The sequence below is a fragment of the Miscanthus floridulus genome, chromosome 2 (genome assembly GCF_019320115.1).
Source record: "Miscanthus floridulus cultivar M001 chromosome 2, ASM1932011v1, whole genome shotgun sequence".
Lineage (NCBI taxonomy): Eukaryota > Viridiplantae > Streptophyta > Magnoliopsida > Poales > Poaceae > Miscanthus > Miscanthus floridulus.
In genome coordinates, this window is record NC_089581.1 from 15,977,372 (window position 1) to 16,121,550 (window position 144,179).

The 144,179-nt window shown below is 45.6% G+C and overlaps 4 protein-coding genes across 12 annotated transcripts; 2 read left to right on the forward strand and 2 right to left on the reverse strand.

Moving 5' to 3' along the window:
- Positions 1–23,961: 23,961 nt before the first annotated feature.
- On the forward strand, positions 23,962–69,607 carry LOC136518104 (MADS-box transcription factor 14-like). 6 transcript variants are annotated; one of them, XM_066511796.1, is made up of 8 exons: positions 23,962–24,517; positions 62,197–62,275; positions 67,810–67,874; positions 67,957–68,056; positions 68,175–68,216; positions 68,412–68,453; positions 68,549–68,689; positions 69,174–69,607. In XM_066511796.1, the coding sequence occupies exons 1-8, from the start codon at positions 24,333–24,335 to the stop codon at positions 69,261–69,263; spliced, it is 744 nt and encodes a 247-aa protein (XP_066367893.1). In that variant the 5' UTR covers positions 23,962–24,332; the 3' UTR covers positions 69,264–69,607. The 6 variants fall into 6 exon arrangements, with proteins under 6 accessions (XP_066367893.1, XP_066367902.1, XP_066367886.1 ...); XM_066511805.1 differs by having other exon boundaries at positions 68,571–68,689; XM_066511775.1 differs by lacking the exons at positions 23,962–24,517; positions 68,175–68,216; positions 68,412–68,453; positions 68,549–68,689; positions 69,174–69,607 and adding exons at positions 26,534–30,891; positions 30,971–31,449; positions 31,532–32,048; positions 32,118–32,316; positions 32,391–32,537.
- Positions 69,608–69,812: 205 nt separating this feature from the next.
- On the reverse strand, positions 69,813–74,729 carry LOC136518143 (uncharacterized). The gene is made up of 5 exons (XM_066511814.1): positions 74,399–74,729; positions 72,921–74,281; positions 71,274–71,387; positions 71,039–71,170; positions 69,813–70,256 (listed from the first exon to the last, which is right to left on the reverse strand). The coding sequence occupies exons 2-5, from the start codon at positions 74,190–74,192 to the stop codon at positions 70,119–70,121; spliced, it is 1,656 nt and encodes a 551-aa protein (XP_066367911.1). The 5' UTR covers positions 74,193–74,281; positions 74,399–74,729; the 3' UTR covers positions 69,813–70,118.
- Positions 74,730–131,822: 57,093 nt separating this feature from the next.
- LOC136538037 (senescence-specific cysteine protease SAG39-like) lies at positions 131,823–134,125 on the reverse strand. Its single transcript, XM_066530019.1, has 2 exons — positions 133,503–134,125; positions 131,823–132,855 (listed from the first exon to the last, which is right to left on the reverse strand). The coding sequence occupies exons 1-2, from the start codon at positions 133,972–133,974 to the stop codon at positions 132,269–132,271; spliced, it is 1,059 nt and encodes a 352-aa protein (XP_066386116.1). The 5' UTR covers positions 133,975–134,125; the 3' UTR covers positions 131,823–132,268.
- Positions 134,126–136,927: 2,802 nt separating this feature from the next.
- LOC136538038 (uncharacterized) lies at positions 136,928–141,428 on the forward strand. Of its 4 annotated transcripts, none has more exons than XM_066530022.1 (7): positions 136,928–137,326; positions 137,423–137,465; positions 137,886–137,963; positions 138,056–138,134; positions 138,296–138,340; positions 139,841–139,982; positions 141,155–141,428. In XM_066530022.1, the coding sequence occupies exons 1-3, from the start codon at positions 137,106–137,108 to the stop codon at positions 137,934–137,936; spliced, it is 315 nt and encodes a 104-aa protein (XP_066386119.1). In that variant the 5' UTR covers positions 136,928–137,105; the 3' UTR covers positions 137,937–137,963; positions 138,056–138,134; positions 138,296–138,340; positions 139,841–139,982; positions 141,155–141,428. The 4 variants fall into 4 exon arrangements, with proteins under 4 accessions (XP_066386119.1, XP_066386120.1, XP_066386117.1 ...); XM_066530023.1 differs by having other exon boundaries at positions 138,073–138,134; XM_066530020.1 differs by lacking the exon at positions 139,841–139,982.
- The last annotated feature ends 2,751 nt before the right edge of the window (positions 141,429–144,179 follow it).

Sequence of the window (144,179 nt, forward strand, 5' to 3'; positions counted from 1 at the left end):
ATTGCTGTATGTCAATGAGAGATATTTTTTAGAGGGGTCCCCTGCCCGCCTTATATAGTCCGGGGGGCAGGGTTACAGATCTGGAAACTAATCCTAGTCAGTTACAATTGCCATATCTGGCCGGATAAGGATTCCTATTCTAACCGACCAGGATCCTGCTTGGTCGCCAAATCCGTCTTGATTCCTTGTGCGGGACTCCGATCAGGTTAACTGGGCCGCACGTCATCTTTCGGGTGGACTGAACCCATCGATCCGGGCCAGCCCAAGCTTAGCCGTAAGGGTATAGGGGTTAATACCCCCACACTGAGCATCTAACTGCTCCTCCTCTATAGCTGCTATGCTCCTGATGGTCTCATCCTACTAGGCTGCAGTCTCTGGCACCTCTGGATGACGACGCGGCTGGCTGGGTGTCCTCACTGCACTATGGCTGATCATCCGAGTCATGTTGTATGCAGGGAACTCTATAGTAGCACTACTATACTCTGCCAGCATCTCAGGTGGCCTCATAGTAACTGCCCTGTGGATCAAGAATGTAATCCAGTGAGCATATGGTAGCTACCTGTGACCCCTGAACCCCTCTACAATAGTATCCTCCATCTCTAATAGAAGAAGATCCCAAATGTCAAACACAGTCTACTGCATCAGAGAGTTTAGTAGCCATAGTTGTATGTGTGTCAAGCCCTCACGATACCCCATCCTCGGAAGCAGGGTCCTCCTCATAATAGCATCAAGCACTCTAGCAGTAGGAGCGAGATTACTAGGTGTCCTGCTCGACCGCTCGCTGAAAGGCTCTATGAAGCAATGGTGGGCTATATATGTAGGGGGCACCATACCGCCATGAGGGCATCTAGGAGGCGCTGGCTGCTCCTGAAGCCTAAGAATCTCTCTAACCCTTGAGCTCATCAGCCTATAATCTCTGCCTCTGAAAGCAAAGTGAATGAATCTGTGCTGTGGGTCAATCCAAAGTGTAGCATAGAACTGACGGACCCAAGATAGAAAATATAAGCTTGTCCATCCAAGTAAATTTGTCAGCCCTAGCAGGTAAGCTAAGTAAGGGCGAATATGCTCTCTAGCTACTGCTATAATGGACTCAATGTTGTAGACCCTCTGAGATCTGAATATTGCCCCACTGTTAAGATATGCATTATAAAAATCTTCCTGCAGCGATGTGTAGAAGCCCTCTGAAGCTTGGTCATCCCTCCTTGGCGGGAACCACCGCTCAAAGTCCACAAATCTGAGCTGTTGCACCTGCTTGGCTGTGGCGGCTCTCAAATCCAAGTGAGTCATTGGAGGCGGACCCTATGGTCTAGGCGGTGGACGAGAATCCCTCCGCTATGTCTCTGACCTCGGGTGACTGGAGCACGGGTATGACTAGAGCAGTGAAGTTGTGGCCGAGGTGCTCGCTCTGTCTCCTCAGCCTACTCTCCCTCCCGAGTCTGCTCTGCTAACTGTGGCTGTGACTCCCCTTGAGGCTGACTCTCATCAATAGCCACACGTTGTCCTCCAACTATGACAGTCCTAGCTGGACCACCATGACGGCGCTCAACCTACTCAAGTGCAGCCCTCGTAGATGGAGAAAGCTGATCTACAATAACAACACCACTCTAAGTACCTCCTCTCTCTGCGTGCTCTATGGCCTCTACAACTACGGCTGCTCTCACTGTATCTATATCAGGGTAATTGTGCTTCTTTGTCGCTAGCTTCTTCGTCGCCTTGCCTTTTGCATCTGTAGGCTAACGAGGTGGGGGCCTTGGATCCTCATCACTAGGACCATCTCTGACATTCTTGACACATGCCATCTGATGAAGCTGAGAAGAACAGCTGCCGCTGACCAAGATCAACTGCCAACTATCACTTTCGAGACTTGGCCTCGATCTGTACTCATGAGCTTGTCTTTGAGTTGACTGACAACTGCCAATATGACCTTAGAAACACTGACTCACTGCACGTTAGAATAGATTGGATTTATAAATAGTCACAATATATCTAGAGATACGAAACCCTAAGAAAGCAAGCAATTGATACAAAATTGGAAACGAGAGATTGCTACCTGACAAACTGGTGAATTGACGAGAAGAGGAACGAATCAGGGAACTAACGGATCGGCAATGTGAGGCTAGGGTTTGGCAAGACAATGTTGCGCTGGATCAAGCGTGGATCAGCGGCTAGGGTTCCGACAGGGCTCTAGATGCGGCGCTAAGGCAGGGTAGGGGCATGGCAGTGCTAGGGCACGGTGTGGGTGGCGGCGCTGGAGCACGACGCGAGCGTGGACAGCATGGGCGCGGCGGCGCGGGCAGGGCGCGGCGCGCGTGGGGCTGTGCAGCACAGTGGCACAGGGAGCAGCATGGGCATGGCACATGTAGGGTGTGGTGGCACAACTATGGGTAGGCGGCGTGGAGCAGGTGGCGCTGGTGGATACGGTGGCTAGGGTGTGGCGCGGCAGCTCGGGACGGCGAAGTCAGCGCGATGCGGGGCTAGGTCAAGGCGGCGCTGTGGTTATATGAGGTGGCCCACCATGACAGATTAGGAAACGGGGAAGAAGTCCTGAAACCGCACGTTTCCTATTGACCGGACGCGTCCGGCGGATGCTGCCACCCAGCGTTCGATTGATTTCAGAGAGGTCCAAAACCCCTGGAATCGTGACCGGACGCGTCCATTCACAACTGACCGGACGTAGCCAGAGTCCGGTCCATCCTGTCTCCATCGTCTTCGCTCGATCGGACGCTGGAATGTCATCTAACCAGACGCTGAATAGCAGAGTCCGGTCACTCCATCGCAGTAGGTTCACCTCCTGTGAACTGACCGGACGCTGGACTTTAGAGTCCAGTGCAGCGTCCGATCACTCTTTTTCTAGCAAATCTTCAAAGTCCTTCGTGCTCCCTATTCCCAGTCAAGTCCTAACGTAAATAAGATCCAAATAAACACCAATTGGGACTGATGTGAGTGACCTCTCTCAAACCCTCAAATTTTTCAAAATAATTTGCCTTAGGCTATAATTCTTTTTAAGAAAATAGGCAATAAGAGGGCAATTGAAGATAAACAACAAAGCAACATTCATGCATATGCAATGCAATACTTGAAAGTAAATCTAGTTGCTTGTCAAGTTTGATCCAAGGTTAAGCTTCTTCACACACTTTACGGCGGTTATCTTAACCATGTTAGACAAGCCCTAAGTGCATTACCATAAAGTAAACATATTGTATATTACAATGCAATGCAAGGGACAACACAAGCTCATTTTCTAGAGAAGTTGCTAAAATCAAGAACATTGAGCTCATTCCGCAATCGACAAAAAGTTGCCTCATCTAGCGGTTTAGTGAAGATATCCACCAATTGATCCTTAGTCCTTACACCTTCTAATGATATATCATTCTTTGCAACATGATCTCTAATAAAGTGATGGCAGATATCTATGTGCTTGGTGCGAGAGTGTTGAACCGGATTATTTGTAAGTTTTACCGCACTTTCATTGTCGCACAAAAGAGGTACTTTTTCTAGAACTACACCATAGTCTAGCAAAGTTTGTTTCATATAAAGAATTTGTGCACAACAAGCACCCGCGGCAATGTATTCCGCTTCGACGGTGGACAAAGCCACACTATTTTGTTTCTTGGAGGACCAAGACACAAGTGATCTACCAAGCAAATGGCACCCTCCGGATGTGCTTTTTCTATCAACTTTGCAACCAGCATAGTCCAAATCAGAATAGCCAACTAATTCAAATATAGCTCCTTTGGGATACCAAAGGCCAATGCTTGGTGTGTGCTTAAGATACCTAAGGATTCTTTTAATGGCAATCAAATGAGTTTCCTTAGAATTAGCTTGAAATCTAGCACACATACACACACTAAACATGATGTCAGGCCTAGATGTGGTTAAATATAACAAGCTACCAATCATAGAGTGGTAGAGAGTTTGATCAACCGTGTTACCTCCCTCATCTAGGTTGAGATGTCCATTAGTTGGCATTGGTGTCTTGATTGGCTTACATTCATCCATCTTAAATCTCTTGAGAAGATCATTTGTAGATTTCTCTTGAGAGATGAAAATCCCTTCTCTCATTTGCTTGGCTTGAAAACCAAGAAAGAATATAAGCTCTCCAATCATTGACATCTCGAACTCCTTTGACATCAATTCACCAAACTCTTTACAAGAATCTTCATTTGATGATCCAAAGATGATATCATCAACATGCACTTGACAAATGAAGATATGTCCATAAAGCTTCTTGGTGAATAGTGTGGTATCGACCTTCCCAATGGTGAAGCCCTTCTCAATGAGAAAGTCCCAAAGACTCTCATACCAAGCTCTTGGGGCTTGCTTAAGCCCATATAACGCCTTGGACAACCTATAAACATGATTAGAATATCTAGGGTCTTCAAACCCGGGAGGTTGATCAACATAGACTAGTTCATTAATAAAGCCATTTAAAAATGCACTTTTCAGATCCATTTGATATAGTTTTATTTCATGATGTGATGCATATGTAAGGAGGATACGAATGGCTTCTAGTCTTGCAATCGGTGAAAAGGTCTCTCCAAAATTCAAACCTTCAACTTGAGAGAACCCCTTTGCAACTAGTCTTGTCTTGTTCCTCACAAAAATGCCTTGATCATCTTGCTTGTTGTGGAACACCCACTTTGTTCTAATGACTCTTGCACCTTTTGGTCGCTCTTCAAGTGTCTAAACTTCATTGTGGGTGAAGTCATTTAATTCTTCATACATGGCATTTATCCAATCCAGATCTTAAAGAGCTTCTTCTACCTTAGTAGGTTCAAAGCAAGAGACAAAAGAGTGATGTTCAATAAATGAAGCAAGCTTTTGAGAATGAGTCATTACTCCCTTTGATGGGCTCCCTATGATGAGATCTTGTGGATGAGCTTGAAGTAGAGGTGAATTTCTTCTATCAACCACTTGAGGGGAAGGTTGTGGAGCATCAACATCTTGTGCTTGTACCACCATTCGCTCATGGGAGACATGAGTGTCTTCATTTTCTACTCTCCCATCTTTTTCACCACCTTATGGCACACTTGATGAAGAAGGTGGATTGATCACTTATACATCATCTTCATCATCATTAGGCTTGATGTCTCCAACTGAAATATTCTTCATGGCCTCCCTTAATGGTTCATCACCTACATCATCAAGATTCTCATGTGCTCCTTGGGAGCCGTTAGATTCATCAAATTCCACATCATATGTTTCTTCAACCAAGCCAGTGGCATGATTAAATACTCTATATGCTTTGGACTTTGATGAGTAACCAATAAGAAAAATAATATCACAACGTCTTTGAAACTTCCCTAGGTGTAGCCGCTTCTTGTAGATGTAGCATTTGCAACTAAACACCCTAAAGAAGGAGACGTCCGGCTTCTTCCCATTGAGCAACTCATAAGGTGTCTTGCCAAGAAACTTTTGAAGGAATAGGCGATTGGATACATAGCAAGCGGTGTTGATAGCTTCCGCCCATAGAGCTTCGAGAGTGTTATACTCATCAAGCATTGTTCTTGCAAGAGTGATCAATGTCCGGTTCTTTCTCTCAACTACACTATTTTGTTGCGGAGTATATGTTGCGGAGACCTCATGCTTGATTCCAACTTCATCACAATAGGCTTCTATATTTGTGTTGTCAAATTCTTTACCGTTGTCACTTCTAATCTTCTTGAGCTTCACTTCAAATTCATTTTGTGCTCTCTTGGCAAACTTCTTGAAGCAAGATGCAACTTCAGATTTGTCATGAAGGAAGAATACCCATGTGTATCTTGAATAGTCATCAACAATCACAAGATAATAAAATTTTCTTCCCAAACTCTTGTATGTTGTTGGTCCAAATAAGTCCATGTAAAGGAGTTCTAGCACTCTTGTGGTTGACATGAAAGCTTTGGTTGGATGAGTATATGCAACTTGCTTACCGTCTTGACACGCACTACAAAGCTTGTCCTTCTCAAACTTCACATCCTTCAACCCTCTCACCAAATCATTCTTCATTAGCTTCTTGAGTGAGCTCATCCCAACATGAGCAAGTCTTCTATGCCATAGCCATCCAAGTGTTGTTTTGATGAATAGGCATGTCTTCAAATTAGCATCTTCGGAGGTGAAGTCCACTAGATATAGGTTGTTATATCTAAATCCTTTGAATATCACTTGATCATCATCCTTCTTAGATACAACAACTTTCTTCTTGGTAAATAAGCATTAGAACCCAAGATCACACAATTGTCCAACGAATAGCAAGTTGAAGCTCAATGAAGCAACATATAGCACATTTGAGATAGAATAATCATTTGATATTGCCACTTTGCCCAATCCTTTAACCTTGCCCTTTGAATTATCTCCAAAAGTGTTTCTTTCTTGTCCATCTAATTCTTCATCTAGTGAGGTGAACATACGAGGATCACCGATCATATGTTGTGTGCAACCACTATCAATAACCCAATAACGTCCACCGGTCTTGTAGTTCACCTACATAAACCCAAACTTGTTGAGGGCCCTTCACCTTCTCAACAAGTGACTTTGCTACCCAAATTTTCTTAGGCCTATTCTTGTTGGGAGGTCCTAAGAACATGACTTTCATCTTTCCTCTAGAATCCTTTCTAAGCATGTAATGAGCATTGAAAGCAAAAGGTCTAGCATGCTTGGGCAAGGGTTGTGGTGGTGGAGTTTGGCACTCATGGGCAAAGTGGCATTCTTCTCCACACTCAAAACACTTCTTTGGCTTTGGCTTTTGTTGTTGTTGAGCTTGAGCCTTCTTCTCTTTGTTTGCCATGTACACAATGCCACTTCTATCCATCTTCATGACGGTGTTCATTAGTAGCTCACTTTGAAGATGCTTGCCTCTTGTGAACTTGCTCAATCCAAGATGCTCTTTCTCTAACTTGAGCTTCTTGTTCTCTTCCTTGAGAGCATCATTATTTTTCTCTTCCTTGAGCTTCTTGTTCTCTTCTTTGAGCTTCTCATTCTCAAGAATTAAATCACTATCATGATCAAGAGTTTCTAGCACAATAGTGTTGTGGCTTTTGATCTCTTCAAGATCTTTCTTGAGCTTTTCATTGTCATTCTTGAGCTTGACAAACTCATCATAATCTTAAGTCTCAACCACTTGCTTGCCCTTGCTACTAGAACTTTGCTCAATGCTCTCAATGATCAAATCATTACATGATGTAGCTATATCAATCTTAACAACATTGTTAGTAGCATCATGTGGCTCATTGGATAAATATTCTTGAGCAATGACAAGATTATCATGATTAATCTTAAGAGTAGTATATTCTTCTTTTAGCATGTTGTGGCTAGTGACGAGCTCATTGTGTATCCTATCAAGTTTATCATGTTTATCTTTAAGCTCTTTCTTAGAAGATTTGAGTTCCTTGAGTTTGGATGATATAACATCATTTGCTTCTCTAAGCTCAACACTAGTCTTTTCGGCTATATCACATTTAGCTAAAAGAGAATCATTTTTAGCTTCTAGTTTTTTTATTCTTAGCTCTACTCTTTCTAATGATCTTAGTGTATTGATTTAGCAATTTTACAAGATCATCATAAGAAGGTGATTCATATTCATCATCATCACTATCGCTATCATCATTGCTAGCATGTTCATCACCACTACTATCATCATTTGATACCTTGCGATTACCCTTGACCATAAGGCATAGGTGTGTAGAGGGTGATGGCAGTGGTGGCGGTGAAGATGATGAAGAGTCAATAACAATGGCGGCCACCTTCTCGTTGTCACTATCATCATCAGATGAGCCACTAGATGAATCAATGTCCATGAGCTAATCACCAACGATGTATGCCTTTCCACTTTTCTTCTTCTTGTGGAAGTCCTTCTTGCCATCTCTCTTCTTGTATGGCTTGTTTTTCTTCTTCTCATCTTCTTCTTCATTGCTTGAGTCATCTTTCTTGCCCTTGTACTTGTTCTTGAACTTGTCTTTCTTAGGCTTGGTGCATTGGTGTGCTAGATGACCAAGTTCTCCACAATTGTAGCAATCCATCTCAGAGATTGGCTTCCTTCTAGAGCTAGTGAAGGACTTCTTTTTCTTGCCATCAAACTTGATGCCACTCTTGTTGAGCTTCTTTAGCATCTTGGTGGTTCTTCTCACCATAAGAGCAAGACTTGCATCATCAATTTCATCATCACTTGAGCTCTCATACTCAAGCCTTGCTTTGCCCTTCTCTTGGCTAGCTTTGAATGCTAAGTCTTTTTCTTTCTTCTTAGTAGAGGATGAGCCATCTTGTGGTGTGATGTGCATGTACATCTCATAAGCATTGATCTTTTTCAAGATTTGTGTTGGTGTAGCGGTGGAAAGATCACCTTGATGAAGCATGGTCACAATGTGCCCATATTTATCAATGGGGAGGACACTCAAGATTTTTCTTACAACATTGGATGGTTGCATTTGCGTGAGTCCAAGCCCATTGACTTCCTCTACAAGAACATTCAAACATGAGTACATCTCATTAGCACATTCTTTAGGAAGCATCTCAAAAGAGTTAAGCTTTTTCATGACAAGATGATAGCGTTCCTCATGCTCACTCTTTGTTCCCTCATGGAACGCACAAACGTCCGACCATAGTGCATGGACGTCCTTGTACATGGTTCCTCACCCGGTTAAACACATCTTTGCAAAGGCCTCTAAAGATGGTGTTTCGAGCCTTTGCATTCCATTTCTCGTAATTCACCTCATCGCCTTATCGGTGTGTAGCATCCCAAGGTTTTGGGAAGCCTTGTGAGGCGGCTCTAAGTATTCCAATATTTAGAGCTTCTAAATACGCCTCCATGCGGATTTTCCAATATGGAAAATCACCCCCCTCAAAGATAGGAGGAGGTCCATCACCGTGAGACATCTTTCTCTAGACGGTTAAGTCTAATTCGTGAGCACAAGGCTCCGATACCAATTGAAAGGATCAAGATACCCAAGAGGGGGGGGGGGGTGAATTGGGCTAATTCTAAATTTCTTTGTAATAATTAAGTCCTATGGTTAGCCCAATTAGCCCCTTGTGCCTAGAAAGTGTTTCTATTGATCTACCGCACAAAAGTTTAGCAACCTATGTTCCAATCCTACTCTAGCATGACAATTCTATGAATGTAAATGACAAGAATTGAATTGCTCAAAGTAAATACTCAAAGTAAAGAGAGAAGGAGGAACGCGGCGATGTTTTGCTGAGATATCGGAGAGTCGCCACTCCCCACTAGTCCTTGTTGGAGCACCCGCGCAAGGGTGTAGGTCCCCCTTGATCTGTGCAAGGATCAAGTGCTCTCTATGGATTGATTCTTTGACACTCTGTCATGGTGAATCACCCACAACCACTCACAATTGGAGTTGGGTCATCCACAAGCTCTGCCGGATGATCATCAAGCTCCCAATCACCACCAAGCCATCTAGGTGATGGCGATCATCAAGAGTCACAAGCACGAACTCTCACTTGACCATGACAAGCCTAATGAGAAGGGTGGATGCACACTTTGCTACTCTTGCTTTCACTAATGAGGGCTCTCTTTGGGATTCTCAAATCTCAATCTCCTCACTAAGACCTTGCTCTTCTTGGCACTCTCAAAGGTGTTTCTCAACTGTTGGAATGGGTAAAAGTATGCCCTCACACGAATGGAGGAAGTATTTATAACCTTAGTTGAAACATGAACCATTATGTGCCTCTATTCGGTGACCGGACGCTCCAGTCATGTTGATCGGATGCTCCGGTCAGTTCTCCCCAAACTCTAGTGTTTAAGTTGTGACCGGACACGTCCGATCATGATTTTCCCTCTCTAGAACCTTAGTCCGGTCATGATTTTCTCCCTCTGGAACCTTACTGGAGTCGACCGGACGCTGACACCCAGCGTTCGATCACTCACCTCCCATCATCCGATCGCGTCCAAACGATTTCACCTTGATCAAATAAACTGATCGAACTCTACGCCAGCGTTCGGTCACTACAGAACCAGCGTCCGGTCAACATTTGACCCTCCATTCATTTCCAACTCTCGATCATACGTGAATAAAGTTTGCTCCAATGGATCTAAGGGCTTTTTAGGAGCTACCTAGTGCTAGATTTAGCAAGTGTGCACCGCACCTAACTCACTAGACTCACCTAGGTCAAGCTACCCGTCCATAACCCCCTTAATAGTATGGCCAAAGGTAAAACAAAGTCCTAAACTACTCTAAGTGTCTCCTCAACTCCAATAGACACTTAGAACTAGTCCATCCTTAACATTGTCGTCCATCCTTTGAAAACTAAAATGATTTCCATCGTAGGGGCATGACCACCATGATTGCCCAATCGATCTCCATTACCGTGACCTAACTTAACTGCCTCTGTAAAACACACATTAGTCACAGTAATCATGTATTGTCATTAATCACCGAAACCCAACTAGGGGCCTAGATGCTTTCAGTCCTCACTCCATGAATAGGTATTGTCTTCTATTTTGTATAACTGTTATATTTCTTTATATTTGTGTCATTTGTTACTGACATTTGTTGTATCCATTTGCATTTCAGGCACTACCAGAAACAGTAGGATTGCCGAGTGCCTAGGGCACTCGGCAAAGCCTAAAAAATACTCGACATATCTTTGTCGAGTGTTAAACTCAGCAAATGACACTTGGCAAACAAAGACTCGGCAAAGCTATCTTTGCCGAGTGTTTTTTGTTGAGCACTCGGCAAATACTTTGCTGAGTGCTAAAATCGACACTCGACAAAGACTTTTCAAAAAATATAAAAAAACCACCACCGCACGCCCGAAGCTCCCCCGCCGCCATCACCACCACGCCCATTTCCTATTTCCTAGAACTGTGCCCCCACCACACACCGCACCGCCCTCATCATGGAACGTCGGGAGGTTTGGGAACGCCGCGAGGTTGCGGAGCACCCTAGCCACAGTGGCCTACGTCTCTGGGGTGCCGCCAGCGCAGGCGGATAGGAGCGCCGCCACCCTAGCATGCGCGGCCATGGCCGCGCACGTGTCCCGCAACGACGTCATTAGCAGGAGTAGCGCCGTGCACGCGTGCTCCACGGCAGACACGTCGGACCCGGACTCAAGCGCGCGGCACAGGTGCGACACCACGGCGCTAGCTTCCTATGCTAGGGAAGGCCATGCAATGTTTGAGGATGCCAGGGAGGCCAGCGTGGCCACGGCACGCTAGCGGAGGTCCCTGCCGCAGCCAGCGGCGGAGTCAAGCAGCGCCACCACCGCAGAGTTGGCCACGGCCACAAAGGGCGCCGGCAGCGTAGGCATGGTGCTCGCCAGCTTCTCCATCACGGTGGCATGGAGCCCATGAGGAGCCAGGAGACGAGGGCGGAACTGAAGCTGACGGAGGAGGGCCCCATCGTGGGCACGATAAGGAGGCGCGCGTCGGCGGCGAGGCGGCGGTGGAGAAGAGCAGCAAGACGGTGTGGAGGTGGCCAAGCCTAGGTGCATCAGCATCCCCTGTGGCGGACACAAATAGCAGCATGCGGATGCGAGCAATGGGGCCACCACCGCTGGCAAGCACTAGGGCGTGGGTGTGGGCCCGCCTGAGCCAACCTAGGAGGCCGACGCCTCCTCTTCTTTCCCTGTATGCGTGTTCTCTAGAAGAGATAAGGGGGAGAGAGAGAAAGAGAGGGGAGGGGGCGGCGCCGGGAGAGGGCCGAGAGACTTTATAATGCCGAGTTTGCCGAGTGTCGGATCGAGGATACTCGGTAAAGCTGTCTTTGCCGAGTGTCTAGGGTTTTGGGCACTCGGCAAATATATTAGTTATTTTTTTATTTCCTTGTTTTCCATAACGTGTTTTCCTTTTTTGTTCGATCTACTTTGAAAATACCTTGTCAAATTGACTCAACAATATATATATATGAATTTTCTATGAATATGATTCTATTATTTTATGCAGTTACAACTCAAATTTACTTTATATCAATTAAAATTCTATAATTGCACTTAATAAATTAAAATTATCAAACGGATCCAAAAAATTACCAAAATTTCACATGGAACAATCTATGTCTCTATTGCCTGTACAAAAAGTTTTTAAGTCAAACCCTAATTCGACAGTCACTTTGACTCTAAATCTTACCGATTCATTCTCAACGCTACGATTCTTCTTTTGAGATGCTTCGGTTTGTGAATATCGTACATGACAAATTATGCGAAACCTTCTCAATTTTTTACCACATCCTCCATGTATGATATCATCACATCGTGACAAATCTCATGATTTTCAGACTTCGTTTTCTTTTTTTAGAATTTAAAAACAATTTGGCCACACGTTCGTGGTCATGTTTCCTGAACAAGATGTTCGAAATTTCTTTTCATTTCCCGGGTAAGGCCTCACACTGGACTCAATAACATGAATATCATTTTTCTACTCATTTTATTCTATTATTTGAATCACTTACAGTTCAAATTTGACTTATACAAAAAAATTCCTTAAAATGCAATAAATTAATTAAATATAGCAAACAGATTTACAAATATACCAAATTTTAACATGGAATACCATATGTTGTATGTGGAGAGTAGAAAAAGTTTTAAGGTTAGAAGAGAAAAAATGAAATTATTTATCGAGTGCCAAATAGTTACAGTCGACAAACATATTTCTTTACCGAGTGCCAGACATTTACACTCGGTAAACATATTTTTTGCTGGGTGCCTAGTTTTATCGAGCATTTTTTTTCTAGTTTGCCGAGTGTCGAACTTTGCCCAGTGTTTTTTACATCGTTTGCCGAGTGTTTTTTTCACAGCACTCGACAAAGGGCTTGTTTGCCGAGAGCCTGAAGAAATGCACTCGGTAAACATAAAAACACTCGACAAAGAGTCAGTTTCTGGTAGTGAGGTAATAGAAGAAGTTTGGGAACAATAGTAGACAAGTAGCGTATGATGATCTTGTGGACATATTACTGATTGGATGTACTTATTATATGATAATATATTTTCAATAACTATATGTGAATTTATATTTAATTTGTAGCATGATGGTTATTATTTCTAACATGCCTCTTTCCTTCTATGGTTGATATTTAGGTTTATGTCAAATAAATTGTTAATGAATGGATGAGATTTTACATATGTTCTACATGTGTGACTATTTGTCATGAGATTCTATGTGTACCTTACACTACGTAAAAAACGATTTTTTGCAACGGTTCGAATTTTTTGTAGGGGCGGCTGATGATGGAGCCGCCCCTACAGTGGCATGCTCGGGTGCCCAGATACCAGCCACCCCTAGAAATGTAACAGCAGGGGCGGCTGGTGATACGAGCCGCCCCTACAAATGGGGTCTGATTTGTAGGGGTGGCTCAATCACCAGCCGTTCCTAGAGTTGCTATTTGTAGGGCGGCTGGTGATTCAGCCGCCCCTACAAATGCCCCCGTATATATAGATCTGATTTGTAGGGGCGGCTCAATCACCAGCCGCCTCTACAAATGACCCACATATAAAACAGCTGCAGCACCTTCTTCCTCCTCGGGTCACTCACTCCAACCCATGAAAGAAAGGTGAGGAGGCCTTTGGCACCTCCCAAAAATTGCTCTACTAAGGGGGAAAGGTTTTGGTCTCAAATTCTTTGGTGGAGAGGTTGTAGAAGGTAAGAAAATGCTATTCTACACTTTTTTTGAAGTTTTAATGGTTGGTTAGTGAGTAATTAGAGTTTTGTTTTTCTCTCTCTTCTATGGTGCTTGAGCTACTTATGAAGCAAATTAGACCCAAGTTTTAAATGTACTAGGGTAAATTAGGAAGGGGAACAAGATCATTCCCTTATTTGGTCCATGTTTCTTGATTTTAATGAGCAATTAGTTAGTTTTATGGATGTTTTATGTGCATGTGGATCTAGATCTAGGGTTTGGTTTTTTATTAATTTTGTTTTTGTAAATTTATGTTTGATGAAATTGGACTAGGGTTTGTATGAAAGATATTGGGTAAAGTATAATTATTGCTAATTGTTGTCTTTGAAATTGTTTATTGTAATCAATAAATATGTATTTTAATTATTTATGGATAATTAGGCCATTAATTAATTTTCCTCTACCATGGTGTGTTTGTATATGCTTCATGTAATTATATTAGATTTATATTCATATATATCTGAAGTATATACAATTATTCTCAAGTAATTATTAATTTATTTTATTTTTATATATATCTGAATAAGTAGTCCTTTAATGTTTGTTTTGTTGTTGTTGTAAAAGATGGAGTACAGGAACTCTTGGATGTATGGTTCGTTAAGGTTCAGGGTAGGTTTCCATGAAGAGGTGAATTAATTTATTGAAGCCGTAAAGAAGCATGCAACGACATTAAAAGAGAATAAGGATACAATTATTTGCCCATGTAAAGATTGCAAGAACCGTATGGCATGGATAGATATGACTATCATTAGATCACATTTGATTATGCGAGAATTTGTTGAGGACTACATAGTGTGGATTCATCATGGTGAAACAGTTATTGTTAATGACAAGGATAAGGACGAATACGACGACGAAACCATAGAATCCCTGTCCCAATATTCAGCAGAGCTTGATGCACGAATGGATTTCGAGTTTGGTAATGAATAAGGTGGTGATGCTAGTTGTTGGAATGGTAACGACGAAGGTGGTGCCAATAATGATGGTGGAGCATGTGTCGGGGATGAAGATGATTTGGAGGATATGATTCGAGCCCTTGGACCAGAGATTTTACTAAATAGCCCGAAAGGTCTAGAAAATTTAGAAAGGGTGACAAAAGCATCGAAGGAGACTGTGTATTGTGTTGAAAAGGGTTGTCCGACACATTGGACATTGCTACATTTTGTGCTTGAGCTGCTCATCCTAAAGGCTAAGTACGGCTGGTTAGACTATAGTTTCAATGATCTATTGCATCTCCTATCATGGGTGCTGCCACAACCAAACTATTTTGTGCTTGAGCTGCTCATCCTAAAGGCTAAGTACGGCTGGTTAGACTATAGTTTCAATGATCTATTGCATCTCCTATCATGGGTGCTGCCACAACCAAACTCAGTTCCTGCCAACACATACCAAGCGAAGAAGGTCATAAGTCCATTGACAATGGGGGTTGAAAAAAATCCATGCATGCCCCAACCACTATATACTTTTTTGGGGCAAAACATTCAAGTCACTAGATAAATAACCCCGGTGTGGGGCCAGCCGATACAAGAACAATGACCTTTACGGTGGGGACGAAGCCTCCATGGGGAAAAAGAGGAATAAGAAGGATACAAAAAAGGTGGTACAAGAATCTCAGTCCCCAGAGGACACTCCATTAGGCAACGATGCAAAGTAGAGAAGAATTCATGCCTTGGTAATGTGGTACCTGCCAGTGACCGATCACTTGAGACGTATCTTCCTAAACCCTAAAGAAGCCACACTCATGACATGGTGGGATGATGAGCGCAAGGTGGATGATGATAAGATTGCACACCCGGCTGATTGTAGTCAGTGACAAAGGTTTGATGAGAAGCACAAAGAATTCAGTGATGACCCAAAGAATGTACGGTTTGGCTTGAGCACCGATGGAATGAATCCCTTCAATGAGAGGACGAGCGACCACAGCACATGGCTAGTGATCTTGATCATGTACAACATCCCAACATGGTTGTGTCAGAAGAGAAAGTACCTTCTCCTCACTATTCTTATTTCTGGCCCTAAACAACCAGACATTGATATAGACGTGTTCCTCGAGCCTTTGATGCAAGAAATGGAGAGGCTATGGAGGCATGGGGAGCAGATGTACGATGCGTTCCGAAAGGAGGACTTCATATGTAGAGCAATAATATTTGTTACTACCAATGATTGTCCCACGCTGTTTGCTTTGTCTGGACAGATCAAAGGAAAGATGGAATGCTTGGTTTGCTTGGATGGTACTACATGGGTGTACCTGGATGCATCCAAGAAGATAGTTTATGAACAATGTTTCTTGTATAGTTCAAGAAAATATGAGTCACATGTGAATTTATGAATAATGTTTACTAATACTTTATCACATGAAGAAGTGACTAAAATAAAAGTTGTAGATAGTGATGACTGATGAGTTCAACAACTTTTATGTTCACGACTTTTATTGTTGAAATCATTTAAGGTTTCAAAATCTTGTTTGAAGTTGTCAATTATTGAAATTCAAAATTTCAATTGTTTAAATTTGGTCAAATGAAAATATGATCAAAATAAAAGTTATACATATTGATGAGTTCTACAACTTTGGTATTCATGAGTTTTTCATCTGAAATCATTTACTCTTTCAAAATATTATTTCAAGTTGAAATTGTTTGAATTTTAAAATTTGAATCGTTCAAACAAAGTCACATGACAAGATGACCAAAATAAAAGTTGTACATGTTGATGAGTTATACAACTTTTATGTTTACAACATTTTCATTTTATTTCATTTAATATTATAAAATTATAGTCGAAGTTTTAAAATTCAAATTTTTAATTTTTGTTTTTTTTCTATATTGTTTTGACTATAATTGTTTATATATATATATATTTCTTCATATATAGAATAATACAAAATATTATATTTGTGCATATACACAATTATTTTTATATTACTTTTATTTTGGTCACAATTTCATATACACAATTGTTTTATATATACACAATTGTTTTTATAATTCAGAATTAATAATTAAAAAAATAGAAAATATTTGTAGGGGCAGTTGGATCAGGAACCGCCATTACAAATGCATTTGTAGGGGCGGCTGGATCAGGAACCGCCCCTACAAATCATCCCGACTATAAATCCAAGGGCGCACGGGTGTTGTCTGTTGTTGGGCGCTCTCTTCTTCTCCGATGCCGTCTGGCTGCCCCACCGACGCCTTCTCCCGGACCTGTCCCGACGTCGGCCCACGCCCCTTCCCCGCACCCGCACGCCCCATCTCCGCACCCACGCGCCTACTCCTCCCCGCCCTAGGGTTTCCACTGGAGGGCGGCCTCCGCGCACCTCCACCGACGGCCGGCGGCGCACCCGCGCGCCCCCTCCAACGGCTGGGCGAACCCCGCCCCAGTTTGCCACCTCTTCACCGGCGACGATCACCCACCAAGTATGCCCGCTCCCTTCTCTCCCCTTCCTTCCTTTGCGGAGCAATCTCCATCGCCATGAAGTCCGCCGAGCTCGAGGTATACATGTGTATCCCTATCACCCAGAGCGACTTCTCCTTACCGTACATGGTCTTGATGATTTGAGCTGACGCTTGGTCTATCCTAGATATTAGATCTGTGGCGAACGTCTTAATATTTACGGAGTTCTTGGTAGTGAGACTTCTTTTCTTTGGAACTAGGAACAACTTATCCATTCTGTACGGCACATAATTTGAATGTGGATGTGAAGGCCAGTTCATTAATAGGGTACTTTTGCTCTTCATTTTGCTGTAAAATTCCAAGACTGTCACTTGTGAGTGCCAATGCTTGTGATTCTATTGGAAGTGCCCCTTGAATCTTTGATCTAGTATTGCAATGAAATGCAGTTTGGGATGCAAGTTCCACTTATTTTCGGTCATTGGGTTGGCCCAAAACTTGCTAGAATGAACTAAAACGGCCTGCCACCTAATTAATTTAGGGGGAAGAAATGAACTAAAATGGCATACCACGTAATTAATTAGCTGAACCCCAAAACACCGTTGGGTACCCCTTTGCATCCCTAAATGCACTTTCAGAATATGATGCTACTTCATTGGAGTGGGCTGGCTAGAATGGTTTCTTTCAATTTTCTGCTATTTTCTGTCTGTACTGAAATGATCTGTGGTTAAATTCCTTATGATGAGTGTGCTTGTTTCCATTTGGATGACGCGCTGACATGCTTATATTAGCGAGGCATGCACGATAGGTGCACATAGATGCTAATGGATCAAATAGCACCTAGAAGTAATTCCATTGAAATTCTCTGATAGCCATGATGCATGCTCTCTAGATAGCTAATCAGTGTAGGGGATGATGGAGGAGATAGGGGAGTGAGATGCTGCAATTTGAGGTTACCACTTACCAGTTGCCACTTGTGTACCTTAGCTGGTGGTGGCTATTTGATGCAAATTCATTTCTCCAGGAAAGCATATAGGTCGACCTGGTTCCAGTGATTTACATAATAAACAATCAGAATGTAAGCCATATGTAGAATATGGGGGCAAACCATCTTGTACTTTTTCTTGTAATTTGTCTAAGTTCATAGCTGAGTGGCTGACCCTTTTTCAATTGTCTCTACTGGGTGCCATCCTGCTGCCCACCTAGTGGCCATGCTTTTAGAACACTGGAAAAATTAGTAGAATATCATGTAAACATCATTACAAGTCAAGCAATTCATGTATATATTTTGTGAAAAAGCATTCACCAGGAAGTTAAATGGAGCATTTGTGCTTTCAGGCCCTCCAACATGAAACTTAGATGGCTCTTGAACTCTTGAAAATAGACTGTTTTATATATGCCAACTGTTTAATATATGCTTATACATGCCCACTGTTTTATATATGCACAGTGAGCCTTCTTGCAAGTTAATAAATCCTATTTCCTCCATTGCTCATTTAAACTGTCAACAAATTAGCTTTATTTCCTATCACATTGTCAACATGGTACTACTGATGCTTGTATTCTATCACATTGTTCTTATTAATGGCTTTATTTCCTAGAACACATTGGCTGATGCTCTTAACTACACTGCTGACTGCTACTTCTATACTATTGTCCTACTGCTATTCTACTACTACTCTATACCACTCTAGTGTTGGCTGCTGCTCTACCCTCTTCCCTATACTCTTAGAAACTACTATTGGTACTAGTTGGCTGCTAGCTACTCTACTTGCTGCTAGCTACTCTCCTACTACTACTAGCTGGCTATCTAAGTTACCAGATTTTGATCTACAGGGGTCTTCCAACCATATGGCAGCAGTCAACTATTTTTTGGCTAATTTTCCTATCCTCTATGTTTGGGAAGAAGTAGGTGCTTGTTTTTACACATTTTCCTCTCTATGTTTGTTAAGCAGCTGTTGCTTTTTTTTTGCCAAATCTCCCCTCTCCTCTCCTCTCCTCTCCTCTCCTTTGTTTTGCCGATGATGAAATTGTAGTCCATATATTATATGGAATATGAGCTGATGATCAAGAACTTGTGAGGAACTTGGCATCATTAGCAGCTGCCCCTACATTACCTTCTCCTCTCTTCTCTGTTATGATGCCTTGATGCTCCAAGTTCAAGATCAGATGATGATTGACATGTTTCTGAGGCCTCTACTACTGCTACTTCTCATTTTTTTATATATTGTTGTTTTATAGGACTACTTTGGTTTATAGACCTTTTTTATTTCTTATACCTTCTCGCGTACCTAAAGCACACTTTCTTGCATCTATTAGAACAAAGCACGAAATAATGTCGCGAACACCAGATAGTGTAGCCCGATGCCTCGAGCATGATGAGCAGCCAACCTATGAGGAGCAAGTACTAGAGGACCAGCTTACTCAGGAGCAGTTCGATAACGAGGTAGAAAAGGATCTAGAAGTGATGCTTACTCAGGAGATGTGTGACGAGGAGGAAGGGGGAGCAGAAGGAATAGCAGGAGAGGCTGCTGAAGGCGAAGAAGAAGAGGATGATGATGATGAGGACTCAGAAGAGGGATATGTAAGTCCCGAGGATCCTTTCCCACGTGAAGCCAGAAGGAGGCCAACAGAGGAAGATTTGGACAAGGATTTTGACCCGAATGAGGAGGTAGGAAAAAAGCCTTAGCTTGTAAATTTTGCTAAAGCTTTGGCTGTGTTACCTCTGCTAACACTTTGACTTGTCGTATATATAGGTCCCTCCTAAAACTCGAAAAAGACGATGTCGACGTCCGCGACATCTCGCTGGACAAGACGGAGTAGAGAAAAGGAGAGCAGAGGCAACAGCCACAGAGACGGATCACGATGCCTCTGCTCCACAACCGCAAGACACAACCACGACTACCAAGCCTAAGAGGAAACGAGGGGATAGAAAAGAAAATATATATCTAAATAAGGCATGCTATGTGATAACGGAGGTTGGGCCAGCAGGGGAGATCCTTGAGCCGAAGGAATTAAGAGGACGATTCCGTAATGCGATCGGGGACCTAGTAAGAGATAAATTGAACCCAGCAATCCCAAACTAGAAAGAGGTATTAGAGAACACAAAGAATGCACTATGGGATAGGTAGCTGAAGCTCAATTTTAGATTTCTGGAGGGTAAGCACGAACTGGTAAAAAATTACTTTCAGGATGATGGGAGAGTCATTCCGACGTTGGAGGTCAGAGCTCAACACGAAGTATATCCAAAAGGGGTTAACTCCCTTCAACGAGTTCGGCAAAATAACTCCTAGTCAATGGGAGGAGCTCGTGGCTCAGAAGACTTCACCAGAGGCATTGGAGCTTAGTGCCCGTAACACCGAGCTGGCGAAAAGGAACAAACACTACCATCATCTAGGCCCCAGTGGCTACTATGCCAACGAAGAGCAGTTTAGGAAGATGGACAAAGAGGCCACAGCTACTGGGAATATCGATGTGACGAATTTGAAGGTACGCTCAAGGAACTGGATATATGCGAGGAGTACAGAATCATCCGGCGGTAATCTTAAGTTTGATAAGCCGGAGACCCAAGAGACAGTATCAAGGATACTGAAATATGCCGAAGACAAGGAGAAGAGCTCATTCAATCCTTCCAGAGAGAGGGACGAGCTTAGCCTTGGCTTGGGAAACAAGGAGCACACAGGCCGCACCAGGGGGCTAGGGAAAAGGATGACCTGGAAGCAAGGATTTGAAGAGGACAGGCACATGTACAAGAAACATGGTAGAGACCGGAAGACTAGTCTTGAGCTCCAAGTGAAGGCTCTAGTTGCGAAGGCACTGGAGGAGCAAGGACTGTCTATGGAGCCACGAATATTAGTGACGCCGCCGAGAGAACTGGCATTAGTTGGCAGCCCTCCAAAAGTTCCTAGCAGCTAAGGTTCCACTATAGCCACAACCCCCGTCGATCGCATACGGGAACCAACTAGTTGCACCTTGGTGTTTCTCAGCGGCCGGCAGAACACTGTGATGGAGGTGGCAACGGGTGTGGCATATCCTCTCGGTGGCTTACACCACAATAATAAGATACCATCGGACTACACTAAGGTCGAGGTGCATACAGTGAAGCCCAAGTTCATGCAGTGGAGGATAGACTACGCAACTCCTGAGGGGCTGGTGTTACTCGGAGACGTTATGGGGCACTTCATCCTCTGGCACAAACGGGACATTATATTGACCGCTTCTTCGCCGCCTCCCCCTCTCCCAAATTTGGAGCGAGTTGTTGAGGTCGGGGAGATATTTTCACCGTCTCGTGACCCCCACATTCCTAAGATGCCACATTGTTCCCCGCCTCCTAGTGAGCATGTGCCTGATGAGATGCCACAACCTTCTTTAGCTCGTACCGAGCAAGTGCATCATGAGATACCACAGTCTACTCAACAAGCACAGCCGATACATGAACAACGAGTGCCTCCTAAAGAAGGTGATGCACAAGAAGATGAGGATGTGCTTGAATGGGAACTTCGAAAGAAGCATCTAATCATCATAAGGTCAGTTTATGTTCCGATCAAAGACGTCTCGTCAGTGTCCAAGTGGTTTTCACATGACCAATTCAAGCCTGAGAACCAAGTTAAAAAAGTTCTATCATGGGGTTCTGAGGAGGCCGTCACTAGCAAACTCCACCAAATTGCAAAGCAGTATCCAAATGTTGATGCCATCAAATGGTCAAAAGATTGCTCGAAAGCATATGAAAGAGGCAAGCCCTTCCTACCAAACTGGGACATCCAGCGCCTACCACTTGGAATGAGAAGGTTCCATGATTGGTACTTACATGTTCTCCCAATGAGCATAGATCTTATACAAGCATGCTTCCCCACCGGCATATTTGGAAGCCTAGCCAGAAAAATTGTCTTTGACTTCAATGACATGCAAACATGCTTTCACCTGGGAGAAATGGAGATGAATCTAATTTGCACGTGGTGCCTGTAAGTCATTGTCCTCTCGATATGATATGAATGTAATCTTTAAATTTTGTTGTAACTAACCCACGCCGTGATTTGTAGAATGCAAGTGCACATTGTCAAACAAATGCCAAGTGTGAAAGCCGGGTATGTAGACCCTCAAGCTATAGCCCAAACAAATTTTAATTACCCTGAACGGTGGACACTGGATGCCAAAGAGCTAGCTGCTGCAAAGACACTTCGGGAGAAAGAGTGTATCCGTACGGCGAAACTAAGGGAAGAGTCCTTTAAGGTTACGGCATACATTGCCCTGGCTTTCAAAAATCTCCAACAACACTCTACTATATGGCTACCATACAACTTCGAGTAAGTTCAACTCTATACTTAAAACTTTGTTCGATATATTTTATTCGATGCAAAAGAGCTTATCTAGTTCTATGATTAAATCCATGCAGCAACCACTGGATTTGTATAGTCGTTGATGTCAGGAGGAGCATGGCATGGGTCTTTGATTCATTAGATAGGGACACGGTGACATACAAAGACTTCATATCGATTCTCAAGACGTATACGTATCGACAATCCTCATTAGCTTATATGTTTGTATACATACTTGTAACGTTCACTTTTGGATACTAACAAGTTGTATTTGCTAAAATAATTCGAACAGGGCATTTAGGTTCTATGTCACTAATCATCACGGAAGGCATGATCCAGCAAGGAAGGAAAAGCTGGCTATAAAAACACTATATGCGGTAAGTGTAACTTACTTCTTCAGTACTCCGTTACATGGCTGTCAAAAGCATTACTTACTATTTTCATATGCAAAACACACAGTGCCCCAAGCAGAAGCCTGGGAGTGTACATTGTGGATACTATCTATGTTCTATGATGAGTAACACCGATGCCTACAGGAGACACCCCTTGAGGGTAAGTTTGAACCTTTTCACCCGTAGTATAAAAACTTCGTACATGGTATGAAATACTAAACCGAAACTTGTTCTCTTGTAGTGGACAGAAGAGAAAGGAATGAAAAGAGACCCATACAAGGATGACCAACTCTTAGAGCTCGTCGACGACCTTTGCAACTTCATATTGGACCAGATTGTACATGTTAGAGGCGCCTACCATGACCGAGAATCTGACTTAGGTAGAAATCCTCAGTACCAACACCTTCGTGAGACTAAAAGGCTAGCTCTAGGACGTTGATAACAATGTGTATGGAATTTGTATATTTAATGATGGATTGTATATATTCTTTTGAATTGGACTTGTAATTGTAGTTTATATAATACTCTTGTGCTTGTAGTCGCGGTCGCGGGGCGTTCGACAATGCGAACGCGGTTCGGAACGTTGGTCGCGGAGCGTTCGGCAACGCGAACGCTGGTCGCGGGGCGTTCGGCAACGCGAACGCGGTTCGGAACGTTGGTCGCGGGACGTTCGGCAACACGATTTTGAATTATAAATTTGATTTTTTTTTGCGGAAAAACATACTGTAGGGGCGGTTCTAGATTGAACTGCCCCTACAAATAGGTATTTGTAGGGGTGGATGATACTACAGCCGCCCATACAAATTGATTTGTAGAGGGCGGCTAGTAATACGAGCCGCCCCTACAAATCTATTTATAGGGGCAGCCGGTAATACGAGCCGCCTTTGCAAATCGATTTGTAGAGGCGGCCTGGAAATCGCCCTTATAAATGCATGATTTATAGAGACAGTTCGGTAGGGGCGACTGGCCAAACCGTCCCTACAAAGACTTATCATCCGTCCCTAGAAATGATTTTTTAGCAGTGTTAACTAGTTAGAAAAAATGATAATTGCTGCCGCCTGCCAACATCTACTTCGTGCCAGGCTAATAAGCTGTGAGAGAGCAGCCGGTTTCGATCGTACGAGGAAGGACCCTGGCGGCGGCCCATGCAATGAGAGATGCGGCGGGGCCCCGCGGGCCCGGGAATGGGGCATCGGCCAATGGCTATTCGACAGCGGCGGCTCGGAAAGCATCCCAGTTTCGCGATACCCCTTCCTCCCCCTCCGATCCGTCGCGGCAGCGCGCATCACCGCTTTAAATCCGCCCCTCCCGGCGCCTCCCTCCTCCCGGCCGGGGTCCCCTCATCACCTTCTCTCCCTCTCTGTCCACCGCCGCAGCTAGCTGTGACGTCATGCGCTCGCCGGCGCCATAGCGCCAGCGCCTACCATCTACAACTGTAGGCTTTGTTATCCTGTCAATCAAGCCTCTCGTAAGGAACAAGGAAGGTAGCTAGCTAGTTTTATAGCTGCTGTCGTCGGCGGCTGCGGAAGCGACGTGCCTGTTCTTAGAGGATAGGATAGGTTAGCAGAGAGGGTCAGCTAGGATTTTGGTTGAGATCAGGAGGGGAGGAGGCGGAGGCGGCGGCGGCGGCGGCGGCGATGGGGCGCGGGAAGGTGCAGCTGAAGCGGATCGAGAACAAGATCAACCGCCAGGTGACCTTCTCCAAGCGCCGCTCGGGGCTGCTCAAGAAGGCGCACGAGATCTCCGTGCTCTGCGATGCCGAGGTCGCGCTCATCATCTTCTCCACCAAGGGCAAGCTCTACGAGTACTCCACCGATTCATGGTACGCTCTCGCCTCCGTTGCTTACGTTTCAACGCGCTCCGCTGCGCGCTGCACCATCTCCAAGCTGTCTGAAACTATGAATTACGGTGCGTGCTCCGTAATTATCTGTTTGAATTTGCTGAGAATTTTCGGGGCTTATTTGGATTATTGGATAGACAGACGTACGACTCGGGTCATACATAGTTTAGAATCTAGATGAAGACGCGTATAGCGTGTGCCGCTCGTGCGAGCGCTATATATATACGAGGTAATTTTATGTTCCGCTTTCGCTGGGATGGCGTTCGCTGCTCTGTTTGGGGAAATCTTTGCTACCATGCTGCATGTGTTAATTGGTTGACTGAGTTGACTCCTACTGAGGATCAAGTTGGGGGTGGGTGATCCATGGAGCGAAACGCAATCGATCCAACTGATTTCCGGAGGAGCACTGGTACGTTGCTCCATCTGTATTAGCCGCTGACCCAATGGGGCCCAATGGTTATTATGGATAGCTCCAAAATTACTCAGGCCGCGTTTAGTTGAGGCCGGATTCGGCGCCGGCCGATTTCGGTCGCACTGTAGCTGCACTGTAACGTTTTGCTTTTATTTAGTAATAATTATCCAATAGTTGACTAATTAGGCTCAAAACGTTCATCTCGTAAAGTACAACCAAACTGTGTAATTAGTTTTTTATTTCGTCAATATTTAGTACTCCATGCATGTACCACAAGTTTGATGTGACGGAGAATCTTCTTTTTGCATAGTGCCAAAGTTTGATTGAATTTTTGATGAACTAAGCGAGGGGTGAGACCGTGAGAACAAAAGAGAAGTCGCACACTTTGGGAACCAGTACGGCGAGGTCCTTGGGCGGCGCGGTCCCACTCGGCATAGGCGGAGTAATAGACGAGCTGGTAGAGCGCGTGCGAGTGCTCCGGCTGCAGCACCTCCGCTGCCGCCACCGCCGCTCATACGGCGTCCCCGGCGGCTCCCGTGCCCGCGGCACCCGCGGCTGTGCGGAGCGGAGCTCGGCCATGAACGCGGCTGCGTCGGCTGCTACGGAGGCTCGGGTGCGGCGACATCGGGACGGTGTACCTATCCGAGCTCCGCGGCGGAGGCGCCGGCAACAGCGGCGTGGGGAGGCCCTGCTGGTTCCCGATGAAGGTGATGGACAAGGCGGCGCTGGAGAGCCGGCGGAAGCTGAGTTGTGCGCAGACAGAGCGGGAGATCCTCCAGCTGCACCGGAGCCGTTGGATCGAACCGTTGGATCTTTCGGTTTTCTGGTTTCCAATCCATCGATCCAAATCCTTTGACTGATATCAGAATGGAGCCCATTTGGTTAGATTTTATGGACCGGTTCAATGAACCGCTCCACTGATCCGAACCACGCCCATCTTTAACTGCGGAAGGATACTATACATCTCATCTCCTACTCTTATAGTCTTATCTTAATCAATGTGTACTGAGTATATATCTTTGGCATGCGGGGACGATTGGGGATTACATGGAGGGTTATGATTTCTTTAATTTGGATTACACCATCACTTGCTGCTTGCACCCGTTGTTTCTTCGCACTTCCTCGGCTTAATTTGACGTGACTTTTTCTTTGTTCTTCCATTGTTTTCTTGTGCCTCTTTTCTGATTGGCGGCGCTACTTGTTGTCGACCCCCATGGTATACACGGTTTCATATGCATGGAGTCTTTGTCCACTGCGACAAGCAACTATGCTAGCTTGTCTTTGCTCTTGACTGATGATTGACGATGCTGAGCCTGAACTCGTCCAATTGAGCATGTTCATATCGCAAGCCCTCACGGAGCACATAACTTTACTTTGTGTGTAGAGTTTCTTCTTTTGATATTGTTATGTGGTACATATCACCGTGGTTAGGTTGCCATGATTTTTCTTGAATGAAGAACAGATAGGTGCACTTACACGGATCCATCCTTTCTTCTTCAGTACAAACTATCACCGCTAATAGCCCATCATGGCTTCTACTTCTATGTGATTTCTGAGTTTATATTCAAGAACAACTAGTGGGTGTGCATGGGTTCTTGTTAGATAATTTACTGCTTCCTTGTGTGAACACACAACAAGGGACGGCGGCGCCGAAATGGCCCCCTGCTGTGATACTATAGCCGCTGTAGAGGCAGACGCTGAATGGCTCACCTGCCGTACTGTAGCCACATGCAGGGGCAGGCGCTAGAGTCAGTCCTGTTGTGTTATCTAGTCACTGTAACAGCATGACAGTTGTACTAGGACTAGATGGATAGAGTTGTATATATAGTTTGCCACTGTAACTCAGCAAAGAGAGTTTAGATTTGCCATCTCCTATACAGGGCTCCGGCGAACGCTGGTGTCTCTGGCTGTGTGTGCATGCTTTGTTCTCCCTCTTCTTCTACCTCTAGCCATAGTGTGTGTGGTCGGACATCGTCTGTCGTGCTCGGCCGTGGTCGGCAAGACTGGCGAGTGGTCGAATCACCTGAACCGGTGATCCTGTGGGCTAACAAGTGGTATCGGAGCCGTGTAAGCGCCATCGCCGGACTAACCGCTGGTGATGACAGACGGTTCGGAGATGGACGACAGCAGTGGCTGCTCAGCCACGACAGGAGATCGTTGTTCACACGGTGCGGGAGGTCAGCAGCACCAGTTGACCGACGCTGACTCACACCAACTATGGAGAATGGTTGGTGACTATGAAGGTCAAGCTCAGAGCCCGACGGCTCTGGAATGCTGTTGACAAGGGCGCCAAAAATGAAGAAGATGACATGTCAGCATTGAAGGCTATCATCGCTGCTGTACCGGCGGAGTACAGGGAGCCGTTGGGGGGAAAGGCTCTGCTAAGGAGGCGTGGGAGGCTATTGCGGCGATACACGTCGGTTCTGACCGCGTAAAGAAGGCGACAGCCCAGCTTCTGAAGCAGGAGTACGCCAACCTCAAGTTCAAGGATGGTGAAACGATGGAGGATTTCTCCCTTCATCTGTAGACGCTCATCAGTAAGCTGAAGAGCCACGGCGTCACCATCGACGAAGAGGAGGCGATCTCCAAGTACCTCCACTTCGTCTCGACAAAGTACATCTAGATGGCTCTCTTCATAGAGACGATGCTGGACTTGTCCACCCTCACCATTGAGGATGTGATAGGCCGTCTGTGGGCGGTGGATGAGCGCCTAGAGTAGACGACATCAACGAAGGACAGCGGCAAACTGTTGCTGATAGAGGAGGAGTGGGCTGCTCGGAGGAACTCCGGGGTAGCCTCCTCCAGCCGTGGCGGCGATGACAAGCACCGTGGCAAGGCTTCTTCGGAGAAGAAGAAGCAGGTCGACCCCAACACCTATCGGCGCTGCGGGAAGATGGGCCATTGAGCACGGGAGTGTCCAAATCGCAAGCAGGAGAAGAAGGCTGAGGCTCATCTGGCGCAAGCTGATCATGATGATGAGGCCACTATCCTGATGGCGACGTTCTGTGCACTGCACGACGTCGAGGCCGAGTAGAAGGAAGAGGTGGCGATGGTGGAAGGACCTGGGAAGGCCCTGAAGGCTGTCAACCTCGATGAACCATGCGCCCAAGTCCACCTCGGACGTGTGGGCGCTGTCGACGAAATATGGTCGGCAGTCTACCTAGGGGTATGCCCAAGGTAGTAGATTATCGGCAGACAGATGCGCAAGCCCCAAACAAGACGGTGACGCAAGACAGACACGAGGTTTTATCCAGGTTCGGCCGCCAAGAAGGCGTAATACCTACGTCCTGCGTCTGATTTGTATTGCTGTATGTCAATGAGAGATATTTTTTAGAGGGGTCCCCTGCCCGCCTTATATAGTCCGGGGGGCAGGGTTACAGATCTGGAAACTAATCCTAGTCAGTTACAATTGCCATATCTGGCCGGATAAGGATTCCTATTCTAACCGACCAGGATCCTGCTTGGTCGCCAAATCCGTCTTGATTCCTTGTGCGGGACTCCGATCAGGTTAACTGGGCCGCACGTCATCTTTCGGGTGGACTGAACCCATCGATCCGGGCCAGCCCAAGCTTAGCCGTAAGGGTATAGGGGTTAATACCCCCACAGCTAGTCCCCGAGCATCATGTATTATGCTGCGACACGCCTTTTGAACCTTCTCCGACAAGCGAGGCTTGAATTCTTGACGCCTCCGACCACCGTCATCACCGGAGAAGTAGGTTGTCCGAAGAATGTATGGTGCTCTTAAGAAAAAAGAAAAAGATTTCTGTCCTGAGAAGTGTGCCCACTTGTATTTCTGAAAAGAAATGTAAATGGTCTTGAAGTATAGCATCCTGAAACATCAGAAGCGTAGGGGTCAAAAAACAAACACGTTCACCGCAAGGTGAAGTGTGCCCACTTAGTCCCCGAGCTTGCTGGAAGGCAAAGTATGAGCCTTGTAGCAAGGTCTAAAAGAAAAGTCTCTTAACTGTATGTGAGTACAAATCACATGTAGCCAACGAGAACCACTATTCAAGCAGTGGTCGGGGCAGTCCCCGAGCATACTAATAATCCTCATAATCATTCAAACACAGGGGTCAATTTAAACACACATTCACCGCAAGGTGAAGTGTGCCCACTTAGTCCCCGAGCCTGGTAGTAGGTGACGCAGGTACGTGGTGCCAGGGTCTATCAAAGAAATTCCGCTGAGATTAAGAATCCAATTACCGTACAGGCAAAACAAGTTACACCGGCAGGTGCATCGTATCCACATAGTCCCCGAGCTTGCTGGAAAGCGAAGTATGAAGCGAGGTCTAAAGAAAAAATCTCTTAACTGTATGTGAGTACAGATCACATGTAGCCAAGGAGAACCATTATGCAAGCAGTGGTCGGGGCAGTCCCCGAACACAGCCGTGGTCGGAGCAATCCCCGAGCACGAAAGTGGCCTGGGCAGCATCCAAGCACAGTAGTGGTCTGTGCAATCCCCGAGCACATTAGTGGTCTGGGCAGTCCCCGAGCACATTAGTGGTCTGGGCAGTCCCCGAGCACATTGGTGGTCTGGGCAGTCCCCGAGCACTTTAGTGGTCAAGGCAAATCCACGATCACTTGTGCTGCTTGTACTATTATTTTGTGTACTTCTCTCTGTTCTCTGCCAAGTCCAGTCTGACACGTCTGGTCAAAAAAGTAAATAGGTATAGTACGTCATTCTGTCTTCTCTTTCTTTTTTTTCTTTTTTGCAAACAGTCGGTTGACACCTGTATTGAGGTGTGTCAGTGTGGGCCCCCTTACACCATCAACGAAGAGGCGCGTACACTGTTAACGAAGGAGCGCGTTTATTGGCGCAGATTTCGAGGTTGTGTGAACAACCGTCTGCGGCGCGTGCGCACGACTCCCAATATTCTCGGGCGGACGAAACGACGGTGATCTTTGTTTTATATAATGCGGATCTGGTAAGTTACTCATACCATTCCCCATTGTCATCCGCCGCCGCAACCTTCTTCTTCCTCCTGCCGAACCCTATTCCCAAAAATCATCACCAATCCGCTCGGTCTCCCGCATCCACCCACTTCGTAAGGACGAACTAATGGCGAAGAGAGACGCCCAGAAGAAAGGCGGGGTCATGGCGAAGGAATGGTGGAAGTCGCGGAGCAACGAGCAGACCATCGAGGACCTCGTCGCCATGGGAGTGCTCCACAACAAGGCACTTGCGGGATGGCGTGCACCGGAAGGAGAAAGCTTCCCCGATCCACAACCAGGTGAGATTGTGGTCTTTGAAGATTTCTTCAAAAGGGGTTTTGGGATTCCAGTGCACCCTTTCCTTCAGGGTCTCTGTTTGTACTACGAGATTGGGATTTGCAATCTGCATCCCAACTCGATTCTTCTTGTCTCCACCTTCATCCATCTCTGCGAGGCTTATGGCGGCTTCCAGCCCCATTTCGACCTCTTTCGCCACCTATTCTGTCTTCGGAAGAAAGGGAGCGGTGGCTCGAAGATCGCCGGAGGCGTTTACCTGAACCTGCGCGACGGCATGAAGGCTCAATACCTGCACTGCCCCTGGAACACCTCGTTGGACGAGTGGTATAAGAAGTGGTTCTACATCCGTGAAGAGCCGAACACCATCACTCTGTGCGATGTGGGCTTGATTCCAGAGAAGAAAAGCAGCTGGTCGGAGAGGCCCGAGAACTTGGAGCAGATCGCCGAACTGCTCGGGATGATCCCGTGGGGAAGGCTTGATGGCCCGAGTGTCGTCGGCAACTTCATCAGCCGAAGAATTCAGCCTTGCCAGAAAAGGATTCACCCTGGCTTCGAGTACCAAGGAGGCGCTGATCCGACGAGGACCAGAAAGGAGCCGCTCGACAAGATGGAGATCAAGGCCAGGATTGGAGAGCTGTTCAACCTGGCCGATCCCAATTATGTTGCACTGAACGCCATTGAACACGCCTTCAAGCTGGCTCGCCCTCCCCCAAAGGTAAATGACGCCTCCTTTTAACTGTAAAGTCATGTTGTATCAAGAAAATAACTGTCTTTTCCTTCATTTTGTGTCTCAGTATAATGGCCGTGACCGGGCTGGAGTGTTTGTGTCGCCTCCCCCTGGTGTAGAGTGGCCGCAAGCTACTGGGCCAACCGCCCAGACCAGCGCCAGGACCGACGGCGTTCACTGGGCGATACTCGAGACCGTAGAGGACGCCTCGACCAGAGCCGCCGGCAAGCGTCCGGCTGCCAGCAAACGTCGCCAAGCCATCATCTCCCAGTCGGACGACGAAGCAGAGGATGCGGACATCTCCCGGCTCGTCCCCCGAAAGAAGAGAAGGCAGGTGGAGCCGTCGGAGCAGGGTTGCTCCTCTGTGCCAGCAGTGGTCACAGCGCCGACCACAGCAACACAGAGCACAGACGAAGAGAACATGCCGCATCATCCTCCGACGCCCGTACCGGAGTTTGAACAAGTCCCGGTAGAAACTGCCGAGCAAGCAGAGCAGGGGCGGTCGAGGAGGCGTTCCTTCGCCACATCCTTCCGCAAGTCAAAACTGTAAGTATATATATTTTTGATGTAAGCTTTGAATTTTGCAGTGGATGCTATTGTCTTCTGAATTTGTCTCTGAATGTATTAGATCCGCGTCCACCGAAAGTCCCGACCAGCTAACTGGGTGCAGAACGTCCTCTCCAAAAACGGCAGGACAAACTGCTCAGCAACCGGCCGTGGAGGAGCCCATGGCAGGGACTCTGCCTGGGCCTCAGCAGGCGGACGGCCAGACGCCAGTCCCCGAGCAGAATACAAGTGCTCCGAGCACAAACCCTGATGAGGCGGATACCACAGCGCCACGGGAGCTGGATCTGGCCGAGGAGCAGCAGCCAGAAGTTGCCCAGAACAAGGGTGCCGACGCGACGGCTCGTGGGAAAGCCCTGGTGGTCGTGGAGTCTGCAAACTCCGGACCACCGCCGCCTCCCGAACTGGAGGCTGAAGAGGATGAAGTGGAAGAAGTCCTGGGCCGTCCCCAAGATAGACGACAACATGTATATGTGTCGCGCTATCGGAACGACGAATGGGTCATGCACGAGGAGATCCCAGAGGCCGAGGAAACCTTAAGAGTTGAACGAGCAGCCAAACGCCTGGTGACTGAAGTCCAGGTATATTTGGCTTTAGTCCTTAAACCTGTTGTGTAGTCGAACTATCTGACGTAGCTTGTCTGTATGCAGGACGTGATGAAAACTGCAAGGTACCGAAAAAGGTGCTTCGACCAGATAGAAGTAGTCATGAAGACCAATAAGGAGCTGACGGCTGAAGTGGAACGCCTACGGCGCCAACTTGAAGCCACCGACCAGGAGAGGACAAACCAAGAAGCACAGAACCAAAACCTGGTCGGCCAGCTCAAAAACAAAGAGCAGGAGAAAACAGGTAAGTGTTCACCGTATCATAGCAAGTGCTGGACTTGTGTTGTTTTGTTCTTGACAGTAATGGCTGTAATGCAGGTTTAGAAGCTGAAGTGACCCGCCTCCAGGGGGAGAACAGCCGTGCGTTTGCAGAATGTGGTCGCCTGAAGGAGGACAACGAGAAATTGGCACGCCGCCAGTCGGAACTCCAAGACCACACTAACAGAATGAAGGACGACCTGAAAAGTAAGCACTCCAGACCACCGTTCTCGTTAAATTGCCCGCATCGCCTTGTCGTGTCATCACGTTTGATGTCTTGTACTGTCTAGGAGATGCTTGCCTTCCTCCTGGGTTATACACTTCATCAAAATTTCCTCCTTAGCGTTTTTGCGCCATAACTTGCCATCGACGAGCAGATACTGCTTACTACGACGCATCAGGCGTTCATTTTCTGTTCGATCGATATAACCGCTACCGTCTGTTAAGTACTTGATGAAAGGTGTTCTCCAGTCTGGCTCATGAGTGGTCGGAAGCGGCTCGGTTGTGCTCGGCGCTGGAACCGTAGCCACTAATTGCCGGTCTGAGACTTTGTCGGTCGTTGAATCTTCGTCTTCAATGGAGGGCGTGAGCAGGTCTTGGACGAATACGCCATGTGGGATTTTGGCTCGGGATGATCCTAACTTTGACAACGCATCTGCTGCCTGGTTCTTGTCCCGGACCACGTGTGTGTACTCGATGCCATAGAACCTGCCTTCCAGCTTTCTTATCGATTTGCAATATGCGTCCATCTTTTCACTGGTCGTGTCCCAGTCCTTGTTGAGTTGGTTGATGACCAGAGCCGAATCTCCGTAGACATAGAGACGTTTAACTCCAAGCTCAACCGCAATGCGTAGACCATGCAGGCATGCTTCATACTCGGCTGCATTATTAGATGCTGGGAAATGAATCCTGAGGACGTACCGGAGCTTTTCCTTGGATGGTGATACGAAAAGAACTCCTGCTCCCGCACCGTCGATGTTGAGAGAACCGTCGAAGTACATCGTCCAACATTCGTCGGATCCCGGAGAGGCGGGAGTGCTTAAGTCTGTCCACTCGACGATGAAATCGACGAGTGCCTGAGACTTGATTGTAGTACGGCTTGCAAATTCCAAGGAAAGGGGGCATAGCTCCATTGCCCATTTGACGATGCGCCCGTTCGTGTCCTTATTGCGAATAATGTCCCCCAAAGGATACTCGGTCATGACCACCACACGATATCCGTCGAAGTAATGTCTCAACTTTCGGGATGTTATCAGTATGGCGTAGAGCAGTTTCTGAATCTGTGGGTACCTGGTCTTGGATTCGTTGAGTACCTCACTAATGAAATAAATTGGCCGCTGTACCTTGTAGGCGTGGCCCGGCTCGTCACGCTCAACCACCAGTGTAGTGGAAACCACCCGATCGGTTGCCGCAATGTAAAGTAGGAGAGTTTCGTCTTCTCTGGGAGCAGTAAGTACCGGAGGTGACGTGAGGTATTGTTTCAGCTGCATGAAGGCGGCGTCTGCTTCCTCCGACCACTCGAACTTCTCGGACGCTTTGAGCAGTTTGAAGAACGGTAGTCCTTTTTCTCCTAATCTTGATATGAAACGGCTTAGAGCAGCCATGCAGCCGGTGAGCTTCTGGACATCCTTCACCTTTTTTGGGGGCTTCATGTCTAAGACAGCTTTGACTTTCTCCGGGTTAGGGCGTATGCCGTCGTAACTGACGACGTTGCCGAGCAATATGCCAGAAGGGACACCAAAGATGCACTTCTTTGGGTTTAATTTCCATTGGAACGTATTAAGGGCTGCGAAGGCGCGTTCCAGATTGTCAACAAGGGTATGTGCTTCCTTGGTTTTGACAACTACATCGTCGACGTAAGCCTCGACGAGGCCGTCTTTTATCTCGTCGTTGAGGCAGGCCTGTATAGCGCGTTGGTAGGTAGCACCGGCGTTTTTGAGCCCGAACGACATGGTCGTGTAGCAGTAGGCGCCGAAAGGCGTGATGAAAGATGTCTTGATCTGGTCGTCCTTTTTGAGAGCGATCTGGTGATAACCAGAGTAGCAATCGAGAAAGGAAAGCAGCTCGCAACCGGCGGTTGAGTCTACGACCTCGTCTATGCGAGGTAAGCCAAAGGGGTCCTTAGGGCAGTGTTTGTTGAGATCAGTGTAATCAACGCACATTCTCCATTCATTATTCTTTTTGCGTACAAGAACCGGGTTGGCTAACCATTCCGGATGATACACTTCTTTGATAAATCCGGCTGCCAAAAGCCGTGTAACTTCTACCCTAATCGCCTCCTTTTTGTCGCGAGCGAACCGTCGTAGCTTCTGCTTGATTGGTTTGGCTTTGCTGTTGACATTCAAGGAGTGCTCAATCAAGTCCCGAGGTACACCGGGCATGTCGGAAGGTTTCCATGCAAACACATCCACGTTGCCCCTCAAGAACCTGACGAGCGCGTCTTCCTATTTGGGATCCAGGTCGGCCCCGATGAGGGCCGTTTTGCTGGGATCACCCTCGACCAGCTGGATCGTCTTGTGCTCCTTGCACCTGATGTTCTTGCGCTGAGCCTCGAGCTCTGGGATCTCCAAGTGGTCGGCCGTGGTCTTCTTAGCGTCGAGAATGGTCTCGGCCATGCGAATAGAGAGGTCGTGGGCCTCTGCTATTTTGAAGCTGTCGTCCTCGCAGGTGTAAGCTGCGTATACGTTGCCCCTGAGGGTTAAAACTCCTTTCTCAGTAGGCATCTTGAGCACCAGATACCTGTAATGAGGTATGGCCATGAACTTGGTGAGCGACGGTCGACCAAGAATAGCATGGTAGGTGCCGTCGAAATCAGCGACCACGAAGTTGACGTAGTCGGTGCGGAAGTGGTCCGGAGTCCCAAACTGCACAGGTAGCGTGATCTGCCCGAGAGGTGTGGAGCTCTGTCCGGGGAGAACGCCCCAGAACTGTGCCTCGTACGGCTTCAGGTCCGCCTGGGCTATTTTCAGAGCGGGCAGGCTGTTCTTGAACAGTATATCAATGGAGCTGCCGCCGTCGATTAGTACCCTGTCGAACTGAACCTTGTTGATACAAGGATCGAGGACCAGGGGAAAACGCCCTGGCTCGGGTATGGCGGCCCATTGGTCCTTTCTGCTGAAGTAGATTTCACGGTGAGACCACGGAGGAAGCCGCGGATCGGTAAGAAGGTTGTCGTTCTTTGCCACGTTCAAGCAGGCGCGGGCGAGCAGCTTGCGTTCTCATTTGGTCTCAATGGACACCTTGCCGCCGATGATGGTGTGCACGCGATCCGTTGGCTTGACGTATTTATGACGAGGATCTGCATCGTCGTCGTCGTTGTCCTCGTTGCGCTGTTCCCTCACGTCAGTAGGCTTGTCGGACGTATCCGGAGCCTGTTGGCGCGTGTAGATAGTCTTGAGGACGCGACAATTCTCCATGGTATGGTTCGACTTGGGATGGAGCTGGCAGGGGCCCTTCAATGCCTTGGCGTAATCGTCCTCGTAATTACGACGTCCTCCGCCCTTTTTCACAGTATTGACCTCACCATCATCTTCCCGAGCACGCTTGCTTCTGTAATCGTCACGGCGGTTGCGCCGCTGATTACGTTGATCACGGTGGTCGCGGGAGTCGTTGCGCTGGTTGCGGCGGTCAAAATTGTCGTTCCGACCACGGTTGCCGCGGTAATCATCGCGGTGTGGGGGGTGGTCGGAGCGTGGAACCCTTGCTTCTTCTTCGACGATTATCTTTTTAGCGTCGTCGGCGTCCGCGTATTTCTTAGCGGTGGCCAAGAGCGCTGTGACTGACTCAGGTCTTTTCCGGAGGAGCTTGTCTCTCAGGGCGTCGTGGAAGCGGAGGCCAGTGACGAAAGCCTCGATTGCTTCGTTGTCGGATATTGATGGGACCTTGATGCGCATCTCCGAGAAACGCCGAACGTACTCGCGCAGTGGTTCGTCTTTCCGATCTCGGATCCGTTGCAGATCGTACTTGTTGCCGGGTTGTTCACAAGTAGCGATGAAATTGTCGATGAAGGCCTGCTTGAGTTCCTGCCAAGAGTCAAAAGAATTTGCCGGCAAGCTAACTAGCCATTGGTGACCTGCATGACCAACGGCGACTGGGAAGTAGTTAGACATAACGTGCTCGTCAGCCATGGCTGACCGGCACGCGGTTTCATAGAGCATGACCCATAATTCAGGGTTTTCTTTGCCGTCGTACTTCTGAAGCTTCTCGAGCTTGAAATTCTTGGGCCATATGACTTGGCGCAGGTGTGGAGTGAACTGCTTCAGACCCGGCGGACCGTGGACGGTGTCGTACTCCATACGGCGATAGCTTTCGTGGGATGCACGATCGTCGGCTCTCTGGTTGATGCGAGCACGCAAATCACGTCCACCGAGGTAATGGCGGAGATCGTTATTGCCATCGCGGCGATCTCGATTGCCACCTGGATTAGCGCTGCGACCGTGGTTATCACGGCGATTGTCGCGGTTATCTCGGCGGTTGTCGCCTCGAACGTCGTGGCGGTTATCCTCCCGGCGGCGGTTGTCGTCCCGACCACCATCACGACCACCGTTCCCGCCTTGACGGTTGTCCGATGGGTCGTTATTGCGCGAGCCACGTAGGTTGAGTGGCTGTGAGCGACTTGAGTATTGGCGGCTGTGGCTTGATTCGACAGAAACGGATGGAGCCCGGGCTTGGTTCATCTCTGCGGTCTGAGCCATAGCAGCCGTCAGATAAGCTTGTATGTCATCACGGATTACTTGAGTCTCGGGAGTGTTGGGCAGCCGCTGCATCGTCGCCATGGCGACGGCTACGTTGGCGCTTGGGGTCTTGAAGACTTGTTTATCCCCCACCCTGTCGAAAGCATTGTTGAGGTCGCGCGGTTGGACCCTTATGCGTCGTGCCTCTTGGTCTGCTTCAGCTTCGATTTGCCGGCGATTAAACCGGTTAATATTGCGTGCTTCGCGTGCGGTCTTTTCTTGTTCTGTTTCGCCAACTGCTGGCGGCTCGTCGTTGCTGACAACATGGATCAAATCCCCTCGTCTTGGCGGGAAAGACGGAAATTCGGGAAAACCCGGGGCGTGGTCTGGTAGATCCAGGTCGTATTGGGCGCCTTCATCTTCGTGACGCTGAAGCTCGGTGTGGACAGATGCGTTGGACGCGATGCCGGACGAGGAGCTGGAGTCACCTTCTCGGACTGTGTGGACGGATCCTTCCCGATAATCTTCGATCCGGACCATGTTGACGATGTTGCATGGCTTCGGCCGAGATCGGTGTACAGGACACAGATCCGAGCGGTGTCGCAGGTTGTACGCGTAGCTGGAGGCAGCGTTTTGCAGGCCGTAGGGCTGGACCTGGTGGTTCTCCGTCGGGGCTTCGTACTCGCAGAGTCGGAGACCCGTCGCGATGTCTGACCGGCGATGAGCGAAACGCCCCTCAGGAGTTGATACGACCACAAGATCTGTTCCCAATCGCACAGGACGACTGGTCCGAGCTGGTCGGATAGATCTGTCGTGGAGGGCTGTTACCTGCTCGTTAGGTTGGGTTTGAATCGTACTTACCAGAGCCAGGGTTTCAGCGAGTTGGATGCCGACCCGATCGACGGAATCGAGCAGGTCGGTGTTGACGATCTGCTTCCCTCTGTAGCGGGGAAGCAGACGATGGGTTGTTGGCGTGGCTGTAGGCGTGGTCGGAGCCAGATGTCCCGTGGTCGGAGCCAGGTCCATCGTGGTCGGAGCCGTGTTCACCGTGGTCGGAGCCGTGTTCACCGTGGTCGGAGCCGTGTTCACCGTGGTCGGAGCCGTGTTCACCGTGGTCGGAGCCGTAGCCGATGCAGGTGAAGTAGTCGTCGGCGCAGGCTGAATCCATGCCTCCCCCGTGGTCATGGCGATGGAGTCGTCGGAGCTGGTGGTCCAGGTGATCTGGCCGACGGTGAACGTGAGGCCGCTGGGCGTGGCCATGGAGCCGGAGATGATGACCATCTTGTTTGCTTGGAGAGCAGTACGCACACCCCCTACCTGGCGCGCCACTGTCGACGAAATATGGTCGGCAGTCTACCTAGGGGTATGCCCAAGGTAGTAGATTATCGGCAGACAGATGCGCAAGCCCCAAACAAGACGGTGACGCAAGACAGACACGAGGTTTTATCCAGGTTCGGCCGCCAAGAAGGCGTAATACCTACGTCCTGCGTCTGATTTGTATTGCTGTATGTCAATGAGAGATATTTTTTAGAGGGGTCCCCTGCCCGCCTTATATAGTCCGGGGGGCAGGGTTACAGATCTAGAAACTAATCCTAGTCAGTTACAATTGCCATATCTGGCCGGATAAGGATTCCTATTCTAACCGACCAGGATCCTGCTTGGTCGCCAAATCCGTCTTGATTCCTTGTGCGGGACTCCGATCAGGTTAACTGGGCCGCACGTCATCTTTCGGGTGGACTGAACCCATCGATCCGGGCCAGCCCAAGCTTAGCCGTAAGGGTATAGGGGTTAATACCCCCACAGGCGCCGACCAGGAGTAGCGGTGGTATCTAGACTCTGGTGCCAGCAACCACATGACGGGCTCCAAGGCAGCCTTCTCCGAGCTAGACGATGATGTTACCGGTACGGTGAAGTTTGGTGACAGCTTAAGGGTGGCAATCCAAGGGCGCGGCACCATCATCTTCAGGTGCCAGAACGGGGAGCACCATGCGCTAACGGATGTATATTACATCCTACAGCTGTGTTCAAGCATTATCAACATTGGTCAGCTGGATGAGCGTGGTAGCGAGGTACTGATCAAGGATGGAGTCCTTAGGATCAGGGACCGGGAGCAACGACTTCTCGCTAAGGTGAAGAGGTCCCTGAACTGGTTGTACCTGCTCGACCTGAAGGTAGAGCAGCCGGTGTGCCTGGCGGCTTGGCACACCGAAAAACCATGGTTGTGGCATGCCTAGTTCGGACATCTCCCCTGCATCGAGCACGGAGGCGAGCACTGTGACAGCTGCCTAGCCGAGAAGCAGAGGAGGCTACCGTTCCCAAAGGCGGCCAAGTATCGCGCAGAGGACGCTCTCAGGCTCGTCCTTGGCGACCTCTGCGGGCCAATCACGCCAGCCACAAACGGTGGTCGGCGGTACTTCCTCCTGCTCATGGATGATTGAAGTTGCTACATGTGTCTGCAACTCCTGACGAGCAAGGATGAAGCGGCAGCGATGATCAAGAAGTTCAAGATGCGCGTGGAGGCCGAGAGCGGCAAGAAGCTCCATGTGCTGAGGACTGATCACGGCGGCGAATTCACTTCGGTGGAGTTCATTGCGTACTGCGCGGATCAGGGTGTGGTGCGACACCACACCGCGCCATACTTGCCACAGCAGAATGGCATGGTGGAGCGACAGAACTAGACGGTGGTCGGCATGGCTAGATCCATGTTGAAGGCCAAAGGCATGCCCGACAAGGTTATAGGGTGAGGCGGTGACCACGACGGTGTTCCACACTCCTACCAAGGCCCTGAAGGGCAAGACGTCGTTCGAGGCTTGGCATGGACGCAAGCCGAGCGTGTCCTTCCTCTGTACATTCAGTTGCATCGGCCACGTCAGGAAGACAAAGCTGGTCCTGACCAAACTAGAGGACAAGAGCACACCGATGGTGTTCCTGGGCTATGTGGAGGGTACCAAGGCGTACCGGCTCTACGACCCACGTGGAGACAAGGTACTTGTCTCACGCGACGTCGTGTTCGATGAGAAGGCGGCTTGGGACAGGAACAATCCGAGCACGGGGGAAGCTAGTGGCTTCACTAGCACCTTCGTCATCGAGCACCTGGTCATTCACGGTGGTGGAGACGCTGGGGAAGAGCTACCGAGCACTCCTGGGGCAGTGCTGAGCACTTCGGAAGGGATGCCGAGCACTCCAGGAGGAGTTCCTAGCACTCCTGGAGGGATGCCGAGCAAGTTAGGAGTGGTGCCAGGAGGTTCTATAGTGGTGGCGACCACTCCAGAATGGGTGCCGAGCACTCCCATAGCAGAGCCAAGAGGTCTTGCAGTGGTGCTGACCACTCCAAGACTGAGGCTGAGCACTCCTACAGTAGTGCCGAGCACTGTAGGAGTTATGACGAGTTGTCCAGGAGTAGTGTTGAGCACTGCAACCAGAGTGCCGAGCACTCTAGGTGTTGTGCCGAGCACTCCGGCAGAATAGGGAACTCCATCGACGCCGATCGAGTTCGCCTCACCTCTAAGTGACATCACTGAGTTCGTAGACGCCTTCCACGAAGGGGGGGAGGTGCGGTTCCACAAGCTAGACGACATTGTCGGTGGCACAGGGCCCTCAGGCCTGGCGGGTAGGCTGCTTAATGACCCAGAGCTACTGCTCATCAGCGCAAAGGAACCACCCACATTCGCGCTGGCCGAGCATGATGGAAACTAGCGACGGGCGATGCTGGTGGAGATGAATGCGATCGAGGAAAACGAGACATGGGAGCTCATCGATCCACCTCCAGGATGCCGTCCGATCAGCCTGAAGTGGGTGTACAAAGTCAAGCGGGACGAGCACAATGCCATTGTCAAGCACAAGGCGCGCCTCATGTCCCGAGGCTTTGAACGGCGCGAGGGCATCGACTTTGAGGAAGTCTTTGCACCAGTAGCGCGCATGAAGTCTGTCCGTTTGCTACTAGCCTTAGCAGCAGCAAAGGACTGGTGCGTCCATCACTTGGACGTTAAATCGGCCTTCCTCAACGGTGAGCTAGCAGAGACGGTCTTCATCTGGCAACCTCCGAGTTTTGCCATCAAGGGAGCAGAGCACAGGGTGCTCCGACTGCGCAAGGCGCTCTATGGGCTACGACAGGCCCCACGAGCATAGAACGCCAAGCTTGACGCCATGCTGGGCGAGCTTGGGTTCCAGCGGTGTGCAACCAAGCACGCGCTCTACACATGTCGATGGGGGAAGGAGGAGCTCATCGTCGGTGTGTATGTGGACGACTTGATCGTCATCGACGCGCGTGCGGATGACATCGATAGCTTCAAGCGCGAGATGGCGGCTCATTTTTGAATGAGCTATCTCGGCGCACTCTCCTACTACCTTAGCGTCGAGGTGAGATAGGGGAAGGAGAAACTCACGCTTGGTCAGAGCGCGTATGCCTCAAAGCTATTGGAGCAGAGCGGCATAGCTGAGTGCAAGTCATGCGTGACTCCAATGGAGGAGCGGCTGAAGCTGACGAAGGCCAGCACCGCGGCGAAGGTGGATGCAACACTCTACTGAAGCATTGTCGGTGGTCTACGCTACCTAGTCCACACGTGGCCAGACATTGCGTTCGCCGTGGGCTATGTCAATCGCTTCATGGAGGATCCTTGAGAGGATCACTAGGCTACTGTAAAGCGACTGTTGCGCTACGTCAAGGGGACGGTGGATCAAGGGATCGTCTTCCCCAAAATTGGTGGAAGCAGGCTGCAGCTCACTATGTTCAGCGATGTAGACATGGCAGGGGATATCGACGGACGACGGAGCACCTCTGGCATGCTCGTCTTCCTCGGGCCGGCTCCAATTTCATGGCTGTCGTTGAAGCAGAAGGTGGTGGCGTTGTCTACGTGCGAGGCAGAGTACATAGTAGCGGCCACAGCGGCGTGCCAAGTTGTGTGGCTACGCCGGCTACTGGGCAAGCTAACCGGTGTGGAAGCTCACCCACCAGCACTGATGGTGGACAACCAGCCCGCCATCGCCCTTGCGAACAATCCGGTTCTGCACGACCGGAGCAAACATATCGACGTGAAGTTCCACTTCCTCAAGGACTGTGCCGATGGAGGGCAGATCGTCATCGACTTTATCGAAACTGGTCGGTAACTCACGGATGTCCTCACCAAGCCGCTCGGACGTCTTCGACTCACGGAGCTGAAGGAGATGATCGACATAGAGGGGGTACAAGGGATAGCAGTAGGATTAGGGGAAGAATTGTTAGATAATCTACTGCTTTCTTGTGTGAACACACAGCAAGGGACAACGACGCCGAAATGGCCCCCTGCTGTGGTACTGTAGCCGCTGCAGAGGCAGGCGCTGAACGGCCCACCTGCCGCACTGTAGCCACATGCAGGGGCAGGCGCCAGAGTCAGTCCTGCTGTGTTATCTAGTCACTGTAGCAGCATGGCAGCTGTACTAGAACTAGATGGATAGAGTTGTTTATATAGTTTGCCACTGTAACTCAGCAAAGAGAGTTCAGATTTGTCATCTCCTATACATGGCTTCGGCCAACGCTGGTGTCTCTGGCTGTGTGTGTATATGCTCTGTTCTCCCTCTTCTTCTACCTCTAGCCATAGTGTGTGTGGTCGGACAGCGTCTGTCGTGCTCGGCCGTGGTCGGCAAGACTGGCGAGTGGTCGACTCACTTGAGCCGGTGATCCTGTGGGGTAACATTTCTGAATACATCAACAGAAACCACTAATTATACTTGCATAAGCTGCCGTGGACTTTTCACCTTTTCTCTCATCTTCCTTTCTGCCATCACTATATCATATCATCTCAATAGCCCTTAGCCCTGACAAACCTTCCACTCTGTTTGTGAGGACTGAGGAGGCAAAAATCTTCTGAGTCTTAGTAACCATGCATTTAATAAGATTGATAGGTTTTTTCCTGAATAATGCTGCCTGAGCTCAAGATTTATGCATGGCAGTAGGTACCTGCCCTATCGCACATAAAAATGATAATATTCTTCCCATCCTCCTACCTTCTCTTCTCCTCTTTCTTGTCCACTTTGTACCACTGATCAAACAACGTCCCCCTACCTTCTCTTCTCCTCTTTCTTGCCCACTTTGTACCACTGATCAATCAAACTTGGGCGATTAGCAACATGTAGATCTTCCATATATGAAATGATTAAGGATGTCAGCACATAATAAAAAAGGAATTCCAATGGCACATGGTGTCCTGTGTGTCCTCTAGAAGAACCATTCATCAGTCAGATGTTTTTTTTATGTTTTTCTTCTCTGACAACTGTGGTCTAATGAATTAGAATTAATAATGCTAGACGTAGGGAGACATAAAAGCATGTGTCATGTGATATATGACTGAAAAGGAGAGGACTCCGGGACAAAAGGGAATGCTATGTTTCAATTTCAAGACACAAAGATTGGAATGGAAATACTGTTAGCTGGACCTAACCAAGCTTCTTTCATCTTTACTGACTAAATGTCTTTTTGTGAAAGAAAAAAAACTTCAGAAAAGGAAGTATGTAGTAGGTGGCTTGGTGCCTTGTTTGTTCAAGCATTCTGAGTTCTTACATGAGAAACATGGGAGTGCTTGCATGGAACCTAAGACTTACATATGGTACGGTACTGCATGAATAGAAGGCTGAATAGTGTAGCACTCGTCTATTTCAGTTCTCTCAAACTCCTGTACCTAACCAAGAGTGAGTAGGTATACAGACATTCTGTAAAAGCAAACGTAAGACATAAAAATGATAACTTTATTAACCAACGGAATTAGAACTAGTGCCATGTGTTTCCGCTAAAATTAAAAAATACAAGTGGATCACCTTTCAATTAGGTGGACTTGTATCTGAGAAACTGTTGCTTACTCAATATGCACACCTCTAGACAACTGAATAGTAGCACCTTCTCTAGCAGAAATATCTGCATCAGTTTTCAGTTTATAAATGTCGGTGTTTCGAGTAAACATCAACTAGTAAATTTATATTTGTTGCGTGTTAGGTCCGGATGGTGTGCTAAAAGACACGAGGTTTATACTGGTTCGGGCAGAATGTCCCTACGTCCAGTCTGCTGGTGCTGCTCGTGTTATTAACGCTGAAAGGTTCGTAGTAGGGGTACAAACGGTCGAGAGAGGGACATGTCCCAAGTCTCTGATGGAAAGGTCGAATGAGTACTGAGAGCTCGGTTGCTGCTCAGCTGTGTGTAATGTGGTGCGTGGTGTGTTGGATTGATCCGTTCTTTTAGTGGGGTGCCCTACCTTCCATTTTATAGATCAAGGGGGAGCAGGGGTTACAGATGGGAGAAAGAAGAAAAACCAGAGGCTAAGAAGGTCCATCGAAGGTGCCAGGTCTTCCTTTTCCTCTGAGCCAACCGCGTTGACATGGCAGACGGCGCCAAGGATAGCACGTTCGCTGATCTTGATAGGGCCGTGCTCTGGCTTCGTTCAGCAAGTGGTCACGTCCCATTCTGCCCCGGCGGGTGGCGCGACGCAATAGGGTGCCGAGCCACGACCCTACGGGGAGCAGACGGGGAAGTGACCATGCGTTCGTTACTGTAGATGATGTGAGTTCCCTCCTAGATCGTAGTGGTTGTCGTATGCTTATATCAGGATTCGCGTCCGAGGGCTGATGGCGGCACCCACAACTCTGTAAGACAAAAGTCGGCGCCTACAACACTGTTTGGGCTCTGTCATGCCTGGAAGGGCTTAAAGCGCCCCTCCCGTCATATCCTGACGGTACCTTCCCGCAGGCGTGCAGGGTATGGTCCTCGATACTACGATTGACTCGAGTGTCCTATCTTACCCTGTGCTTGTCATTATGAAGGAGCAGGTGCGGACATCGGGCGAGGTGGAGCCTGCCCCGGGACGTCAGGCGAGGCGGAGTCAGCCCTCAAACATTGGGCGAGGCGGAGCCTGCCCTCGGACATCAGGCGAGGCAGAGCCTGCCCTCGGACGTTAGGCGAGGCGAAGCCAGCCCTTGGACATTGGGCGAGGAGGAGCCAACCCTCGGACGTCGGGCGAGGCGGAGCTAGCCCTCGAACATCGGGCGAGGCGGAGCCTGCCCTCGGACGTTGGGCGAGGCGGGGTCTGCCCCCAGCCATCGGGCGAGGCAGAGTCTGCCCCTAGACATTGCGCGAGATGGAGTCCAGCCCTCGGGGGTCGAGCGAGGCGGAGCCAACCCTTAGGGGTCGGGCAAGGCACAGCCAACCTTCGGTCGTATGGGCAAAAAGTGTAGTTGCGTTCTTGTCTATTCAGAACCATTAACGTTTGATTGTTATTAGCTCCACCTCTTTGGGCCCAGTACTTGGTCCCCGACAGTAGCCCCCGAGCCCCCAGGTTATTCGGACAGAATCGTCCGAGGGGTGATTTGACTTTCCAAAGGGTGTGCGCGAGCGCACCAGACAAGTGTAGCCCCCGAGCCCCCGGGTGATTTGGATAGAATCGCCCTGGGGGTATTTCGATTCGTCAGAGGGTGCATACGAGCCCACCCGTCAGGTGTAGACCCCAAGTGATTCAGATAGAATTGCCCGGGGGGTATTTTTATTCGCCAGAGGGTGCGCGCGAGCGCACCCGTCGGGTGTAGCCCCCGAGCCCCCGGGTGATTTGGATAGAATCTCTCGGGGGGTAATTCGGACCCTTCGTGGATATGGCTGAGATTTAGTGTTTTAGCAACCTGGTAGTTTAAAGGGAACCCTGGTATCCTGTTCGTGGGGATTCGTCCAGGGTCAGCCTGGTTGAGACTCGATCGTAGATCGAGACTCCCTTGAGGCTCATGCTCTTGAGTTTTGGCCGCTCGCGGGCCCATCCTTCGTTAGGACGGCCAACGAAATCATTGGGCTAGCCCTCGAACTCCTAGGCCCAGGTGGGCCAGAGAAAATGCTTTTTGACCCATATCTCTTCTGCGGGAAAAGAGTTTTGGTCTGCCCGGGAAGACGAAACATCCGGCATGACTTTGGTGGGAAATGATAGGGATTGGGGGCGCATACCCCACGTGGTGATGTGGTGGCGAATCATGGCAGGCGTGGAGATCCAAGCGGATGGTTGCCTTTCTCGCATCCGTCACCCCTATAAAACCAAAGGGATCACCCCCAGGGTTTCGTACATTGCCTCCTTACCTTTGCATCTACAACCTCCGTCACCAATCGCCTGAGCCTTCCACACCCGCAGTGCAGCCGCCATCAAGCTCGCATCCATCCACCCTAATCATCTAATGGAGCCGTGGTGTAGATCCAATGTCACCCTCTAGCGCCTGGAGGGCCTTGTTTGACACGGCCTTCTTTGCGCGCGGACCACCACCGAGGAGTGGCGGCTGCCTAGTAATGAGGACGCGCCGTCGCCGCTCGATGGATACGTTGTGTCCTTCGCTCTCTTTCACGAGTGGGGATTCGCCACCCCCACCCACAAGTTCCTTTGGGGGTTGCTGAATTACTACAATGTGGAGCTGCAGCACCTCACTCCCAATGGGATCCAGTACATTGTGGCGTTCATCGCCCTATGCGAGGGGTTCTTGGGGATTAGTCGCCACTTTGACCTATGGTGGCATTTCTTCACCGTCACCCTCCTAAAGAAGCAGGAGAAGAGGCAGGAGCTGAGCGTGCCGATGGGATGCGCCGGCATTTAGCTCCGCAACAATCGGGTCAACGAATACCCATCGATGTGTCTGTCGACCTCCAACAAGGGGTGACATTCGCATTGGTTCTACGTCAAGAATGATGCAGCTGCCCCCTTGCCAGCGTTCACCGGATGCCTCATCGAAGAGGCCCCGGAATCATGGAGGAAGTGGGGGGTCCCGGATAAAGACAAGAAGAAGATCCGGGACCATCTCACCGCCAACCAAATTCTGAAGGAGAGGGGCGTGAAGGGGTCGGGGATCATTGGTGCCTACCATACGCGGAGTGTGGCGCCGCTCATGAGTCGCACGCTCCCCCTGTACCTGATGGTGCCTAGAGCGTCACTCGATGGGACGGCGCTTACCGGTGGAGCGCTCTCCCCCTCCGAAGTGGCGCAGCGCATCAAGGAGGCGATGGAGCCTTTGAAGGACGACGCCGACGTCATTCTTGATTTCATGTATCCGGTGCCGGGGCACCCCCCCGCAATACGGTCGAAACCGGCGTACATCAACTTTGTAAGTCTCTCTTTTCATGTGCCTCCTTTTTAATTGAACTCCCGATGCCTTGATGCTGATATTGAGATATCGGGACTAGCCGAAGAGACTCGTCTTTATGGACCGCTCGGCTCCGCTACTGAAGGACCCGCTCATGGCGGCGGCGAATCACACCACGGTCGAGTGGTAGAAGAAGACAAAGGAGGTCAAGAGGAAAAAGAAGCAGCAGAAACTACAGGCATGGGAGCGAGGAGAGGAGACAGATAGTGATGATGACGACGATGACGACGATGAGGAAGATGATGAGGTAGTCATAAACACCGAGTGGGGTGACCTAGGAAGCGAGGACGCGCTGGCAGGTACCCACTCATCAATGCAGGGACCCTTCCCGTTCCACGCAAAGGAAGGTGTGGCCGTGAGGCCGAAGGGAGTGGGTCGGACCAAAGACCCATCCTTAGAACCATCAGGGGGCGGATCTGCCACCGTGCTTGAGGTGCCACGGGGAGAGCGGCCCCACCGCCGTGCCTCAGGAATCAGCGGGGACGGGTGGATCTGCCGCTGCTCCCGAGGTGCTAGCGGGAGCGGGTGGACCTATCGCCATGCCCCAAGAGCCGACGGGGGCGGGCGGATGCACTGCCGCGCCTGAGGTGTCGAGAGAGGGGAGTGGCTTCACGCCGTGCCCCTAGATATGAGGGAGGCAAACCCCTCAGCCCAGGAGCAGGGGGTAGGCTAAAAACGGTCCCACCCTAACAAGGTGGAGCAGGGAACTGGGGGTTCGTCCCCCAAACGTCTCCACCGCCCAATAGCGCCAACGTAAGTTGCCGACTCCTCTGTTATCTCTTCTTTTCTCTATTTTTCTCTGTTTTTCATAGTGACTCATGCCTTTCGTTTCTTCTGTAGCGTTGGGAGATGGGTTAGACGGGGCACTTCTTTAGCATTGGTGCCCAAGAAAATCATCGCCCTTCAGTCCAGGCGTGGGCCACCGCCTGACGTCGCTCCCGTTTTGGGTGAGAGCGGAGCCGGCGTCACAGCCTCGTCGGTCGGTTTGGCGCCACCTATAGTGGTGCCTGTGCCCTCAGTGGGTCGAGTGGTCAGCGAGGCTGAGAGGGCGCGCTCGGAGGTTGCCGCGCAATAGGGGACTGAAGTGATTCTGCTGCTACTGTCGGAGCGGGCGGAGATGTCGGCCGCACTCGTTGTGTCGACCACGGTGAGCGTGGCGTAGCCGGATGAGGTCCCACCGATGGAGGCAGAGGTGATGGTGGCTACGATGGAGGCAGAGGCATAGCCAGAAGTTGTGGTGGCGGCGCCTGAGGCAGCGACGCGTGCCGGGTCATCGACGGCCCCAGAGACGACGCCCGTCGTGGGCGAGACGGATGGGGTCATGGCCAAGGGACCCTCGAACACCGTGGCGGTTGTCAAGGAGATCGGCAGGGAGTTGTCCCTGATCCTGACATTGGAGGGCCACCACCCACCCGCGTGGGATGAGCCCCTGCTCCGGTGGGTGAGTCCGTGGGACCTGTCGTCAGAACTCTTCACCCTCGACGATGCCGTCGAGGGCATGGAGCAGGAGAATCTCAACGAGGGGTTCATGGCCATGCTGGAAGCTCTAAACCTAGCCAGGGGCGCCCTTTGAGACATAATCGGTCCCACCGGCCAGGTATTCACTTGTTCTCGCCTCTCGGTATCTTTTTCCTCCATCTATTTTTGTTTTCTGACCACCATCAGTCTCTTATTGCTCGTAGCCAGGAGAAATCCTGGTTCCTTCGTGAACACAATGAGGATTGGGACCACCTCATCGATGAGGCATGGCTGCATAGGGATGTGACCGCCCAGCTCCGCCTGAGGGTGGCCGAGTTGACTCCCCTTACCGCGGAGGTGGACAATATTCGATGGCGGGAGGCTGAGGCTCGCTGGGATGCGGAGGACGCTGAGAAGTCTTTTGATTAACTATCAGAGAGGCCACGACAGGATTAGGAGAAGGTCACCAAAATGCGGAAGGAGCGGGATGAGCTGCTCCAGCGTGATGTCGAGACCCGCCAGCGGATCATTGACCACCTGGCTGAGGCCGAGATGGAGCAGGATCTTAGGCTAGAAGCCAAGGAGAGGTCCATGGCCCTAGAGTAGAGGGCGAAACTAGACACCGAGGCGATCACCCGGCTGCACACGGAGTGAGACAAGCTACGCCAGACTATGGAGAGGCTCCGCTTGGAGCGCGGTATGGCCTACGGGGAGCGCGACCAGGCCATCTGAGAGCACGATGAGGCGTAGCAGAGGATTAGCTCCCTCCAGGCCAACCTTGAGACCGCAAAAGCTCAGAAGCTAGAGGCCGAGGGCGCCGCTGTTGGACTGGCCATGGATCTCACTAAGGCGAGGGGTCTTCTTCAGGCGGAGAGTGGCGAGCTCGATGTCCTGAAGGTTGGCCTTGGCATAGTCTGCGATGATCTGCAGGTGGTGCAGGCGAAGGGGACTAGCTCACTCGCGGCTCGTGCCGTAGATATCATGGCATAGGTGCGCCAGCTGGAGAAGGAAGCTCTTTGCTCAGGGATCACCCAAGCCTTCGCCATCGCCCGCTCGCATTACGATGACAACATCGACTTGGATGCGATGAGCCTCGGTTTCACGCTTGGCTACGAGCCCTCCGAGCTGGATGAAATAGAAGCGACGGTGACTCCTCTGGCGGAAACCCTAACGAGCAAAATTGAAGACATGGTTCTCCCTCGGAGGGGTAGTTAGTCGAATAAGTCTGATGGACATTTATCTATAATCTATGGACAAGTGTTGGCACTTTGGTATTTTGAAAACAGATTCACAACTTTGTTTCGTTAAACAAATTCGCAATTTCATTTCATTTGATTGAACTTGCTTTCTTCCCTTTTTGCATTTGAGAAAAAAGGTTTATGCAATCCGAACCCTTCCATTTGTTAAGACCGTAGGGCCCGAGGTGTATAAGAGGAAAACTTTGACTATGCTGGTGAGCAAAGTTACCGTAGTCGTCGGGGCGTGGGTTTTTTGAAGTCTGACCAGACACGCTCGGTTATTTGTTCCCACAAACCTTGCCACTAGCCTTAACATGAGAAAGAGGTCTGACAAAGTGACTGTTTCGAAAAAAGAGAGGGTATTTATACCTTTATCAGCCCCCTAGGGAGATCCGACCCCTTACGGTTGCTGGGGTCGAATGTCACTGGAGACTGAAGAGAGGATAGTGAAACTACTCTTGTATTCGCACATACCCCTTCCTTAGGATTTTAGCTATCGTTCTATGACCATGCATTCGGTCTCATTGCAAGTTCGACCTTCCCTAAGCCCCCGCACGTGGCGGGGATTCGGTCAAGGGTTGACTTGTTTTTGTGACTGTCGCCCCGTCCACGGTTTATGCAACTGAAGGGGTTGAGACGACGTCACTTGCCTTGATGGCTCAAGTGACGCGCTTGATGAGCTTGCTAATGGGGGTTGTTCGAATGGAATCTGGTCCCATCGCCCGTGACAGGGTCGGCAAAGCCCTTGGGTGGCATTCTATTGCTCCTTAACCCGCCTTCCAACATATTCCCCCTCAATGGGGATTCTATAGGCTCGGCTAGAGGCCAGATTGAACGAGAAGGTTGAGATGACCCTATCCACCTCTATGCGGGTCGGGCGAAGGCCGCTGAGGCTCATCTGCATTTTCTCCCCTGGCTCTTGTTCGATGTGAGGCAGCCTCGGGCCTTTCGCGGGCTAACCTTCGAACCTTGGTCTCTCGATCTAGGATTGGGCGTCTCAAGCCCCCGAGTCCCTTGGGGTCTGATTGGGGTCAGCCGTGTTTCACATGTCACCTCGTCCTTGGTTTCCGCAACTAGAGGGGCTGAGCTAATGACACTTGTCTCGATGGCTCGAGTGTTGCGCTCAATGAGCTCACTAACGGGTATGTTCGAGTGGAATCCAGGTCCATCATCCACTAACGAGGTCGGTAGAGCCCTCATGTGACATTCCACTATTTCTTAACCCACCTCCCGGCAGATGCCTGAGCCATTTGATAGGCTTAGGTGGCCCATTGGCCTCTCCTCGATGGAGATTCTGTGGGTTTGGCTCGAGGTTAGAATCAAATGAGAAAGGTCGAGATGTCCCTGTCCGCTTCTAAGCGGGGTCAGGCAAGGCCACTGGGGCTCATCTCGGTTTTTCTCCCTTGGTTCTGTTTGATGCAAGGTGGCCTCGAACCCTTCGCGGGCCGTCCCTCGAACCTCGGTCAGTTGTCGCTCATATCGAATGAGGTGACTACCGCTTCATGACGCGACGCGAAGCGTTGAGATGCAGCAATCACATATGCAACGCTTGGATATATGGAATGAATGTACGACATAATGGAAATGAAAGTGAGGGTCAGTGATGTTACCTTGGAGGCATGAGTGACGGGAAGCTCTTACATTTGCGACGGGGCCAGCATAACCTGCACGAGCATCACAATTTTTTGTTCCTGACTCTCGGCAATGATCCGAGCCGTTTGATCGACTTGGGCGACCTGACAGCTTCTCCTTAAAGGAGATTCCACAGGTAGACCCCTCCGAACCCTTCTCGAGAAGGCGAATGCTAAAGCTTGGGGTGCGGGGACAAAGAATTTGATTACGCTGGTGAACAAATGACGTAGCTGCTAGGGCGTAGAGTCTAGCGGTTTGTCCAGTTTTACTCAAAGTTTACACCCACACATCGTGCCTCTGGTTTTTAAACATAGGAGGGGTTGGGTGAAGAGAATGTCTCAACGAGTAGACACTCTCGGTAGCCCCCGAGCGATGTCCGTGCCCCTGCCGTTGCTGGGGTCGGAGGCTCGGTAGTAAAATTGACACGTAAAGTAAGTAAATAAGGGTGCTTATCTTTCGATGGCTATTCGTTCAGCGTTTGCCTGGGCCATTCGATCGACCTAGGAGGCCCATTGGTCTCCCCTTGATGGAGGTTCTGTCATTGGGTCCTTCCAGGTTCTGCCTGGGGAAGCAGAGAGCCGCCTGCATGCGGGTGCGCCTTGTTTCTCACGCCAGACATATGGTAGTGGCATGCCATGGCCAGGCCACGTCTTGTTTCACCAGGTGCCATCTCATTGAGCAGGGCACGTCCTATCGGTCAAGACGCATCCCCTCAAATTCCCATCAGCATCGAATTCCCATCTGCATTGAATAGGGGAAGGGAGAGGGTTTTTCGCCCCAACCCCTCGCCTTTCTCCGACTGCTACGTCTCCTCCTTAAATAGGGGGAGGCAGAGGGTTCTCGTCCCATTCCTCCGCCTATTCTTGAGCTACTTCCTCTCCTCCTTCCTTCTCGTTGAGTGCGTTCGTGCGTTGCGGTGATTCCTAAGTGAGAGAGGGTAATGCGAGGGAGGGGAGAACTCATAGACCTGTTCATGAATCCGGAGCGTGATGTCAAGCTAGAGGTCATCCAACATAGATGAGATGGTGCTGGCCACCTTTGTCGAGAAGGGTCCACTTTCGCCGAAGGAGGCACACTGGAGGGTGCTGCGTGTCATTGGCTTTGTCGTAGTCTACGAGGCCTTCGTTGGGATGGAGCCATACGTAGGCTTCTTCCGGTGAATCTTCTCTGGGTGAGCCTTGTCAGTGGGGAAGCCACCCAGGATTGCGCCGATGGGGGCTTTCTCCCTTACAGCTGCTCAAATCGGCCAGTTCATCAAGTTCGATGAGACGTCGGAGACATCTCACCAGCCATGGCTGCCATACTTCGGCGGGCAGCATCCCCGTCTAGGTGCCATTATCAGGGTTGCGGCTAATCACAATGGCATAGTCCTTGGATGCCCTGACGAAGGCACCACGGTCACCAACATGGTGCTCGACATTGCAGACGACGGCACCCTCAGGGATCCTGCGGAGCGGTAGGACGTTGCCGATGGAGAGCGTGGCACGGCGGCCGTAGTAGCATTTAGAGTAGAACTAGTCAGCAAATGTAATCATTTTAAGTTATGGGGGAGCCCTCGTGTGAACAGTTTTTTGCATTGATGAATACATCAGTCCCTTTTCGTGATGAAATCACTTTGTAAGTGATGAATTTGTGCAAAAATGAACAAGTTCTCAAATTTTGTTACGGCAAACAGCTTTTCAGCTCTTCTCCCTCTTTTTACAAAAAGAGGTTTAGTGCCTTCCGACCCTTCCCATAGTTAAGGTCGCAAAAGCTCAGAGTGCGGGTGAGCCAATTCTGATTATGCTGGAGAGCAAAGAGACTGTAGCCGCTAGGGCATAGGTGCCTCGCAGTCCACCCAGTTTTACTCAGAGCTTGTTCCTAAACTTCTAGCTCTTAGGATTTATCGTGAGAAAGGAGGGCAGACACAGAGAATGTTCGCAGGATAAGTGTACTCATACCAACCCCCGAGTGAGGCCCGACCCCTCGCACTTATAGGGGTCAAATGTCACAAAAGATTGGGGATTTTAATGACAAAACTAATAAGAGAAAGTATGTGTTTATTTAGGGGTAAAAACAACATAGCTGCTTGATGTTCTAGGCATTGGTGAAGACCTCATCATTGATGGTTTTTAGCTTGTAGGTGCCTAGCCAGAGTACTTCCACGACAACGTACGGCCCCTCTAGGGCGGGGAGACCTTGTGGCGGTCCTTGTTGCTCTGCACGAGGCGGAGAACTAGGTCTTCGATGTTGAAGGCTCGATCCCACACCCGTCGGCTGGGGTACCGTCGCAACACCTGCTGGTACTTGGCCGAGCAAAGGAGGGAGACATTGTGAGCTTCGTTCGGCTGGTCCATGGCGTCTTCATGGGATACCTTGGCTCCCTGTTCATCGTATGCCTTGATTCTCGGTGCTCCATAGTCGAGGTCGATTGGGATTGGGAGGACGGCCTCGGAACCATAGATCATGAAGAAAGGCATGTAGCCAATGGCTCGGCTAGGAGTTGTCCTTAGGCTCCAGAGTACCATGGGGAGCTCGGTGACCCACCGTGCACCGAACTTGTTCAACCGATTGAAGATCCTAGGCTTGAGGCCCTATAGGACCCTACCATTTGCGCGCTCGACCTGCTCGTTCGTTCGGGGGTGCACGACGACAGCCCAATCGACCCGGATGTGGTATTCATCATAGAATCAAAGGAACTTTTTTTCGGTGAACGACAATGTCGAGGAAGAACAATATGGCTTGCTCAGACTTGATCACGGAGATCAGCCGAGCTTCTATCCATTTTGTGAACTTGTCTATGGTGACAAGCAAGTGTGTGTATCCTCCGAGCACCTTTTTGAGAGGTCCAAGCAGATCGAGCCCCCAGACCGTGAAAGGCCATGTGATGGGGATCATCTAGAGTGCCTAGGCCAGGAGGTGAGTTTGCTGAGCATAGTACTGACACCCTTCGCAGGTGCGTACGATCTGCTCGGTGTCGACTACTGCCGTGGGCCAGTAGAAGCCCTGTCGGAATGCGTTTTCATCTAAGGTTCTAGGCGCGGCATGGTGACCGCAGATCCCACCGTGGATATCACTAAACAAGCGCTTCCCTTGCTTGATGGGGATGTAGAAATACAGGATCCCGGTGTGGCTTCGTTTGTAGAGTTTGCCCTCTACAAGAACGAAGGACTTGGCGCGATGTGCGAGCTGTCAAGCTTCTGTCATGTCAATCGGCAGCGTGTCACGAAGGAGGTAGTCAAGGTAGAGTGTTCTCTAGTCGACCAGAGGGTCAGGTTCTGTCGCTGGATCCTCTTCAAGCTCCATGACCTTGGGGCCGGATGGAGCCGTCGGTTGGTTAGCCCCCGAGGCAGGATTAGATGGACCATCGTTGACCTGCTCCGACCCTTCATAGCGCACCGAGGGCTTGTGTTGGTCGTTGGCAAAAACACCTGTTGGCACCGGCTCTTGGTCGGATGCCGCCTTTGCAAGCGCGTCGGCCACCTCGTTGAGGTGCCTCGGGATGTGATTGAGCTCGAGGCCGTCGAATCTATCCTCTAGCCATCGGACTTCCTGGTAGTATGCAGCCATCTTGGTGTCGTGACAGCTTGACTCCTTCATGACTTGGTCGACAACCAGCTGGGAGTTGCCCTGGACGTCGAGGCGTTAGATGCACAACTCGATTGCGATGCATAGGCCATTGATGAGTGATTCATACTCAGCCACATTATTGGATAAGGGGAAATGGAGATGAACCTTGTACCTCATGCGTACCTCGAGGGGCGACACGAAGACCAGCCCTACGTTGGCGCCCATCTTCATTAGCGATCCATCGAAGTACATCGTCTAGTACTCTTGATCGACGACCGCCGGTGGCATTTGGACCTCAGTCCATTCCGCGATGAAGTCTGCCAACACCTAGGACTTGATAGCTGTTCGGGAGGCATACGTGATGCCCTGGTCCATCAACTCGAGTGCCCATTTTGCGGTTCTTCTCGTGGCATCCTGGCTTTGGACGACCTCGCTGAGGGGGAATGACGTCACGACCGTCACTAGGTGTGACTCGAAGTAGTGGCATAGCTTCCTCTTGGTGATGAGGATGGCATATAGGAGCTTCTAGATTTGGGAGTAGTGGGTCTTAGAGTCAGATAGTACGTCGCTGATGAAGTACACAGGGCACTGCACCTTGAGGGCGTGCCCCTCTTCTTCCCGTTCCACTACTAGGGCAGCGCTGACCACTTGTGTGGTGGCCACTATGTATAGCAGAAGGGATTCTCCATCAAATGGGGGAACCAAGATCGGAGCCTTTGTCAGAACCAGTTTGACCATGTCAAGTGCCTCCTAGGCCTCGGATGTCCATTCGAAGCGGTCGGTTTTCTTCAAGAGTCAATAAAGGGGGAGACCTCGTTCACCAAGGCGTGAGATGAATCGGCTGAGTGCGGTGAGGCACCCTGTGACTTGCTGAACCCCCTTTATGTTCTGAATCGGGCCCATCCTTGTGATGGCTGAGATTTTCTTTGGGTTAGCTTCATTGTCGCGCTCAGAGACGATGAAGCCGAGTAGCATACCCCTCGGGACCCCAAAAACACAGTTCTTGGGATTGAGTTTGATGCCATTCGCTCAGAGTTTTGCAAAGGTCTGCTCAAGATCGGTAACGAGGTGGTCAGCCCATTTGGACTTGACCATGATGTCGTCAACGTAGGCCTCAATGGTCCGCCCGATGAGGTCCCCGAAGCATTTGAGCATGCAACGCTGGTATGTGGCCCTAGCGTTCTTCAGACCGAATGGCATTGAGATGTAGCAAAATGATCCGAAGAGGGTGATGAAAGATGTCGTGAGCTGGTCAGACTCTTTCATCGTGATTTGATGGTAGTCAGAGTACGCATCAAGGAAGCAGAGGGTTTCACACCCAAAGGTCTATGCGCGGCAAAGGAAATAGATCCTTTGGGCATGCCTTGTTGAGACCCATATAGTCAACACACACCCTCCATTTCCTGCTCTTCTTTCGTACAAGGATGGGGTTAGCTAACCACTCTAGGTGGTATACTTCTTTGATGAATCCGACCACCGAGAGCTTTGCTATCTCCTCGCCAATGGCCCTACGTTTCTCCTCATCGAAGCGGTGCAGGCATTGTTTCACCATCTTGGAGCCTGGTCAGATCTTCAAGGTATGCTCGATGACTTCCCTTGAGATGCCTGGCATGTTTGAGGGTTTCCATGCTAAGATGTCTTAGTTAGCGTGGAGGAAGCCGACGAGCGCACCTTCCTATTCAGAGGAAAGCGTAGTACCAATGCGCACCATTTTACCCTTGATGCTCCTGGGGTCCACGAGGACTTCTTTGGAGCCCTCTATAGGCCTGAACGACCCGGTTGACTTCTTGGCATCGGGCGCTTCTTCGATGACCTCCTCCTTGAGGGCGATGAGCTCCTCGGAGGCGACGATTGCTGCGGCATGACCGCAGCACTCGACCTCGCACTCATAGGCACGCTGGAAGGAGGTGCCAATGGTGATGACCCCATGGGGGGCTGGTATTTTTAGCTTAAGGTATGTATAGTTGGGGACGGCCATGAACTTTGCGTAGCATGGACGTCCCAGGATGGCGTGGAAGGTTCTGGGGAACCCAACCACCTTGAAGGTGAGGGTTTCGGTCCTATAATTGAACTGATCCCCGAAGGTAACGGGCAGATCGATCTGCCCAAGTGGCATGGCCTGCTTTCTGGGTACGATGCCGTGGAAAGGCGCTCGGGTCGGGCGGAGGCGTGTTCGGTCGATGCCCATTTTGTCGAGTGCCTTTGCATACATGATGTTGAGGCCGCTGCCTCCATCCATTAGTACTTTGGTGAGCCACTTCGGGCCGATGATCGGGTCAACCACGAGCGGATATCTCCCCAGATGCGGGATGCTCTCTGGATGGTCGGTCCGATCGAAGGTTATGGTAGACTCTAACCACCGGAGGAAGGGAGGTGTGGCCAGCTCGGCCGTATAGACCTCACGGCGCGTGACCTTCTGATGACATTTGGAGTCATAGGCCGCTGATCCTCTAAAAATCATAAGGCAGCCATCCGGCGTCAAAAAACCGTCATCCTTCTCCTCGGCATCGTCCGTGGTGGGGGCAGGGTCCTTTCCGTGCTCCCCTTTGTTGGAGCCTCCGGACAAGAACCGCCGCATGAGGTTGCAGTCCTTGAACAGATGCTTAACCGGGAAGGCATGGTTCGGGCATGGCCCCTCGAGTAATTTTTTGAAATGGTTCGGAGTGCCCTCCACGGGCTTCCAACCACCCTTGCGGTCAGCAGCGGCCATGAGCGAGTCCTCACGCCGTTGTTTCTTGTTCTTTCTTTTGGCAGAACGACTAGAGGTGCCTTCACCGGCACCCTCGTCCCGCCTTGCCATGCCCTCGAGATGATCGAAGATTGCTTCGACCACTTCTTCTCCTGAGGAGTGGCTGGTGGCGATGTCCAGGAGTTCCTTGGTGGTTCACAAGCCCTTGCATCCCAGCTTATGAACCAGAGACTCACAGGTAGTCCTAGACAGGAAAGCTCCTATGACGTCGGCGTCGGCGACGTTAGGTAGCTCGTTGCACTGCCGGGAGAAGCGCCGGATGTACCCATGGAGAGTCTCACTGGCCTTCCGATGATAGTTTTTGAGGTCCCATGGGTTCCCAGGGCGCTTGTATGTGCCCTGGAAGTTTCCCACAAAGATCTCCCTCAGATCCGCCCAACTCTGGATTGCATTGCACGGTAGGTGTTCCAACCATGCTCGTGTCGAATCGGCTAAGAACAGTGGAAGGTTGCGGATAATGAAGTCATCATTATCTGCACCATCGGCTTGGCAGGCAAGCCGATAGTCTTCGAGCCATAGTTCAGGGTTTGTTTCCCTAGAGTACTTCACGATATTGGTAGGTGATCGATACCTTAGCGGGAAAGCAGCAATGAGGATGTGTCGGCCGAAGGCCTGAGGGCCTGGCAGGTCGGGGCTTGGACTTCGGTCCTCGCTGCTGTTGTAGCATCTGCCACGATGAGGATGATAGCCGCGGTGGGCTTCCTCTTTTGGATCATCGTGGGTACGCCTGCGAGCATCGAGAGTGCTACGTGCATCATGGTTACGGTCGAGACACCGATGCACCTGGACCGCGGTGCGCTGCCTGCCACCTAGTGGTGACTAGTGGACCAACGCATCCCTACCGGGACTCCCGGAGGATGTGTGTTGGCGGCGTCAAGCTCGCGTCGTCGAGACAATGAGCTTTCTGCCTGCTGCGCTGCCGCACGCTCGAGTAGCATGCGAATCTCATGGTAGGCCCGACGATCCTCGGGCGTTGTGGCCTCTGGAAGGCCATGGAGCAAGGTCGTCACGGTGGCGATGTTCTGGCTTGCTCGGGCGAAGCGAGGAAGGGCTTCATCGTCGGCGATGATCCTTCGGTTTACGTCATGGGTCATGGCGCGTGCTCCCACCGTCTCCATGGCATTCGATCTCCCGATCGAGCTCCGCGCATTCCTGCACAAGCTGGAGTCGCGCTTCCTCAATCTCCCGCTGTTGGGCTTTCCGCTGCTCCACCCCCATGCGAGGTGGGGCCGCTGTCTCCCCTTTGGTTTCATCACTGAGGTTGCCCACCGGGGTAGCCTCCTCCGCGGGGACGCTTTCGACGTGTCCCTCTAGGGTACCCATCATGAAGCATTCCCGAGAGGGGTGATGGCTCCCCCTGCTGGATTCAGAGCCATAGGACGACCCCGGCTCCTCTATGAGGTTGTGGAGAGATTATGTGATGTGTTTGATTACCCCCACAAACTCATTGTTCGCGAGCGGCAGGACCATGCGTCGTGCCACAAGGTGGCTAACGGTCGCCGCAGCGTTGCGGAGACCAAACGAAAGCGCTGTCGGGGCGCTCCGTATGTGGTGTTCCAGAGAGAGGGACCGTCCTCCGAAAAACCGCGCCATGTCGTTGGCGTCGAAAAGGTTGAGGCGGCTCTGGTCCTCCCTAGACTGCTGGGGTCCAAGGGAGACACCGAGCTGGCACTCAAGCCTCTCACAGTTGAGGCCGATGGAGGGGAGAGAGTGGATGGCAGCGTGAGCCAATGCCAACTCTCCCCCCACCGTGATGATAAAGTCCAGGTTACCGAAGCGCACGTGTGCGCCCGGGACCCAGCTGATTCCGTGGCTAGCCATCCATGGCCTGATGTTAATGTCGGAACGCGCAAAGGTCCCCTACCTGGCGTGTCAACTATCGATGTTTCGAGTAAATACCAACTAGTAAATTTATATTTGTTGCGCGTTAGGCCCGGATGGTGTGCTAAAAGACACGAGGTTTATACTGGTTCGGGCAGAATGTCCCTACGTCTAGTCTGCTGCTGCTGCTCGTGTTATTAACACTGAAAGGTTCGTAGTAGGGGGTACAAACGGTCGAGAGAGGGACATGTCCCAAGTCTCTGGTGGAAAGGTCGAACGAGTACTGAGAGCTCGGTTGCTGCTCAGCTGTGTGTAATGTGGTGCGTGGTGTGTTGAATTGATCCGTCCCTTTAGTGGGGTGCCCTGCCTTCCCTTTTATAGATCAAGGGGGAGCAGGGGTTACAGATGGGAGAAAGAAGAAAAATCAGAGGCCAAGAAGGTTCTTCGAAGGTGCCGGGTCTTCCTTTTCCTCTGAGCCAGCCCTGCTGACATGGCAGACGGTGCCAGGGATAGCACGTTCGCTGATCTTGATAGGGCCGTGCTCTAGCTTCGTTCAGCAAGTGGTCACGTCCCATCCTGCCCCGGCGGGCGGCGTGACGCACCAGGGTTCCGAGCCACGACCCTACGGGGAGCAGACGGGGAAGTGACCAACCCTTAGGGGCCGGGCAAGGCGCAGCCAACCTTCGGTCGTATGGGCAAGAAGTGTAGTTGCGTTCTTGTCTATTCGGAACCATCAACGTTTGATGGTTATTAGCTCCACCTCTTTGGGTACCCCAGTATTTGGTCCCCGACAATAAATATCTCTTATATGCCTATATTAATTTACTCAGTTTTCTTTTCCTACCTATTTTGACCCTTTTTCACATATCTTGAAATTTTCAAATCTTTGCAGTTTTAAATGAAAAATATAACAGATAAGATTCTGAATGCATGTGGCATCTCAATATCACATGTATGATTTTATTTCTCCTGATTGTCATTGTGTACCTGTACAAGTTTTACTGAAGGTAGAACATTCCACCATATCAATGTTCGTGTATGTCAGTGCACTTTGTCGTTGCGGATTATGTTGTCTGAATTTTCAGTTGCAGTTTTCCTTATTGTTGTTTAATAGACATGGTTCTATACTCTACGAGTTCCCCCAAACTTCCCTTGCAGCTGACTTCCTTACTATGCAACCTCAAATGCTTTTCGTTTAGGTTTAGCAGCTTTTATCTGAGGCGGCCTTTTTAGAACATTATTACCTTCACACAGCTGTGATGTCTCGTACAAAGTAGAAATTATCCTTCACCTTCCCCCTGAAGACCTGAAGTTCAGCAAATCACTGTAACTTGTGCCAGTACGCTTCACGATTTGACAATAAAATGGGAACCAAATTCTTACTGTAACTCGAGGAAAATGACCTTATCTCCCTGTTCTAGCCTTTTGTCTTCATTATTATGCTCTCAGTGGCATATGGCTGGTCAGTGTGTGTCTCTGGTCATCTGGTGCATGTTGGTGTTAATGTGTGTAGACAGTAGTGGTGGTGGTGTATATTTGGGTACCTTTCTTCTTTAGTGAATTGACATGTAGCTCTCATAGAGGGGAAAAAACTCAAGAAACATGAACTGCAAGAACAGTAAAATGTAGCACATATTGCTTTATGGATTTAATTTAACAAATACAAATAATGGTCAAGGTGGGGAGCATCCCTACCTGATCTTTTTTATGAATGTGTTCCCTGCCAACAAAATGTTATTAAAATCACAAGTTCATATAAAGATAATTTTATAGTAATACCCTTTTAAAGACTTAAGAAGATATAGTCTATTTAGTTGGTATACAGAATTACAAATATGTTAAGTGCATGGGAGATAAGAGAAACTTCCATTTCTACATGTTGATGTCTTAAATGTTAATAAGCTTCTGAGATTTGCTAACTAATAATCATATAATTTAATTTTAGTTCATACACTGTTCCATGAAAATTAAGTTACTACAAACAGCAAATGATAGTTTTGGAACATTAAATAAATTATTCATAAAAAACATAAAATAAATTATATAGGGATGTTCACCGTAGTATTTTCTGTTGTTTGGAGAAATTTTTAATTTTAGATCAATATTGCTTAAGACGTTCAGTTTTATACTCCCTCCACACGGACTAGTATATATGTGGGGAACTTCAACACACTGGAACTGATTGAAAGAGCTAGATACAGTATAATGCAGTTAGAAAGGTCCATAACTTCATTTGGGTTTGACTTACTTAATTTACTTTATATATATAGCTGTCTTCTGTAACTGTTGTTCTTGAGGTTGTTGTGAGTGCGTCCGAACTAATGTTGTATCCTACTTCTGATTTAGTTAGTTGACCTGTTGAAACAAGTGCTTTCACATGTACAAAAAGGAACAATCTTTAGCTAGTCTATGCATATGTATGGTATATATCGTGTATAAATATTACACTATGCTTTCTTGTAGGACATGAAGGTGCTATGGTAAATGTTACGTTAGTGAATATAATCGTACCATTCTTTATCATACATATATATTGTTGTAGTGTTGTGTATATTGTTTAGTTATTCATGCTTACAGTAATCTACTTCCAGTTTTAAATTGTTATTTCCACCTTTTCACAGTATGGATAAAATTCTTGAACGGTATGAGCGCTACTCCTATGCAGAAAAGGTTCTCATTTCAGCAGAATTTGATACTCAGGTAAATTCAATTTCCTTTAGCAACATATGAAGCTGTTTTGTAACTTCATTCAATATAATAGGCTCTAATTGATTCATTACTATAGCTTTTTAGCTTTTGTTCATCAGAAAATTTCTCCAGTTCCTGTCAAGTTGGACTAGAACAATGTTTTCAAGTCGTCCGATTCATTACTATGAAGCTATGGGAGAGAGTTATCGAGCATCGCTTGAGAGCAATAACGCGGGTCTCTATGAACCAATTTGGTTTCATGCCCGGAAGGTCAACCATGGAAGCTATTTTCTTAATAAGACAAGTTATGGAGCGGTATAGGGAGAAGAAGGACCTACACATGGTTTTTATTGACTTGGAGAAGGCTTATGATAAAATACCAAGAAATGTTATGTGGTGGGCTTTGGACAAACATAAAGTCCCAACGAAGTACGTCGGGCTCATTAAGGACATGTACAACAATGTTGTGACTAGAGTTCGAACAAGTGATGGAGACACGGATGACTTCCCGATTAGGATAGGACTACATCAAGGGTCAGCTTTGAGCCCTTATTTGTTTGCTTTAGTGATGGATGAGGTCACAAGGGACATACAAGGGGACATCCCTTGGTGTATGCTTTTCGCGGACGATGTAGTGCTAGTTGATGAAAGCCGGACAGGAGTGAATCAAAAACTGGAGTTATGGCGGGAGACTTTGGAGTCCAAAGGTTTTAGACTCAGTAGAACTAAAACTGAGTATATGAGATGTGACTTCGGAACTACTACTCGGGAGGAGGAAGATGTTAGTTTGGAAGGTCAAGTAGTGCCTAGGAAGGATACCTTTCGATATTTAGGATCAATGCTACAGAGGGACGGGGATATTGATAAAGATGTTAGCCATAGAATCAAAGCAGGGTGGATGAAGTGGCGGCAAGCGTCTAGTGTCCTATGTGACAAAAGGGTACCACAGAAGCTAAAAGGCAAGTTTTATAGGACGGTGATTAGACCTGCTATGTTGTATGGTGCAGAATGTTGGCCTACGAAAAGACGACATGTTCAACAGCTAAGTGTCGCGGAAATGCGTATGTTGTGTTGGATTTGCGGTCATACAAGAAGGGATCGAGTTCGGAACGATGATATACGTGATAGATTAGGGGTAGCGCCAATTGAAGAAAAGCTTGTCCAACACCGGTTGAGATGGTTTAGACATGTGCAACGGAGACCTCCAGAGGCACCGGTGCGTAGTGGAATCCTAAGCTAGGATAGTAACGTGAAGAGAGGCAGAGGAAGACCGAAGTTGACTTGGGTAGAAGCAATAAAAGGAGACTTGAAAGGATGGAATATACCCAAAGACTTAGCCTTAGATAGGAGTGCTTGGAAGACAGCTATTCACGTGCCTGAACCTTGATTGCTTCTGATGGGTTTCAACTCTAGCCTACCCCAACTTGTTTGGGACTTAAAGGCTTTGTTGTTGTTGTTGTAATCACGATTAATCGTCCTAATTGGTCCATGCTTACTGATTAGGGGTACCGTCGACTTGTACAAGTCGTCCGATTAATCGCGATTAATCGTGATTAATCGTCCTAGTCGGTCCCGTGGCGACTAGGTTCGACTGGACGACTTGAAAACATTGGACCAGAAGTACGATTTTTCATGCTGATCAAGTTGTACTGAACATACATATCTATGTGGTCTTGATAGGATGATTTTTAATGGTAGTGTTTTTGTTGGTCATGGTTGTTTCTTGAGTTAAAAAGGCGTGAATCTGACGATCAGTACCTAGGGATGTTGGTGTGGGTGTATTATATGAGTTTTTTACCCTCCTTTTCTTTTTAATATGAAAGATACACAACTCTCCCGTGTTAGAGAAGGAATAAAAATGATCCCTGCTACTTCATTACTTGTTTTGCCAAACAATTAACTTTTAGCTCCCTTACATAGATATGCCATCCACACAATAAATCCGAAACCAATAGACGATTTGTGCGGAGAATCTAAGAATCTGAGGTTAGAGAGACGTTGAAAAGGATGAAAGAATGTAAGGCAATAGGACCGGATGGTATCCCAATCGAGGTGTGGAGATGCCTCGGGGACATAGCTATAGTATGGCTAACCAAGCTGTTCAACCATATTTTTTGATCGAACAAAATGCCTGACGAGTGGAGGAGAAGTATATTGGTACCGATCTACAAGAATAAAGGGGATATTCAAAGTTGTACTAATTACCGGGGAATTAAGTTGATGAGCCATACTATGAAGCTATGGGAGAGAGTTATCGAGCATCGCTTGAGAGCAATAACGTGGGTCTCTATTAACCAATTTGGTTTCATGCCCGGAAGACCAACCATGGAAGCTATTTTCTTAATAAGACAAGTTATGGAGCGGTATAGGGAGAAAAAGAAGGACATACACATGGTTTTTATTGACTTGGAGAAGGCTTATGATAAAATACCAAGAAATGATATATGGTGGGCTTTGGACAAACATAAAGTCCTAACAAAGTACGTCGGGCTCATTAAGGACATGTACAACAATGTTGTGACTAGTGTTCGAACAAGTGATGCAAGCACGGATGACTTCCCGATTAGGATAGGACTACATCAAGGGTTAGCTTTGAGCCCTTATCTGTTTGCCTTAGTGATGGATGAGGTCATAAGGGACATACAAGGGGACATCTCTTGGTGTATGCTTTTCGCGGACGATGTAGTGCTCGTTGATGAAAGCCGGACAGGAGTGAATCAGAAATTGGAGTTATCACGGGAGACTTTGGAGTCCAAAGGTTTTAGACTCAGTAGAACTAAAACTGAGTATATGAGATGTGACTTCGGCACTACTACTTGGGAGGAGGAAGATGTTAGTTTGGAAGGTCAAGTAGTGCCTAGGAAGGATACCATTCGATATTTAGGATCAATGCTACAGAGAGATGGGGATATTGATGAAGATGTTAGCCATAGAATCAAAACAGGGTGGATGAAGTGGCACCAAGCATCTGATGTCCTATGTGACAAAAGGGTACCACAGAAGCTAAAAGGTAAGTTTTATAGGATGGCGATTACACCTGCTATGTTGTATGGTGCAGAATATTGGCCTACGAAAAGATGACATGTTCAACAGATAAGTGTCGCGGAAATGCGTATGTTGCGTTGGATTTGCGGTCATACAAGAAGGGATCGAGTTCGAAACAATGATATACGTGATAGATTAGGGGTAGCACCAATTGAAGAAAAGCTTGTCCAACACCGGTTGAGATGGTTTGGACATGTCCAACGGAGACCTCCAGAGGCACCGGTGTATAGTGGAATCCTAAGCCAGAATAGTAACGTGAAGAGAGGCAGAGGAAAACCGAAGTTGACTTGGGTAGAGGCAATAAAAGGAGACTTGAAAGGATGGAATACACCCAAAGACTTAGCCTTAGATAGGAGTGCTTTGAAAACAGCTATTCACGTGCCTGAACCTTGATTGCTTCTGCTGGGTTTCAACTCTAGCCTACCCCAACTTGTTTGGGACTTTAAAGGCTTTGTTGTTGTTGTTGTTGTTGTTGTTGTTGATGATGATGATAAAACTAGATGAAGGCTAAGTCATCTAATGTGTATTGGCATTTTAGATGGCATATGTGTAACCGGAACACGTGATGGCAAGGTGTTCTGTCTATATTTGCATTGATAGAAAGTTAAATCAATCAAGTTTAGTTAACTTGTATTAGAATTGTTCGTTCATTTTGCAGCTTTCAATTCTTAGAATATATGCTAAAAAGGTAAATTGGTTCAAGTTTCCAATAACAAGGCACTGTTGCACAATATGTTGTAATTGTTGTAGTGCATCCAAATCCCTCCAGTCTCTAATACATGACGTTCGGGCAACATTAGTACGATGCTAGGACATCAAAATTAGTAAAATTTGTACTAATTTTGTTCTAACATCATCATGCATTAGTAACTGGAAGGAATTGCAATTTTATCCAGCCCCTACATTTTTTACATGGTATATATTGGCCTTTTGAAACCACAAAGCTCATATATATGTCAGTTTTGGATAATATATTCACTGTTAGAATCTGATACCCCCGTTATGTGCAGTAACCCTCGGATCTTCGAAAGGATATTGCGATTATGACACAATCTTGCACCGTATTAAGAACGATGTAGTTGAATCGCGTAGAAAACCCTAGATGACGATCAAGCAACCACGACAAAAGATTAGGATTTGGCGAGGCCGGCCGCAAATTCTATAAGCACACCTTCAAAAGAGTACAAGTGATTGTCGCTCTCTCAACAACCCTATGAGTCACCATACAACACTTCACTACTAGCCACATTTCAAATAAAATTAATAGATTTAGCAACTTGATATGTTTCTGACATTTAGCAGCCTGTCGGATCTCTTGAATATTTTGTTTGGTTGTCCAAAAGATAAGTTTGTGGAACACTGATCCTCTTCCTCTCCTCCCATCCCCAATCATCTTCCCCACATATACTCATATGTCATACCAACTAACTGGTCTCAATGCTACTGTTGTTAACTTGGTTACCATAAAACTACTAGAGCTATCTTGGGAAAGGACATTAACTATTAATACAGGTTCTGGGTCAAAAACTCTACTACAGACTTCAGGTCCATTTCTAGTAAACTCAATATGATGGTAACAATGTTATCAAGTCGTCCAACTAATCGCGATCAGTCAAGCTACTCGGTGCCATGGTGATTGGCTATGCACTACGATTAGTCACAATTAGTCGGACTGATTGGTGCCATGACAACTAGGATCGATTAGACGATATGATAACATTAGGTGGTAAAGCCATAAAAAGTATACCCCCATCACCAATTCGGATTTACTAAGATCAGACCATATAGCTTGACAGCATTTTTCTTTTGAGAATATTTGACACCCCAAAATGTCATTCATGAAGTGTATCAGACAGTCCAAAGAATATCTCAGTATCATTTTATTCATATTGTAATGTTTGTGAGGTGAAAGCAATTTAATGGTTCGTAAAAGTAGGGATTGTAGGCTTAATATGCTCTTTGTATTAAGAGAAATATGCATTTACAGATCCTGAACACCAATAGTATGTGATACCAGTATGTATAGGAGTTTAGGACAGTTTCTGGAAGCACAGGAAACAATATATCCAAATGTATTATATGTTGTCAACTGTTTTCTCACCATTTTCTTATAATAATCCATGGAGCTTTCTCATATTTTTTTTACTAAATATGGTACTAGTCCTAGTTATGAGCAGTAATAAATTATGTTTTAAATTAGTACTCCCTCCATTTCCGTTCTAGCTTTTTTTTAATATACATACCTTTTGCAAAGCACTAGATATATATTGTGTCTAGGTACATTATAAAAACTCTGTATCTAGAAAAGTCAATACGACTTACAATATGGAATGGAGGGAATACAAAGAATACTGTACTGCAGGGCAGTCCTTGGTTCACGTAACTATCCCCGGTTATTATGTTGAGTGTCTCCTTCAATTTTTTATATACTGAATCAATAGCATTCCTTTTCATGATACTGGCCCATATTAAATAACGTAAATCTTATTTGCTTTGTGTAGGGCAACTGGTGCCACGAATATAGAAAACTAAAGGCAAAGATCGAGACAATACAGAAATGTCAAAAGTAATTTGTAGTGTTTAGTTACTGAAAATATGTAATATGCCCTGTTGAAGATAAATATGACCAAGACTTGTGTATCCTGCAGGCACCTCATGGGAGAGGATCTTGAAACTTTGGATCTCAAAGAGCTCCAGCAACTAGAGCAGCAGCTGGAGAGTTCACTGAAACATATCAGAACCAGGAAGGTAGTGTGATCATATATATTAGACTTCAGTGCATTACTTGTGGTGCCTACTAGGCCACTGACAGCCATGCGCTCTGCATGTTGGAAAGCTAACAAGTAAATATTCATGGCATGTGCAGAGCCAGCTTATGGTCGAGTCAATTTCAGAGCTCCAAAGGAAGGTAAATTGTTGAGCTCGCTTAAAGTTTGGTAGTTCGAACTTCCTTTTTAAGAATTGTATGATTTCTTTAGCTGCCCATTAGATGGGCATGGTTTGTTGCAAGTATTGACTACATTGGTTGCCTTGTTACATCCACAAAATATTCCTGCTCTTGCGCTGTGCTGAGTGTTGGCATGCGCTGCCATTGTTACCGCAGGAGAAGTCACTGCAGGAGGAGAACAAGGTTCTGCAGAAGGAGGTAGGCAGACCGCAGACGCTGCTGCTACTCAACACGTCGCCTCATCGATGCTCAGCTGGCCCTCTGTTTTCTCATGAAGCAAATTAAATTTACAGAAAGCGTTACTCCTTCCTGCAGCTCGCGGAGAAGCAGAAAGCCCAGCGGCAGCAAGTGCATCGGGACCAAACTCAACATCAGACCAGTTCGTCTTCCTCGTCCTTCATGATAAGGGAAGCTGCCCCAACAACAAATATCAGGTAGATCACATTCACATCGCGCTACAATCCCAAATTAGTGAGGTGACCTCATTTTCGGGTAAAGATTTAAGTGAGGTTGGGCTTAGCTAAACTCCATTTTAAAAAAAATACATTTGTGCATTTTTAAAATTAGTGAAAAAATGTAGATTCTTGTAGAACATGGGCAATGTTGACAGTTGACACACAATGTTCATTTATGAGCCACAAAGAAAAAGATTGTGAAATGATACTCGTTTTTTTTTTCTTCACAGAAAGTATGTGGTCAATTTTTTTCTACAAATTTTCGTGTGTCAATAATTAATCATCCATCTAGATGTATGCATTTTTTTTGATAAATTTTAGAATTGCAGTTTTTATCTTGTAAATTTCCAAAACAGTAGCCGTACGCCAATACTCAACCAGGTTACACCTAGGGCCAATTTCCCGCCTCTGCTGACATTTCAGGAAGCAACTGACAAGAAAAATGACCGTCCGGTTTTTGCAGCATCTTCCCTGTGGCAGCAGGTGGGAGAGTGGTGGAAGCGGCAGCAGCGCAGCCGCAGGCTCGCGTTGGACTGCCACCATGGATGCTTAGCCACCTGAGCAGCTGAAGGTTTCTTTTCACCATCGTGGTGTGGTAGCCAAAAATTCAGCAACTCGCTTCTCCGCCTGGTGCAGTATCGTCGTGATCGCGAGAAGCAGCAGTAGTGGTCTACCGTACTGTTTACCACCGTATATAAGTAGCAAATCTGCAATGTGTATATTTTGTTCACCGTTTCCGCTGGTCGGTCGCACGAGTACTTTACGCATGTAATCTAATATATGTGCAGCATCGAATATTCCATTTCCATGACCATAACACGTGCCGGTTTGTGGTAGTTTCGAGTCTCACATAATACGTACACATTCATATCACAGTGGCCTTATCCTTTGCATCAAGTTTCATTTCTACAGAATACAGCTTTGTAGTCGTTTCCCTTTATGCATCAAATTCCATATCTTTGTTGGTCGTTCCAAATTACGCAGGTGCATATGTAACAACAATAGAGAGGAATGCATCCGATTTAATTGCGATGTTCTGATGTCTCCTAGGCGCCTTTTACTACAAAAATGCAGATAACTGAAAACCAGAGGACGATACCATTCTGTCGGATAAATTAATAAAGATGGTCTTAAAAAAGAATGATCTTTCTGCCATCGGTCATGTACAACCGTTTCGCCAGCATAAATTGAGGTGTTTACCATCCCAGGTCATAGCTGACACGAATGCCTACCGAACCCAACCCAACCCGCCCCCACCCCCCCAAAAAAAGAGTCGCATTTAACACAAGCTAAAGCCACTTCTAAGAACGGTAATAAACATCCTCTGAACTCTGTACCTTGACACTACAGGTTAAAAGGAGGATGCGACTAAGGCATGTGTAAAAAAGAGACTGAGTTGGGATGGCTATTAGGATAACCGAGGTAGCTTCTCCTTCAGCCGCGAAATGAACTTAAATGTCTCCTCTGCTCTTACTTGTTGATAAATATCATTTCTTGATACCCTGTCCGGATGGAATTTCAGAAGAGCTTGCTTGAAGGCTTTAACCTGAAAAGGATAAGTAATCTAATCAAATTAACTATTATATTACAGATATTCCTAAATCTCTTCTATGTCCCGAGCAGAAAGCTTATATATTAGTCTCTGGGAAAAAAATGAGCTCCCTGAATAAGAACACAGGTTTATGAAATAAAGGTAGCTACTGATCCTCACTTATACAGAGTTATTGCCTTATTGGCTTAGTCTCACTCCCTCTGTTCCAAATTATATGCTTTTTGGCTTTTCCAGATACATAGATTTTACTTTTTTTTTTACTGTGTCTAACGTATATATCTAGGTGCATAGCAGAAGCTATATACCTAGATAGAAAAGTCATAAGGACCTATAGTTATGGGACGAAGGGAGTACCGAAGTACTGTCATTACCCTTATCTGTTCTATTTTTCTTAAAGACTACTTGCAGAATCTAGTCCTGCGAAGTTGATATACAGTTGCTGCATATGTACTTATTCATCTGCCTGCAATTGCAGAAGCTACCCATAGCTGTTCATAAAACTCACACACTTGGGGTTTTACTTTTATATGGTTAAAAGAGACAAGGGCCAACAGTGTTTGTACTAGGCAAAACGTACACAAACAATATGACAAAAAAGAAGCTAGCAGCAAATATTTTTTTTTTTACTTTTTATGGTTAAAAGAGACAAGGGCCAACAGTGCTTGTACTAGGCAAAACGTACACAATCAATATGACAAAAAAGAAGCTAGCAGCCAATAATTTTTCTTATAACCAGCAAGTGATGGGTTGAGTGTATCCATAAGAACAGGGCATACCTCACCACCTTCAACAGAGATGCCTAGCGCATGCAATATTGAAGTCATATCCCAATGTCTCCTTTCCAAATCTTCCAGTTCCTTTCTGACTACACCCCGATACTGCTCCTTAAGCTGTATAGCTTCTTCATTCTACAGGAAGAAAGAAAAGTTAAGTGCCATAAATGCCAAAGAAATATGAAGATTTACAATGAATTCTACTAGCATAACACTGGATACTGGTAGAACGAGAGACCTTTCTCTGTGATTCACGGACTTCTTGCAATCTTTGCTTTTGTCTCTTCTCCATGTCAAGAGAGCGTTGAGCTTCAGCTTTCTTTCTCTTTCGCAATTTCTTTGCTTCCTCAGCCTACACAATGTTTTTCAACAAACAAACATCATGAGTTGTGACAGATCCAAACAAATTAGTTGTCGGGGACCAATACTAGGGTACCCAAAAAGGAGCTAATGGTCATCAACACTGATTCATTCGAACAGTTAAGAGCGCGACTACAGCTCCAACCGACCCCCAGGTGCGCGGGCTCCGTCTCGCCCGACCTCTGGGGGCGGGCTCCGCCTCACCCGACCTCTGGGTCGGGGCCCCCGCCTTGCCCAACCTCTGGGTCGGGGCCCCCACCTCGCCCGACCTCTGGGTCGGGGGCTCCGTCTCGCCCGACCCCTCAGGCGCAGCTCCTGACGGAAGCCTGTACCGCCGCCAACCACTACGGGCCAGAAAGTACAACCCAAAGTCAAACTTCTGGCATCATGCAGGGAGCGAGCACATCTCAACATGACCCGTGCCCGCGACATGTCACTCCAGGGAACTCACATCACCAACGGTGTCAGACGCGTGGTCACTATGCCGCCTACTCCCTGTACGGCCACTGACCAGCACGCTGGTTCGCCGCGTCGCCCGCCGGGACGGAATGGGACGTCACGACCCGCTGACAACGCCGGGGCGTGGCATCAACGGCGAACAGGCGCCCGGCGTGGAGCCGTCCCTGTCACCATCTGCAGTGTCGGCGGGACCCGCATAAAGGAGAAGAAAGGCTCGGCAGTCCTGGAAGCCTTCCTCTCCTTGGCTCTTCTCCCTCTTTCTCTCTGTGTAACCTGCTCTTCCCCTTCGTCTATAAAAGGGGAAGCAGGACGCCCCAGGAGAGAGGACAGCGGTTCACCACTCTACACGGCTGTAGACATCAAAACACACGCCCTAACACGCCTTAGGAGCACACGCACATCAGAGACTTGGGACACGTCCCTCTCTCGCTCGTTTGTTTCCCCTACTACAAACTTTCAGTGCTAGTAACACGAGCAGCAGCGACGAACTAGACGTAGGGACTTTCTGCCCGAACCAGTATAAACCTCGTGTCATCTAAGCGCACCATCCGAACCAGACTCGCAATACTAGAAATTTACTAGTTTGTAACTCGAAACACCGACATTACTAGTCTTAGTCTGATAGCTACTTTGATTATCACTCCCTTCATCCAAAATAAACCAATTCCTAGAATCACCCTAAGTGAAACTACCTCAAATTTGACCAACTTTATAGGAAAGGGGAACAATACCATTGACACCAAATAAGCAAATTATGAAAATATATTTCATATATCTAGCGATACTAATTTGCTGTCATAAATATTGGAGTTCTTTTTCCTATAAATTTGGTCAAACTTAAAATAGTTTGACTTAGGACAACTCTAGTTGATTTAAATTTATTTAACTTGGAACAGAGGGAGCATCTTTTTTTATTAAAAAATAAGTCTAAACTTAGGCAGGCATTAGCCTGCCACAACTGAAATCACATTGAATACAGAATGCTGGATGTTATGTTCCCAAATTATGCATGGCATCACATATTTCTAGTATATAGTTATCAATTCAAAGTAGCAAAATACTGTACCTGTATTTGTAATTGCTGCTGTCTCGATGCCCACTCCTCCTCTGCTGCCCGCTTGTACTCAACAGATTCTTTGTGTTTTTCACGTTCACCAATCACTGACGCAAATCGCCCTAAGTCCTCGGGATCTTGAAGCAAATCCTTACCCCTGACAGGACCATTATCTTGAGCAGAATAAATATTTGTGTTATAGGAAGCTTCAGGTGGTGACTGATCCTTTTGTGAATATACATCTTCAGGTATTTTCTCATCAACCTTTTCAGGAGTACTGACAGAAATTGGAGGACTTCCATCTTTCCTGTCCGTTGACGAGATCCCAGAAAAAACCCTATTTGCAGAGGCAAAGTTATAGGCAGAGTTTTCATCTGGCCGAGGCGATTGAACCCCTTCTGAAGCTTTTTCAGAACCAACTACTGAACATTCCTTGACATTTGGCACTGAAGACTGGTCATGGTCATCCTTTGACCTGCCGGTATTATTTTGCACATCTTCGGCATTTGGCACAGAAGGACCATTGACACCCTTTGCATTGCCAGCACTACTTGGAGCACGCCCAGGGCCTTCCTTTGTACCGCCACAACTATTTTGAGAGTCATACTTGCTTGCAGCACTGTAAAACCAAGACATACTCTCATCTGGATGGCGTTCGGCACCAAAGAGATGCTCAGAGTTTTTACCTGGCTGTGTCTCCACCCCAGCACATGATGTGAATGCAGTAGCCCCAGCATCCTTACACTCATGGACACCATGAGGCGGCTTTTTTCTGGAAGCAGCCGTCTCCCACATCTTACGGGCTGTACCAGTGTCATCGAGAATCTCACAATCAGAGCTGCCATCATCAGTGTCAGAGTCCCATCCTCCGGTAAGATCGCTCTCAGAGCTGTCGGACATGGAATCCAACCCATATCTGTTCCCTGGAGAACCCCGACCCGGTGTCATCGCTGCTGGAGACCCAGAAGCACGGGACATGCTGGGACCTGCTTTATCGCCTCTTGTACCATCTTTGTCGTCTTCATCATCATCTATGTTGATCACGTTACTGGAGGAGCGGTTCCCTTTCCTGGCTTGAGACCCAGGTCCCGCCGCAGAAGCTGATACTCCAGCAGCTGCGCCGTCGATTATGAGAACCTCCGAGTCGGAGGTATCGTCAGTATCATCGTCCTCATCGCTGAGCACCACGGTGCGAGGCGCGGACTTCTGCGCGGGGAAGACCCGCGTCCACAGCGTCCGGCTGAGCCCGTTTTGAGGGGTGAAGCGGAACCGCCCCCACGACATGGCTAGCACGGCCCGGAGACGATCGCCGCTGCAGGCTGGCGGCTATAGCATGCCGACACCCGCGACAACCTCAGGGTTCCACGGCGATCCTGCAGGGAAAACGGCAAGCTTGTAGATTCAATCGAACGCGATGACGGAAATGCGCAATCAGGAACCCTAATTCGCAGGAATGGGCGTGGGACGGCGTTGAAACAGAGGGCACTTACCGTGGTAGCGACGCCGGCGGTGAGATTCGGGGAGGGATTGAATCTGGGACCCAAGAAACCGAGGCGGGCTCCCCGCCGCCTGCTCGATTTGGGAAAGAGGGGGGAGGAGTTCGGAGTTGGTGGGGCGTGGACGCGAGGCGACGCGACCAAGCCGAGGAGGCGGTGGAGAGCAAGGAAGCGGATCGATGGAGCACGAGCCGCAGGATGGAAAATCCGCCTCTTTTTTTTATTTGGGATTTGGGATTTGGGATTTGAACTTTTGGTGAGCGAGCCGTTTCAACTTTCTAGTAGCAGTACTTGCGAGAGCAGCGGGGGAGGAAGGCGGGACTGCGGGGGAGACGGAAAGGTTGCCATTGCCCAAGCCGCACGGCGAAATCCCGCACGGCTCTTCCGCGAATTTTCCCCACTCCGCACGCGTGCGGTTTCGTCGCCTCCGCGCCCGCGTGCGGCCGGGTGGTGTGGTGTGTGTGCCCGCTGGGCCGCGGAGCACGGTCGCCTGTCTGGCTACCTGTGAAGCGGATGGGCTGGGCCTGGGCTCATGCGGTCACGCCTGTGGACGTCAGTTTCACGCACAGTTGCACAGCAAGTTACGCGATGTGGTTTCTCAAAAAAAAAACAGTTACGCGAAATTCCCGCCCAAAAAGAAAGTTACGCGAACGGCGAACGTGATGTTGTGATGTTAGGTTACAATTAATATGTTTTTAAACTATATTTTATACTAATTAGATGTAAATTATTTTAACTCGTAGGAGCAAGGAGCATGACTTTAAGTCATACAGGACATGGAGAGCGTAACAGTAAGTATAAGGTTATCATGTCATATTTGGATTAGATTTATTGACATGTAGAGGATGAACTAGAGGCGACTTTCTACAAACAAAAAATGATATTCTCGTTCTTTAATAATTAAACTAGAAGGATTTTTCACATGTCGCTGCGGGGCGAGTGCATGAGACGCCAGGTGAGCGCCGGGCAGAGCAAAGCGGGGTGACGCTCGTCCTGCCGGGTAGAGTCTTATGTCGTCCTGCCAGGTAGAGTCGTACTTCCGTATTTTTTAGTTGTATATAGATATAGAAGATTACACTATGACATCAATGACTTAAATTTTTGGATCCACCTGATCTCTGAAACATTTTAAATGAATCTGTAAGACATCCTTCTAATCTATACAAAAGAATTCACTTCCTTTTCTAATGAGCAACTGCATCTTTTATTAGAAATGATGAAGTAAGTTTACTAATTACTCTATCCTTTTCAAATTATAGTTCGTTTTGGTTTTGCCCTAGTAATTTTCTTTTAAAAAACAAGTTTATAGAAAAATTGACCAACATCTCCGACATATAAAAGCTTGAGAAGTTTGATTTTAGAGTAAAGTCAAAGCGAATTATAATCTGTACCAGGGTGCTAGGGTTAATAAAGTTGTGACATCCTCTGTAACAAGTTGGTACACGCAAACATTATACATAAGAACTAGTCATAAATAAGAAAAAAAAAAGAAATTGACCCGGTGTACCTGGTCATTTTCTAAGACCACCTATCATTCACCGACGGACAAAAAAAAATACGAATGCGATGCGAATGACATTATGACGGCCGTCGAGTTTCTTCTTTCGAAAAGAAATAGCCATCAAACTAAAGGAACCCTTGTGTTGCTAAAAAAAAACCTAAAGGAACCATATTACCATATTACCAAGCCTTTTGGAGTGCTTAAGCAGGCCACAGCGAGACGTAGGGCCCACACATTGATCTTGTGCCAATCTTCGCAAAGTAGCTTCACTTCACTTTGAATCTTATTTCCAACAAAATTTCAGTCAATTTTGCTTAATTTTTTTATGCAGGGCCCACGACTGATAGTTTTGCAAGCAGCCAGTCACCTTTTTTTTTATCGATTTGACCATTTAGATCATGTTTAAACCGTCATAATTTTGTATTATACCACTAGAATATACATATTTATATATGTAAAGTCAAATATACTAGAAAGTATTTTAGTTTTAGCAAAAGACAAATTCAAAATAAATTTATTCTAGCAATATGTGAAAAAGTATGTACATGTACTACAGCAAATAGTTTTTCACTACTACATTCAGACCTATCACAGGCAGTTCGCAAAGCCCATCACTAGCTTTTTCGGTCATGATGATATTCTCGTCACAGGTGGTTTGCAACTGGCGGTGATATTAGCTTATCACAGTCAGTTCGTATTACCAAGCGACGGTGATTTGAATTTTCAAAATTTCTAAAAACAGACTAAAAATAGCAAAAAAAAATTATTTAGACCTTTATCATTTGCTTCTCTAACCACTCCACCCCTAAGTCACTTGTGTCTATATAGCATATTTATTTTTCTATTATTCACTTTTCAGGATTTAAAATGAATATTTAGAACCCTAAATGGTTTCAGATAAAAAAGTCATAAACTACAAATTTGTTGTTGTGATCGAGATCTACAACTTTGATTTTGGTTGTTTCGCCATCCGAGGTCGTTTAATAAATTTGAATTTCAAAACGTCAAAACTTCCGCCAGACTTTTGGGACCTCAAATGATTTCAAATAAAAAACTCATCAACTACAAAGTTGTTCTCATCGAGATCTATAACTTTGGTTTTGGTCGATTTTCCATCCAAGGTTGTTTAAAGAATTTAATTTTTAAAATTTTAAAACTTCAGATACAAATTTGAGACTATAAATGATTTCTAATGAAATAGTTGTCAACTAAAAAGTTGTATATCTTATCGAGATCTACAACTTTGGTTTTGGTCATTTTTTCATTTAAGGTCGTTTATATAATCTAAAAAAATTGAATTTCAAAATTTGAGTGCTTCAAACAGAATTCTAGGACCATAAACGGTTTTAAATGAAAAAGTCATCAACTACAGAGTTGTCAATCTCGTCGAGGTCTACAACTTTTATATAAAGTTTGTTTTCATCTGACTTTATTTAAAAAGTTATGAATTTATTTATACTGCAGCATGGTTATCACCGCCGTATCATACAACAAGCTGGCGAGGCGGCAGTGATGAGAAGCACATTATCACCGCCGGTTGGTGGTGCAAAGCCGTTATGATGATGGACTATCACCATTGGTTGGTAAGACGGAGCGACGATGATAGTTATCAACCCACACGTTCTTACGAACCGTTGGTGATAGCTATGACCAACGGTTTTAATAATACCGACGATGATAAAGGTGTTGGTGATAAGTCAATATGTAGTAGTGTTTTAAGGAAAAATAAGTCCCACTCTGTGTTATATATTCATGATGTTAATTAGCTTGGTGCCAATGTGGTAGATATAATCCTTCTTTACTAACTATGAATTGAACGACCATTTAAGTTGGTTAATGACTCTGTTTTTTTCAAACGTGTTCAACTCTAATATTATTATTATGTTTAATCATGGTGAGTTAAACGGTATGATGATCGGCATGGAGCTTCTTGTTACATTGAATGGACTCCAGATTGTAAGTGAAATGGTGTATTTTCGTATTTGTTTTTTCTCCTCCATTTATCTAATTTTAATAAATAAAATGATGGAAAGAAAGTGAAAGAAAAAACGCTTTGTCCCACACAGCAACGGAGTAACCACTTCAACTTGCATATCACGCTGATCAGTGAACAGCTGTGCTCTGTGCAGGGTCGCAGCACGAGCATGACTCACAGAGTCATAGAAAGTCATTTACTCTACTAGTCACTGACCAGCAGGGCCAGCTTTGAACAGAACCCACTCACCAGTGATGGGGTAAATAATGGTCGTAGTAGGCATTGGTGAGGCCTCGTGATGATGGTTCGTCCCTGATCCTGTACAAAGGCTTGTTCCTCCGGGCTAACAACTCCGCTCCGCTCGGCCACCGCCGCCGTCTCCGTCTCCGTCTCTGTCTCGTCAGGTGAATCTGATATCTCCATCACTATCCGCCTGTCACATCGCAATTCGCATCATCCATCCACACCCTCTCATCTCAGGCAATCTCTCGTGTATGATGATGATCCGATTGGCAGCAACAGGCTCGTACCATGCAAGGTTTAGCTTAATTTTCACCCGCTACCAGCCTTACATAACTTCGATTAGTCTAAGCGTATAACCAAAAGTAAACATAATCATGTAGATAAGAATATGACATGTAAATATTGAAGTCTCCTAAGATATGAAAGTGCAGATACAATGGTTTATCAAGCCTCCGAGACTAGATCAGGAACCTAGACATGAGCCCAACTCAACTCTAACTCTCAAGTTACTAATCTACTACATTGGAGAGTTCTAGACTTATTACTCCTGGTGTATCTTGATTTGAATGAGATGCCTTTCAAGAGGGGTCCGGGGGTCCTTTTATAGGGGGGCGCCAGCCACCCTATGGGCCCATGAATCCGTGGCATGGCTTAATCTCAACTCTCCATCCGAATTGACCTTAATAAACGGTGGAGATTGATCCTTAGAGGCGGTGGAACAATAACCACTACACAAAAACTTAACCGAGGCATTTGAAAAAGGCCTCTGAGGCGGTTGGACCGATTGCTCGTCTCGGTTAATACATTAACCGAGGCAGTCACCTTAAAACAACTGCCTCGGTTAATCGATATTAACCGAGGCGGTCGTCTTAATGCAACTATAAGGCCCGCATTAGTTAATTGTGGCCAGCCCACCAAGCCCATCTAGGCCCGATAACTGCTTCACAGTATATATACGCTGAGCATAACTGAAACCCTAACTCTCCGTCTTCCTCAGGCGTTGTACCCTCCAACCCTCTCTCTCCGTCTCCCTCAGGCGCCGCTCCATCCCTCTCGCTCTCTCTCCCTCCCCCTCAGGCACCGCTCCATCCCTCTAGCTCTCCCTCATCTCGAGCACAACCGAGCGGCCACGGCCATGGGCACGGCGCCGCTCCATCCCTCTCCCTCTCCCTCAGGCGGCCACGACGGCGCAAGCGGTGTGCATGGAGGCTAGGGCGGGCTCACGCGCATGGAGGCCATGACGGCGTAGGGCGGGCTCACGCGGGTCATGGGCACGTGGATCCATGTAGCAGCAGCTCCTACACCTTCCCCGGCAGTAGATCTGGCGCCACCACCTCCATGCCGGTGGCCGCGCGCATTGTCATCAACTTCGGCACCTGATCCGACAGCAGCAGCTCCTCCCCTATGTAGATCCGGTGGGCTCCATCCTCCTAACCTCTCCCTTGGTGGATCTGGCGACTGTAACACCCTAAATTTTGCACATTTTGAAATAGGAGAAAATTGGTTAATTAAGCATTTTGTGGGAACTTGAACCTAGGAAAAATAATAAAGTTATCAAATTAAAATAGCAATCATGTATGTGCATTCATGCCGCTTCATGTTCTTTTGAATTGTTTGGTGTGAAGTCGGATTCTAAATCGATTTGAATTTTCATTTTTGAATTTGCTTTGGAAAATATGTCCAAAAAGAAGAAGAAGAAATTTACTCCTCTCTTCCTCCCTCTCTCAGTTTTGGCCTGGTCGGCCTTGTTCTCTCACTGGCCCAGCTCCCTCTCCTTTCTCCTTTCGGCCCAGCTGGTCATCTGGTTTTTCTTCCGCTCAGGCCGAAGCCAGCTCGGCCTTTCTCCCTTGCGCGCCGTAGTGGCCCAGTTCTGCCAGCCCATTCCCTTCCAGCGCTGCAAGCCGTGCCCCGCGCGAGCGCCTTCCACCGCTGACAGCCTGGGCCCGATCGTCAGGCTTCTTCTTCTTCTTGCTCGTGTCCCAGTCGGACACTGTGCCGACGCCGTCGAGTCCGCCTCTGCCACGACCCCCATTATGCCGTGATGCCCAAGATCCTGGCCCCATAAATAGCGCCTACACCTCTCCTCTGTCTCCTATCTCATCTGCCGCTCGTTTTTTTTCGCCCAAGCAGCCGCAGCCACGCTTCGCCCTAGCTCCGCCGCAAGCATCGCCGACCACTGAGTGCCGCGCCGTTTTTGCTGCCTCCTGTTCTTGTTTTTCAGGTCCGGTGAGTCCATCGTAGCTTCCTCTCTCTCCCTGTACTTTTTTTCATCGAATAGTGCGCTGGAGGCCGAGAACCGCGTGCTCCAGCAAGCTGACAATGGCGCCGCTGTTGGAAGCACCACGACCGGCACTGTTCCGGCTGGATTTCCCTTTCTCTTTCGCCAGATTGATTCCAAGCCGTTCAGATCTAATCCAATGGCCCAAAATCGGAGATACCCCTTCGCTGCCAATCTTTCAAATACATGCTTACAATTATTTCCAATTTAACCTGCAGTCCAAAGCGCGTTTACGGATTTCGTTTTCTCTTTTCAAAAGCGTATTTTGGTTCGGTTATATTGAAATACGTTTTTAGCTATTTACAGTTTTGCCATTCCACTTGTTTTAGTCATAAAATCTCCGTTTTAACTCCGATTTGATCCGTTCAAGTTGCGTTAGGTTCGTAATTAAGTAATCTACATGTTTATGTTACTGTAAAGTAGTTTTCCAACTTTTAAAATTCAAGTTTAGATTTAATCTATTATTTTGCTATAAGAAAACTTGTTTAATTCATAACTTTTTCGTTTTAGATCCGATTTTTGTGATCTTCGCGTCTGTGTGTTCGTAGCGAGACGTAGATTCAGTTTCCAAACTTTTCATCTTGATTCTTTGTTGTTGGTGTACTGTTCTAATCAATAGCTTTGTTTGCTTTGCATGATTACTCCTAGATGCTTGTATGTTGCTGTGGTTATCGAGTATAGACGGTGAGCAGTTCGTGGGAGATCAAGGGTACAACTTTGACGAGCAGGACTAGCAAGAGTACTTTGCTCAAGGCAAGTATAGCATAGGATCATCCTTGTTTCCTATTCACTTTAATTCATTAAATTCATGTTGCATGTGTCGTCTTGATAGGAATTTCCTAGAATTGAACTATTACCTTGTCACCTATGGGTTATGCATCTAGGTAGCTTTGCTAGAGCTCAATTAAACCATGATCTTGTAACTTGACTAATGATATATGCAATAAACATTAAAATATGACTTTTTAGCAACTTAGAAACAGGGGGCTGGAGTGTTTAGCTACTTTCTAAATGCTTCAGATTCCTCTCCCTAAGGACTTATCTGTAAGTGACCATCCGGGACTTACAGTACAGCTATGAGGGCTACATGGCTCTAGCTTTAGCTCAGTATGAGGACCTTTCCTAGCTTGTTAGTGGTTACCTTTATGGCACAAGAGGGGTGTGTTCCGGGTTGGATATAGTGCGGCCTCTGTCCGTCAGTGTATAGGTTACGCGTCATTGTGCCTATCGGAAGGGGAGCTCTACATTCGTAGGCCACAGAAACCTAGCGGCCCTAACTTGTTAGACGAACCTTTGAAATGCTTCATAGTGACCCCTTCCTGCTCATCTTGGAAGTGTTTTGAGAGTAATTAACCCGGGTATATGGGTATCATGACTCACAGTGAAAGTGTACAACCTCTATAGAGTGTAAAACTGGTATATCAGCCGTGCTCATGGTCACGAGCGGCCTTGGAACATTTATGAAATAGATGAACTCTAAGTAATATCAGTTTATACTATTCATTATTCATGTTTACATTTGATCATATGTTTTGCATTGGGAATTGAAACAACTTGTTGCTAGTCTTGAGCTAAAATTGTGACAATTAAAAGTTGAACGCTGTTAAACCTGTGTCAAGCCTTTTGAGTCTCATGAACCCCGTGTTACACTTATTGAGTACGACATGTACTTACGCTTGTTTATTTTCATTATTTGGATAAAATCCCGGATGGGTAACAGATGACTTTGGGTATGATGATTTTCCTGAGGACTACTAGACTTGTGGTCAACCAGCCGATGTTCCTGTGATATGGAGCTTCCGCGAGAGATCTTTTTATTATTCCCGCTATACTTATGTGATAACTCTATCTTATTTGTGATGTAATAAACATTTGTGATGATACTATTCATAATTTGTCGGCTTATGTGTGTAACTGATCTCTGGGCGCACATAAGATTTTGCACTCCATTTTATCCTTAAAATTGGGTGTGACAGATTAGTATCAGAGCTGTGTTGACTGCAGGACGTAAGCCTAGTTAGCAATGGTCATTTTTAGCTCCTTTTGCTTCACTCATTTTATGCTTTCTATCTCACCCTTGTTATTTGCTAAAGTTTATGCTTCTTTTGTCTTATTCTATTATGAAAATTATTGCTTCTAATCTAACCTAACTAAATCTAATTCTGTAGATGCCTTGTGCCCACAAGACTGCCCGCATCAGCATTGGAGGGTACTACCCGCCTCATGGTTTGTCCATGGAGCCAGAGGAGGAAGAACCCCAGGAACAAGAATTAGATCCGCCAACACCGCCAACACCAGTACCTACGCCTGATCTCGTTCAGGAGGAACCCTAAGAAGTCGAGGCCGTCCACTTGTCCGATGATGAAGAGGAAGACATTGTTGGAGAGGATGAGCCGATCTCGCCCCTGGGGTGGACAACAAAGGTGTGGTATAAGCCAGGATGTGAATCCTCTGTTTCACATCACCGACTCATGAGCATGCTTCAGACCTACTACAACGACTGGGATGCAGTTGTGGAATACGTTTACGAAGAACATACACACCCTCTTGAAGATACCTATTGGGAGACTAGGGTGTGCATCACCATCAAGGACGAATAGAAAGGCGCATATTAGCTGGATTCAAACTATGCGCATCATGGCCACCGTGCTACCATGGAGGACAACATAGAAGATGCAACCGCTGAAGCTTGCATAGGCCTCTGGGGTCGCCGATTCGAGGGCATGAAGAATGACCAATATCGATTCCTCCCTCACCAACACTCAGAATTGGGATGGGCGATGATGGACCCACAGGGCACGGATCCAACAACCCAGGTTATGGCACACTTTGGCTATGAGTCCGTGGCAAAGATTCGCCGACTGGAGGATCAATTGAAGGCACAGCAGAAAACCATCAAGAGACACCGACAGGTGATAGATGAACAAAGGGTGTGCCTCAACTTGCCAAAGATGTACGGGGAGCTTCCCCATGAGTATCGCCCATAGACGTTGGAGTCCCTTTTATGTAATAAAATGATAGTAGAACGAGTTAAGTTGAGTCTAGTCAAGTTTACTAGTGCGGTGTGAACATTGGTGTGTTTAGTTGATTTGTTATTATGTTTATGTGTGAGTTGGATCTTTGTAATGAGTGTTGGAACTTTGTGGGCATGTCCGCAAGCTCCATAGTTAAGAATATTAAAGGTTGGGTCAATAAATAAATAGTTGGGTTTGTTACATTATGTTCTCTCGGAATCTGTTTTTCGGAGCAGTCTGTCCTTATCTCAATGCCAATCAAAATCTACATGACCAAAAATTATGAATTTTTTATGGGAATAACTAGACTTAAGCATCTTTCCAATGCCTCTGGAATCACCCCCATGTCTAATCTAGTTCGTGAGATATCTCTGTTTCAAGTTAAAGTTTCTGTGTAGTCTGGAATCTAGGAATAGTTTCGGTTGTATCCTGTTTTGAGTAACCTAACGATAGAATCATGGAATGTGGTCTGAATAAAAGTTGTAGCTAATTTCTTAAGCTTTCCAACCATATAAAGTACGCCTCATTTGGATTTCTGGAACTCGAGATATGACTGTTTTACAGAGATGCTGATGTTGAGATTCGTCCAGAGAATTTTCAGAAAGTAATCTAACTTGGAAATTTTTAAATTTTGAATATTTGATAGCAGATGTCTGGAAGAGGAAGAGGCCGATGTCGTGGAGGTGTTCCCCCACATCTGCCACCACCACCACCGCCACCGACTATTGAACAACTCTTGGCAGAACAGACGCAGCTCATGCAAGCGTGGTGCAGAATCAGCAGAACCAACATGATGGTGGAGCACCGCGTGATAAGCGTGGTGAATTCTTGAAGGGCCGTCCACTGGTGTTCTCTCATGCCATTGATCCACTAGAAGCAGATGATTGGCTTCGTGCAGTGGAGAGGCAGCTCAACATAGCACAATGTGATAATCAACAGAAGGTGTTGTACGCTTCAGGACAGCTCCAGGGAGAAGCTCAAGACTGGTGGGAGTCATTCGAGTATGGACGTCCCACCAACGCTCCTCCTGTCACTTGGCAGGAGTTCAAAGAGAATTTCAGATCCTACCACATACCTGAGGGACTGATAGAGCTCAAGTAGGAGGAGTTCAGAGCTCTGAAGTAGGGATCCATGTCCGTTACTGAGTACCGTGACAAGTTTGCTCAGTTGTCATGTTATGCTCCAAATGAAGTGGCTAATGATGCTGACAAGCAACGCCGCTTTCTCAAAGGTCTGTATGATGGTCTGCGGCTCCAGCTTATGTCCAACACATACCCTAATTTTCAGACGCTGATGAATCACGCTATTGTTATTGACAACAAGCGCAAGGAGATGGAGGCCAAGAAGAGGAGGCTTCAGGGACAGGCCTCTAGAAGTAATACTCGTCCGCGTACCAATCCTCAGCAAGGCTTCCAGTAGAGGTTTCAGGGACCACCCAATCAATGGAACCATGGTTAGTACCCCCAGCGCAACCAGAACCAGTAGCAGAATGCCAATCAACGTCCTCAACAGCAGAGTGGTCAGCAGACACCACGGTAGGGAACACCCAACAACACTCCTATGAAGACTAGTGCCCCTAGCACCCCCAGCAAGTGCTTCCATTGTGGCAAAGAAGGTCACCTGTCTTATAATTGCCCTAAGAAGCCCAACCCATAAACCCCCCAGAAGCAGAATAGCAACCAGAAGCCATCACATTATGGGAAGGTGAATCATGTGTCTACAGAGACAGCACTTGTGAAACCAAAAGTCATGCTCGGTACGTTTAATGTCAACTCAACCCCTGCCACTGTTCTTTTTGATTCTAGAGCTTCGCATTCATTCATATCGCAAGCATATGTTAGAAATCATAGCATACCATTATGTGCCATGCAAAATCCCATATTAGTAAACTCACCGGGGGGAAGTATGCAAGCTTCGTATCGTTGTCTTCCAACTAGTCTATTCTTAAGGGGGTAGAGTTTAAAGTGAGCCCCATTGTGTTAAGAGCATCTGGTATAGATGTGATTCTGGGTATGGACTGGATGAAGCAACAACAGGCAGTGATCCAGTGTAAAGAGAAGCTAGTGGTTGTGACCGCACCAAATGGAGAAAGAATCAGTGTTGATGTTGTAATACAAGCACAACTGACAGCCACAGTGAATCAGCTTGATGATAGCGGCAACAAGGAGAACCCAGTGGTGGATGAATTTCCAGATGTGTTCCCCGATGATTTGCCAGGTATGCCACCTGACCATGACATTGAGTTTATTATTGAATTATTACCTGGAACTGCACCTATAGCTAAGCGTCCATATAGAATGGGGGTTAATGAATTAAAAGAACTTAAGAAACAAATAAGGGAGTTATAGGAGAAAGGTTTTATTCATCCTAGCTTGTCACCTTGGGGAGCACTGGTTATATTTGTTGATAAGAAGGACGGTACTCAGAGGATGTGTATTGATTATCGGTCACTTAATGAGGTTACTATCAAGAACAAGTATCCGTTGCCTAGAATTGATGACTTGTTTGATCAATTGAGAGGTGCTTGTGTTTTCTCTAAGATTGATCTTCATTCTAGTTACCATCAATTGAAGATTCGTGCAACTGACATACCCAAGACAGCTTTTACTACGAGGTATGGTTTGTATGAGTACACTGTGATGTCATTTGGTTTGACCAACACACCTGCCTACTTTATGTATCTGATGAATAAGGTGTTCATGGAATTTTTGGATAAGTTTGTGGTGGTATTCATCGATGATATATTGGTATTCTCCAAAGCAAAAGAAGCGCATGCTGAACATCTGAGGTTGGTCTTGCAGAAGCTCAGAGAACACAAGTTGTATGCTAAGTGAAGTAAGTGTGAATTCTGGTTGAAGGAAGTTTCTTTCCTAGGCCATGTTGTCTCCAATGGTGGAATTACAGTGGATCCAAGCAAGGTGAAAGATGTATTGAATTGGAAACCACCAACAGATGTGGGAGAGATTCGTAGTTTCTTGGGATTAGCTGGATACTATAGAAGGTTCATTGAAGGTTTCTCTAAGCTTGCCAAGCCTATGACAGCTTTGTTGGAGAAAAATGCTAAGTTTGTGTGGTCCGAGAAGTGCTAGGCTAATTTAGAAGAGTTGAAGAAGAGGTTGACTATAGCCCTAGTGTTGATTTTGCCTGATTTGAACAAGAGTTTTTCTATCTATTGTGATGCATCTCATCAAGGACTTGGATGTATTCTTATGCAAGAAGGCAGAGTAGTGGCTTATGCATCCGATAGTTGAGAAAGCATGAGCTAAATTATCCTACTCATGACTTGGAGTTAGTAGCAGTGGTTCATGCTTTGAAGATATGGAGGCACTATCTCATTGGACATAAGAGTGACATCTATACTGATCACAAGAGTTTAAAGTACATTTTCACTCAGACAGATCTGAATATGAGACAGCGTCGATGGTTAGAGTTGATCAAAGATTATGATCTGGAGGTGCACTATCACCCTGGAAAGGTGAATGTTGTTGTCGATGCTCTTAGCAGGAAGAGTTATGCCAATGAGGTGCAAGTGACATTAATGTCAAGTGAGTTGTGTGCTGAGTTTGAGCGACTAAATTTAGGCTTTGTCACTAATGCAGTGGAGTTGGTGTTGGAGCCTAAATTGGAGCAAGAAGTATGTAAGGGTCAGTTACAGGATGCGAAGTTGAGAGAGATAGCGGAAAACATAGTGATTGGTAAGGCACCAGGATTCCGTATGTATGACAATGGAACTCTGTGGTTTGGGAAAAGGTTATGTGTGCCTAAGGATAAGGCTATGCGAGAGGCAATTCTTTGTGAGGCACATGAGTCTGCTTACTCTATTCATCCTGGAAGTACCAAGATGTATTTGGATTTGAAAGAGAAGTACTGGTGGTACGAATTGAAGAGAGATGTTGCTAAATATGTGGCTTTATGTGATACCTGTCAGAGAGTCAAAGCTAAACATCAAAGACCTATAGGATTGCTACAACCAATGAAGATACCTGAGTGGAAGTGTGAAGAAGTTGGTATGGATTTTATAGTGGGGTTACCACGTACTCAGAGAGGTTATGATTCCATCTGGGTAATAGTGGATCGGTTAACTAAGGTTGCTCACTTCATACCGGTCAAGACTACCTATACTGGCCCCCAATTGGCTACGTTATATATGGAGAGGATAGTTTGTCTACATAGAGTTCCCAAGAAAATTGTGTCTGATCGAGGTACTCAATTTACATCTCATTTTTGGCAGCAAGTACATAGTTCATTGGGAACCAAGTTGAATTTTAGTACGGCATATCATCCTCAGACAGATGGGCAAACTGAGAGAATTAATCAAATATTAGAGGATATGTTGAGAGCTTGTGCGTTACAGTATGGTACAAGTTGGGACAAGAGTTTGCCTTATGTAGAGTTCTCGTACAACAACAGTTATCAGAAAAGTCTCAATATGGCACCTTTCGAAGCTTTGTATGGACGAAAGTGTAGAACCCTGTTGTTTTGGAATCAAACGGGAGAAACTTACGTGTTCGGACCAGATGTTTTGAGAGACGTGAAAGAGCAAGTAAGGATGATCAGAGATAACCTGAGAGTGGCTCAGTCTCGACAAAAGAGCTATGCCGACACTAGAAGAAGAGAATTGGTTTTCGAAGTAGGTGATTATGTGTACTTGAAGGTGTTGTCTATGAGAAGTGTGAGAAGGTTTAACATGAAAGGGAAGTTAGCCCCAAGGTATATTGGACCTTTCAAGATTTTAGAGAGACGTGGAGAAGTAGCTTATCAGTTGGAATTGCCTGAGAGTTTGTTAGGTGTACATGATGTGTTTCATGTGTCTCAGCTAAAGAAGTGTTTGCGAGTACCTAAGGAGCAGATACCGTTAGTGGAGCTTATAGTTAAGGAAGATCTCACATATGAGGAGTTTCCGGTAAGGATTTTGGAGACGGCAGAAAGAGTTACAAGAAGCCGAGTTATAAAGATGTGTAAGGTTCAGTGGAATCGGTATACAGAAGATGAGGCTACATGGGAAAGAGAAGAGGATCTGAGGAAAACATACCCATAGTTATTTGAGTAAGCATCGTCCGAATCTCGAGGACGAGATTCATTTTAAGGGGGGTAGAATTGTAACACCCTAAATTTTGCACATTTTGAAATAGGAGAAAATTGGTTAATTAAGCATTTTGTGGGAACTTAAACCTAGGAAAAATAATAAAGTTATCAAATTAAAATAGCAATCATGTATGTGCATTCATGCCGCTTCATGTTCTTTTGAATTGTTTGGTGTGAAGTCAGATTCTAAATCGATCTGAATTTTCATTTTTGAATTTGCTTTGGAAAATATGTCCAAGAAAAGAAGAAGAAATTTACTCCTCTCTTCCTCCCTCTCTTAGTTTTGGCCCGGTCGGCCTTGTTCTCTCCCTAGCCTAGCTCCCTCTCCTTTCTCCTTTTGGCCTAGCTGGTCATCTGGTTTTTCTTCTGCTCGGGCCGAAGCCAGCTCGACCTTTCTCCCTTGCGCGGCGCAGCGGCCCAGTTCCGCCGGCCCATTCCCTTCCAGCGCCACACGCCGCGCCCCGCGCGAGCGCCTTCCACCGCTGACAGCCTGGGCCCAGTCATCAGGCTTCATCTTCTTCTTGCTCGTGTCCCATTTGGACACTGTGCCGATGCCATCGAGTCCGCCTCTGCCACGACCCCCGTGATGCTGTGACGCCCAAGATCCTGGCCAAACAAATAGCGCCCGCACCTCTACTCTATCTCCTATCTCATCTGCCGCTCGTTTTTTTCGCCCAAGCAGCCGCAGCCGTGCTTCACCCTAGCTCTGCCACAAGCATCGCCAACCACTGAGCGCCGCGCCGTTTTTGCTGCCTCCTGTTCTTGTTTTTTGGGTCCGGTGAGTCCACCGTAGCTTCCTCTCTCCCTATACTTTTTTTCGTCGAATAGTGCGCTAGAGGCCGAGAACCGTGTGCTCCAGCGAGCTGGCAATGGTGCCACCATCGGAAGCACCGCCGCCGGCACTGTTCCGGCTGGATTTCCCTTTCTCTTCCGCCAGATTGATTCCAAGCCGTTCAGATCTAATCCAATGGCCCAAAATCGGAGATACCAGTTCGCTGCCAATCTTTCAAATACATGCTTACAATTATTTCCAATTTAACCCACAGTCCAAAGCGTGTTTACAGATTTCGTTTTCTCTTTTCAAAAGCGTATTTTTGTTCGGTTATATTGAAATATGTTTTCAGCTATTTACAGTTTTGCCATTCGACTTGTTTTAGTCATAAAATCTCCGTTTTAACTCCGATTTGATCCGTTCAAGTTATGTTAGGTTCGTAATTAAGTAATCTACATGTTTATGTTACTGTAAATTAGATTTCCAACTTTTAAAATTTGAGTTTAGATTTAATCTATTATTTTGCTATAAGAAAACTTGTTTAATTCATAACTTTTTCGTTTTAGATCCGATTTTTGTGATTGTTGCGTTGTGTGTTCATAGCGAGATGTAGATTCAGTTTCCAAACTTTTCATCTTGATTCTTTACTGTTGGTGTACTGTTCTAATCAATAGCTTTGCTTGCTTTGCATGATTGCTCCTAGATGCTTGCATATTGCTATGGTTATCGAGTATAGACGGTGAGCAGTTCGTGGGAGATCAAGGGTACGACTTTGACGAGTAGGACCAGCAAGAGTACTTTGCTCAAGGCAAGTATAGCATGGGATCATCCTTGTTTTCTATTCACTTTAATTCATTAAATTCATATTGCATGTGTCGCCTTGATAGGAATTTCCTAGAATTGAACTATTACCTTGTCACCTATGGGTTATGTATCTGGGTAGCTTTGCTAGAGCTCCATTAAACCATGATCTTGTAACTTGACTAATGGTATATGCAATAAATATTAAAATATGACTTTTAGCAACATAGAAACAGGGGGCTGGAGTGTTTAGCTACTTTCTAAATGCTTCAGATTCCTCTCCCTAAGGACTTATCTGCAAGTGATCATCCGAGACTTATAGTACAGCTGTGAGGACTACATGGCTCTGGCTTTAGCTCAGTATGAGGAACTTTTCTAGCTTGTTAGTGGTTACCTTTATGGCACAAGAGGGGTGTGTTCCGGGTTAGATATAGTGCGGCCTCTGTCCGTCAGTGTATAGGATGCGCGTCATTGTGCCTGTTGGAAGGGGAGCTCTACATTCATAGGCCACAGAAACCTAGTGGCCCTAACTTGTTAGAAGAACCATTGAAAGGCTTCATAGTGACCCCTGCCTGCTCACCTTGGAAGTGTTTTGGGAGTAATTAACCTGGGCATATGGGTATCATGACTCACAGTGAAAGTGTACAACCTCTATAGAGTGTAAAACTGGTATATCAGCCGTGCTCACGGTCACAAGCGGCCTTGGAACATTTATGGAATAGATGAACTCTAAGTAATATCGGTTTATGCTATTCATTATTCATGTTTACATTTGATCATGTGTTTTGCATTGGGAATTGAAACAACTTGTTGCTACTCTTGAGCTAAAATTGTGACAATTAAAAGTTGAACGCTGTTAAACCTGTGTCAAGCCTTTTGAGCCTCATGAACCCTGTGTTACACTTGTTGAGTAGGACATGTACTTAGCTTGTTTATTTTCATTATTTGGATAAAAATCTCGGATGGGTAACAGATGACTTTGGGTATGATGATTTTCCTAAGGACTACTAGACTTGTGGTCAACCAATTGATGTCCCTATGATATGGAGCTTCCATGAGAGATCTTTTTATTATTCCCGCTATACTTATGTGATAACTCTGTCTTATTCATGATGTAATAAACATTTGTGATGATACTATTCATAATTTGTCGGCTTATGTGTGTGACTGATCTCTAGGCGCACATAAGATTTTGCACTCTATTTTATCCTTAAAATTAGGTGTGACAGCGACCCGACAATGCTGGCAACCCTAGCGGTGGCCGACCTTGAGCGGATCCAGCGGGCCCCTCCCTCCCTCTACCCATGCGAATCCGGTGCATCTGCATCTTGGCGGTGGGCTCCCTTCCTCCTCCGCTTGTGTGGATCTGGCACATCTAGATCCTGATGGTGGATCGAGCTCCCCTATGGCGGTGGTGGCGCATAGCCCAGATCCAGGGCCAGGCCCAGTTTGGGCTACGAGTTTTTTTTCCTTTTTTGTTTTTATTTGATTAACCGAGGCAGGCATTTTAACTACCTCGGTAAAGATCCATTTACTTTGACCTTTTGATCATTGCGGTTGCTATGCCCGCCTTGGTTAATCTATTTTGCCCGCCTCGGTTAAAATTCCTATAGTAGTGAATTCTAGTGTCGATAGGTGGACTAGGGGTGGTCGAGCAACCTACATGTGGCATCAGCCGACCCCACCTCTAGCTCCTTTCAACGTGGATCGTCTTCTACCCAGTGTCCCACATGTCATAGAGTCGAATGGAGTCGGTTTCGTGTCGAATGGATTTGATTTACTGACATAGTATGGACCCGCTTGGTCTATTTTCTGGATAAACCCTCCTGCATTCACAGAATCACCAAAACTTATGGAAATACTTAGTTTAAACCTCTATATCTATGTTGGTGATTGATTTTAAGAATAAATACAGGTCATATTGATGATTTATAATTAATGTTAATGACCGTCAACACCCATGACGATAAGTTCACCGTAGGGCCCTTAAAAACATAGGGCGGGCCTTGCTTTGGTGGGATATAAATAGAAGTTCTTGATCAGCCATTTTAATATTGATGAACACCAAAAAGCTACAAGGTGTTGCTACAATTAAAGATACACTCCACCTACATATTAGAGCTTACTGTTCAAATTTGAAGTTAGGATTTTTCTTAGATCCATCTTTAGAATGTGTTAGGCTTTATCTCATGGGCTAGAGAGTGAGCTGAGCTCTGTGCCTTTGTGATCTTCATGAGCTTAAGCACTTGGAGAATTAGCGGCTCTCTAGCGACGTCGACTCTGTGAGCTTGTTGTGAAGTGCCAGTGACTTGGTATGCTAGGGAAGAGGAGACCTGTTCTTTAGTGGAGAAGCTCCATAGTTCATGATGCAAGGTGACCAAGAGAGTCTGATGGCTGTGATGACCCTTTATGGTTTGCGACCCTTGCCTTGGCTTTGCAAGTCTTTGCAGCAAGCTCAACACCATGATCGAGAGCATTTTGGCAACTGGTAATAAGGTATACATCGTCTCATCTCCAAAGGTTTACACTTCTTGACCTGATCTCACTACTACAAAAAACGTTTGTAGCAACGGGACATTTTTTTTGTAGGGGCAGCTGGTGATGGAGCCACCCCAACAGTGGGCGTGCTCGGGACCCACGAGACTAGATGCCCCTGCAAATGGAACAGTAGGGGCGGCTGGTGATATGAGCCGCCCCTACAAATAGGTCAATTTGTAGGGGCGGCTCACTCACCAGCCGCCCCCGGTATTTCTATTTGTAGAGGCGGTTGGTGATTGAGTTGCCCCTACAAATGCCCATGTATAAATACCTATGATTTGTAGGGGCGGCTCAATCACCAGTCGCCCTTACAAATGACCCACGTATAAAAAACTGTAGCCCCGTCTTCCTCCTCGGGTCACTCACTCCAACCCGTGAAAAAAGATGGGGAGGCCTTGGGCACCTCCCAAAAATTGCTCTACTAAGGGGGAAGGTTTTGGTCTCAAATCATTTGGTGGAGAGGTTGTAGAAGGTAAGAAAATGCTATTCCACACTTTTTTGATGTTTTAATGGTTGGTTAGTGAGTAATTAGAGTTTTGCTTTTCTCTCTCTTCTATTGTGCTTGAGCTACTTATGAAGCAAATTAGACCTAAGTTTTGAATGTACTAGGGTAAATTAGGTAGGGGAAAAAGATCATACCCTTATTTGGTCCATGTTTCTTGATTTTAGTGAACAATTAGTTAGTTTTATGGATGTTTCATGTGCATGTAGATCTAGATCTAGGGTTTGGTTTTTTTATTAATTTCATTTTTGTAAATTTATGTTTGATGAAATTGGACTAGGGTTTGCATGAAAGATATTGGGTAAAATATAATTGTTGCTAATTGTTATCTTTGAAATTATTTATTGTAATCAACAAATATGTATTTTAATTATTTATGGATAAATGGGCCATTAATTAATTTTCCTCTACCATGGTGTGTTTGTATACTTCATGTAATTCTATTTGATTTATATTCATATATATCTAAAGTACATACAATTATTCTCAAGTAATTATTAATTTGATTCATTTATATATATATATGAATAAGTAGTCCTTTAATGTTTGTTTTGTTGTTGTTGTAAAAGATGGAGTACAGGAACTCTTGGATGTATGGTTCATTAAGGTTCAAGGCAGGTTTCTGTGAAGAGGTGTATAAATTTATTGAAGCCGTAGAGAAGCATGCAACGACGTTGATAGAGAATAAGGATACAATTATTTGTCCCTGTAAAGATTGCAAGAACCGTATGACATGGATAGATGTGACTATCATCATATCACATTTGATTATGCGAGGATTTTTTGAGGACTACACAGTGTGGATTCATCATGGTGAAACGGTTATTGTTAACGACGAGGATGAGGAGGAATACGACGACGAAACCCTAGAATCCCTATCCCAATATTCAGCAGAGCTTGATGCATGAATGGATCCCGAGTTTAGCAATGAACAAGGTGGTGATGCTGGTGGTTGGGATGGTAACGATGATGGTGGTGCCAATAATGATGGTGGAGCACATGTCAGGGATGAAGATGATTTGGAGGACATGATTCGAGCCCTTGGATCAGAGATTTTACTAAAGAGCCTGAAAGGTCTAGAAAATTTGGAAAGAATAACAAAAGCATCGAAGGAGATTGTGTATGGTGTTGAAAAGGGATGTCCAACACATTGGACATTGCTACATTTTGTGCTTGGGCTACTCATCCTGAAGGCTAAGTACGGTTGGTCAAACTATAGTTTCAATGATCTATTGTGTCTCCTATGATGGGAAGATGGGATGCTTGGTTTGCTTGGATGGTACTACATGGGTGTACCTAGATGCATCCAAGAAAATAGTTTACCTAAGGAACCAACACTTCTTAAAGACAAGTCACAAGTACCGCAACAAATTGTTCTTTAGATTTTATGACAACGCCCCAGAGATTGAACCCCCTCCGAAGAGACGTCACAACGGAGAACACGTGTACAGAATGGTGAAAAACATACGCGTCGTCTATGGAAAGAAGAATCCGGATGAGACTAACAGAGATAGAAGCACACCTCCTGTCGAAGGTGTACCTTTCAAGAAACAATCAATCTTCTTTCTGTATCTGCCTTATTGGCCATACTTGGAGGTCCCCCATGCCATTGATGCTATGCATGTGTAGAAGAATATCTTTGAGAGTCTCATTGCTACCTTGATGGACACAGGCAAGTCAAAGGATGGTATAAAATCATGGAAAGACATGGTGCAGCTAAACATGATGCCACAGCTTCACCCGGTACCTGGGGCTAATGGAAAATACACTCTGCTCACGGTGTGCTTCAACCTAACACCAGAAGAGAAGAGAGCTATATGTACTTTCCTAAGGGGGGTCAAAGTCCCAACAAGGTTTTCAGCGAATGTGAAGAAGCTAGTATCGATGAAGGACTTGTCAATAACACACTACAAGGCTCATGATTGTCATGTGATGCTGACAGTGTTTCTACCTATTGCAATCAGGACCATAAAGCTAGAGTTCTTGAAAATGGCCATCACCCGCATATGCTACTTCTTTTCGAAGATCTCATAGAATATGATTGGCAAGCAAGAGCTGAGTGACCTACATGAATTTGTGGTGGAGACACAAAACCAACTAGAGATGTGTTTACCTCCTGCTTTTTTTGATATAATGCCACATCTCATGATTCACAAGGTTCATCAGATATAGGCGTTGGGCCCTTGCTACTTGCATGAAATGTGGTCCTATGAGCGGTTCATGTCGGTTCTAAGTCAATACATACATAATCGAGCATACCCAGAGGGCTCCATGATAGAGGGTTATAGTACTAAAGAAGTTGTCGAGTGCTGTCAAGAGTACCTAAAAGTACAGAAAGGGGTTGATAAACCTGATTCTCGTCACAAGGGTAGGCTGGCTAGAAAGGAAACCAGTGGTAGAAAAGTGTTCATCGACCATGATTACAAAGAGGTGAGTCGGGCGCATTACAGTGTCTTACAGAGTACACAACTGATGCAACCGTACATTGATGAACACTTGGCTATCATTATGACGGAGAGAAATAGTCATTCAGATGATTGGGTCATGAAATGACACAAGCAATGACTAACTACATGGTTGAAGGACCAAAACATACTGCCTGGAGAAACCATAGACTCTATTACCATCAGTAGGTTGGCGGAGGGGCCATCGAGATAAGTGACATCTTGGAAAGCTTATGACATCAATGGGTATACATACTATACCCTCGCAAAGGATAGTAAATATGTGAACCAAAACAACGGCGTTCGAATAGAAGCTCTCAATGGAGTGGGGCGAAAGATCAAATACTTTGGCATCATTGAAGAGATATGGGAACTTGACTATGAAAGGGATATAACGGTGGCCCTATTTCGATGCCGCTAGATCAAACAACACCAACTGAATGAGATCAGATTGAGAGTCCTAGACCTCGAGAATCTAGGCTACCAAGATGACCCTTAGGTGCTCGCTTCACATGTCGCACAAGTTTTCTATATGCCTGACCCACAAAGTAACCTCCCCCCGAAGAAGAAGACAAAGCATATGGTTGCCTCTAGGAAACAGCACATTATCGGAGTTGATGGCGTGGACGATGTTGAAGCTTACAATAACTACGATAAGATGCCGCTATTCACAGACTTTCTTAAGAAGATCAGTGTTGTGGAAAAGAACCTGCTCAAAGACATATTGCCATAGGAATGGAAAGGTGTCAAGGGAAAAGTCGTTACAGCGGGCTAGTTAGTTGTTGAACGTGGAGTGTTTGTGTAAGTGTGTGTGTTTGTAAGACTTCATTTACACATGCATGTGAGACTATATATTTATGTATGTGTGTGAGACTATATATTTATGTATGTGTGTGAGACTATATATTTATGTATGTGTGTGAGACTATATTTATGCATGTGTGTGAGACTACCCTTTGCAACATCTAGATGAATCTATTTCAACATCCACCCTATTACTACTAAAACTTTATGAAATCACTTAACACTTTATGAAATGAAGAAATGTCTAAAATAAAAGTTGAAGATCTTGATGAGTTATACAACTTTTATATTCATCATCTTTACAGCTAAAATCATTTAGTGGTTGAAAATAAGGTTTGAAGTTGTCATTTTCTGAAATTCAAAATTTGAATTGTCCAAAATTAGTGATAAAGATAGATGACCAGACTAAAATGATAGAGCATGATTTTAGAAAATTTTAGGGAAAAACCATAACATTTGGAGTTAGTATGAGTGAGAAAAACTAGCTACAAGTTTCAGCCTCAAATTAAAAAGAGAAATCACACTTGTTCATCATTGATCATCATGAATAGTTGTAATTTTTCTTTTTAATCTCTAAGTAAAATTTGTAACTAGTATTTCTCCCTCATACTAACTCCAATTGTGATGATTTTTTCCTAAAATTTTCTAAATCATGCCCTATCAAGTTACTGTGTTGATTTGGTCATTCTTTTCGTTTGACAAAGTTTGAGCAATTTAAAGTTTCAAATTTAAAAAATTGACAAGTTCTAACAAGATTTTGAAAACAAATGATTTCAGCTGAAAAAGTGATAAATACCAAAGTTGTATAACTCATCAAGATCTAAAACTTTTATTTTGGTCATTTCTTCATTTGATAAAGTGATAGTAAACATTGTTCACAAATCAACATGTCTCTCGTATAGTTTACGAAACTATGAGTGATATGTAGATTTATGAACAATGTTTACTAACACTTTATTAAATGAAGAAATAATCAAAATAAAAGTTGTAGATAGTTATGAGTTCAACAACTTTTATGTTCATGACTTTTCTAGTTGAAATCATTTAAGGTTTCAAAATCTTGTTTGAAGTTGTCATTTATTAAAATTCAAAATTTGAACTATTCAAATTTAGTCAAATGAAAAGATGATCAAAATAAAAGTTGTAGATAGTAATGTGTTCAACAACTTTTATGTTCATGACTTTCTTATTTGAAATCATTTAAGGTTTCAAAATTTTGTTTGAAGTTGCCATTTATTGAAATTCAAAATTTGAACTTTTCAAATTTTATCAAATGAAAAGATGACCAAAATATAAGTTGTACATCTTGATGAGTTCTACAACTTTGATGTTTACAAAATTTTCATTTGAGGTCATTTAGTGTCCTAAAAATCTATTAGTTGTTTTAAAATTCAAATTTTAAAATTTGAAAATATTATTTTTTTAAAGAAGAAAATATAAAATTATATCTATATATATAATAAAATTGTTTACATATACATATATTTATATATATAGCATAATAAAAAAACTAATATATAAATCTACATTGGGTTCTTTATATATGAATGAATTTACAGAATTAATAATTAAAATAAATTAAAAAATATTTGTAGGGGCGGCTAACTCAGGAACCGCCCCTAAAAATTGATTTATAGGGACGGCTAACTCAGGAGCCGCCCCTACAAATGCCCTCTAGTATATAAGTTAGAGTCCACGGGAGGCCGAAAATATTCTAAGTCAGGGCGTGATTCTTCCTTTCAAACGTCGTTAGGCTGCCGAACCTATCGTCGCCGCTATAGTTGGCCAATGGGCCGGCCTGGCCTGGCCCGACACAGGCCCAGGCCAAGCACGGCCCGTAGGTGGTCATGTCGGCATGGCATGTCGTGCCTCCCGTGCCGTGCCCCTCCGGGCATCGTGCCTGGCCTTCGGCCCAAACATGGCCCTACGGGCCAAAATTCATGCTGTGCTGGCCCGGGAAGCATGGCCAGAACTACGAGCCAGGCTAGCCCAAAGCCCTGTGATCGTAAATCACCTCAAAATTCTTCTCATCCAACAGTTAGCATAGATTCATTCATTCAAATTTCAAAATCTCAACTCACAAGTCAAGAACTTCTAAGTCACAAACTGTCAAACTAATCATAGATTCACAAACTATCAAACTGATCACAAATTCTTCTCAGATTCTATCTTCTAAGTCAAGAACTAAGTAAACTCCAAAATTCTTCTCATTCTCATCCAACAGACCAACACTGAAAGCATCTAGGCCTCTAGTTGGGTTTTGGTGATTAATGACAATACGAGATTACTGTGACTAACGTGTGTTTTGTAGATGCAATTAAGTTAGGTCATGGTAATGACAATTGATTGGGCAATCATGGTTGTCGTGGCCCTATGATGGAAATTATTTTAGTTTTCAAAGGATGGACAACAAGGTTAAGAATGGACTAGTTCTAAGTGTCGTTTGGTGTTAAAGAGACTTTGACCATACTATTAAGGGGGGTATGAACTAGTAGTTTGACCTAGGTGAGTCTAGTGGGTTAGGTGTGGTGCACACTTGTCAAATCTAGCATAGGTAGCTCCTAAGTAGCCCTTAGATCAATTGGAGCAAACTTCATTCACATATGATTTTGAGTTTGAAGTGAATGGAGGGTCAAATGTTGACCGAACGCTGGTTCCGGTGTGACCGGACGCTGGCGCAGAGTCTGGTCAGTTCATTTGATCAAGGTGAAGTCATCTAGATGCAACCAGATGCTGAGTGAAATGTGACCGGACGCTAGGTGCTAGAGTCCAGTCAACTCTAGTAAGGTTCCAAAGTGGTAGAATCCTGATCAAATGAGTCCGGTCGGAGCCGACCGGACGCTGGTCAGGTTCCGGCTATTGACCGGACGCTGAGCAGCAAAGTGACTGAACGCTGGGTGCTAGAGTCCGATCAACATTAGTAAGGTTCTAGATGACAGTTTTTGTCACTGGACACGTCCGGTCAGTGCTGACCGGACGCTGGTTAGTGTCCGATCACAACTTAACTCCTCGGTTGCGGGGAGAACTAACCGGAGCGTTTGGTCACCTTGACCGGAGCATCCAGTCACCCCATAGTGGCACAAAACGGTTCATTTTGAATGAGGGGTTATAAATACTTCCTCTATTCACTTAAGGGATCAATTTTGCTCATTTCAACAGCTGAGAAACACCCTTGAGAGTGCCAAGGAGAGCAAGGTCCTAGTGAGGTGATTGAGATTTGAGAATCCAAGAGAGAGGCCTCATTAGTGAAAAGACAGTAGCAAGTGTGCATCCACCCTTCTCATTAGGCTTGTTGTGGTCAAGTGAGAGTTCTTGCTTGTTACTCTTGGTGATCGCCATCACCTAGACAGCTTGGTGGTGATTAGGAGTTTGGTGATCATCCGGTGGAGCTTGTGGATGACCCAACTCAAGTTGTAATCGGTTGTGGGTGATTCACCATGATAGAGTGTCAAAGAATCAACCCATAGAGAGCACTTAATCTTTACGCAGATCAAGAGGGAGCTACACCCTTGCGTGGGTGCTCCAACAAGGACTAGTGGGGTGTGGTGACTCTCCGATACCTCGGCAAAACATCACCACGTTCCTCCTTCTCTTTTTACTTTGAGCAATTCAATTCTTGTCTTTACATTCATAGAATTACCATGCTAGAGTAGGATTGAAACTTAGGGTGCAAAACTTTTGTGCGGTAGAACATTAGAAACACTTCTAGGCACAAGGGGTGAAGTGGCCTAAGTGTAGGGTTTATTTATTGCAAATAATTTTAGAATTAGCCCAATTTACCCCCCATCTTGGGCTTCTTGAACCTTTCAATTGGTATCAGAGCCTCGTGCTCATGTATTTGGGCTTAACCGCCTAGAGAAAGATGTCTCACGGGGATGGCCTCCTCCTATCTTTGAGGGAGATGATTTTCCTTATTGGAAAATCTACATGGAGGCGTATTTAGAAGCTCTAGATGTTGGAATACATAGAGCCACCTCACAAGGATTCTCAAAACCTCGGGATCCCACGCACCTTCAAGGCGATGAAGTGAACTACGAAAAATGGAATGCAAAGGCTAGAAACACCATCTTTAGAGGCCTTTGTAAAGATGTGTTTAACCAGGTGAGGAACCACAAGGACACCCATGCACTATGGTCGAACATTTGTGCGCTCCATGAGGGAACTAAGAGCGAGCGTGAGGAACGCTATCATCTTATAATGAAAAAGCTTAATTCTTTTGAGATGCTTCCTAAAGAGAGTGCTAATAAAATGTACTCACGCTTGAATGTTCTTGTAGACGAAGTCAATGGGCTTGGACTCACTCAAATGTGACCATCCAATGTTGTAAGAAAAATCTTGAGTGTCCTCCCCATTGACAAATATGGGTATATTATGACCGTGCTTCATCAAGGTGATCTTTCCACCGCTACACCAACACAAATCTCAGGAAAGATCAATGCTCATGAGATATACATGCGCATCACACCACAAGATGGCTCATCCTCTACCAAGAAGAAAGACAAAGACTTAGCATTCAAGGCTAGCCAAGAGAAGAGCAAAGCAAGAATTGAGTATGAGAGCTCAAGTGATGATGAAGTTGATGATGCAAGTCTTGCTCTCATGGTGAGAAGAACCGCCAAGATGCTAAAGAAGCTCAACAAGAATGGCGTCAAGTTTGATGGCAAGAAAAATAAGTTCTTCACTAGCACTAGAAGGAAGCCAATCTTCGAGATGGATTGCTACAATTGTGGAGAACTTAGTCATCTAGCTCATCAATGCACCAAGCCCAAGAAAGACAAGTACAAGAAGAAGTACAAGGGCAAGAAAGATGACTCAAGTGATGAAGATAATGATGAGAAGAAGAAAAACAAGCCATATAAGAAGAAAGATGTCAAGAAGAAGGACTTCCACAATAAGAAGAAAAATGGGAAGGCATACATCGTCAGTGATTGGCTCACGGAGAAAAATGGGAAGGCATACATCATCGGTGATTGGCTCCTGGATATTGACTCATCAAGTTGCTCATCTGATGATGATAGTGAGAACGAGAAGGTGGCTGCTATTGTGATTGACTCTTCATCATCTTCACCGACACCACCGCCATCATCCTCTACACACCTATGCCTTTTGGCCAAGGGTGAACGAAAGGTATCAAATGATGATGATAGTAGTGGTGATGATCATGCTAACAATGATGATAGTGATAGTGATAGTGATAGTGATGACGATGAATTTGAATCACCTTCATATGATGATCTTGTTAAATTGCTAAATCAATATACTAAGATCATTAGAAAGTCAAGAGCTAAGAATGAAAAGCTTGAAATTAAGAATGACTCTCTTTTAGCTAAATGTGACATGGCTGAAAAGGCTAGTGTTGAGCTTAGAGAAGCAAATAACGCTATGTCATCCAAACTCAAGGAGCTCAAATCTTCTAAGAAAGAGCTTAAAGATAAACATGATAAACTTGAGGGGATGCATAAAGAGCTCATCACTAGTGTAAGGTCGAGATGGCGACTAGAGGGGGATGAATAGTCATTTCTTAATTTAATCGTGTCAGCTAACCAAAACAAATGCAGAATTAAAACAATTCCGTCTAGCCAAGACTACACCCCTCTATCAAAGTTCATAAGCACCTTATAAAGTTCCTAGTTAGGCAACAAAGGTGCCGGGCTAGCTAGAGCTCACCTATTCAATTCTAGGAGCAAGGTCACACAAACCTATGCCACTAGTATTTCAAGCAACGAGGGAGCTCCTACACATGCTAGTAAGCAAAAGCATAATGCCACCTAGGCTTACTTGCAATGCTCAATAACAAGACAACCAATGCCAAATTAGAGAGCGCAAATACTTAGCTACACAAAATAAGCAATGTGACTAACAAGGTTACACAAACCAAATTAGTCACGCAAGGGAGCTACTTCTATACTACACAAGCAAGAAGGTAACTAGTGAGCTATACAAGCAAACTAATTACAAGAGCAACTACACAAGCACAATGTATATGAAAGTAATTACAAGCTTGTATAACGAGGATGCAAACCAACGGGAAGAACAAAGTTGACATGGTGATTTTTCTCCCGAGGTTCATGTGCTTGCCAACACGCTAGTCCCCATTGTGTCGACCGCTCACTTGGTGGTTCGGCGGCTAATTGGCATCACCCGCCAAGCCCGCACGTTGGGCACCGCAAGAACCTACCCCGAAAGTGAGGATAGCTCAATGACACGATTTACTAGAGTTGCTCTTCGTGGCTCCCGTGGGGCGAGCATAATACCCCTCACAAAGCTCTTCTCTGGAGCACCGCACAAACTTCTTGTGGGCTTCGACGGAGACCACCACCAAGCCGTCTAGGAGGTGGCAATCTCCAAGAGTAACAAGCACCACTGACTTGCAACTCGATCACCTAGTGCCACTCGATGCAACCTCATGATGCAATAGCACAAGAATCGCTCTCTCACACAATCAACTGATCACTATCAAGCATATGTGAGATAGAGGGCTCCCAAGCACTCACAAGCATGGACACAAAGTCCCTCGAGGTGCTCAGCACCAGCCATGACTGAGACCACCTTCTATTTATAGCCCCATGGGCTAAACTAGCCGTTACCCCTTCACTGGGCAAATTTCAGGATGACCGGACGCTCCGGTCAGATTGATCGGACACACCCTGCCAGCGTCCGGTCGCTCTACGCCGTCCACATGTCGCTCTACGTTCAACTGGAGCCGCCCAATCTCAACAGTTAAGTTACGACCGGATGCTGCACTATGAATGACCGGACGCTGCTGTGCCTGAGTCCGGTCGTTTCCAGAGAGCTCCCCAAGCCTCTGTTTTGTGACTGGACATAGACTAGCATCTGATCAGTTCTGTGCCTGCAAGCCTAACTCTAGTGCCGCCTACATCACCACACGTCAGCACTGACAGGACACAGACCCTGAGTGTCCGGTCACTCTTCGCGCCAGCGTCCGGTCAGTTCAGCGAAACCCTGATTTTTCTATACAGGGCACCGGTGGCACCATCGGACTGTCCGCCGGTGAAGTTTCAAACCCTTCTCGCCTCCGTTTCATCGCCGAGTTGATCCACATCAACTCCAACTTTATCTCCTTTATAAATGTGCCAACACCACCAAGTGTACACCACCATGTGTATGTGTGTTAGCATTTTCACAATCATTTTCCAAAGGATTAGCCACTCAACTTGCCACGCCACTCAATCCTAGGGACGATGCAAAGTTAGATCACTCGAGTGGCACTAGATGACCGATATGCAAATAAGTTTGCCCCTCTTGATAGGACGACCATCTATCCTAAACCCAGTCATCAACTTCTTTACACACCTATGACCGGTGAAATAAAATGCCCTAGGTTATACCTTTGCCTTACGCATTCCATTCCATCTCCTCCAATGTTGATGCAACACATGCACCAACATGATCAATAGTTATATGATCCATTTCATATCATCATGTGATCATATTAGTTCATCGATCTTGACTTCACTTGCTTTTCACCATTGCTTTCGTCCATCAGCGCCAAGTCTTGCTTAAGCTTCACCGCCACATGGTCCATCGCTCCAAAGCCTCCAACTTGCCCTTCACGCTTGCAATCGGTCCATCAAGCCTAGTCATGTCTTGATCTTCACCACCTTGATCACATGACTCAATGTCATGTCTCATGTGCAATAAGCTCCTTCATCGTCACATGTGTGAGCTTTGCAACATCTTCGAGCCATTTCCACCTCTATGGCATATGTTGCTCACACACATGTACCTATGGACTAATCACCTATGTATCTCACATAAACACAATTAGTCCACCTAGGTTGTCACTAAATTACCAAAACCATACAAGGACCTTTCAACTAGCTACAACATGCTAAAAGAAGAATATACAAACCTCAAGGTTAACCATGATAATCTTGTTATCTCTCATGAGTTTTTATCCAATGAGCCACATGATGCTACTAACGATGTTGTTAAGATTGATATAGCTACATCATGTCATGATTTAATTGTTTAGAGTATTGAGCAAGGTTCTAATAGCAAAGGCAAGCAAGTGGTTGAGTCCGATGATTATGATGAGTATGTCAAGATCAAGAATGAGAATGAGAAGCTAAAGAAAGATCTTGAGAAGCTATCAACCACCAACACTATTGTGTTAGAGAATCTTGATCATGATTATGATGTAGAGCTCATGGAAGAAAATGAGAAACTCAAAGAAGAAAACAAGAAACTAAAGATGGAGAAAAATCATGATGAGCTAAAAGAAGAGAACAAGAAGCTCAAATTGGAGAAAGAACATATCAAGATTGGCTTGAGCAAGTTCACAAGAGACAAGCATCTTCAAAGTGAGCTACTCATGAACACCATCATGAAGATGGATAGAAGTGGAATTGGATACTTGGCAAATCAAGAGAAGAAGGCTCAAGCTCAACAACAACAACACAAGTCAAAGCCAAAGCTAAAGAGGTGTTTTGAGTGTGGACAAGAAGGCCACTTTGCCCATGAGTGTCAAACTCCACCACCATAACCCTTGCCCAAGCATGCTAGACCCTTTGCTTTCAATGCTCATTACATGCTTAGAAATGACTCTAATGGAAAAATGAAAGTTATGTTCTTAGGACCTCCCAACAAGAATATGCCTAAGAAAATTTTGGTTACAAAGTCACTTGTTGAGAAAGTCAAGGGCCCTCAACAAGTTTGGGTCCCTAAAGCTTGATCTCTTGTGTGTAGGTGAACTACAAGACCGGTGGAAGTCATTGGGTAATTGATAGTGGTTGCACACAACATATGACCGGTGATCCTCGTATGTTCACCTCACTAGATGAAGAAGTAGATGGCCAAGAAAGAATTACATTTGGAGATAATTCAAAGGGCAAAGTCAAGGGATTGGGCAAAGTGGCAATATCAAATGATCATTCTATCTCAAATGTGCTATATGTTGCTTCTTTGAGCTTCGACTTGCTATCCATTGGACAATTGTGTGATCTTGGCTTCCAATGTTTGTTTACCAAGAAGGAAGTGGTTGTATCTAAGAAAGATGATGATCAAGTTATATTCAAGGGATTTAGATACAACAACCTATATCTAGTGGATTTTACCTCCAAAGATGCTAACTTGAAGACTTGCCTATTCACCAAAATATCACTTGGGTGGCTATAGCATAGAAGACTTGCTCATGTTGAAATGAGTTCACTCAAGAAGCTTATGAAGAATGAATTAGTGAGAGGGTTGAAGGATGTGAAATTTGAGAAGGACAAGCTTTGTAGTGCATGTCAAGCCGGCAAGTAAGTTGCAAACACTCATCCTACAAAAGCTTTCATGTCAACCACAAGAGTGCTAGAGCTCCTTCACATTGACTTATTTGGACCAACAACCTACAAGAGTTTGAGAGGAAATCTTTATTGTCTTGTGATTGTTGATGACTACTCAAGATATACATGGGTGTTCTTCCTTCATGACAAATCCAAAGTTGCATTATGCTTCAAGAAGTTTTCTAAGAGAGCACAAAATGAGTTTGAAGTGAAGCTTAAGAAGATTAGAAGTGACAATAAAAAAGAGTTCGACAACACAAACATTGAAGCCTATTGTGATGAAGTTGGAATCAAGCATGAAGTCTCTACAACCTACACTCCTCAACAAAATGGTGTAGTTAAGAGAAAGAACCGGACACTAATCACACTTGCAAGAACAATGCTTGATTAGTACAACACACCCGAAGCTCTATGGACTGAACCTATCAACACCTCATGTTATGCATCCAACCGCCTATTCCTTCAAAAGTTTCTTGGCAAGACACCTTATGAGTTGCTCAATGGGAAGAAGCCGAACATCTCCTTCTTTAGGGTGTTTGGTTGCAAATGCTATATCTACAAGAAGCGGCAACACGTAGGGAAGTTTTAAAGACATTGTGATATTGGTTTTCTTATTGGTTACTCATCAAAGTCCAAAGCATATAGAGTATTTAATCATGCCACTGGCTTGGTTGAAGAAACATATGATGTGGAATTTAATGAATCTAACGGCTCCCAAGGAGCACATGAGAATCTTGATGATGTAGGTGATGAACCATTAAGGGAGACCATGAAGAATATTCTAGTTGGAGACATCAAGCCTCAAGATGATGAAGATGATGTACAAGTGATTAATCCACCTTCTTCATCAAATGTGCCACAAGATGGTGATAAAGATGGGAGAGTAGAAAATAAAGACACTCATGTCTCCCATGATCAAATGGTGGCACAAGCACAAGATGTTGATGCTCCACAACCTCCCCCTTATGGCAGAATCGCCTAATCTAATGCCTCCTAGGAGTGCTCATCTTCCATTAGATACTAAGCACCCAAAGGAGAACACTAAATTACTCGGTTCCGTCGGGCACACCCCAGGGAAGAACACAAAAATCCATATTTTTCCATCAGGATCACAAATAAGAGAATAAAGCTTACATCATTCTTAACCATTTCTTACACCACTTTTAATACAACATTAGAGTATAATATTTATTATTATGATAGCGGAATGTAATCATATTATCAGAGTTATGAACAATTTAATTGAACAACAGAATATAAACATGTGATCAAAATTACAGCGGAAATATGTGTCTATTCATGGCATGATGAAACATTGCAATGTAAACTATGACAACAGATTATAAATGTTCATTTATAAAAACATTTAGTGAGAGTTATAAGTAAAAGCTATGATCGCAGCGTAAAGGAAATCCTCTCTGAGCCCACCAGGAGGAATCCACACACAAAGGTCAGCTTTAGCATCCACCTATCACCTACAACAGGGGGAATAAAACCCTGAGTACTCAATTGTACTCAGCAAGACTTACCCGACAGGAGGAAAGAAAAGACTTCAAGGATATGCAAGGCTATCTGGCTTGTGGGTTTATTGCATTTGTAGGAAGCATTACTAAGCGTGCGTCCCTATATTCGATTTTTATTAATAGCCGCATTGGTTCATTAAGTAACCATTCTATGTAAGCACCTGTGCTACTTTCAAGCAGGTGGTAAGCAATCAGATTTCCTTTTTCCATCTTCCATCTTTCATCTTCAGTTCTTACTACGGTGCTAGGCACAAAATAAGCCGTACTGAATTGTCCGGCGATTCATGAATCAATGCCCCCAGGTGGGTACCCCAAAAACACACGCCCCACTTGTACCCAAGGCACAAACAGGACCAACCCATCATCCTCCTATCCTAGGGTCCTAGGTCCTCATCCAAACTAGAATTCCAAGCCCCTACCCCCGAGTCCCAGACTTAGTGGGGTGCAAGGACCTCCTCCACCAAAAAGAAACCCTGACAGTCGGTCTGAAAAGAGCTAGAACCCACAACAAGAGAGCAACAACTCTTCCAAGCTCCCATACCCAAGTATGTGCTTGGGATAATAAGTCTATGACTTGCCTCGATGGCTTATGCAATGATCGGTCCTTAACTGGCACAGACAGGGAAAGCAGTATAACCAAGCTATGCCCCGTGTTCGTAGTGACACAACCTCTTACACCCACCAATACCCAAACCATATCCCTGCCCGATCACCATTTTTCCTTTCCACCATTTATATTTTCTAGTGATAATAATACAATAATACATTTCTTATCTCTCGCGAGTGACAACCATCACTCGACTTCTGTCGGAGTCCTGTAGCATAACAATCTACATGATCCTGTCAAACTAGTAAGACTCATAGGATAAAGACATATATATGCAAGTGGATTTCATTCAACTCCTTAAAACTTAATGCAAAAATATAATTTAAAGTGCAGAAAAGTAGGGGTTATGCACCGGGGCTTGCCTAGGTAAGATTTATATTAAAAAGTTAGTATTTGCATCTTTAGATCATCCACCATCAATTGAATAAAAAGCCCGTTGCATCATCTCTTGGAGAGAATACCATTACACCATCTTTGGATTCCCAATCATCCTTCAATTGATCCGTTGATCCATCATCGTACCTATATGATATGCATTGATGCAAATATATAGATGCAAATAATCAACGACAGCCGAAATGCTTAGAAATCCGATCATGCCTCACAAGCTAATGAGATAGCTCTAACAACTAACATACTAATCTACATATCCATGTGGTCGAATAAGACATTATTTCCCAATAATTATTTTAGTTATATAAACCAAAGTTGTTTCTTTATTTCATTCTATCGATTTAATCATTATTCGAAATAGAGCATCATTATCTATCTAGCAAACTAATTATTTTGGAGCTATAAACATTACAGCGAGCAGCTAATAATATTAGTAATTTACTGTAATATTTTTAGAGTCCACCCTATCGCAGATTTATCACGAAAGTTCCTACAAGTTCACATTTTAACAATATTAAGCATTTTAAAATAATTAGAGCAACCCTAAAAACATACCGAATCTATGTGAACAAAATACACTACTAGGTAGATCATGATTTTAGGAACTCAACAAAACTGGTTTGGCATTTTTATGATTTTTCTATGATTTACTACGAATTTTACAAGTTTATTTACCAGACTAAATTAATAATTTCTTTGAAACTAAATGGACCAGCAACCACTGGATTAGCCTGGCGGCACAAGCAATAGGCCGACCCAGCATGGGGCGAGCGGCCCAGGTGGGCAGTCAGCGAACGACCCACAGGCGCACGTGGCCCAACGACACATGACCGGCCTAGCCAGGGCACGTGGTCAGCGGCAGGCTAGCCCAACAATCCGGCCCAACACGGTTTGGGCATGGTGGCGATGGCATATATGCAAAGATGCCCTTGCACTTTCTTTAAATTAGCTTGCGGTACTCTAGGCACTATTTACATGAGTCACATATTTCGTAATAAGAACCTTGTATAAAACTTCTACTTGGATTCTCACCCATTTCTTCATCCTCCAAAGCAGAGCAAGCACCGGTCGGTGGTGGAAATGGTGTATCCAGGCGACTGCGGGGCACGGCGACCGGCGAGACAAGCTCTGGCATTGGGAGAGCATGGCGTGCTCATACGCGCAGTGATGATGATGGAAGCAAACGACGACAGGGACGCTGCGAGGCGTGGCACGGCGGCCTCGGCACGCAATGGCACTGGCCGGGCAGCCCCAGGCGACGTGGGCGCGAGGCACGGCATGGTGGCACATGGCCATAGTGGGCGAGGGCGGGCATAGAGTACATAGTTGTGGCCACGGCCGTGGTTAGGTGAGGGTGGCGACGACACGGTTGGCGAAGACGATGGCGGCGCTGCGGCTCGAGCGCGCGACATGGGGAGGAAGAGGAGCGCTGGTGCTACACAGAGGAATAGGAGCAGCCACAGAGTGTGAGGAGGTACGCGCACGCTTGTGAGAAACTAGACCACGAACGGTGATGAACGGTGTGGCCATAGCTGCGGTGCTCCGGGGCATGGGTGGCTACGGTGATGCGGCACTAGACAACGCTAGCTCAGGCATGCAGTGGGGCTGTGGAGTGGCTGTAGGAAGGGAGGAGCGGCACTGCGGCATGATGTGGAATGGATGGCCCTGAGGCGGCGTTGTGGTGCTACGGGGTCAAAGACCCAGTGCGGGAGGGCAGCACCGAGGGCTTGCGTGCACGCACGATGCGCCAAAGGCAACGATGGGGCACCGGCGTGCGGGCACGGGAGGAGAAGCACAACAGCGAGTGAGCAGGGTGGAGTCATGCGGGCAATGCAGTGGCACACTCCATGGCAGGTAATGGAAGCGGTGATGGCAGGCGTGGCCCAGCGGTGCTGCGCGCGATGACTGCGGCTGAAGCAAGCAGAGCAGAAGCAGCAGCTCAGCATCCTCAAGAAGCAGAGGGAAGGGGCAGCAGCACGTGTGGCCATGGCTGGAAGGACGAGAGCGGGCAGAGATAAGACAGAGCAAGCATGGGCAGCCGTGTGGTTCACCACCGGCCTCATAACGCGGCGCAACTTGATCTTGTGCCTGGACAGAGACTGGGCATTGTAGTAGCTAAAGGATGGAGGTCCGTACCGCTAGGCCTGATGAGCGGTAAGCGCTGCATGCATGCACTAAAAACTTCATGTGAGCCATTGCGCTTTTATACGGCGTACATCACGTCAATCACACACAGTCGTTGCTCAACATGCTGCTTATGCTGATAATATAATAATAGCGAAGGCAGGTGCGCTACGATGAAGACAATAACACAACAAGACAACAGAGGCAGACTGCGGTACCATTCCATCGGCGATATCTAGCGATTCCGCGTACACAACGATGTGGTTCGATAACACGGCGTGACGTTAATAATTCGGATGCTGGATTTATTTAGAGCAGGGGAGGGACGCACCACCATACTCAAGCATCCAGAACGACAGTGAGGCAAGGACAATAGCGGCACGGCTTCACCTCAATAACGCGCACCAAAGCATGGACATGAGAGATCAAGTAGCAGCTGAACATAAGGGCGTCGCGTGGCTCTACTGGTCGCCTGCCTACGCGCGAGACAACTCGACGCGGATTTGAACAGTGATACATCATCGGTAACTCTAAATCCTATCAACTTCCATTAGTAGACATCTCACGCGATAGCTCATACTCCATACCAAGCCATGGAACAAAATATTAGGGTGTTATGTAATTATTTCACGCAAAACAAATCGCCACAAACAACGCTTTTAAAATATAATTTCCGATTTTTATCGTTGACGCGAGAAGCCGGTTTTTAAATTTTAAAACCCAAGAAAATCATTTTGGTAAATTTTTCTTAGGCCTAAATCTCGGTGCTAAATGAGCTTGTAACACCAGAGGTGTTACACCCCTCAAGTGGTTGATAGAATAAATTCACCTCTACTACAAGCTCATCCACAAGATCTCATCATAGGGAGTCCATCAAAGGGTGCAATGACTCGATCTCAAAAGCTTGCTTCTTTTATTGAACATCACTCTTTTGTCTCTTGTGTTAAACCTAAGAATGTAGAAGAAGCTCTTTAAGATTCCGATTGGATAAATGCCATGCATGAAGAGTTGAACAACTTTGCCCGCAATGAAATTTGGACTCTTGAAGAGCGACCACAAGATGCAAGAGTCATTGGAACAAAGTGGGTATTCCACAATAAGCAAGATGATCAAGGCGTTGTTGTGAGGAACAAGGCAAGACTAGTTGCAAAGGGGTTCTCTCAAGTTGAAGGGTTGGATTTTGGAGAGACCTTTGCACCAGTTGCAAGACTTGAAGCCATTCATATCCTCCTTGCATATGCATCACATCATGAAATGAAACTATATCAAATGGATGTTAAAAGTGCATTTTAAATGGCTTTATTAATGAACTAGTCTATGTTGATCAACCTCCTGGGTTTAAAGACCCTAGATATCCTAATCATGTTTATAGGTTGTCTAAGGCGTTATATGGGCTTAAGCAAGCCCTAAGAGCTTGGTATGAGTGCCTTCGGGATTTCCTCATTGAGAAGGGCTTCACCATTGGGAAGGTCGACATCACACTATTCACTAAGAAGCTTGATGGAGAGATCTTCATTTGTCAAGTATATGTTGATGATGTCATCTTTGGATCATCAAATGAAGATTCTTGCAAAGAGTTTGGTGAATTGATGTCAAAGGAGTTCAAGATGTCTATGATTGGAGAGCTTACATTCTTTCTTGGTTTTTAAGTTAAGCAAATGAGAGAAGGGATTTTCATCTCTCAAGAAAAGTACACCAAGGATCTTCTCAAGAGGTTCAATATGGATGAATATGAGCCAATCAAGACACCAATGCCATCTAATGGACATCTCGACCTAGATGAGAGAGGTAAAACGGTTGATCAAACTCTCTACCACTCTATGATTGGTAGCTTGTTATATTTGACCACGTCTAAGCCCGACATTATGTTTAGTGTGTGTATGTGTGCTAGATTTTAAGCTAATCCTAAGGAAGCTCATTTGATTGCCGTTAAAAGAATTCTTAGGTACCTTAAGCACACACCAAACATTGGCCTTTGGTATCCCAAAGGAGCTAGATTTGAATTAGTTGGCTATTCTAATTTGGATTATGCCCAATGCAAAGTTGATAGGAAAAGCACATCCGAAGGGTGCCATTTGCTTGGTAGATCACTTGTGTCTTGGTCCTCTAAGTACCTCTTTTGTGTGACAATGAGAGTGTGGTAAAGCTTGCTAATAATCTGATTCAACACTCTCGCACCAAGCACATAGATATCTACCATCACTTTCTTAGAGATCATGTTGCTAACAATGATATTTCACTAGAAGGTGTAAGGACCAAGGATCAATTGACGGATATCTTCACTAAACTGCTAGATGAGTCTACTTTTTGTCGGTTGAGGAATGAGCTCAATATGCTTGATTTTAGCAACTTCACTAGAAAATGAGCTTGTGTTGTCCCACGCATTGCATTGTAATATACAACATGTTTAATGTTTGGTAATGCATTTAGGGCTTGTCTAACATGGTTAAGATAACAGTCGAAAAGCGTGTGAAGAAGCTTAACCTTGGATCAAACTTGACAAGCAACTAGAATTACTTTCAAGTATTGCATTGCATATGCATGTATGTTGTTTTGTCGTTTCTCTTCAAACACCCTTTTATTGCCTATTTTCTTAAAAATAATTATAGCCTAAGGCAAAAATACTATAAATTTTTTTAGGGTTTGAGAGAGGTCACTCACATCAGTCCCAATTGGTGTTTATTTGGGTTTTATTGAAGTTTGGACTTGATTGGGAACATGCAGCGCGAAGGAAATTTGAAGATCTGCTGAAAAAGAGTGATTGGACGCTGCACCGAACTCTAAAGTCCAGCGTCTGGTCAGTTCATAGGAGGTGAACCGTTGCTACGAAGGAGTGACCGAACACTAAAATAATTCTTTCCCTATGTCTGGTCAGATGACGTCCCTGCGTCTGGTCAAGCGAAGAAGATGAAGACAGGATCGATCGGACTTTGGCTGCGTCCGGTTAGTAGTGGTCGGACGTGTCTGGTCGTGACTTGAGGGGATTTGGACCTCTCTAGAGTCGACCGGACTCTGGGTGGTAGCATCCGGTCGTTGCCACCGGAGCGTCCGGTCAGTAGATGTCGGTTGGATCTAGGACTCTTTTTTGTTTCCTTTCTTAATCCGTCACGGGGCCACCATATAATCCCGCATCCACGCCGCCCATACTCATCTTGCCCACGCTGACATCACCATGCAAATCCCTAGCCACGCCTCTACAGCCGCCGTGACCTCTCCGTGCCACATTACGCCTCCCCACGCCCGCGCGCCACCGCTCACCCCACGCACCGCATCTGCCGCCGCCCAGCCACGCCCATGCCTCTGCTCCATGTGCCCGCGCAATCACGCCGCCCCGTGCTATTGTGCCCTAATGCCATCACACCAAGCCACCAGCTTCCTTGCCCTGTAATAGTGCTGCCGTGCCATGCCCTATCGCCGCCAGCAATAGAGTCGTCGGTACCCTAGCTGCCATCAACAACGACCCTAACCCTAATTGCCGATTCGGTGGTGCCCGTGATTCGTTCCTCTTCTCTTCAGTCACCGATTCATCAGGTAGCAAGTCCTCGATTCTAATTTTGTACCTATTGCTTGCTTCTTAGGGTTTTGTATCTCTAGATGTATATTGAAATTATTCATATATCCACTCTATTCCATCATGCAGCGAGTCGATGTTGTTGAGGTCACTTTGGCAGTTGTCCATCAACTCAGAGCCAAGCTCGCGAGTACAGATCGAGGCCAAGCCTCGGAAGTGTCAGTGATAGTTCATTCTTGTCCGTGATTGCAGCTTGTTTCAGCTTCAGCAATGGCATGTGTGAAGAACTCCAGAGGTGATCCCGGTGATGAGGATCCGAGGCCTCCGCCTAGCTTGCCTGCTGAGGTGAAAGGCAAGGCGACAAAAAAGATTACGTCAAAGAAGCAAAATTATGCAGATGCTGATACAACGAGAGCAGCAGCAGTGGTAGCCACCGTAGAGCGTGCGAAGAGAGGAGGTGCTCAAAGTGGAGTTTAGATTGTAGATTAGCTTTCACCAGCACAGAGGGCAGCCATTGAGCAGGTTGAGCGTCGTCATAGTAATCTAGCTAGGACTGTCATGCTTGAGGGATGGCGTGTTGCTATAGAGGAGACTCAGCCTCAGGGGAGCCACAGCAGCAGATAGAGCAGACATGGGAGGCAGAGTAGACCAAGGAGACAAAGCAGGCACCTCAGCCATAGTTACGCCGCTTTGGTCGTACTCGTACATAGGTGACACCGAGGACAGAGACACAACGGAGGGGTTCTCGTCTGCCTCCCAGACCATAGGGTCTACCTCTAGTTACTCATCTAGATTTGAGGGCCACCACAGCCAAGCAGGTGCAGCAGCTCAGATTCATACAGTTCAAGGATTGGTTCCCGCCGAGGAGGGATGAGCATGCTTCAGAGGGGTTCTATACACACTATAGGTGTTTACACCAAAATTTGGAAGGAGAGTCGTAGGGACTCGAAAGCTCCTAAGATCATGTCATCAAGGAATCAATTGCATGCAGATTGGAACCAGCTAATTCGAATGCAGCACTGGAATCAGCTTTCTTCATGTAGCGCCAGTAGATAACGATAAAGGCTACGATCGACGCTGGGACAAAGCATGTTGGACTCTACAAAAAGGGAAAGATTAGAGTCCAATTTATCTTAAATTAGGAATGTTTTCTCTTAGGGCCAAAGATTGTGATGAGTCGTGCTTAGATAGGAGTCATGCGTAGGTCCCGGGTATACATATCAAACCCCGGCTATTGTAAAAAGACACACAATCAATCCAATACAAGTTATTTACTTTTTTTTGGCTCTGGCCACCCCTTAGGAGTAGGAGTAGAGTAGATCTCGGTGAGTTCTTCAGCAAGTACGGCTGCATTCATCCGGTCGACCTCCACTGCTTGTCTGTAAGTACCATCATGGCTTATACTTCTGTTCGTACGGCTGCATCGATCCGGTCGACCTCCACTACGACTCTGGTATAAGCTAGTTATCGACTCTTGTCTAGTTCAAGTATGGCTGCATCGATCTGGTTGACCTCCACTTCTCAAACTAGATTAAGGTCAAGTTATCGGCTCTATCTAAGGGTGGAGTTCCTTCGGATGGATTTATTAAGTTACCGATATTGCTTATTGCTTCCATTATTTATTTAATTACAGCAATATCACTTGGCCCGATTAGGATTGATCTAGATCGGCCTTATATCTTTTTTAACCCATCGTTTATTAATCTAAATTGATCGAATCTGCACTTTAAACGATGAGTTATGTTTTATCGGCTGTTTTATATCAATCTTAATCGTGCATAGCATGTGGTTAAGGCATGTCTGATCTTGAGTAGATCTATTGGCTAGCGAAAACTGTTCCATGGTCTGTTATCATGGCCTGTGTGATTTTGGCTCACACCCCACTGTTAGCACCATGGAGTGCGGATCATTTTTTGGTAGATCTATTCCTAAGAGGGCATGACCTTAACTGTGCGCTATGCCTGAATCGGCTGTTTTAGTCGATATCGAGCGCTTTCACAAATAATTCACATTATGAGATCATTGAAGTAGGGATAGGTTGAAAGATGTGTTAGCCCCATGATCTTATTATTGTATTACGGACTATATGATTTTGCCTCATGCCCCACTGATATTAGTAATAAGTTAGGGTCATCGAGTCTATTGTTGTTTCTATGGCCTACATGATTCTGCCTCATGCCGTACTGGTCATAGCGATATATGAGATCTAATATGTTCATTAGATTTATTTTTATTAAATGGTTGAATGGTGATGAACTATTTCTTTTATATAAAAGGGGTTCGGTTACTTGCAGTCATTGCCTTAGCATAAATTAATCATTGTTGACATCCTTTTGCCATTGACCAATATTTGTCTAAATAATGATATTTCATCCTTAACGATAACCGATTCTTCTTACACAACCCCATGAGCTTTAACTGATTTATTCTTATGAATATGCTGGAATCGACTCTTTAGCCGATCTCCTTTCATATCGGATCTCAGAGCCGCATATTCGGGACTGTCTGGCAACACCAGCACGTTCTGCCCTAAATTATTGATAAACTTTCTCTCCTTGTCAATTGCAGGGTCAAATTGACTGGCACGTCTTTGGAGGAGCGCGCATGATCGACCACCCCTATGCTGAAGCTAGGTGGATCTCTAGCTCCATTGAGCGGACCCTTCTGGCTTGCTCGTGTGCCCTCGGCACGGGACAAAATTCCGTGTCGATACATGTTTCTGGCATGCCTAGTGGGACCCCACAATCATCATGGCGGTTCACAACAACAACATCCTTATGGTACATTATGAAAATCTACCTGATGGAGATAAAGGTGTCATCAGCAAAGCTATAGAAGAATTTTAGAACAAGTGTTTGTTGTCCTACACTAAAACACGTGACAACACAATTGTTCAAAAATATCCACTACCAAGAGTTCTATTGTATGGATAGACAGATACAGCTGAAGCTGAAGACAGGCGTTTCTATACGGAAGTTGTAGACAAATCTGTTCGTGATGCCATATCAAGCCATAATGAAGCTTTCTTGGACACATTCCACAACGCCATGAAAGAGGCAATTCATGGGTTTCCAGTTGGTCAAGTTGGGCCGGCTTACTACAATATTCCACACTTGGCGACCCAAGGGACTAATCAAGTCGGTATCAGCCATCAAGAAGCAGCACCAGCTAGTAATAATGATGTCTAGGAAGTTTAGGGTTCATCTGAATAAGCTCAAGGTACTACTATGAATCAGACACAGTATAATCCTAGATCATCAGTGCAGCATGTGCAACAGCCGGTGGGGCAAGGTTAGAATCAGGTGATTAATTTTAGCACATCAGGCCATATACCGTTGTCGACTAAAAAAACAACACCATCAATTCAAAGGATCTGTATAGATATAGATCATCATGTCTACAATCAGAGACTTCAAGCAGCAAGCCAGCAAAGGACCCAGCAGATAGAGATTCCATAAGGGTATCACTATGGCACAGATTATAACACCCTTTACATGATTTTGAATCTAGGGTATCAAGGCACATGGGATTTCAATCCACAGATGGGTCAGCAGGTGCAGGGAAATCCAAATTCACAAGCTGACGAGTTGTTGCTAAAGGAGACCGAGATGATGAAGAATTAGTTCGGTCTGAAGCCAAAAGGGCTGACCTTCTCGTACAGACACCCATATCCATAATGGTATTATTTGGTCGCTCTTCCCACAAATTATAGGCTCCTAGAGTTCACTAAGTTTACTGGCCAAGACAGTACAAGCACGATAGAATATATCAGTCGGTATCTTACGCAATTGGGCGAGGCATAAGTTGAGGATGCCCATTGAGTTTATTTCTTCTCCTTGTCCCTGTCAGGGCTAGCCTTCACTTGGTTTTCATCATTGCCGGTTAATTCCATTACCAATTGGGCTGACCTCGAGAGGAAATTTCATACATATTTTTATACTGGGACTGGAGAAAAGAATATTATCGATCTGACAACTATAAGGCAGAAGACTAATGAATCGGGCACTAAGTTTCTTCAGAGGTTCCGAGAAACTAGGAACTTATGCTTCTCCTTAAACTTGGCTGATGATCAACTAGCTGCTTTAGCCATTCAAGGAATGTTGCCAATGTGGAAAGAAAAGCTGCTGGGACAAAAATTTGACAACTTGGGTCAATTGGCTCAATGAGTGGCAGCGCTCAATAGCCAATTCCAGAGCATGCGTAGGGACACTCGATTCCAGAAGAGTACCACAATGGTCAAAGCTTATAATCCATACTTAGTCAATGACGGCTATGAAGATGAAGAAGAGATTGCTACGGCTGAATGGAATTAGGGTAAAAAGACAGTAATGGTGCCAAATCCTTAGAGAAGAAGAGTCGAGGAAAGCTATGACTTTGATGTCACAAAATTAGACAAGCTCTTTGATTTCTTGCTTGAGAAGGGGCAGATCAAGTTGCCCAATAATCATGTTATGTTGCCCCCTGATCAGTTGAAGAATAAGAAGTTCAGCAAGTTCTATAACACTACTTCTCATTCCACTAATGAATGTAGAATTTTCTAGCAGCATATATAGAGGGCTATTTAGCAAGGAATGCTCAAATTTGATATGCCTCGAAAAATGAAAGTTGATGATAATTCTTTCCTAGGAGATCAAAACATCGTTGATGCTAAGCTGCTCAAAGAAAAGACTAAGGTCCTAACATCGACCAAATCAAGAGTAGCTAGAATAGTCGATCCCAAGATGCAAATATCGGCTGATGAGTATAGAGATATTAGAAGACATCGCGCTAAGCAAAAGAGTCGATATGAGCAGGGAGAAACGTCAAAAGATGGGTTGACAAAGCCACGAGTTACATCTCAAATCCTATTGAATAAGTGGCAGCGGTAGAAGAAAAAGGATTATTAGTGTTGGTTAAAAGATCAAGAATACCACCGTCAACTAGAAAAAGAGAGGTATGAAAGGAAACAAGCCGAATCACATTGGAATTGTCCTTTCTACAGACAATTTTGGAATGAAGGATTAAAGTTGCCTACAAGACATAACTGTCTAGAATGCAACAATCAATATTGGGAGTTTAGGCAATCTCAAACCAACCACCGGTCTATCCATGCTCTAGATGCATATCATCATAATAACATGGATCGACGCTTAAAAATGGAAGTGTTCATAATCGGCTGGGAAAAAGAATGATTGGTCAAGACTGGGCTGATTATGAAGAAGAGGGCAACGAGAGAAAATATATTTAGCAGGAAGGCCAATGGTGTCCAGGAGGTTTGACAAGAAGCCAGAAGAAAAGGGTGCAACGCCTAAGGAATAAAGAATTGGAACAGGCTCAGTCATCCAGTAAACCTCAAGTATGGCGTACTAAGCAAACAACCCATAGAAAGCAACCATCGGCTAATATCTAAATGGCTTTTCTATTGCCATCAGAATTTAGAGCTCCAGTAGATCAAGAAGTTTATTCTGATTTCGATGAATCAAAATATGAGAAGATAGTTGCCAAGTTGATGGTTGTGCAACAGGCAATATTTAATAAACCAGTCAAGCATCGGCACTTAAAGGCTTTATATATGAAAGGTTTTGTTGATGGGAAGCCAATGAATAAGATGTTAGTGGACAGAGGTGCTTCTGTTAATCTTATGCCTTACACCACTTTTTGTAAACTTGGCAAAGGACCAGGAGATCTGATGGAGACTAACATAATGCTTAAGAATTTTGGAGGTAATGCATCTAAGACCCGGGGGCAATAAACATCGAACTAACAATCGGGAGTAAGACTCTGCTCACCACATTCTTCATCATCGATGGAAAAGGGTCATATAGTTTTCTCCTTGGTCATGATTGGATTCATGCGAACTACTGTGTACCATCAACCATGCATTAGTATTTGATTTAATGGCATGGGGATGATGTCGAATTGGTTCGCACTGATGAGTCTGTGAGCATTGCAACAGCTAATCCAGTCTTCTAGGAACTAGGAGACTTCGAATGCTTTTCTAGCAAGTTATGGGAAGGAGGCTTCATTAGAGTCAATGGTGAAAGCTAATAGCCGATCCAAGCAGTTGGCTTTAAAAACTTGTCTTAATGGATAATCCAATAGATGGTATAGATGACAAACTAGGACATGGCTTCACGTCGGCCAATGAATTAGAAGAAGTAGATATTAGTTCTGGTGATAGACCTAGGCCGACGTATGTAAGTGCTAAGTTAGATCTAGAGTATAAGCAAGAATTAGTTGATTTATTAAAGGAATTTAAAGATTGCTTTCCTTGGGAATACTATGACATGCCTGGTCTAGACTGGTCAATTGTTGAACATCAGTTGCCAATCAAACCTAGATATCGGCTGTTTAAACAAGCTCTAAGTAGATTCAACCCGAACATGCTCGATGATATAAAAAAGGAGACTAAAAGGTTACTGGAAGCAAAATTTATCCGACCGTGCCGATATGCAGAGTGGATATCGAATGTTGTCCCTGTATATAAGAAGAATGGAAAATTGAGAGTTTGTATCGATTTTAGGGATCTGAACAAAGCCACACCCATGGATGGTTATCCAATGTCGATAGTTGATATGTTAGTAGATGCAGCAGCCGAGCATAAGGTTATTAGCTTTATGGACGGCAATGCAGGATACAACCAAATTTGCATGGCTGAGGAAGACATAGCGAAGACCGCTTTCAGGTGCCCTAGCGCAATCGGTCTATTCGAGTGGGTTGTGATGACCTATGGTCTGAAGAATTCCAATGCAACTTATCAAAGGGCGATGAATTATATTTTTCATAAGTTGATCTGCAGGATTGTTGAAATCTACATCAATGATGTAATGATAAAATCCAAAGGGTACAAAGAGCACCTAGCTGATTTGCGAGAAACCCTGGAATGCACAAGAAAACATGGCCTAAAGATGAATCCTAATAAGTGTACTTTTGGAGTATCAGCTAGACAATTCTTGGGATTCATGGTCCACGAGAGAGGAATCGAAGTTGGTCAGAAAAGCATAAAAGCAATTGATGAGGCAGTTCCTCCGACTACTAAAATAGAGTTGCAATCTCTGCTTGGTAAGATCAATTTCATCAGAAGATTCATTTCAAACTTGTCGGAAAGGATCCTACCGTTTTCTCCCTTGTTGAAGTTGAAAAATGATCAAGAATTCAAGTGGGGTGACATACAACAAAAGGCATTTGAAGAGATAAAACAATACATGAAGTGTCCACCTATGTTGGTCTCTCCTCAGCAAGGTAAGCCTTTTAAGTTGTACATATCGGTTGATGACAAGACAATTGGATCAACCTTGATGCAAGAATTTGAAGGAAAAGAAAGAGTTGTTTTCTATCTAAGTAGAAGATTACTGGATCCAGAGACAAGATATTCTCCCACCAAAAAGTTATGCTTGTGCTTATATTTCCCTTGCACTAAGCTGCGACACTACTTATTATTGGCTGAGTGTATAGTTGTTTCCAAGGCCGATGTGATTAAGCATATGTTATCAATGCCAATACTAAATGGGAGAGTGGGAAAGTGGATTGTTGCGTTATCAGAATTTGACTTGAAGTACGAATCGGCTAAAGCAGTCAAGGGACAAATAATGGCTGATTTTGTCACCCAGCATCATAAGCCAAGCATTGATTATGTAGAACCGGTGCCTTGGACGTTGTTCTTTGATGGATCATCACGTAAGCAAGGTGGTGGCATTGGCATCGTTATTATTTCGCCTCGGGGGGCACGTTTTGAGTTTGCTCTTCCGACTGGGCCAGTGATTACCAACAACCAAGCGAAATATGAAGCTATTCTTAAGGGACTTCAACTTCTTCACGAAGTAAAGGCCGAAGCAATCGAAGTATTTGGAGACTCATAGTTAATTATTAATCAGTTGATTGGACTATATGAGTGCAAAGAAGAAACTCTGAAGATGTATTATGATGAATGTCAAAGGTTGCTCAAAGAATTTCTTCATGTCTCTTTCCAACATATTTCGAGAGCACAAAACCAAGAAGCTAATCGTCTAGCTCAAAGTGTGTCAGGATATCGAGTGTTTCGAGAGGTCTTGAGTAGTGAAACCTTGAATGATGATTGGAGAGTCGAAATAGCATATTGCCTTAGAAATCCACCTCAGAAAGTTACTAGAAAGCTAAAGTATAAATCAGCTAAATATGTTTTGTTAGATGATCAGTTATATTATAAAATAGTCGATGGGGTGTTGCTCAAATGCTTAAATCAAGAAGAAGCTAAGATGTTGATGGCTGAGGTACATAAAGGGATATGTGGAGCTCATCAATCGGCTTATAAGATGAAATGGATTATTCACAGAACTAGATATTTCTAGCCAACGATATTGGAAGACTGTTTTGAATATTACAAGGGGTGCTAGGACTGTCAACGTTTTGATAATATCTAGAGATCACCTGTGTTGGCCATGAATCCAACAATCAAGCCATGGCCGTTTTGAGGTTGGGGAATTGATTTAATTGGCCAGATTTTTCCGCACTCAAGCAAAGGACATAAGTTCATATTGGTAGCAACAGATTACTTCACTAAATGGGTTGAGGCAATTCCTTTGAAGACAGTAACCTCAAAGAACATGATTGATTTTGTCAGGGAACACATTGTGTATCATTTTGGGATTCCTAAAACTATAACTACTGATCAAGGGATAATGTTCACGTCAGAAGAGTTCGGGGATTTTGCTGCCAGTATGGGAATCAAGCTACTAAATTCCTCTCCTTACTATGCTCAAGCTAATGGCTAGGCAGGGGCATCCAATCAGATTATGATTAAGTTGATCAAGAAAAAGATTGAGGAACAGCTAAGGAAGTAGCATTCAATGCTTAATGAGGCACTATGGGCATATAGGATGGCTTGTCATGGATTAATTAAAATGTCACGCTTATGAACTTGTGTATGGCCATAATGAAGTTCTTATATTTGAAGTTCAGACTAGATCGAGGTGTGTTGCATTACAGAATGATTTGTCAGCCGAAGTCTACAAGAATCTTATGATAGACAACTTGGAGGACTTGAGTTGCCTTTGGCTGCGTGCTCTTGAAAATATCGAAGCCAATAAACTAAGGATTGCAAAATATTACAATAAAAAGGTCAAGATTAAGCAATTTGCTGAGGGAGACTTGGTATGGAAAGTAAAATTGTCCATCGGGTCAAAGGACAGTAAATTTGGCAAATGGTCACCTAACTGGGAAGGGCCTTATCGAATCAAACGTTGTGCACCTGGTAATGCTTATATTTTGGAAACACTAAGAGGAGAGGAAGAATTTGGCCGAGCAATCATTGGGAAATATCTAAAAAAATATTACCGTAGCGTCTAGATTAATAATTAATAACCAATTTATTCGGTCGCCAGCTCTAATAGCCAATATCAAAAAGGTCGCCTCTAGTGCAAAAAATAAACCCGAAGGCGTAAAACCGGTAATATGTGTATCGCCTATAGAAGCAAAGCTAACATGAACGAAGTGATGTGTGTGAAGTACGAAACAAAGGAAAATCACTCAAGACGAAGAAGTTGTTTGCTAAATATCACCTATTACAAGCTACGGGCCAAAAAACACTTTGCTTACTATATCATCGACCAAGGTGTTGAAGGCTACAGAGTTGGCGGTGCTAGAAAAATCCTCAACCAAATGCTCATGCTCCCTAGGGTGTGCCGCATTTGGAAAATCGTGGGGAAGAAGACAAAGATTGTGGCCAGAACGGGCTTGTGCAGCAACCAATGCCATGGCAGCACAATGACTAATGCCATGAAGAGCGACCTCCCTAACATGGTTTGAGATGTCATGCAAGTGAACCACCAGAACGGCGCCCCTGGCATTGACAAATCCCACCGCGAGATCCGTAGCTGATCGAAGGCTTTCCAACTAAGCAGTTAGATCTAAAAAGAATTAAGGAAAGAATGATCAGAAATCTTGAGGGCAAAATTAAGAAGGCAGAAAAATTGTGGTAGATGTCTCACCCATGATTCTGGCTTTAGCTCTGGCCAACCTATCCTCCACTAGGCTGGCCTCAAGGGATGATCGGCCTTGAATCATGGCCAAAGCTAATTCTGCAAAGAAGAGGCAGCTGGCTAGATTCTGGTCAGTCCGATCGATGGAGGCCAGTAGATCGCCATTGTCGATCTGCCTCCTTGGGTAACGGGGGAGCTAGCAGCAAATTGGTGCTGAAGGTGACCCCAAAGGCTAAGTAGAGTTGGTCTTCTGCTCTGGAACAATGGGAGCATCCCAAGTTGCACCCTATGGATGATGAAGGCACTGGCGCGATGATGCAGATCCGTTAAGGGCCTCCTCAATAGACCTCTTGCTGTTCTCCCTGGTCTCAAACCTATGGAAAAAGTAGGAACTATACTAAGAACGCAAAAGGTTTGAGATGAAGCAGGTTGTTTTTCGATCCACGGCCATGGCCCGTTTATATAGCCCGGGAAAGCGAGAAGATAGATTTCACCGAAGGTGTGAAATTGAAATCAGGAACGGAAACAGATCGACACTCCGGAAATTCAGGGGATGGATAACGAAGAGATAACAGATTCGAACTTATTGCGTCCCCAAATTATGAAATATCATGGGATGGATGCGAAGAATTTACATTGACCAGAGATCAATCCATCAAGGCTTCTTTGGATTGACGGGAGTCTGGGTCCCCACAAGTCCAAAGGTCATCGTGAACTGAATCACATTGGCCCGTTGATAAAATTGTGCCAGAGAAGGGGAAAGGCCGCCCGCCTAACAGTTGTCCAGCCAATTTCTTGATAAATTGAGAAACTATGGGAAAGAAGCCTGTGGCTTTCTCGGTGGGCGTTTGGTGTCCACATATTTTAGCCCTTGCAAATACTAGAATAGCTTTGCGAGCATGGAGAGAAGACTCAGGTGATATCACAAGAATTCTTCTAACCGTAATAGCTGATCCTGTTGCTCGACAGGGCGCTAGAATGAGCGACACAATCACCCTATGCACAAGAATTCTTCTAACCGCTCAAGATCTTCATAGCAAAAGGATAGACCATGGAGGGTCTGACGGAGTCGAAAGCACTCAAGAAGGCAGATAGAAGAGAAACATGGCTGAATTGTTGAGTTGCTCTCGCCAGGGTTAGATAAACATTTTATAGCTGACCTGGAAAGATGAATCTAAGTGCCCATGAAGCAATGATGCTCTCGTAAAAGTTTTAAAGTGTGGGCTCATGAGCTGACATAGATGGCGACAAACAGTAGACCCTAGATCAAGATTCTTTACCCAGACTGCGGACCTATCGAGGGCACAGACGTGATAATTTTGGAATAAAATTACTTTTATCCCAAAATTGGGGGGCATGTGTTTACACCAAAATTTGGAAGGAGAGTCGCAGGGACTCGAAAGCTCCCAAGATCATGTCATCAAGGAATCAATTGCGTACAGATCAAAACCAGCTGATTCGAATGCAGCACTGAAATAGGCTTTCTTCAGGTAGCGTCAGCGGATAACAACAAAGGCTATGATCGGTGTCGGGACAAAGCATGTTGGACTCTACAAAAAGGAAAATATTAGAGTCCAAGTTATCTTAAATTAGGAATGTTTTCTCTTAGGGCCAAAGATTGTGATGAGTCGTGCTTAGATAGGAGTCATGCGTTGGTCCCGGGTATAAATATCAAACCCCGGCTACTGTAAAAAGACACACAATCAATCCAATACAAGTTATTTACTTTTTTTTGGCTCCGGCCACCCCTTAGGAGTAGGAGTAGAGTAGATCTCGGTGAGTTCTTTAGCAAGTACGGCTGCATCCATCCGATCGACTTCCACCGCTTGTCTGTAAGTACCGTCATGGCTTATACTTCTGTTCGTACGGCTACATCGGTCCGGTCGACCTCCACTATGACTCTGGTATAAGCTAGTTATCGACTCTTGTCTAGTTTAAGTACGGCTGCATCGATCCGGTCGACCTCCACTGTTTGAACTAGATTAAGGTCAAGTTATTAGCTCTATCTAAGGGTGGCGTTACTTCGGATAGATTCATTAAGTTACCAATATTGCTTATTGCTTCCATTATTTATTTAATTACAGCAATATCACTTTACCCGATTGGGATTGATCTAGATCGGCCTTATATCTTATTTAACCCATCGTTTGTTAATCTAAATTGATCTAATCTGCACTTTAAATGATGAGTTATGTTTTATCGGTTGTTTTATATCAATCTTGATCATGCATAGCATGCAGTTAAGGCATGTCTAATCTTGAGTAGATCTATTGGCTAGCAAAAACTATTCTATGGCTCATTATCATGGCCTGTGTGATTCTGCCTCACACCCCATTGTTAGCACCATGGAGTGGGGATCATTATTTGGTAGATCTGTTCCGGAGAAGGCATGACTTTAACTGTGCGCTATGCCTGAATCGACTGTTTTAGCCGATATCGAGCGCTTTCACGGACAATCCACATTATGAGATCGTTGAAGTAGGGATAGGTTGAAAGATGTCTTAGCCCCATGATCTTATTATTGTATTACGACCTGCATAATTCTGCCTCATGCCCCACTGATATTAGTGATAAGTTAGGGTCGTCGAGTCTATTATTGTTTCTACGGCCTGCATGATTCTGCCTCATGCCCCACTGGTCATAGCGATAGATGAGATATAACATGTTCATTAGATTTATCTTTATTAAATGGTTAAATAGTGATGAACTATTTCTTTTATATAAAAGGAGTTCGGTTACTTACAGTCATTGGCTTAGCATAAATTAATCATTGTTGACATCCTTTTGCCATTGACCAATATTTGTCTAAATAATGATATTTCATCCTTAATGATAACCGATTCTTCTTACACAAGCCCATGAGCTTTAACTGATTTATTCTTATGAATATGCTAGAATCGACTATTTAGCCGATCTCCTTTCATATCGGCTCTCAGAGCCGCACATTCGGGGTTGTCTGGCAACACCGGCACGTTCCGCCCTAAATTATTGATAAACTTTCTCTCCTTGTTAATTGCAGGGTCAAATTGACTAGCACGTCTCGGGAGGAGCGCGCATGATCGACCACCCCTGCGCTGAAGCTAGGCGGATCTCCAGCTCCATCGAGCGGACCCTTCTGGCTTGCTCGTGTGCCCTCGACACGGAACAAAATTTCGTGTCGACACACGTTTCTGGCACGTCCAGTAGGACCCCACAGTCGTCATGGCAGTTCACAACAACAACGACATCCTTATAGTACATTATAAAGATCTACCTGATGGAGATAAAGATGTCATTAGCAAAGCTATAGAAAAATAGCTTGCTATAGAAAAATGGCTTAAAAGATACACACAGCTAGTATTTTTAATATTCAGCTATCTGTATGGATATTTATTCATGGTTTAAATCACTTCTGGCCTGTTTTGATGAAGTAAATCCTAATTAGTATGCCAATCACTTTTTTTTGGGTCTTTTATGTTTTGATTGTACAATTGTATTGACTGCATAGCTTGCTGAATGTTGCAGCATTGCCTGCAAATATGCCCCTGTGAATTGAAAACTCTTGGCAGCTAAGAATACAATTTACATTAAAATGTGACATTTGCTTGCATCATGACTGAAAATAGGTAGGAAAGCATTACCGGACAAACATTTAATCTGGGTTAGTTACACATGCTTTTTAAGTAGTAGCGACAAGTTGTAGTTGAAACAAATAGTGTGTTTCACTTTCAAGATCATTTTATGTTTCTATGGATTGACTTATTTCTGCTCCTTGTATTATATGTATCCTCTTGATTTTCTTGGCTGCATTCATTTAGCCTCAATAACAATAGTTTCCGCCTTTGGCTGTATTGTATTAGTACACAACGCTCCAGTGAGTTGTGTTCTATTTGTTTGTTTTTTATTTGGCAGTATAATACTGTAATCTCTATGGTCATAGGCGGAAACTGTTCTTTATGGCTAGCACTACCAGATTTTCGTGTTAGTATGACAGTGACTTTTTTGGGTCTTGTATATTTGATTGTGCAATTGTATTGACTGCATAGCTTGTCCAATCCTCGCAGCATTTCCTGCAAATATGCCATGTGAATTGGAAATTTTAGACAACAAAAAAGGGGGTTTATATTAAAATATGATGTATTCTCTTACATCACAACTAGAAATTGGCGAGATAGCATTACTGAACATGCCTTTTTAAGTAGTTATGGCAAGTTACAGTCCAAACAAATTATGTGCTCCACTTTCTAAGTCATTTATGACTGTATGGATTGACTTATTTCTAGTTCTGGTATATCTGTGACCAAGTGTATCTTGGCTAGATTCATTTAGACATAAAAATAGTCCCCGCCTTTGAATTTGTTATATTAATACAGGGTCCAGTGAGTCGTGTTCTTTTTTAGTTATGGGCGGCTCAATTACAGTAGTTTTTACAGGTTTGATGCAATAGATAATTACTAGCAGTAGTGAATATCCTTGTTAGCATGCCACTGATGCATCTTTTTAGGTCTTGTATGTTTGATTGTGCAATTGTTTGACTGCATGGGTAGTCGACTGATGCATCATTGCGTGGAAATATACCATGTGAATTGCAAAGTCTAGGCAACAAACAATACAATTACATCAAAATGTCAAGTGCCCGCTTGCATCATGACTGGAAATTGGCAAGAAAGTATTACGGGACCAAAATTTAATCTATGTTAGTCATACATGCTTTCTAAGTATCAACTTGCGATTCATTTTCTAGATCATTTATGGTTGTAAGGATTTACTTATTTCTATTAGCGGTATATGAGTACCCTCCTGATCATTTTGTCTGCATTTATTTAGCCATAAAGAATAGTTCCCACCTTTGACCTGTCTGTAACAAATCCTTATCTGTGTCAGAACGAGGATGCGTTGGACTGTCAAATTTGTTCTTTATATTTATATGGTTTGGTTGTTAGGTTGTCACATTACTGTGCTCGGAACACATTTCATATCGCAATTACGTTCAGTTGAGTTCAGTTTTAATGCCTAATTAATAAGTTTAGATCAATGTTTCATTGTTTAGTTCCTAAGCCTTTCATTTTTTTTGTTTAGTTTCATGTTCAAGTTCAGTATTTTTCGGTTAAGTTTCTGGTTCAGTATAGTTATCAGTTTAGTTTTTAGTTAATTCTAGTTTTGTTTGATTTAACTTTTTTAGATTGAGTTCATGTGTCAGACTACCTAGACTTTAGTTTCAGTTTTAGTTACCTATCAGTTCAATTTTTAGTTTACTCTATTTTTATTTTAGTTAAGTTTTTTTCGGTTAGAGTTGAGGTTTCAGAGTATCTAGACTTAGTTTCAGGTTCATTACCATTATTAGTTCAGATTTTAATTAACTCTAATTGTTTTGGTTAAGTTTTTAAGTTGCAGTTCAGTTTGTTTTATTATGTCATCTTAATTGTATATTCAGTATAAGTGTTGTATTTTCTCTCAATCTACAGTATAAGTTTCTTAAAAGTAGCTTCAGTATATATTCAGTAGAAGTTTCTCTCAATCTAATTTCAGTATATATTTTGCACCTGCAGTTTTAGATTCTCTGTACTCTACTATTCTTCTCTCTATGTTTGTTAACAGTGAGCATATATATGTTTGTTAAGCAGCTGTTGTTTGGTGGATCTGCAGGGGTCTTCCAACCATGTGGTAGCAGTCAGCTATTTTTGGCTATTTTTGCCATCAGCTGCTGCTCTATGTTTGCTAAGCAGCTGCTGCCTTTTTTTGCCAAATCTCCTCTCTCCTCTCCTTTCCTCTCTTTTGTTTTGCCGATGATGAAATTGTCCAAGTCCATATATTATATAGAATATGAGCTGACGATCAAGAACTTGTGAGGAACTTATCATCATTAGCAGCCGCCCCTATATTACCTTCTCCTCTCTTCTCTGTTATGATGCCTTGATGCTCCAAGTTCATGATCAAATGATGATTGATATGTTTTTGAGGCCTCTACTACTGTTACTACTTATTTTTTTATATATTGTTGTTTTATAGGACTACTTTGGTTTATAGATCTTTTTAATTTCTTATACATTCTCGCGTACCTAAAACATACTTTCTTGCATCTATTAGAACAAAGCGCTATCTTTGATTGGTGAGCTGGTGTGAGCAGTGAGCTGCCAATGCTGATGCTGCTTTGTAGACCCTCCTTTCCTAGTCCTACTATTTCTACTCTCCTGTGTCCTCTGCTCCTACTTCTTCTACTCCTCTCCTCTCCTGTTTCTCTACTATAATTGTTTTTCTTGACATAAATTTAGGAGAAGATATAGCCGAACTCCCTTCGCCGGATCTGTCAAATAATTATATATATGATTTGGGCTTCCAACCAGCATTGGAGAGGGCAAACCACCCATATCCAAGCATAGTAAGTAACATGTTTAAAGACACCTCTATAAATATTTTGTTCTGATATATATAATTCTTAAATATAGATAATTCATCATATACCATGGTTCAGAGAGACACTGTCAAATTTTGGGGTTGATTTCCTCAATGTTGATACATTTCTTATAGATGGTCGAATCAAGCAATGCTGAATTGGCTTTTCTATTCTCGCTAGAGCGGGTAACCAACAAGTTATGGTTTTATACATCGATAGGACGAGCAGCGGTCAACCTCATGACATTACTACGTAAAAATATGCTGTGCAAGCATGTTTAAGGGCGCTTCAAAATATTGGGTACAATATTCCTATATACTCCTCCATGAGTATTGCTGCTTTGAATGTAGGCCTCTACTACGATATTGGACTGTTTTGTGCAAAGCTTGTTGAGGACAACATGAATGATATGGTCAGTCTCATAACTTATATCCAGATTCATTGTTATGTCTATATATATGCATGGTTTTGATAACCACATTTTTTCCAACACTTGCAGATTCAGGAGAACGACGTAACATACATAAGTTGTAGCTTTGAAGCCATTTTAAATCATGCCATGTATCACTTGGGTCGTTATAAATAGGAATATGGTGGCCCTGTTCTCACTTCAGAGGGAATCCAGGTAAAAATTCTTGTGACTAGGAGTGAAGGTTCTCGACCAATGCTGATTGTCGTCAGTAGACCATGTGAACGATCTTATGAAGCAAGGGAGAATGCACTAGTAAATACATTGCACTACATCACTGATATTTTGGCATATGAAATGAATGATCTGCACTCCTCTGAGTACGTGGTACGATGTTAGAAAATTCTAGAAAGTTAAATTACTGTTAGTGGTAATAATGAACTAATCTAAATTATTATGGTTTGTAATGAACAAATTTAAATTATTATGTGTTTGTAATGAAGTAATTTAAATTATTATGGGTTTGTAATGCATATATCTTCTTGTCAATTAGTTGTTGATATAATATTCTTTTGAATTATATTATATATATATACATGTTCTGGTCATATTTAAATTTTCAAATTTTATTTTTTTGTGTGAAAATGTACTGTAGGGGTGGTTATAGATTGAACTGCCCCTACAAATAAGATTTATAGGGGCGGCTGTTGTTACAACCGCTCCTACAAATTATTTTTGTAGAGGCGGCTGTTGTTACCAACCGCCACTACAAACACAGTTGTAGGGGCGGCTGGCGACACCAGCCGTCCCTATAAATCGATTTGTAGGAGTGATCTGAGAACCGCTCCTATAAATCAATGATTTATAGCCACGTTTTGATACAGACAGCTGGCCAAACCGCACCTACAAATATCCCTGAGCTGCCCCTGCAAAGCCTATCTGTGTTAGTGTCTCTTTACCACCCCGCATTTAAGTTTTTGCATTGTATCATATTTCGACGCTCCTTCTCGGAGCCTAAGATGGCGCCTAGCTAGGGGCGTCATGGCGTGGGATAGCCATTGAATCTATCCGGGTGCTTGCGATGCTTTTTTAAAACAAAAATGAACTTTTACCAACCTAAATTCTTGTTTTTTTAGAGAACGAAGTAGTCATTCCAAGAAAAAAAAATGATGGGCTCTCATTGAGTGCAGTGTCAATTTTGCCCGATGCACACACGATCATATTGCAGTGTACATTCATCACGGTTTCATTTTTTTTTTTTTGAGAAATTCACACTGTCAGATATAGCAGTACATGTTTTTGTTCACACTTAACTAGTTTCATTCAAGCCAATTTGTACATTACAATACGCGTGGCCTTCACTTCACATGTAAGGTCCAACTAATACCTCCGCGACGTTCTTTTGGCTGAGTGTACGTACAATATATGATGCTTGGGTCGTGATTTCGACCATCACTATAACTATATAATCATCTACACACATCATAGTCATATATATAGGATATGTAATCTAATATAAGTAGTAATAATTCGTAGCTAGTCAAATATGCCATGCACGTGTGTGACATGTACACTGCTAGCTATAGCACCACGAACCCACCAGCAAGAGCAGCCGTGCGTTTATCGCTTGTCTTCGATAGATATAGATGAAACAGTATCATGCGTACTGTGTGCTGCGATGGTTACGTTGGTGGACGCGATCGGCCCGCACGCACGCCGGCACGATGCTGGGCCTGGCTTAATTAGATGGGGTAGGACGGCAGCTTGGCGAGGCCGCAGACGCCCTCCCCGCGGACGCCGCGGCGGATGCGGACGTAGCCGCCCTCGCCCCACGACGCGCCCCACGAGTTCTTCATCAGCCAGTACCTGCTGCCGTCGGCCGCCGTGCCGTACCCGACGGCGGTGATGGCGTGGTTGAGGTCCGTGCCGCACTCCCCGCCCAGCACGCCGCTGTCGTAGAACCGGAACGCGTAGTCCTCGCCGTTGATGGCCACGGACACGGGCTGGTTCGCCACAGCCGCCGCCAGCGCGGCCTCGTTGTTGCGCGGCACGTCCTCGTGGCCCCGGATGGAGGCCGCCCGCGCGGATGCGGCGGACGAGCGGCACGACCCGTCCTCGCCCTGGTACGGGTACCCGGACTCCGAGGCCAGCCCGCCGCGGCGCTGGATGAACTGGAAGGCGTCGTCCATGAAGCCGCCCTCGCAGCCCTGGTCCTCGCCGTTGACGTCGCAGTCCACCAGCTCCTGCTCCGACAGCGACACCAGCCGCCCCGTCCGGATCTTGTTCAGCCCTTCCACCGCCGCCACCGCCGAGAACGCCCAGCAGCAACCTGCGTGCACATGCAGCCTATGTTAGTGCATGCATGTAGTAGACTCTAGTCTTCTTCTAGTATAAGCTCCACTAGTCCGGTGTCCGTTCTGCTATTTACCTTTCCGTTTCGAGTTTTGACCGCACGCGTGCGCGCGGTATGAGGCCCGTTTAGTTCCGAAAATTTTTGGCTTTTGGCTACTGTAGCACTTTCGTTTTTATTTGGCAAAAATTGTCCAATTATGGACTATTTAGGCTTAAAAGATTCGTCTCACGATTTCTCGGCTAACTGTGTAATTAGTTTTTTTTTCGTCTACATTTAATACTCCATGCATGTACCGTAAAATTTGATGTGATGGAGAATCTTGAAAATTTTTGATCTTTGGCTTGCATCTAAACGGGGCCTGAATTGAAAAGGCTAGCTAGATGGAGACGTATCCACGCATGCACGGCACGACTGCAAAATCTGCACTCCACTAGTATTTTTTACCAACTACGTACTTGTCAGTAGATTTTCATCAGCTATTTTTAACCTAATAACGTTCATTTGTTTTTTCGTTTCAAATTAAATACTTGAGAATCAGTCACTAGTATTCAGTATGCATGCATCATGCATGTGTGCAGGTGTTTCGTTCGTTTTTTTTTGACAGAAAGGTGTTTGGTCCGTACCACACTTTCCCTGGTCCTTGACGCCGGTGACGGCGCCCTTCGCCCGCCAGTCCACGCTCTGCGCCGCGTCCGCCAGGCTGAAGTTCTCGTACCTGAACCGGCCGCCGCCGCCGCTCCCCGCAGCCGCCGGCGACGGGCGCGGCCGGAACCCGGTCCTGGCCGGCCGGAACTCCTCGTCGGTGAGGTCGGCGAACCTGTTGGTGGCCAGCCGGTGGCTGTGCTTCCCTGCAGCGTTAAACGAGTCAATGAACTCCGCGTTGGCCCGGAATATCTCCAGCCGCCGCGCCTTCTCCGCCTCGTCCTTGTACGTGCGCCCGTGCTCCGCCATCCACTTCTCGTGCCGCGACGCCATCGCGGTGGCGGCGGCCTCCTCCCCTTCGGCCAGCTCGCGAGCCGCGAGCGCACGAGGAGCGGCGGCGGTGCACACGCTGCCCACGACGAGAACGGTGAGGAGGAAACGTGACGCCGACATGTTTGCAGCAATTTTTTTCCCCAAGTGAATGGTCAAAAGCAAGTGCGGCTGCTATGCACCCAGCAGCTTGGTGTGTACTTGGCACTGTACAAATGTGCAATGCTAGTTTCTTTAGCTCATGTGACCTAGCTAGCTGCTGATGCTTGGCCAAATCCTGCAATGCAGGCAGGGTTTATATAGCAGTTCAGGGAGCCGGAAAGGACCAGTGCAAAAAGTATATATAGTTAGGCATGGTTAACTGTTACTCTATCATTAGTGCTAGCAGGCGATTTAGCCTAACAAATCATATCCATGGAGGAATCATGATGACTGACGCGAAGAAAAGAGGCGTGGAGTAAGCTCCTACATGGACGGCCGTTGTCAATCACTCGTATTCTCTTTCACTCGTTCTCTTGCAAGGATCCAAAATTCATGAGCATGCAAGGACATATCGCTCTGTTCGTTTGGCTTATAAACTGTACTTTTTCATCTAATGAATAGTATTTTTCTCTCACAACAAATCAGCCAACAGTACTTTTAGTCATGGCTTATCAGCCAAGCGAACATGGCATCAGTGCATCAATCTTGATGCAGCTAGTGGACATCAGTGCATTAATTAGAATAACGAACATGGTGTTACCGGCCGTTTTATTTTCGACGAGAGTGAGACGGGCAACAACAGGGAGTCCACACGAGTTTACAAATATGCGTCGCGCACTTGCGGCTTGCGCTACCGGCCGTTGGTTCGTTGGGTTCCTGCTGGCCAGGGCTGCCTCTGCTGGTGGGAACTTGGAATTGGACTGGTGACGTGAGCCAGCGGCTCTCCTTGATCGAGCCGTGAGTGATTTGTGGGTCAAGACGTCAAGAAATTTGAAGTGATCGATGTGGATTCCTACGGTAGCCACGGAATCTCTTGGCTTGCAGTACGTAGAGAGATCATTGGGTCTCTCTTATCCTTGGAGAGATTGGCATCGGCCATTTCGTGGATACAAATTAAAGTGCCTAGGTGTCGTTTGGGATTTAGTAATTTATTGGCAAATATGCCCATACGTTGTAATGTGAGAAAAAAGTACCAAACATTTAAGAACCAAGGACCGAAATAATACATATCTCTTTATATTTTACTCTTTGTATAAAATTTTGTATAGAATTGTGCTTGAAAAGATATTTGTGATTAAACTGAACAACTAACTTCAGATTTCAGTCCACAGTTTGATTGATTGAACCATATCGACTGGGCAATATTGTAACAATAAGATACGTTTTATTTCTAATTAGAATTGTACCAATAGTTTGGTGATGAAGAAATATATTTACTAAAGAAGAGGTCAAGGGCTTAAAGGTGTATAGTATTATTATATTTATTATTATATTATTATTGATATTTATGGGGACCGACTAAATTAGAACAGGAAGTTGAAAACTTACGATTCAAGTGGATGCTTATAAAGCTTGAAAAAAGAACGGACGAAACCAGTTCGAACAGAGACGCGCAAAAAAAAGAGCATATGTGATTTGGATTGTTTTGCTTATTATGGATTGATTCTAAGCTAAAATGCACCTGGAGGAGGACCCCTCGGTCTCTTGCCGGGCACCAACGCCAAAGCATCGTGGTAGGGCTGGTCTCTTTGCCAGGCACGAACTTCAGATTGTGGACGTATTATGTTATGGAAAAATAAAAGGCCAAGTTGAAAGAAACATTTTGCCTCTTTATTATTAGGTATTGGTATAGGTATAGATATCTCTTTCTTTGAATTTATTTATTCTGTTTCTTTAGCTTACAATGTGTTTACAAAAAATAATTGCACTGTACTGTGCAAAAGATTTTGAGAGGCGACGGTTAAAACGGTTAACATGGGTGGTTTTAGAAATCTCTATCGTGCCATGTAAAAAATCTAGTCTTTTTTATGTCATGCTCCCAACCGTCATTGGATCGAAAATCGGTTTCCAAGGACAATTGTGTTAAGCCAACAACAATCAATTTACGAATATAATTTCTAGAAACTCCTACAAATAAACTCCTAGGGACGACTTGTTTAATGAACCCTCCATAGTTATACTTTTAAAGTTTTCAATATTTCTTGTTCTATTTGGATTTTGCATTCTCTCACTATTTTTTATGTATATATTTTTCCACACTGAGGATACCCTCATTTACGTTCCGATAAACAGAAATACAAGCGTATGATGTAACAGAAGTGCAGACAGAAAATAGATACCACCTCCACCATATCTGCACTCTGTCTTAGAGTTAGATATAGAACTAAAAAGTTTAGAACCCATGCCTATTGAGGATAACAGAAAGAGTACTACATGCCTGTTATATACTCCATCCGTCCAAAAAAAAATGTTCTAGAATTCAAAATTTATCCCGATGTTCTAGGATTCAAACCTCATGCATGCATAATCTCACGCGTTAATGCCGTGCATGCATGATTAAATGGAAATATTTTTTTTATCTTGTACATGCAACTCAACTGATTAAAGGTACATGCGTCTTTTTCATCCACCCTTAATCTGTCCGAAATTTTCTAAACATTATTTTGTTTTGAAGGGAGGGAGTACCTTCCAGACCAACCCGAACAAGCCACACAGAAAAGCAACAAAGAGCTGAGAAAAACAGACTACCGAAATCCATCCTCCCTATTTTTTTTTATGTATCTACCATTTACCTTTATTCCCGTATACCAAAACTGCTCAGCGGCCACGTCGCCATATTTAGTTTCATCAAAACTCCCAACTTTAACACTATGCAAAAAAAAAAAGAAGATTTTCTGTCACATTAAATTTACGGTACATGCATGGAGTACTAAATGTTGACGAAATAAAAAACTAATTGCACAGTTTGGTTGTACTTTGCTAGACGAACGTTTTGAGCCTAATTAGTCAACGATTGGACAATTATTACCCAATAAAAATAAAATACTGTAGATACAGTGCTGGAAATTCCGGCGGCGCCGATTCAGGAGGCGAACTAAACGCGGCCTTGGCTTTTCTCCCTCCCTTCTTCCCCACGAAGAAAAGGCTCCGCCCGCGCCGGCCCTCTCCGCTGCCCCACCTGTCCTAGGTGCCGGCCCTCGCGAGGCCGCACTGCCGAGCCGCCACCGTGCCCCCTTACCCCTCCCCGACGCCACGATGCCGTCGAAGCCGCGATGCCGCAGCTCCGCCCTCTCCGGCTCGGCTTGCGCTCCACCCCTCCCTCTTTCCGGCTTTGGCGGCACGAGGTCATGCCATGCCACCACGGGACTCCGACGTGGCCAAACCCTAGCGGCGCAGCCCGGCACCATCACGCCCGCGCCGGCTTCCCTGTCGCCTCGGCGGGCCACCGCGCCATTGTTGGCTTCACGGCGGACTCCCGCACCGGACGCGGCAGGTAAGGACGCCCTTCGTTTTTGGCCTCGCCTGCCCCTGCTCGTGTACATATCTCCTGCGGATGAATCTTCGTGATCCGTTCCTCTCGCTGCTGCAGAAGAAGGGCGGTGCCGGAAAGAGCGGCCGCCACAGCCACCCCGGTACCTCACTATGAATCTTAACATAGCATTTCAATTTAGATCTGCTTAATTGCCATGACTCGATATTATTTTACTGTGCCTTATTTCGGGTCAATTCTATTTACACAAATTGCATAACATTATCCAATGTGTTCGTCAAAACAGGCTAAAGTAGGCTCACATTCTGTGCTATGTGATTTTCTTACTGTAGTACTCACCTTCAAGCATTATTTACTGGGACAGTGGTCATGGAAATATTTTAAATGAGTGCCAGATTTCGGTCCACGTCCAATGTGACCTGACATGCAACAACATGGAAGCTATTTCCTTACCTTTATATGATGACATTTTGATGTCCTTATTGCTCGACATCTATATGCAATTATTCTATGAGCACATTTTGTTAACTTGCCATTGTGTACTATGATTTGGAAAATGCAGATTATTTCTGTCCGGGCTGTAAATCAAACGTACAACAGCTCCACCAAATGAAAAAATGAATACTTCCAACGGTTCAGAGTAAGTTATTTAGTGCTCCCTGACCTATGGATTGCAAGCTACTTGAGTCACTAAGCGGTTCCATATGTAATATACGTCTATTCTGGCAATAGTTAATGTACATTTTCAGATTAAGAGGATACCCTTCCATGTGTGGATGCTTCACGGTTCTCTCCTTCCTTTCTGCTCTAGGTAATAGCTCCGAAACCTGTTTCCTTTGCCCAGGTTGTTGGGGTCAGTGTACGCATGTTTTTTCTTTTCTTCTATTGCCCTCCGCTTTCCCAAATTGAACTGCAAATCTTTGCCCTGCACATTTGTGAGCTAATAATGATTTCTACAAATTCATCGAACAGGTGTGGTCCAGTTGCAGCCTGCAGTGTGCCTGCTGGGGGTTCAATGTACGCATTCTTTTGACTTCTCTGTTCTTTTGTGCTCTTATGAGGTTTTGAGATTAAGAGGATACCCTTCCATGTGTCGATGTTTCACAGCTCCGACTGGACATCTATATGTATCTAGAGTTCTTTGATATTCAATCAGTACAAATTACTTCTGTGGTATATTTTGCTTCCTTATCTTATACTGCCATTTTGGCATGCCTTTGTTATGTTAAATAAAAAGAATGGCTACATGTTGGTCAAATAAATGTTCTAATAACCTTTACCAGATCCTTTCCCAATCAATGTCATGTCTTTCTTTTGCCCAGGCCTTCAAAGTTTTATGTAACCAGTGCAAAATATACCAATGTTTTCAAGGCGGTAAGGCGAGGCGTGGCGAGTGACTACCGCCTTACGCTTAGGCGAGTAAGGCGTAAGGCGAGGCGACGCCTTACCAACTAAAGGAAATTTTAAAACAGCAGCTCAGAGCAGTATATAGATTTTTTTGAGCAAACTCGGAGCAGTATATAGATGATAAAGAAAAAAGGAAAGGAAAAAAAGAAAAAGAAAGGAGGAGTAAGAAGCCCAGCCCACGTGCACCAAGCAGCCCATGTGGCCCTCACCCTAGTAGCCCTAGCGTGTCTTCATCTCTCTTGGTCTCTCCTGCACTGCGCCGACGCCGCAGCTTCCGCCTCCGCCCATCTCTCTGTCTCTTCCCTCCCGTTCCCTCCGCCTCCGCCCACCTCTCTCTCTCTCTCTCTCTCTCTCTCTCTCTCTCTCTCTCTCTCTCTCTCTCTCGATAGTGGAAGAGGAATAGAGGAGGCGGGGAAACAGCAGCCTGTCGCGCGGATGGGGAAGAGGGTAGGGGGAGGCGGAGTGGCTCGTGTCCTGCTCAATGGAGGACCAGAGGAGGCGGCGGGGAAACAGCAGCCCGCCGGCGGCTGCTCCTCGCGCGGATGGGGAAGAGGGGAGGGGGAGGAGGAGCCTATTCTTGAGGCGGAGGCTCGCCGGCAGCAGCTTCTCCCGGCGGCGCGGGCGAACGCGTTCACGCGGGCGAGCAGGTAGGTCCGTCTTCCCCGCGAGCGCTCCTCTCTCTGCTCTCTGATTTCTCCCGCGCTCCTCTCTCCACGCGCGCCTAATCTCTACGCGCGGGACTGCTCTTTTCCCCCATCCTTTCTCCCGAGCTCCCGCGTTTTCCCGCCGCGAGCATCCCGTATGGCGCCCGCCTTGCTCGATCTGGGAAGAATCGGACGCCAAAGCGACGTTTTCCGGACGTCACATGCCTAAGGCGGACGCCATACGAATTTGAGGCGAGTCGTCTGCCAAATCGTCTGGCCTGGAGCGCCTTGGCGATTAGGCGACGCCAAAGCGACGCCAAAGCGACGCCTTAAAAACATTGAAATATACGCAAGGATCCTCTAAATGGCTCTGTTTGTTCAGACAAGAGTTGTTGGTCATGTTGAATCTATTCAAACCGGAGCCTATTTAGTTCAATCTATTTAGTTTTGTTTGATTCCATTCCAGAAGGACGGGCCTGGTGCAAGCGGTAGAGTCTTACCGCCTGTGACCGGAAGGTCCCGGGTGCGAGTCGCGGTCTCCTCGCATTGCACAGGCGAGGGTAAGGCTTTCCCTAGACCCCGCACAGAGCGGGAGCTCTCTGCACTGGGTACGCCCTTGATTCCATTCCTACAGTTTCATTTACCTCTTTTTGGCATGATGGACCACTTGATGACGAACATTTGCATAGTACAAAGTTACATTATGAAGGAGTTGTTACCCCTTTCAGAACAAGATGCAGCCTTTCATTTCCTCTTTTCCCCTCCTTCCACTTTATACACTTTATTTTTACATTCATGGACATGCATCGCTCATGACACAATTTTGAATTACAACATTCTAAATTCCAAAAGGCAAGGTATATGTTTACTTTCAGTTGTGTTCAGAGTTTCCTTAAGAAAGTAGCTGGACACATCTGGTCTACATCCTATGAATATTGTTAGGAGTTTCCTGCTTATATGAACATATGAATTAGACTGTACCTTTATTGCCTTACTCCAAACTTGAGAGCCTTATGCCCTTATGATCTTGCCCATGGTGCCGAGAAGGCCTGCACCATGGTACTCCCATGATATTTGACATGTTTTCCACACATTACCTTAGTTTTATCTGCTTTTTTGGGACTTCCTCTCCTCTATGCTTCTTCGCTATAATTTTCCGCCTCTGATTCGTGCATGCATTCCATATGGGTTCGTAGACCCCGCCCCCACCCCCTCGAAAGACTCTGTAACGAAGAGCTAAATTTGGTATCACACTAATGTTAGATGCAGGCCATGATTCTTTTTTCCCACGAACAAAATATGTATTCTCTCTAATAATCTATGCATTTTTTTCATTGGTCTACATGAAGTGTTCAGCACAGTAGGTCCACGACCAATATAGGTATAGCTGTATATGTGTTCTTTCTTTGACCGTCAATGCACAAATTGGTCCTGATTCCCTAACATTGACCCATGCATGCTTTCTCCATATGCTATTCTTGGTATTTTTTTTATTCCTCATCTGATGCTTCATGCTTGCAACATATATGTGTACAGCTCTTCTATAAGGCCTACTAGGAATTACTGATTCGTTTACACTAATTTCTTACTGGTTGCAACAAAACTTAATAGATCTAATGCACCATGTGCCAATTGCTCATTATGTTCTATTCCTAAGATGCTGCTTCAAAATATCCATCCATTCCTGCTTACTTAGAGTTACACTATTTCTGATGTACATAGCCAGCTACAGATTTTCTGACTCTACATGCTAATCTCATTCATTCATTGACATGTTCAGCTATGGACGCAGACAACTTTCTACTTACGGAATCTGCGATGACCAGAATACCGAGAAGACAGTAATATTCATTAGCTCCAATTAAGGCATATTGGCTTCATAGTTTTGACCATGATGCTGCCAGCCAAATATTACTATGAATTCAGTTTTGGTTGTTGTAGTTGAATATATATTTGAAATGGTACATGTTCCTTGCTTGGGCTTCCCATCTCTGTAAGAACTACCGAACGGCCTCCTTATGTTTTACTGTTCTTTCCAATTCAGGTGGTCAACACCTCTCACGTCTCTGTTCTTTGCTACTCTTTTATATAAGAGCATGGGAGCTGCAAGACCTTAGTTTGTTGATTTATGAGGCAGCAACTATGCATGCTCAATTATTTCTCATGTTCAACTTAGATCGACCGCAGTAGCAGGTTGAGTTATACATACAACTATAGAAAAACACTAACTATTAATGGAAGAATCATTCCAGTCCATACTAGAAGCTTTGTCTTGATGACTGGATGTACTATTCGAGCAATCGAATTCATTGAAGATCCCAATCGCTGCCATTTAGGTCAAAAGTAGTGGTAGCGCCACTGGAGTTGCATGAACAGAGGAGGATGCTGTGGCCGTGTGGGTGGTGGAAGTGGCGGCGGTGGCGTTGAAAGGTAGCAAGAGTATACTCACTGCTATTGCCCCGTTCGGCTGGCAGAATTTTGGCTGAAACTGGCCGAAAAATATTGTTCTAACTAAATTGTTATGAGAGAAAAACACTGTTCTTTCTAAAAAAGAAGCCGATCAAGCTGAATATGGGGTAAGCCGAACGGGGCCAAATCACTTTTAGAGAAGGATATTTTCCATTAATAAACACAGACACTCTAACCACTTATATTGAGTGGTCTCTGTTAATGACTATATATAAAGGTGGTCAGCATGTCTGTCTCGGCAAATCAATTAACATAGACAGATACCTTAAGAATGAAGTCCATCTCTAGAAACTCACAACTTACAGCTCACATTACATCTTTCTACCACTGCACTACATACTCTTTTGTGAGTATATGTACGATGCTATCTTTTTATATCAACATTTAGTATTGTTATATTAAATATTTTAGCTACTAAATGAATCCAAATGAAAATTTTTCTATCTACAAAGTTTTAAATCTTATCAAGTACTACAACTTTGGTATATGACATGTCTCTATCTGAGATTGTTAGAAAATTTTAAAAAATGAATCTCAAAATATGTGAATTTAAAATAAAATGTTTGCGACTCCAAACAACGTCAAATCAAAAATTTATCAACAATAAACTTGTAGATTAGGTCGGTCATTACAACTTTGGTATTAACCATGTGAACATTCAAGACCATTTGAAAATTCTAAGTCTGATTTTCAAATCTAAAAACTTAAAACACATATTTTGGACTACAACTCAAATGAAAACGATAATGATATACGGCGGGCGTATGTCCCATCCGGACGGACCCACACACGAACAACTACGGAACGCCCAACTAACTCCACCTGTGCCGCACGCTGCTCCCGCCGCTGGCTCCCGCACTCATCCTTATCCTCTCGACCGCCCACTCCCGCAATGCTCGCGCGCTCCTCCGGTTCTACTGCTGCCCCGCCCGTGCGCTGGGACGGACGCCGCGCGCCACCTCGCTGTCGCCCCGCCAGCTCGTCGGCACTCCCTCCCCCCTCTTCAACCTCCGTGTGACCCCGTGCTCCCAACCGTCCCGGCTCTCGCTCCCCCCACCGGAGACGAGGACGACAACAGCGGCTCCGACGAGGTAGGTCGGTCCTTCTCTTGATCTGAGCCCTCCTCTTCCTCCTCCTCCTCCTTTGGATCTGAGCCCTCGTCCTCCTCCCCCTCCTCCTCCTTTGGATCTGAGGGATGCGACGATGGCTAGGGTTCTGGTGAGCTCTAGGGTCCTATTCCCTCCTCCCTTCGGGCAAGCTCAAAGGTGATGGGCCAGGGCTGGAGTAGCCTACACCTCGAACCCATCCCCTTGCTGTTTGTACGTTCTTTTTTTACTATTTCTTAGTGTTGCAATGGGTTTTTTTGTTATCTTGCAACAGATGATTTTCGAATGTTGCTATAGGATTTTTTGGGTTGTTGCAATAGATGATTTTCGAATGTTTGCATTCCCATGTTTCATGGTTTGATTTTTGTGATGTTGCAGTACTACTATTTGAGATGTTACATTACATATTTTTCAATGTTGCAGCACATAATTTTTGATGTTGCAGTATATAATTTTCGATGTTGCAGCACATATTTTTTGATGTTGCGGTACATATTTTTTGATGTTGCAGTACATGTTTTTTCGATGTTGTAGTACATGTTTTTGCGATGTTGTAGTACATATTTTTAGATGTTGCAGTACATGTGTTTTCGATGTTGCACTACATATTTTTTTTCCATGTTGCAGTATTCATATTCCGATGTTACAATACATAGTTTTTCCATATGTTTTGCGATGTTGCACTTCAAGTGTTTTCGTGCTCTTGGGACAGGGGGCGCGGTGGGGGAACGGGGTGATGCAGGGGCGGGCGGGATCCGTTCTATTCCCGCCGGGGGGGGGGGGGGGGGGGGGGTTGGGGGAGGGGGCGGGGTTCCGTTCTATCCCTGCGGGGGGGGGGGGGGGGGGGGGGGGGGGGGCGGACGGGTTTGGGAAGGGTGCGGCGTCCGGATGTGTCTCGCGTGTCGGACATCTGGGCGCTATGATAACCGAAATGAAAAACTTTTCAACTATAGGCTATATATGTCAACATCTACGGTTGTTTGAAAATTTTGAATTTAAATTTCAATGTCCGATAACTTAAAACAACATTTTGGGACTCTAAATAATTTTAAATAAAAGCTTCTCGGCTACAAAGTTGATCACATCGAGATCTATAGTTTTGATATAAAGTTCATATTCATCCAATTTCATATGAAATAGTTATGAATTACTTTTTTTATGAAACTATTTATAAAGTTGTGCCTTTTATGATGATAGTCTCTATTTTGATTTCTAGAGATGGATGCTTAG

Coding starts and splice junctions, on each gene's coding strand:
- LOC136518104 (XM_066511768.1), top strand. CDS start 30,007: ATGGCGAAGAGAGACGCCCAGAAGAAAGGCGGGGTCATGGCGAAGGAA. Junction 32,049..32,117: donor GCCTGGTGACTGAAGTCCAG/GTATATTTGGCT, acceptor GTCTGTATGCAG/GACGTGATGAAAACTGCAAG. Junction 62,276..62,360: donor CAGCAGAATTTGATACTCAG/GTAAATTCAATT, acceptor TCATTACTATAG/CTTTTTAGCTTTTGTTCATC.
- LOC136518143 (XM_066511814.1), bottom strand. CDS start 74,192: ATGTCGTGGGGGCGGTTCCGCTTCACCCCTCAAAACGGGCTCAGCCGG. Junction 71,388..72,920: donor AGCAGCAATTACAAATACAG/GTACAGTATTTT, acceptor AACATTGTGTAG/GCTGAGGAAGCAAAGAAATT. Junction 71,171..71,273: donor TCCGTGAATCACAGAGAAAG/GTCTCTCGTTCT, acceptor TTCTTCCTGTAG/AATGAAGAAGCTATACAGCT.
- LOC136538037 (XM_066530019.1), bottom strand. CDS start 133,974: ATGTCGGCGTCACGTTTCCTCCTCACCGTTCTCGTCGTGGGCAGCGTG. Junction 132,856..133,502: donor CAAGGACCAGGGAAAGTGTG/GTACGGACCAAA, acceptor ATGTGCACGCAG/GTTGCTGCTGGGCGTTCTCG.
- LOC136538038 (XM_066530022.1), top strand. CDS start 137,106: ATGCCGCAGCTCCGCCCTCTCCGGCTCGGCTTGCGCTCCACCCCTCCC. Junction 137,327..137,422: donor TCCCGCACCGGACGCGGCAG/GTAAGGACGCCC, acceptor TCGCTGCTGCAG/AAGAAGGGCGGTGCCGGAAA. Junction 137,466..137,885: donor CGGCCGCCACAGCCACCCCG/GTACCTCACTAT, acceptor TGGAAAATGCAG/ATTATTTCTGTCCGGGCTGT.